This window comes from Mixophyes fleayi, chromosome 3 (assembly GCF_038048845.1).
Source record: "Mixophyes fleayi isolate aMixFle1 chromosome 3, aMixFle1.hap1, whole genome shotgun sequence".
NCBI classification, from domain to species: Eukaryota; Metazoa; Chordata; class Amphibia; order Anura; family Limnodynastidae; genus Mixophyes; species Mixophyes fleayi.
This window is the reverse complement of record NC_134404.1, coordinates 189,578,995-189,723,173: the sequence shown is the minus strand read 5'-3', so window position 1 is coordinate 189,723,173 and position 144,179 is coordinate 189,578,995. Positions and strand designations below refer to the sequence as shown.

The 144,179-nt window shown below is 39.4% G+C and overlaps 2 protein-coding genes across 2 annotated transcripts; both read right to left on the bottom strand.

Annotated features, from left to right (window-relative positions):
* Window positions 1-29,103: 29,103 nt before the first annotated feature.
* SLC60A2 (solute carrier family 60 member 2) lies at window positions 29,104-38,168 on the bottom strand. Its single transcript, XM_075202928.1, has 4 exons — window positions 37,652-38,168; window positions 33,672-33,840; window positions 32,330-32,446; window positions 29,104-31,735 (listed from the first exon to the last, which is right to left on the bottom strand). The coding sequence occupies exons 1-4, from the start codon at window positions 37,907-37,909 to the stop codon at window positions 30,507-30,509; spliced, it is 1,773 nt and encodes a 590-aa protein (XP_075059029.1). The 5' UTR covers window positions 37,910-38,168; the 3' UTR covers window positions 29,104-30,506.
* A 22,625-nt stretch (window positions 38,169-60,793) lies between these two features.
* SLC16A10 (solute carrier family 16 member 10) lies at window positions 60,794-127,861 on the bottom strand. Its single transcript, XM_075202927.1, has 6 exons — window positions 127,003-127,861; window positions 76,359-76,503; window positions 75,371-75,773; window positions 69,556-69,699; window positions 65,189-65,417; window positions 60,794-64,908 (listed from the first exon to the last, which is right to left on the bottom strand). The coding sequence occupies exons 1-6, from the start codon at window positions 127,400-127,402 to the stop codon at window positions 64,673-64,675; spliced, it is 1,557 nt and encodes a 518-aa protein (XP_075059028.1). The 5' UTR covers window positions 127,403-127,861; the 3' UTR covers window positions 60,794-64,672.
* Between the last annotated feature and the right edge of the window lie 16,318 nt (window positions 127,862-144,179).

Here is a 144,179-nt window from a genome sequence, read left to right as displayed (position 1 = left end):
CACAGCACCACTGGACTGATACTGCAGAACACAGCACAGCACAGCACAGAACTAAACAGCACAGCACAGAACTAAACAGCACAGCACGAGATCTACCAGGACAGAGGACCACCTAACACACCCTCCCTCTACCCTGATCAATGCCCGAGTGAAGATGGCGGCGACTAGCGGGGAATTTATAGGATCCGAGTATCGCGAGATCCGACAACGGGATTATGAGTCAGAGCCTCAGTTTCAGATTTGAATTTGGCGCCAATACCCGGATCTGTCTCGGATCCGACTCGGATCCGCAACGTTCGGGTGGGCTCGGATTTCATAAATCCGAGTGCGCTCATCCCTAATTGTAACAGATTTTGTCTTGGACTGATGCTCATTATTGACCTTCTCAAAATAAAACTTTAGAAAAAAAAGAAACCCAATAATATTTACAGTAGTATTTCTGTCTTGTACTAGTTGTAGCTGTGGGAGTGGGGACTCTCCCCGCCACAGCCTCTAAAACAAGATTTGTTCAATCACCAGTGAGGTCTGGCAGTGATTTAGAATGAATGAGCTGCACTATGATTCACTGCCATACTGTTACTTACTTGTCTCGTGAGACTGTTTCGCTGCCTGGGAACCCTCTCGCCATAGGAATGGTGGGTGGTAGTATGCAGGGGAATATGTGTTACAGTAGAGAGATTGGGAGAAGAAATGTGGTGGTTTGCATAAGTTTATGTGTGACCAGATTTATATGTAAAAAGCCCAAAAACTTATGTGAAATCTCAATAAAAATACTTTATTTAAAAAAAAAAAATGCACAAAAACCCTTCATATTCACAATTTCATACTGCAACGACCAGGTAATCTTTTCTAGTAAGTTTACTATTTGCTATATAAACCCTGGGAAAAGAAATGGCACTGTAAATCACACCTAGATTATTTTGAAGTGTCTAAGATTGAAGTCAACAATAAAAATAATTTGAAAAAAAAAAAAGTTGATGTAATCACTTTCATACATGCAGGATAATGGATCTAGTAAGAGAAAATAAGGGATTTTTGTCACATGCTCTTGTTACAAACCATCTTTAGAAAGTGAAATACTGAACATTTCTGTGGGAGGGCATGTGATCAGTACTAATCATTTTGGATCAAACCCCTCTCATTTGACGTCAATCCAGTCTTTTCATTCTTTTAAACAGAGACCCTAATGTGAACTGGTTTCCTTTTACAAAAGGGAGAAAACATTTGATTTACATTCTTGTGTTGTAAATCAAAAGGTCAACTTGATGCTCCAGTTAACCAACCATAATATAATATATTAAACAAACAAACCTGTTCATTTCTAAAATCCATGGGATTGTACTTAACCCTTTATTAACCAAATATACCATAGCAGGAATGAATTTTCCAATGCACTAAAACAGACATTCATGTTTTTCTGTCCTATCATTGAGGGACACTGCGAGACATTGGGGTATAGTTGGTTGGACTAGGAGTTAGGCACTCACTCCCCTCTGTCCCTGCCGTCTTCATGACGACTGGGATGTCACTTCCAGTTCTCGGCCCGACCGTTGCCGAGCTGTCAGTTTTTCGGGCCCTGGCAACACAGGGCAGCCGGGCGTGTGCGCCAAGTCTCCTACTAAGCTTATGTGCTATTAGCACTTATTACATTCATAAAGCCACACCTGGGGGGCTTATTATGCCATGTCATTCTCTGTACCTGATTGGCTATCTTAAGTATTTAAGGCAGGAAGGGCTTAGCCTCACTGCCGGTTATAGTGTGGATTCTGTCTGTTGCTGACCTGCTCCTGTCCTGTTTCTGTCCTTTTCCTGTTCGTCCCGGTGTTCCTGTGGATACTCTGCCCCTCTGCTGTTGGATACTGGTCTGTGCTAGGTGTATTATACTAACTTTACTACGGCTCTCTTTTAATGCATTATTATGTCACATTTCAATATGTCCGTTTCCATCCTCTATAGTTATTTGAACAGTATAGGGTATGCACCCATGTTTTATTTATATTGATTACCTGGTGCCCCGTTATCTACTTTGGAATTGTGCCTGATACTTTAATATGAGTCATTGAGACTCCAATGGACAAATGCGCATGTGTCGGTTCACGGAGCCTTGTTCACACACATCATCACGCTAGCATGATAGACGCAGCGCGTCTCAGAGTGCTGGTTTTCAATATGGCGCCAGAGAGTATAAATTCGAGCTCTGCTGTTACATTAGCTCTTATTGAATGTATTTCTCCTGATGAAGTTCATCTATTATACGGACGAAACGCATTGAGTATTGCTATCATTCACTTGGATATCGTGGTACAAGATTCTCTGGGAACTGGATGTCACATGTCCCATAGTGAGGCTGCCGTGGAGACTCAGTAAGAACTGACTGTTACAAGTCCCGCGAGAATGCATGCATCCTAGATGAGTACCATAAAGATACCATTATATGCACTTTATATTTGATTTTATGTAAGTGTGTTACTTACCTTTTTTTTTTATTAAAACCTGCATCATACAGTATTACACTATTTTAGTCTTTTTACTGCGCTTATGGTTCTGAGGTCCCAGCTGTATCCGGTGATTCCCCTTCCAAAGAGAAGAGTCATCATTGGAGGCTTGTAGCAGTATCAGAGTCATCATCAGTTATACAGACAAACCTAAAAGGTTTTATATCTCTTACGCAGAAATATTATCAGTGGTGATCTCACCTGGGATTGGATACATTGTGTTCACACGAGTGTTTCATCCATTCACTATTTTGGTTCTGTTTCTAATCTGATAGTCACAAAATATCATCTCAGTGTGTATCTATTATATCACACTTCATTCACTCTCGCATTGTTGTTGTAATACACTATGTGGCGCCCTGTTCCTTTTATTTCCTGTTAGATAGTCCAGATTCACCATCTGTTGTCTATATATATATATATATATATAGACTATACACACACACACACACTTTTATAGATGCATAGTTTATTATACATTAATTTTATATATTTGAAAGAGAAAAAAAATATATTTTATCCTGTGACATTTTTCTAACATTGCATTATGTCTGGAAAGGGGACCTCCAAGGGTAAGGGACCCGCTGGTACGTCTGTGTTGCATTATATGTGTGCGAAATATAATTCTAAATTATATTCTGGACAGCCAAACACAGATGCTCTCTGCAGTTTGGGAAGCAGAGATCCGTGAACAATGTGCTCCCATTCAGGTTTCGGCAGGTCTGGAGGAGCCGGACTAGGCTAGATCGCTGGCAGCATCAGTGGCTGTACTCACTAAGGTGATGTTAAGGTCCGTAGAGATATACAAATCTTCTCTTTCTCACACTTCACACACTCAGGCTGCACAGTGCAAATCTGTCGCAGGCATATCTTCATAAACCGAAGCAGCTATGCCCATATCCCAGTCTAAGTCTGTCCATGGAGCGGCAAGTTTGCTTACGATCTCTCACAGGGATAAGTGGATTATTTCAGAGGCTGTTCAGGGTAGGCTTCAGGATTTGGAACATTTCTCAGCAGAGGATGGCGAGTTGGATCTTGATTTACAAGAGAAAGTCACTGTTGGCTCTAAGGATTCCACATCTACTCACAATGTGGATAATCCTAGGAATCAGACACCCTTTTGGCTTTGCGTATCCTGAGTGTACGGCCGCTTATGTATTCACCCTATATGAGACTAAAGTCGCAGGTAGCCTGTTTCCCACCCACTCCTCAATTGATGCATGTGGTGTCTGACGCTTGTCAGAAGACAAATAAACAATTTATGAGGCCGGGCAGATTTAAATCTCTTTATTTTCTCCCGGCAGAGGAGATAATTAAATGGGAAGGTCGTCGGTCCACTACTTCTGCTATCCTTTCACAGGGCAGGGTTTCTCTAAGGGACCCCACTGAAAAGAAATGTGACTTGGCCCTCCACTCAGTTTATGTGGTGGCAGGCAGTGTTTTTAGACCTTACGTGGCCATAGCATGGGTTAATAAAGCCATCCAGTTATGATCAGAGCAGCTAGTGAGAGGTATCCAGGACGACGTTCTAAGTACAGAACTTCTCACCTTAGCAGAGCACATTCAGGAAGCCTCTGATTAGATCAGGAAGACATGGATGCAGTGTCTGTTAACTCCAGATATTCAGGCCTAATCATTACGGCCCGCCACATCTTATGGTTATGCTCTTGGGCAGTGGACGCTGAATCGAAGTGCACCTTAAAAAGCTTGCCTTTTGATAAGATTACTCTGTTTGGGTCAGAATTGGAGAAAGTTATCCGGTGACCACTGGATATAAGAGTACTTCTCTTTCCATCAACTCCAACAGGCCATGATGGACATTTTTTATCCTTTTGCTCTTTGTCCTAAGTCGGGATGTCCCATCGCATGGTCACTCTTCGGCTCCCAGTGGAGCATCTAGTAGAGGCAGTTAGGCAAGGAGCCACGAGGCCTGGTGACAAGCCCATGGCATGACAGAATCCCTCTAAGGTTGGGGGCTCGTCTTCATTCCTTCCAGCAGCAGAGGTGGGCATTCACCACAGATGCTTGGTTGCGAGGGATAGTGTCCTGAGGCTAAATCATTGACTTAGTTCAGTTTTCAGAGCTGAGGTTCTCCACCACAGCCCTTCCCGTTTGTCCCCTTAGACGCAGGGCACTTCAGAAGGCCATCCTGAAGCTCCTAGCGTTAAGGGTTATTGTCCAGGTCTCACAGCAGAAAATAGGTCAGGGATTTTTATTCCAACCTCTTCCTGGTCCCCAAGCCAGAGGGGTCCTTCCGTCTCATTTTTAACTTGCAGACCCTCAACAAGCAAGTCAGAATTCTCAGGTTTCGGATGGAGTCCCTGTGCACAGTCATTGCAGGCATGGAACAGGGAGAGTTCCTGGCCTCCATAGACATCAATGATGCCAACTTACATGTGCCATTTTGGAAGGGGCACCAGTGTCTCCTCCATTTTGCTTTATGGAGTTCTCACTTCCAGTTCAGGGCCCTGCCCTTCAGTCTAGACAGCGCGCCCCAAGTATTTACCAAAAATATGTCGGTCATGGCTGCTGTGCTCCCAGGGAGTCACGAATATATACCCTATCTGGACGACCTCATTCTGAAGACTCCATCAGCTTCTCTTCTCCAACATCAGATTCAGATCACCATTCAGTTTCTGGAAGCCCATGGCTGGGTTCTAAATCTGAAATATAAAATGTAGTGAGTAGATCTGGTGCTAATAATGTACCCAAATCCTCGCTCAATCCGGCGCAGCAGGTGTGCTTCTTGAGCCTCATTTTCAATACAGTGACCCAGAGGGTCTACCTACCAAGGCACAGGGTCTTCTCTCTTCAGCGCAAGACCAGGGTCTCCTGGCACGAGGAGAGGTCTCTCTTCTTAGTTGCATGAAGCTTCTGGGAACTATGGTATCAGTATTCGAGGCAGTACCATGTGCGCAAATCTACTGTCGACTTCTACAGAGGGAGATTTCGCTAAAGTGGTCTGGCTTCCATGTTCATCTGAACAGGCACACTCTTCTGTCCCTCTCGTGGTGATTAGACAGACACAATTTAGAAAAAGGTCAGGCACTATGTGCCTGACCCTGGTCACAACAGACGCAAGGTTGGGGAGGGGTAATAGGATCCCTAAGGTTCCAGGGTCTTTGTTCCCCTCAAGAAACTGTTCTTCCAATCAATGTCCTGAAACTCATAGTGGTGCACAGGGTAATGATTCAGGCTCAGCAGTACCTGACCGGGAAATATCTAAAGATTCAATCAGGCGAAGCCACGGCCGTGGCTTATCTGAATCATCAGGGGGAACATGCAACTCGATGGAAAAATGAGAGACAGCCAGGATTATGACTTGAGCGTCATGTTCCCATAATAGTGCCTAGTTTTATCCCTGGAGTGTAAAATTAGGAGCCCGACTTTCTCAGCAGGCAGGCGGTTCACCCAGTGGAATGGTCTCTCCACAGAGACGTCTTTGCCCTCCTGGTGGAGCCATAGGGCACTCTAGACATTGACCTCATGGCGTCCAGACTGCTCAATGTCAAGAGACCCTCAGGCGGGATTCACCAATACCATGGCGATTCAGTGGCTCTTCCAGCTCCTGTACCTGTTCCCTTCAGTTCCCATGCTCTCACAAGTGCTAAAAAGTTAAAGAGAGTGGATTCTCGCAATCCTGGTGGCCTCTCATTGGCATCGCATGGTATGGTTCTCAGACATCCTGGGGCTGGTGGTGGCGCCTCCCTTCTGTCTACCAATGCAGCCAGACCTTCTGGTTCAGGGGCCTCTTCTCTGCCATTGTTTAGATCGTCTAACTTTGACGGCGTGGTTGGTGAAACCCTAATTCTTAAGGCCAGAGGTTTTTCTCATTTTCTCAGGAGGTGATTGGTACCTTGATTAAAGCCCGTAAGGCATCTTCTTCGGCCATTTATCATCAGGTCTGGAAGATGTGCATACCTTGGTGTGAATCCTAGGGTTTTCACATATCCCGGTTTAGGCTCCCTAGGTTGCTTTCCTGTTTGCAGGCTGGCCTGGACAAGGGGCTTTGCTTTGAGTCCCTCAAGGTACAGATCTCTGCACTCTTCATTTAATTTTTAGCGCTGGCTGGCAAGCTTACAGGATGTTCAGAGGGGGTTCTTCACATCCAGCCCCACTTTATTCATCCTGTGGAGTCATGGGATCTCAATCTGGTGCTCAAAGCCCTTAACCTTAGCCCCTTTTGAACCACTGGATTCTGTGGCTTTATGTCATCTGACTTGGAAGTCAGTGTTTCTCTTAGCCATCGCCTCTACTCGCAGGGTTTCAGAGTTGGGAGTGCTTTGCTGCACTCTCCCATTTTTTATTTTCCCTGAGAGCAGTGCTTCGCACCAAGCCTTCCTTTGTTCCAAAGGTGGTGTCCTGGTTCCATTTAAATCAGGAACTTATGGTCCCAGCGTTCTGTTCTTCTTCAGATAACACTTTACCTTTGCTGGGTGTGGTTCATGCACTTCGGTGTTATGTTGACCGCATGGCCTCGGGTCATAAAACTAATGACCTCTTCATCCTCTATTATGCTCATAAGCAGGGCTGGCCAGCTTCCACCATTCGGCTGGCTTATGTACGTGCCTCTTGACCTGTCCCAGTGACTTTGAGAGCTCACTCTACCAGGGCTGTTGGCGCTTCTTGGGCAGCACATTCGGTGGTTATCATATTAACGGTGATGTAAACACCGACAGTGTTTACACCTACATAATTAATGCGATAGTGAATAAAGCGACCTGTAAAATATTTTTAAAAAATTTATTAAAACAATATATGAACCACATAAAATTGGTATTGAATTCTAACCACATATAACATGCGAACTTGCATCAGTGCCACACCGGACAAATCTCAACGTAGGTGCACCTACAAAAATTGTCCAGATGTATATTTTACACATATAGTGCAATCCAGCTACTATCAGCCATGTACTCCCATTAAGATTACATTAATCGCAGGAGGATCTTTCACCAATCAATTCCGTTGCATGAGCCATGTTGCATGTGGTTAGAATTCAATACCAATTTTATGTGGTTCATATATTGTTTTAATAAATTTTTAAAAAATCTTTGTGTGCACAAGTACTTTTACGGCAGACTTGGTATACCATCGCATTATTGTGGTTGTTTATATATATATTTTTGGGGTGCAGATCCCCAGCGTTGGTACCTAGTCTGAGCAGTCCATCTCAGTACCGGATAAATATTTGCATTTATTGTTGACCTGTAAAATATAACTACTTACCTGGTAACAGACACTGGAAATCCGAAGTAAGGAGAGAGCGACACTTCCAAATTACGTCACTTGCAAGCGCGACTTTGGTTTTTGGCTTGTTTTTTTAAAGCGCCAACCACAGACCCATGTAAGAATTACCTTTGGGTTCGGGGTTAGGATTAGATGTTAGGGGTAGGGTTAGGAATACAATTCATATTACCACCATTAAATGTGTTTGTGTGTTGCCGCTTTAAAAAAAACCAAAAAAAACAATGTGGCGCTTACAACTTACGTCATTTACAAGTGTCGCACTCTCCTCACATTGGAATTACAGTCTGTCTGTTTACAGGTAAGTAGTTGTTTTTTACAGGTCGCTTTCTTTACTATCGGAATAATTATAGAGGAGTAAACACTGTCGGTGTTTACATTATCGTTTACTCGTACTACACCCAGCACATCACGGTGCTTCGGCGGAGCAGTTGTGCAGGGCGGGTATGTGGTCATCTGTCCACACCTTTTCCAAATTTTATAGGTTGCAGGGCTTTGCATCCACTGATGCAAGCTTTGGGCACAGGGTATTGCACACAGCCGTTCCAGAGCAATCTTTCCCTTAGAGTCAGCTTTGCTATGTCTCCAATGTCTTGCAGTGTCCCCCAATTGTAGGAAAGAGAAAATAGGATTTTTACTCATAGTAAAATCTGTTTCTCTTACTCCATTTGGGGACACTGCGTATCCTCCCTTTTCTCTGTAAGTAGTTTGGCTCTGTTAAAATTACTTTGTTCTATTCTTGGCCTTGTTGGCCCTTCTCTTCTTGGTTATACAAACCTGAGGTCTGTATAGGAGAGGAGTGCGGGGATAAAACTTGTATGATAAGTGCCTAACTCCTAGTGCCACCTACTATACCCCAGTGTCACGCAGTGTCCCCTAATGGAGTAAGAGAAACAGATTTTACGGTAAATATCCTATTATGAGGAGGCCCATTTAGTCATAAAAATGTTCATTCCAGATTGATGAAACATCATTTAAATGCTAGAAAGAAAACTGCAATCATGTGGTTGCATTTTAATTGTTTCCTTTGAAACAGCTTGTAGGTGGGCGCTGTGTGGTTTTAGTGCTTGAAAAGTACTGCCAGCACAGGCATGTTTATAGTACCTTATTTTATTAAACAATAAACTGGTGGCTTTGTTATTTTTACATACCACCAAATATGCTTGTATAAAAACAAGGACATTAACTTGGTTGCTATTTATCTTAAATAATGTGTTTTTATTTAGGTTTTTAGATGAATACAGTGAAAAAGGAAAAAATATATATGTTTTTAGATTAAGGAAATTAGAGGTCAATAGTTTAACCCTCCACACTGAGTCACATATGCATAATAAATATATTCTGAGAAATATAACATGGGGGGGGGAACCATGAGCTTTCCTATAAGGATTCCCTGTACCTTTATAAACAGACTCTGTTTATACTACCCCAGGAACATCAGGGGGACAGTCTGAACCACCTCTCAGAGCTCCACAGTACTCACTGATTGTTATTACTCAGGGGCCTATTTCGCACCAGGAACCGGGGTCTGGCATATGGCAGCGGGTTCAATGAGCTGGCCTCTGGAACGACTACGACCAACTCATACTTACAGGGACACTGTCCCTGCTGTGGCTCTCCCTCACTGAGGATACTGCGGCGATTTCATCCTCTTCTCCATAGGAGCACAGTGACCCCCGTTTCATGTCTGTGGAGGTGGCCTGATTGGATTCCTGCCATTGACGCTGTGCCCAGCTGTCATCAGACCCCATCTATTTCCTCCGGGTGCTCTGGTTTCCTCCCCCACTCCAATAACATACTAGTTGGTTAATAGGCTGCTATTAAATTGACCTTAGTCTCTCTTTGTCTGTGTGTGTGCATGTTAGGGAATTTAGAATGTAAGCTACAATGGGGCAGGGACTGATCTTAGTGAGTTCTCTGTACAGCGCTGCAGAACTAGTGGCGTTATATAAATAGCTGCTCATAATGATGATGATTACAGTGGTTTACTATCCTCCAGTGACCATTATTGAGAAGACATCAGTCCCTCTTCTGTGTTGTTTCAGCAGTTCCATGCCACTATTTTGATTCTGCGCACACACCTCTCTAACTGCTGACAGTATTTTCTAGGATTTTATATCCTCCCGAAACTGAGCACTTTGCACTTATTGACCTCACTAAATGGGAACTTTCTCTAGACAAGTTCTATTGCCAATTTGTATTATTGCTGGCCCACCAGCGACCTCTCTGCTCCCTCCCCTTACAGTGTTAACTGTACATGGGCCTCCTGACAGGACACTAATCCACAGTCTACACACTCCTGGCTTACCTAATGTTTCTAATAAGATCATAGACCCCATGACTCTCCAGATGTGAACATCCGCTCTCGGTCCAGGATCTAGCGGACCTCATTATGTGTTCATAGCCTGTTGTGCAGCACCTCTCCTTCCCTTGTCTTCCTGGTATGCCCACATTCCTCTTTATACATCACCAGGCAAACCTGAACTTGTCTCCTCACCAATTATGTCTCAGAAGCACCAAAATCTGGCCCAAATTCTTTGAGGGTGAGAAGTAAACCTCCCTTTCGCAATCTGATCAACCTGAGACCTTCTGGAAGGAATAAAGGTAGCTTTCAACCAAGAACTTTCAAAAGCGATCAATGATTTCAAGTCTGAAATAGCCTCCTTGGGCACCCTGATAGATGCCCTTGAATCTAAAACAGATGACCTCTGCCGTTCGCAAACTGTCCTTGATAAAGAGCTATCCTGCTTATGTGATGAGGTAGAGGCTCTAATAATATTCGTGTCCGGATGTCTTAGATTTCTCCTTCGGAACTTCAACCTTTCTATAAAGGCTTGCTCATACACTTGCTTCATATCTCTCTGACTCGCTGACCCCCTCAGATCAGCCCCCACATGACGTTATTGTCCAACTCTAATATTTCCGCACTAGGGAGCAGATTCTGACAACGACTTAAAATAACTCCTCGATCACCTACAAGGATTTGGACATATAATTATTTCAGTATCTCACCCCCTCTACTGTTCAGAATGTTGAGACCTGCAGCATGTTACCAGAGTTCTTCATCAGCATAACATCAGGTACTGGGGATTCCCTTTCCAGCAGCAAGTTTTTGCTGCCAACTCCACTGATTTTGTTAAAACCCTGGATCAAGATCAAGAGGTCCTAGCAAAATTGGACATTCACCCTGACTCGTCTCATCCTCAGAATGGAACTCCAAAGCCCCAACTCCCAGGACACCTGAGTGGCCTAGAGTTTCTCAGTGCTGGATCAAGGACACATCTCCACCTTGAAACATGATTCACCTATTGGCTCTGTACCTTGTTATGAACCTTTTGTTTCCAATTACATACTCTTGTCTGAACACGTTTTGTTCTCTTGCAATAGTATTTTATATTTAAAACTCATGCTGACAATTTCAAGAGCCTTTTACATAATGTTTGATATGACCCTTTTTAACTACCCCCTCCTGCTTAGCCTCCCATCCTGTCCACCCTTTTCTTTTTTGCCCTGCATGTTCTACTCCCCCCTCCCCCACTGCAGAACATCCCATATCTATGGGTAGTTATATGTTGCATATTGCATAATGTTCTTTTCCTTCATTTATCCAGTTTCATTTTGATGGACCAGGATCCAACTAAACGATCTCAGTCCACCCCACACAGACCCTATACTGCTGGTATGTTATCCTATAAAGGTTGTATAAAGTGCTTTTGAACCCTTTTAAGTAGAGAGACACCCAGGTGCAAGAGATAATTGGTGCAACAGGTTAATCACTAGTAATGAAAGGAAAGGCACAATAGCAGCACCTCTGGCAAACAGAGGTACTGCAGATAATACATAAAAGTACAAGTCCAAGGTCCAGGAGGCAGGAGCTGCCAATGCAAGCAGCATGCAAAGCAGAAGGCTGCAGGTAGATCCTGACACTCCTGTTACCAGCTACTATTCTAATCGTGATCTATGTCTCATATTATCCTCTTTAATAACTGATTCAAGATATTTAAAGCTTTCACACCATTCATAGTTGGCTCCATTCGGCTGAATAGAACCATCATTTCCTATCTGTCTTCCAGATGAAAGAATACATTGTGTTTTTGAGCAATTCACTTTTGCATCTCTCTCTAGCCTTATTAGTTCTTTCTCAAGATCTTAGAGTTGGGAAGACAGCATATCAATGTCATCAGCATATGCAAGGTTTTGTGTTATCCTGTTAAACAATGTTCATCTGGAGTTGTTTTCATCTACTTTTCTCATAGTTTTTTGCAATATGAAACAAAAACATTGACCAAACACCACCTGCCTCAATCTCCCTCTACTTTCACCTTACTTATCTTATGAGCATCACTGGTACTCCTAGCTCTTTCAAAACACAGTATAATTTCTCCCTCTTCAAACTGTCATAAACTTGCTTGAATTCATGTATAGTTGGTGAACAACAACATTATGTTCATAACATTTTTCCAAAATCTGCCTGGTAATGAACATCTGATCTGTGGTAGACCTGCTAACCCAGAAGTCATATTGATAATCTACGTTCTGCATGTGGCGTCAGTCTCAGGGCTATAATCCTAGCTAGTGTTTATAAACTACACCGAATTAAGATATACCACAATAGTTTTCACACTTTGATTTTTCATTCTTTTTTTGTATTGGGAAAAGAATTGTAGTACCCCATTATTCTGGCATTTCTTCGGTTTCCCAAATGTGAGATATAAGTTGGTGGATATGTGTCACCACCTGTTCTCTGTTGTCTCATTTCTGCTGTAACACTGTTTTCTCCAAGGGCTTTGTTATTTTTAAGTCCCCTAACTGCAATTTTAACTTCCTCTAATGTAGGGGCTTGTTCTTGCTCATCCTTCCTGTTTATCCCTTCCACATTCATTACTCCCTCCTCTTCATCTATTCCTTCTACTATTATGCCTTTGGATTCACCCTTCTTATTCGTGTTCAATCATTCATAAAAATACTTGAACCATCTACTAAGTATCTGCTCTTTTCTATATGTAAGGTTCTCCTCTTTATCCTTGCAGAAGGTGGTTAGTGGCTGAAAGCCCTTATTCATGTCTTTAATTCTTATATAGAAATTCCTCATCTAGTCTACTATTATGTTCTTCAATTCAATACTTCTCGTATTCCCTTTTCTTTCTTTTTCACTCTATATTGGCATCTCCTCTTCTGTTCGTATTCTTCTGTGGTGGCTGTAGTATTACTTTGCAGCATTCATCTTCTGGCTTAATTTCTCTCACGTGTTTTTATTCTGCACTCATCCTCAAGCCACCCCTGTCTCTCTGCCACCTTTTGTAAGCTTAGCATTTTGTCAGCTTTATTCTCTATTACGTCTTTCATTGTCCTCCATTTTTCCTCTATATTCTCTTCAGCTCAGATCTGGTGAATTTCCTAGAGGCCATTTTCAAACTGCTGGCTCATAGCTCCTCCTGCAGCTGTCTACTAGCAGTATATCTGATGCATGCTGGTGAACTATAAGCATGTGATTTATTTGTTTTTTAGTAACTCCATTATGGAACCATCAAATGGTTTTCCTAATATCTTTCCTTTGGAGCCATGTGCTTCTTATGATCATCTTTTGTCCATTGCAAGATCAATCAGCCTCATTCCATTATCAATCAACTATTCATACAGTTTCCTTAAAAGTTGCTTCCTTTCCTACCTTGGCATTAAAGTCTCCCAAGATCATTTTGCCATCTTGTCTCGTGATGCTCCCTATTTCTCCATCACAGTACAGATTGAGAGGAATGTACTATTTCATGTTATTAGATACCCAACGCAATGGCTTTTGAAACTGACCATCCAGAGGGGATCCCCAACGAGCGGGAAAGATATTAGACTTAATCTAATTTATTCAGAGTCCATAAAAATGCCTGAATACGTCAACTACTTGCAGCAGTTCTAAGATTCACATAAATAACTGTTAGGAGCCGCAGCGGCCACGGGCACCGCCGCGACTCGTCTATTACCCCGTTGAGCGTCCCCCCGTCTCCTTAGTGACCGGGACGTCACTTCCGCCAGCTGGTCTGACCGTTGCCAAGACAACAACATGTAAACTGTGTATATTTAAGTAGTATTCAAACAATGTGTCACTGCAAGCCCATTAATATCCTGATTCCCCTAATCAAACAAACCAGCAATTCAATGAATAATGCAAATAAGATAGGAGACAGAAGAGTCTATCTTCAGCTAGATGGGTCCTAAAATACACCCATTAATGCAAATTACTACCAACATCAAACTTATTTATGAGCTCCCATAGATACCCCATTACAGTGAATCAAAGGCCTTTAATGACATTTGAATCAATGGCAACAAGAGAAACTACCACTGCTTCATCGCCATTGTAATATGCAATCTGCAAGTGTTTATACAATCTTTTCAGATTTATAGCTGTAGATTTGCCCAGCCTGAAACCCATCTGGTCAAACTGAGATATAACTTTATTGAGGCATAAGGCCAACATCTTAATCTCAGTATAAGTTGTTTGCAATGAAATTCATATATATGGCTTACAGCAGGTCTTTGCTCAGTTTGGGAATTAGTTATTAGTGCTTTTATCATAGATGAAGCAAGCAAGCCGGCACCTGCTTGCTAAACACCTAAACACCATAAAATGACCTGTGCTTCTTGTAAAGCTTGTTAGGTATGGTGTCCATACTTGGGGCCTTACCATTAAGAAAATATGTGACTACCAAATCCACTTCCTCTGAACTGATATGGTAAATTAAAGAAATCTCTGGTCTCAGTAGACATAGTTGGTGAACATATCTTGCTCACGTAAAAGACCTGCTGGTCTCTAGCGTAATCTACTTTGAATGCATACAATTCCCTGTAGTACCAATGAAAAACAAAAAATGCTTTAACAAAGTAAGTCACAGTTGTATTCACTAATTCTCCCCTAGCCAAGAAAGTTATAAAGCTACTTGCCATGTCAGCTTGAACAAAATGAACTTATCCAGTAGGAAAACAGTCCAATTAACAATTTTCTGCCTTATGTCTAAAATCAGATGTAGTTGATTATATATGCAGTGGGCTCTAAAGGTGGCCCTATAGGCAATAGACTGTCACCTGGTCCTCTGGCCAAGAGACCGGCTGCTTGAAGCCCGAGGTGTTATGTGCCCCCAGTGCTGCCCCCACCGGGGATGCCCAGAAATGCACATGGCAATGGATACCACCTATACACAGAGAAAGGCACTTAGCACAGATACACTTTGATTTTTGAGCGGCAACACTTTCCCTTGCCCTAGCCTTTTGGCCGGGTTCAAGGATAATTTTTATATTTCTGCCAGAAAGGCTGGGCCTTGTGGCAGTATTTATTTATTTACACTAGCACTTAGTCCTTATGACTGCACACCAGGGGAGAGACCAAACACTGAAGCTTCGGACATAGGATTTTTTTCTGGTCTGGAATGTCAGATGACATCTGCACCGCTGATGTTTTTCAACAACTTGGATGCCCCACTTCTGCCTCCCTCAGGTCCTTGCCAATAGTTGGGGAACTGTTGGTATGGCTGGGGATATAGTAGATACCCTGCCTCTGTCCAGTTGATTGGGGATGAGGCACCTCCTCACATGGAGGATTACGCTACCAGGTATCCAGAGACTGTGGCTCTGTCGTCAATCTTTGTGGAAAGGTTACTTTACCTGTTGTAAGGACTATTTATCAGAGTAGGGCCCCAGTGAAATATCGATCAAGGGTTGCTGATCATTAGCGAGCAGGTACAAAATCTCTGGGTCAAGTGCAGAGTCAGACAAATCTATACCACCCTCAGACTAAATGGACTGTGCGAGTGGTTCAGTGGGACTCTGAAACAGGTGTTACATGCATTTGTGACTTTGGAGGGGGAAGACTGGGAGTGTTACCTGCCACACCTCCTGTTAGTGTATAGGAGTTGCCTCAGGAGTCTACTGTGTTCTCTTCCTATGAGTTACAGGAATTCCTAAACCTGTTCCGGGAGTCTTTAGAAGGAAAACTGGCCATTCAAGATATTCCTGTGTTGGAGTATGTGATGAGGCTCAGAGATTATTTAGAGAACATCATGGGGCTTGTGCAAGCTAAACTTGCATTAATGGATACCAAACAGTAACTTTTGCATGACCAGGGAGTGCACGCCAGTTTGTGAGGTCATGCGCAGTGATTTTGCATGCGATATGTTCAAATCGGTAGATACGTACCTTGATTAATCAGACCCTTTTTGCCTATATTTAAAAATGTTCAATAAGACAGGTCAAACAACATAAGTTGAATGTGATATTTAGGATATCACTACATTATTTTAAACAATGTTTATATATGTGTTGTTATTCATTTCAAGATAGCCAATGTGAATTAGAAACTTGTTGTCCATATAAGGAAACTGTAAAATTAAAATAAAGGTCATTACACTTTATAATATTTGTTTGGTAAAAGGTATACAAGCTTGTACTTGTCTGCACAATGGAACATTTCTTTCTGCCTGTGAAGTGACCACTTCTGATGTGGATGAAATAAACAATTTCATATTTATTTCAGAAGACCTTGTAAGACTTTGCGTTTTCACTGCATTCACTTGTACGAAGTCAAGCTCATGATGTTTGGGATGAAGATAAAGCCAACCACCTTCTAGTGACCTGCTGGAAGGAAATTAAGGCTTTGCTCGGGCTTACTTAGTGTTACTCATCTGTTTATTTGGGAGGCTGTGTCCCGACGTCATTTCTGCTCCCTTCGCCTAGCTGTCACCAGGGCTAAAGCTGAGACGCTCTGTCAAATCATCGCCACGTCCCAGCTAGTTTGACAGCCGGGCGTGTGCCCTTGCACATTAATTAACAGCCTGCTGAGGCTGATTGTGACCACAGAAGTTGCTGTAGTCTGAGTGGCCCGTTTTAGACAGGGAGGGCTTAGCCTCCCTGTCGGTATAGCATAGCATCTTGTGTGACTCACATAGCTAACCAGCGCCAGTCCTTTGGATACTCTACTTATTTATTATTGATTCCTGTTGTGACCCCTTTTTTTTTTTACCCTGCTTGAACTCTGATTGCGCCTGACCTCTGCCTGTCTTTTGGACTATCCCTGCTTGCAGCCTGCCCTGGCCTATGGCCTGTCCCTGATTAACCTGTTTGCTACTGACCCACAACCTCTGGACTGTTCCTAGCTTTGTCTCCTGTATTACGATTCATCCTCCACCTCTGCACCTCTGGTCACCATTGATAAACTTTTTGCTATAGTAGCGTGAAGTCATGGGGGCATCCAAGTACCACTAAGATGACATTGCCATTTTGAGTAAGACCTGGGAAGATCATCTAGAGCACTCAGGGTGTGTGCTAGGGAAGATTCAGGGGGAAGGCCTCACTATTAGGACAGTTAAGTGCCATATGGGGATGTCAGAGATGCAGTATCTGGGGCATCATGTGGGGGCGTATAGGTAAGACCAGAACCAGCAAAGGTAATCTAAAACCATGTCTTACAAGTGATAGGTACTGATATTCTTAGGGACTGCATGTTACTTCAAATAATTTTATCCCTCTCTTTAGTTCTACAGCAAAACCCTTGGTAGACCTCACCAAGAAGCGTCTCCCAAAAGTAGTAGACTGGACAATGGTTTGTGAGCTAGCATTCCAATTATTGAAAGAGACAAATGCTCCTGTGTTGACGGCACCAAGTTATAAAACGGACTTTATTGTACAAACTGATACATCACATTATAGGCCTAGAGTGGTTTTCAGCTAGGAGGGGCTGGATGGCCAGATGCACCCTATGGTATATTTGAGCAGAAAAAACAGACAGTATTTAACTTATGTGCAAAATAATAAACTAATTTGCACCCCTTGCATTTTAACAGGGTTTTGTCCAGGAGACTACTTACTCAATTTTGTACTTAACTTTCCTTAACCAATCAGACCCTTAGGGCCAATTTTATAACAGGTGTTGTTGCCGGGAACAGGACTCTTAATTTCACATTTCAGTGTTTGAAAATCCTCTGGGCTGAGATGCCCCTCTACCGTGACATCAGTTTTATGACCTAAGTCAGTTGGGAGGGTAAAAAAATTGTTCCAAGGTTGAATTCAAATGGCCCAGGAACAGGCACCCCATTACCAAGATATCTTATGGGTTGGAAGTACCAATATGGGGTTGATGGGGGTATTAGTGTTCACTCTCACTCAGGTCACAGTGTTTATATGCAGAATTATATACATTTAAACCATCAATGCTAGAGCAGTTATAGGTGATTGGCTCGGTTACTAGCCAGGCTCACCAGAGCTAGCATCATTCTATGGCACATACTCATCGTAGGTGGTGCATTGTTGTTTTCTTTAAATGTTACTTGTTTTGTTTTCAAACTCTTATGGATTACAAGCTTCTCATTGGGACAACAGGTGATCAAGAAAGAAAGAAGAATTTAGAAAGTATGCATTGGGGGACATTCTTAATAGTCACTAATGTGACACTACAAGTGCAAGTATTCATTTGTCCTTATGTACAGTCTGGCATTTGTAGTTTTCCAATAACAATAACAACTCGGCTGTCATGCAATAACATTCATGGACTGTCAGTGCATGCTGGCATTTGTAGTGCCACAATGGGCTGACACTGAAATTTTAAACATTTTTGCACTGGTACACAACAGCTAGGAGTACAAGGAGGGACCCAGTGCTGTTCAGCATTGGGCTGGTACACTCTAAGTATATATAGTTGTTAATGCAAAGGAGGGGAGGCACTTTTTTTTAAACTATATTAATTTAAATTTCAAGTTAGGAGTGCACCATCTGGCCTGTTAAGCCAGGCACAGCCCACCTCACAAGGTACTCCGGATATGCAATCTCAAACCAGACATTTCACATATGGTTTGGCTGGAAACACATAAAGTTTAGGTTTGTACACTGCCACACTTCAGATGTGGATTGAGATTTCAGCCTCCAAACTACATTTGAATTGTTGACAGTTTACAAACCGCACAAGAAACTGCAGTTTGATTGTTCTGTAGCTATCTTGTAGTGACAGGAATACTATTAAGATGAGTAGTCTAAATAGACTGTATTAGATATTATTGATATCAATTTAAGTGGCTATATACCAATGATTGATTCATTTAGCAGGAGAAAGTAGTACATTTTATAAAAGTTCTTATTAAAGAACTTACAACACAACATTTTGTTTTTTAAAAAATTTATGTTAATATATTAAACACTGAGGCAAAAAAGTGTGATGATGAGTCACATAGGAGAAGGAATCGAATTAATTTAAAATTAAAATGAGAGACACAAGAGTCTAAAAGTGCTAGTTCTTTATCTATAATTCTCTTATTAGATACCAAGTTGTCAACTCAAAAAAATCTTCATGATGGTGGATTGAGTGGGGTACGTTATTCCGACGAGTTTATTGGCGACAAGGAGTATATAGACAAAACAAACCAGATTACTATAACAGCAATGTGTATTAAATGCAGACTTACATTAAAACAAACAGAGGACTTTTCTGAAGACACTGCCATCCAGACTGGTAGAAATTGTGAACATACTATACTGCATGTCGGCACTTTACATTTACATCAGAAAACAGAGCGACAGTGAGATCTCTGAATTTAAAGCAGCACTGCAAGGACCCAGCACCTAACCCTAACTCCCAGATTAAATTGTCCAGTTGCCGGGTCCTGTGATTTGTCTGTTTTCATGTAAACCTGCATTTAATCCAAATTGCTGTTATAGTAATCTGTTTTTTTTTTGTTTATATACTCATTGATGGTATTAGAATCATCAGAATAATGAGTACAAGCGGGGGAATTGTGATCTTCATGCTGTGGTGTATGTAGTTCCTGTTACTGTGTGTGTGTGTGTGTGTGTATTCGGTGGAAGGTCACATCCTGGATCTTTATTTGTGTTGCATATAGTCGGTGTATGAATCTATCTTCTGTGTAATATGTTTCCTACAGTTCTATAGTAAAGAAGCATGCAATAACCACACTGTTTTGGTCACTAAGAAAACTTTTATTAAATTATAAGTCACAGATTTAACACATGCAGGGATTCTATGTATAACCCCCAGTTCAAATAACATTTCTCTACCCTGTATTCTATATCCGGGAGAGTAGCTCTCCTATCAAATTAAAGGATGTCAGATAATTCTGATTTTACGACCCTGAGCAAAGAAGCAGAGGGGGAAATCCATTGTTGCAATATCACTTTTTTACTATAGCATTACTATAGCATTTATAACTCTCAGTTCTGGTTTTATATTACTGGTGGGTAGATCTGGTTGCCAGTTTTTTAAATCTGAAAAGCAAGAGAGCCTCCTGATCCTTTTGTAAAGTAATTTTGAAGCTGTTATTTGTGATTAAAAGTGGTTTCATAATGTTTGCACTTTGAGCACTGACCCATTTCGCTATCCAACATATGTTTACTTTCATTTTTTAAATGACCTTCATGCAAACAGTAGGAGGTTAGGGCTTTTATTGTGTTCTCAAAGTGCAGCGAGCTTGTGTCATTCAAGTTAGGTAGGTATTTTTTCCTTGAGGCCAGTGTTTCTTTTACCAAGTATGGGCAGTATCATTTAAGACTGCAAATTTACAGTGGGTTTGAAAAGTGGATATGTTGCTTATATATATGCTGATAATCAAACAGGTTCTAATTATCATTTATTTAGTACATTCTTTTAAAACCTGCAGCAAAGCAGGTTTTGAAAATGGGGCAAAAAGCTAATTTCCTAAAGCTATATTAGTAAAGTGCTAACTGTCAAAGGGCCAGTCAGAGGCATATCTAAAGAGGGCAGCCTGTGAAAACGCCATGACTTATGGCCCCCCTATTTTCTATTAAGAATTTAAGGTTTAGAGCAAGCAATTTTGGATCTCTTGTTTTGCCACAAGACACTCAGGAACATTTTAGAACATCTATAATCATCTTAATTATACTAATGGAAAGAATATGTATTATGTATACAAGTTTAAGGAAAATAACACTTTTAATTACTGTGTTTCTTTCCAGTAGTATAAGATGCAGATTGTCGAAAGTATTCACTATCTTGCTTATAATTGGTGTAAAATTATGTTTCTAAAGATCTTAACAGTTAGGTGTAATATGGACTTCCAAGTATTTACATTTTTGGTGTCGAGAGTTTAAATTAAGATATAGGGGTAGATGTATGAAAACTATCTAAAAAAGGAAAATGTGCCCATAGCAACCATCAGCTTCTAGCTATCATTTTATAGAATGTACTAGTAAATGAAAATTAGAATCTGATTGGTTGCTATAGGCAACACCTCCACCTTTCATTTTTAGGTTTGATAAATCTACCACCTTGTCTTGGGAATTTAAGGATATTTATCAATTCACACTTTTATTTTATATGTATTTTTATTTTATACATTTATGTTATTTATTCGATCTCTGAGGAGTTTGAAACCCCAAAGTTGTAAACCATCTAGCCAGCCGAACGAGCAGAGGTGAGAACTCAAGGTCCTGTGAACATTCCCGCTCCCAGGACATCCCTAGCTCACTTCGAAAGCCCTGTGACATTTGAGAGATCAATTTGTCCTTATTGATAGCTAAACTCCAAAGGTGGGGGTGAGAACTATGTGGAAAAAGGTTTAAAATCTTCTGCCTTAGACAATAACGTGTGCATTTTCATGAGGCGGTCTAACAAGACTGAAATGTCCCATATTTGGTAATTGTGCTCCTTCACACACCAGGTCTTAACTAGTAAGTTTTATTTACTATTTTATTTTCTGAAACTTACTTGTGCAACTTATTGTATGTTTTATCATTAACTTTTTTGTAACTAAGCCTTGGAGACATTTTTCGGATTAAAACACATTTAATCTAGCATTTTCTCCAAGATTCTTTGTGAATTTACGAAGCCCAGGGAGGCTCATACTACATGTGTATGTGATTTAGGTTTGAAACATTAATAAGTGGTTTTGGTGAACGTAAGGACACTATAATAAATCTTTTGTGGTGGCAGAAAAGGTGTATTTATTGCTAAGTGGCTAAGGTGATGCCAGTCACGGCCAGCTGTTCAAATTGCTGTTTTGGGACAGGCTGGGCATTCGTGACAGCCAGCCATTAACTTTATCAGCTACAGTAGCTCTTCTGTGGGATTGGACCAAACGGACTAGACTTCACTCCCACGTGCATTAATGAGCCTTGGGCAGCCATGACCCTGTAACCGGTTTACTCGTTGTTGTTCCTTGGACCACTTTTAGTAGGTACTTACTTAGAACACCCTACGGATTAAGGTTTATCATCATCATCTATCTATATAGTGCCACTAATTCCACAGCGCTGTCAGTCCCTGCCTCATTGGAACTTACAATCTAAATTCCATAACATATACACACAGACCAAGAGAGATTAAAGCCAATTTAATAGCAGCTAATTAACCTACTAGTATGATTTTGGAGTGTGGGAGGAAATCGGAGCACCCGGAGGAAACCCACGCAAACACAGGGAGAACATACAAACTCCTCACAGATAAGGCCATGGTCAGGAATTGAACTCATGACCCCAGTGCTGTGAGGCAGAAGTGCTAACCACTAAGCCACCATGCTCCCCATTTTTCCTGCTTTCAACACATCAACTTTAAGAACCAACTGTTCAATTGCTGCCTAATATATTCCACCCCTTGACAGGTGCCACTGTAACAAGATAATCAATGTAATTTAATTCACTTGTTAGAAGTTTCAAAGTTGTGGCTTTTCGGTGGATAAGTTTATTCTGATTTTTTAAATGGTTCAGTTAATTCTCTTTGAGATGACGACTATGCTTCATACTGGTACCTCTTGTGTTGTTTGATAGATGAAACAATTCCCCCTCTCAGCAGCTCCTTGGCTGCTTGCCAGTGTTATGATTCCTAGTGAATTCAGGACACGGCAATAGCAGTAGAAAAACCAAGTGTCTATATTTAGGCAAAATATGTGAAGAAGGATTTAATTTGTGGAATATGCAGATTTCAGGTAGCAGAATAAACAGGTATACTCCAATACACAATTATGAACAGGTGTGATGAATGGCAGGAATAGTCCACAGAAGCAACAGGTTTCAAGCAATGACATTAAATGCAGGTACAAGTATAATGTACCAATTGCCAGGAGGCACGAGGCTCCAGACTAAGGAGGCAGGGGTCAGGATTCCAGATTGCCAGAGGCACGAGGCAGTCCAGGGAAGCAGAAAGACTAGCAGAATCCTGTAATCAGGCAGAGGTCAGGGCAACAGGCAAAAAAAAGCAGGGTTCGGTAATCAGGCAGAGGGTCACAACAGGAGATCAAACAGCAGCAAAGCAAAACTGGAACAGGGATAAACAAGAGACAACCAGAAGCCAAGTATAAACGATGAACTGCACATAGCACAGATTGAGGCAGGTATTTGAAGCTGTGAGACAGGTGCAATTCTAATCAGGTATGGAGATTAACTCCTACAGGTATGGTGTACAGTTCAGAGGCAGAACAGAAGCACCTCTGGTGGATTTGAGGTACTGCTGTCACATACAAAGAATAGGCAGTCATAATAGCCAGAAGACTAATGGGTTTTCAGTGTGTTCCTTGTTGTACACACAAGTGGCCCACAATGCTTCTAGCATATTTCTAAACTTGATTGAGTTAGCTAGGTATGTTAGAAACGTCCATCCTCTATATCCCATTTTGGACGATATCCCTCTATAGTTATCCATATTGTAGGGTGATCTGATTGGCCTATAGAGCTAAATCTTGGTTTTTAGTGTCCTAGACAAACATTCTTCAAACCACAAAATACTCTATGGGGCAGATTCAATTCCTCACGTTGTTGTTTAGAACAACATGGGTCGCACATCATTACAGTTACTATGGTAATAGATGCGCATTGTTATCGTTAGTAACTGTAATGATAGAAACATAGAATTTGACGGCACATAAGAACCGCTTGGCCCATCTAGTCTGTCCATGTTTTTTTATTAACCTATGAAACCTTAAACCCTATTTGATCATTTATTCTTTATAAGAATATTCTTATGTCTATCCCAAGCATGTTTAAACTGCTCTACTGTATTAGCCTCTACCACTTTTGATGGGAGGCTATTCCACTTATTCACTACCCTTTCTGTGTAGTTTTTCCTCAAATTTCCTCTGGACCTACTTCCCTCCAGTTTCAGTGCATGTCCTCGTGTTCTAGTACTTCTCTTTCTTTGAAGAATGTTTCCCTCCTGTGCCTTGTTCAAACCCTTGATATATTTGAAAGTCTCTATCATGTCCCCCTTTCCCTTCTCTGCTCTAAACTATACAGTTTTATATAAGTTTTATGCTGTAGGCCACACACCATTTTAGTTGCCCTTCTTTGTACAGTCTCTAATGTATTTATATCCTTCTGGAGATATGGCCTCCAGAATTGAACACAGTATTCTAGATGAGGCCGTACCAATGACAATGACCTATACAGTGGCAGTAATACTTTTTTCTTTCTGCTACTGATTCCTCTCCCTATGCAACCAAGCATCTGACTTGCCTCCCTCATTGCTTTGTTACATTGCTTACCTGCCTTTAGGTCACCTGAAATAGTGACTCCTCAATCCCTTTCCTCTTCAGTAGTTTCCATTATTATGCCATTAATACTATATTTAGCCTTTGGATTTTTGAAACCCAGGTGCATGATTTTGCATTTTTTGACATTAAACTGTAGTTGCCACTCTCCTGACCTAGTCTACCTAGATCATCAAATATTTGTTTTACCCCTCCTGGTGTGTCTACCCTGTTGCATATCTTTGTGTTATCTGCAAAAGGCATACTTTCCCTTCAATACCATTTGCGATGTCCCCAATAAAGGTATTAAAAAGCACTGGGCCAAGTACAGATCCTTGGGGTACGCCACTGGTAACCTTTCCCTCCTGTGAATGCGCTCCATTTACTATAACTCTCTGTTTTCTATCCTGCAACCAAGATCTTATCCAGTCAACCATCTTAGCATCCATTCCCAAGCTTTCAAGTTTATTTAACATTCTGCGATGTGCGCCCCATATTGTTCTAAAGAACAACGTGGGGAATTGAATCTGCCTCTATACATAAGTATTTATTACCTGGTATTTTAACTGAGTTGGTGGGTGTCCCTTTGATCCCCTGTACCTTCTTCACCCAGCCAGTTTGAAATTTTGAAAAGGGCTCCTTAAAACAAAAGATAAACAAATGACAGTTATAACCAACCTGCTATTCATTTCATACGGCATTCCCTCTGGCTTACAACCATTATTTCCACATCTATGTATAGTCCTAGCCAAAAGTTTTGTGAATGACACAAATATAATTTTTCACAAAGTCTGCTGCCTCAGTTTTTATGATGGCAATTTGCATGTACTCCAGAATGTCATGAAAAGTGATCAGATAAATTGCAATTCTTTCAAAGTCCCTCTTTGACATGAAAATAAACTTTATCCCAAAAACAACATTTCCAATGCATTTCAGGCCTGCCACAAAAGGACCAGCTGACATCAGGTTAGTGATTCTCTCTAACACAGGTGAGAATGTTGACTCGGACAAGACTGGAGATCATTGTGTCATGCTAACCGAGTTATAATAACAGACTGAAAGCTTTAAAACGAGGGTGGTGTTTGAAACCATTGTTCTTCCTCTGTTAACCATGGTTATCTGCAAGGAAATATGTGCAGTCATCATGGCTTTTCTCAAAAAAGGGCTTCACTGGCAAGGATATTGCTGCTAGTAAGATTGCATCTAAATCAACCATTTATTGGATCATCAAGAATTTCAAGGAGAGAGGTTCAATAGTTGTGAAGGCGGCTTCAGGGCGCCCAAGTACGTCCAGCAAGCGCTTGGACCGTCTCCTAAAGTTGATTCAGCTGCGGGATTGGGCATCACTAGTGCAGAGCTTGTGCATCTGCACGCACAGTGAGGGGAAGACTTTTGGAGGATGGCCTGGTGTCAAGAAGGCCAGCAAAGAAGCCACTTCTCTCCAGGAAAAACATCATAGACAGACTGATATTCTGCAAAAGGTACAGAGATTGGACTGCTGAGGACTGTTAAAGTAATTTTCTCAGATGAATCCCCTTTCAGATTGTTTGAGGCATCTGGAAAAGGCTTGTCCGGAGAAGGCAAGATGAGCGCTTCCATTAGTCCTGTGTCATGCCAACAGTAAAGCATCCCGAGACCATTCATGTGTGGGGTTGCTTCTCAGCCAAGGAAGTGGGCTCACTCACAATTTTGCCTAAGAACAATGGTACCAAAACATCCTCCAAGAGCAACTTCTCCCAACCATCCAAGAACAGTTTGGTGACGAACAATGCCTTTTCCAGCATGATGGAGCACCTTACCATAAAGCAAAAGTGATAACGAAGTAGCTCTGGGATCAAAACATTAAAATTTTGGGTCCATGGCCAGGAAATTCCCCAGACCTTAATCCCATTGAGAACTTGTGGTCAATTCTCAAGAGGCGGATGGACAAAAAGCCCATAAATTTTAACAAACTCCAAGCATTGATTAGGCAAGAATGGATTGCCATCAGTCAGTATGTGGCTTAGAAGTTGATTGACAGCATACCAGGGAAAATTGCAGAGGTCTTCAAAGAGAAGGGTCAACACTGCAAATATTGACTCTTTGCATAAACTTAATAATTGTCAATAAAAGCCTTTGACACTTATGAAATGCTTGTAATTTTACTTTAGTATACCATAGCAACATCTGACAAAAAGGTCTAAAAACACTGAAGCAGCAAACTGTGAAAACAAATACTGCAATTCTGAAAACTTTTTGCCATGACTGTATGTATATATATGGCTTTGTGTGTGTGTGTGTATATGACATTGTGAATGTAGGTATATGGTAGTGTGTGTGTGTGTGTGTGTGTGTGTGTGTGTGTGTGTATATAGCATTGTGGGATGTGAAGGATATAATCCATTTTAGCTGCAATTGGCAGCATACAGTGCGATCAGCTGTATTTCTGTATTCCACCAAAGTGATAGTGATCTTCTCTGCTTGTAACTTTAAAGGTTTTCTCAATCTGTCCCTTTGACTATGGATTGATAGGGCTAGAAATCCAGTTAAAAAAAGACGAAAAAAAAACCTTCCAGTGCCACATTCTGCTAAGATTCCTGTTGAAAGTCAGACTTTCTTTACAAAAACAATATATCTGCAACATGCCAAATTATTTTTTCCACCTGATTTCATGATCTATTGCCGTAATTTTATCTTCCCTCTGTATTGTGTGACAGTCACAAGGCTGCTCTCCTTATTCTCTATATCTTCTGTGCTCACTTACTGCTCTGCTTTCCATATGTCATGTACCTATACATTTTTCAAACAGGTTCTAACATTCCAGGATCCAGACAGGAATCCAGTACCAGGTTGTGAATGCTGCAATAACAGGTAGTTGAGATCAGCAATATTTTAATTCATACTATCCATCACTATGTGGCCATGCCCTCTTCAGCATATATCCCTTCTACTATGTTTGGAGGGAGTGGGGGGCCAGAAAGTTACTGTACCGGGTTCCTAAATTCCTCTTGGCAGCCATGCCCATGTTTTCCTTCACGTTTAGGGCACTGCTGGTTGGCAGCTACTGCAGTATTGACAAATGTATCCATTTTTTTGTATTAGTTTTGTATAGCCTCCTCTTCCCCCAATTCTACTGCTAGGCTTGTTATCTTTTCTTTTGATGGTGTGATCACAGTAGTATCATATCTATAAAATTAATGCATAACTGAGTGACTGAAGCTATCTACATTTTATAGGGAAGTATTATCATCCAAATGTATAGTGCAAGGTAAACTGCAGATTGGTGATAGTCTCAGAGGGGAGTATCTATGTTAATGATACTTAGTGAAGATGGTATATTTTCTCATGCCACTCAGATATTAGATGTAATACAGTTCACCATTATAATAAGAAAACTTTAGGTGTGAGACTGGAGAAGGAATGTCTCTTGGGGACCATATGGTGAAATATGGCCACTGAAAGTTGTGACTTTCTTTTATTATGCCGAACTTCGGCAGAGATCACCTCTGTACCTGCTTGTCCTTATCCCCCGTCTGATGGCAGCATCATCTGTTTCAAACATATGACACCATTTTTAAAGGTACATTTAAAATATATGAATGCCTCTAGCAGTGCCAAATTTAAACATATGTAAACCTATGTATATGATCTATGTAATATGTCTCTGAGTTTTTTACAAACCTATTAATACTGAAGTCTTTCAATATTTAAACAGTCTCTTGTTCCATAGTACTTTATGAAACGTTACGTGTCTAAGCCAATACAGCGTGCTACCATATGAACGGAGGCCATGTCCAGGATTTTGAAACTATGATTAGGATGTAAGCTCTCAGGAGCAGGGCCCTCTTTCCTTGTGTGATCCCTTATACTATTTCATCACACTCTCTTGGCCTGCTTCCCTAGCCCTGTTTACTTAAGCTTTGGCCTACTTCTCGTTGATTTCTACCATCATTTTCACTCATTGTCCCAGTAATAATTTAATTTGCATTACCATGTTACCTGTATCTCTGTATATATTTTTGTTCTTTCTGTATCATGTTGTGTCATGGCTCAATGTTTTCTGTATGTCATGTACGACACTGCGGACCCTTTGTGGAGCCTTATAAATTAAAGATAATAATAATTATTATTATTAATAATAGACTGATAAGGACACACCTTTGGAATGTAAATTGCTATAAACCCAACAAACAAACAAAAACAAAAAAACAATTTTGTTGGTCTAATCATATACACCCACTAGAATTGTACTGGTTAGAAGGAGAAAGACCAAAAGTGGAGCAGATACAGATTTTCCCTCCTATGCCTCCATTGCATCTGAGACAGAAGTTTCTCACTAATCTGATGGGCTTAACATGCTTTAAAGTCTGTTTTTTGTTTACATCCCCCCCAGACTTTTTTGCAGTGTACTGTAGCTCCTGCTTACTAAAGAAAACAAACAATAAAAAGGAACAACTTCTTTGATAACAGCCCACGCATTTTATTTTATATATCTTGAAGGATCACCTATTTTTTTTCACTTAAAAAAAAACAAAGCTATAATTACCCCAAAAAATGTTTTTCGAAATAAATTATAATACATATACACATACATACACAAACTTATTGGAAAAGACTATTTGTTTTGTCTGCAGCTCTATGTAAATCTGTCTTGAAAAAGGTTGAATATGAGACCGAAACATTGACTACAATGGAAAGGAGCTGAATTGAAAATAAAGGACAATCTCTTTGTTTTAAATGGTGAGTGCCATAATTATAAATTACACACGCAAACACATACATACTGTTTTTTTTTTTAATAAAAAGTGAAAAACTGGAACAAATACACTTTTAAACACACACACACACACACACACACACACACACACACACACGCCAACCCCCTTGGAGAATCAAAATAATTACAATATTTCAAATTCTGGATAACCAATATATTTTATAACACAAGAAAACAAATAAAAGTAAAAACACAGGAATCAAAGTTCTCCTGAATGTACAGGTCATATATCAGTCATGTTCTGTCCAGATCCACATGTACTATTTTAGCGGGTTTGTTCCCCCATGACTATCCCAGGATTACTCAATCTCAACTCATTTTATGGGTAGACATGAAATTTGTGACATCTTGAGGTCAAGAAATCATACAGACATTCAAACAGCTTAAATTCACATTTAGTAATTGCAAAGAAAACCATAAAGATGTCACTTGTGGACATTGTACACAAACTATATTGCAAATTACCAATGGCAAGCTATGGTTACAAAGAAGTAGCAGCATATAATGCTCAGCTGACCCAACCAAGTTAACAGCAATTATAAAAGGCATATACACTTTCCCTGCAAGGACAAGACCTTAATTGCTAGCAACCTGACCCAGTATGATCATTAAAACATGCATAATAAATACATGTTAACGTTTGCATCAGGCATTCCAAAGTACCCCTCGTCACAGGCTTTCTAACATAAAACACCTGGAACCAGGACGAAAAGCCATTCATTCTCCAGACAGTATTTCAACAAGATAAGATGTCAAATAAAGAGAACACATTTTGAGATAATTTGTTGTTTATAGTGCCGTATGCAAGTGTAAATAAAAAAAAAAATGTTTTGTTTTTTTTGCTACCTCTGCTTATATTATATAATTATTGCATAGTATAGTTATCTATCATGCTGCTCAATCCTGTGTCATTCGTGTCTGAACCAAGGACAGAACAGTACGTGGGACTGCTCCAAAAGTCACTGCTTGTTTTTCTTCTTACACTTATATAATTGCACCAAGCACTATGTAAATGACAAATCATCTCAAAACTGAGTGGTTCTCTTTAATACCAAGCATACAAATCAAAGAAAGAAAAAATTGAAAAAGGAGCGATTTAGATTTTTAGTGTATGTCCTTTAGGATTTTCTATATTTAGGACATGATTATTTTGAGTTTCCAGACTCAAATTATTCCTGTTCTTCCCAAAAACATTATTCTGAATCCATCTCACTTCACCGTTTCACCTTTCACTCTACTCTTCGACTATGCTGCAGTATGTTATTAATTCCAGCTATTACTTTACTGTTCAACAAAGTCAGTAAAAGAACACCGAGAGACACCAGTTATTAATCAGTGGCATCCAGAAAGTCTGGCCTATCGACCCAGAAGCCTGTATTTGTACAGGCTTGTCTTACATACAGTTAAGCTTTACATGTTGTACAAAGAGAAATAACACCTCTCATTGTCACATAGGGCCAAATCATTTCAGACAATTTTAGCAACACACTTTACTATCAGACTAGCTGGCAAATTTTATCAAAGTAATTTGCAGTTAAATTTCTAGTCATTTTTCTCTCTGTCGAAATTGAGAAGTTTTTTTGAGGGAGATTTGTTAGCCATCTGATCACCTGCTGTCCCATTTTTGGAGATTGGCAGGCTGCTGACATCTGCAGTGGAAGTCACCTCTGATGTGTTCTCCAGTATCATATTATTACAAGTCTTAATTTGATTATTCATTTCAATTGCTTCAAAATCTGCTTCATTCCAATGCTGAGCGTCCTCTTCTTCTTCCTCCTCTTCTTCTTCTATCCCAGAACTTGAAAGTAAAGCTCTTCGGTCTTCACTTTCAGCTCCATCCCATCGTGTCTTGTCTCGTGGGGAGTTGGCCACTTTGTACATAACTGGAAACAAGACTGAAGTCAATGCAGAGGATGCAAGGATGGTGTACATAAGTACTGGGTGAGTCAGAAACACCCCCTGAAGGTAACCTACAGAAGCAGGAATAGCCATTTCCCCAAGAGCTGCCCCAATTACAAATAAAGAGGCAGACGTCCCTCCTATGGTTGTGTATTGCTGTGCCCAGGAAAATCCACTGGGAAATGTAGTAGCCATTGAGGCTCCGTAGAGTGCACTTCCAACCCAAAGCACAATGCGGTTGGTATAAAAAAGTAGCAAACACAAAGACGATACTGTGCAGCCAATCATACTAAGCAGCAGCATGGTGCCAGGATACAAACATGTTGCAAAACAGATGGCCAAACCTCGAACTGCAGCAAACACTCCCCAAAATATAGAGTTCAGTCCAGCTGCCTCATCATGGTCCATCTGTGCAGTAGTGATGGCATAGGTAAATATGTATGAACCATAGGCAACTTCTGCCCCAACATAGCAGAAAAAAAACAAAAAAAGAAGAAACATAAGAGTATTGTGGTATTTGGCTGTCTGTGCCTTCTCTTCTGAACTCTTGATGACTGATTGGTTTGCCCGGCTTTTACTATATAAAATAAATAAAAATAAAGAGACTAGCAAAATGTATGTTGCAATAACAATATAGGATAACATGGACTTTTTTATTCCAAGAGGCAGAATAAGCTTTTCCTCCAACGTATTGTTCTCATTCAATACAGGTTGGACATCTTTGAAGTGAAGGTTATCCAGGGGCAGAATTTCCGGGATTAGTTTTGCCAAGATTGGAGCTAGAACAGCCCCCAGGGCAAAACTGAAGTGCAGTGCTTGGATGTGTGGTCCAGCCTCATCTCCCCAGGTGTTCAGAATAACAACATTTCCACCTGAGGATTAGGAAGAAACATACAATTACAAACAACACTTGGGGCTAGATTTACTAAGATGCGGGTTTGAAAAAGTAGGGATGTTGCCTATAGCAACCAGATTCTAGCTGTCATTTTGTAGAAAGCAATAAATGAATGAAAGCTAGAATCTGACTGGTTGCTATAGGAACATCCCCACTTTTTCAAACCCACAGCTTAGTAAATCTAGCCCTTGGTCTCAACTAGATGTCACTAGCAAAACAGGTCAGTAAACAGTTGTGAGAGCAATACTGAGGTTATTTCCCCATTTTGCATATGAGAGGGGAAAATCACATGTTCATACACGCCCTTGATTCTATTATGTAAATACCAATTAAATAGCATCCATAGGATTGATTTACAAAAAAAACAAAAAACAAAAAACATGGAGGAAATAATTTTGAATGAACCAATATTCTTCATAATGCAGTGTGAATTTACATATGCAGTCTGACTTTAAATCAACAGTGAAATTTAAAATTCTAATTTTGCAAAAGAAATTATTTTTTTTTTAACTTTATTGCATTTTGACTATACATATTCTTTTACGGAACTTACACGATGCAGAGTGCTTACCAGTGTCTAGGAATCCCATTGACATGCCCACAATACACATTACTCCAGTTAAAAGTATGGCCTTTTTACACCATGGTAAAACACCAAGGCCTGCACAGGTCGCCAGCATTGATATTCCTGTTAAAACAAAGTAAGAGAGTAAGTCATAAGAATTTGTTCAATCCATATCTCCTAGATGGGCTCTATAGTGTAAAGGAGAATTTATAACATAGCCAAACAGATTAACAGGAAGCACAACACAGGAACAGGAAGGAGAAATCACAGGTAATACATGAACAGATAGGGCCTGATTCATTAAGAAAAGTAACGCAAAAAATAGGAGTAATTTTTCTCCTGGACAAGCGATGTTAAAATACAAGGGGTGAAACTTAGTTTATTATTTTGCACATAAGTTAAATACTGGCTGTTTTTTCATGTAGCACACAAATACTTGATTGCTTTATTTGTACACTGATATTTAAACTTGATCTAGGACATTCCTTATCCCAGCTATAAATCTGCTGTCATATTTTAAATTTAGTTCCCCCTCCAATGCAACATGGTTTTACCAAGGTTCAAAGTTACTCATTGTTTTTGCTCTACTTTCCTTAATGAATCAGGCCCATAGTGCCAAGCAACAATCCCTCCTAGAGCTATCAGTTATTTAACTATTCAAAGTTCAGGTGCTGTTGAGTAATATCTGACTCTTGTAAATGAAGAGGACCTAAATAAAGACAGGATTACAGGTTTATCATTCAATTTGACCAAACACTTGGGTGGCCACATGTGACAAGAAATGGGTGAGTAGCCAGATCTCTTCAGTCTCTGTTGTGCATTTGAAAAATAGCCCGTATCCGTCAGCTTGTGTGTGTGTGTGGTTATATGTAGCCATCTTCCAACTGCATTTTCCGCCATGCCAGATAATGATCCTCTTGATTACGAAAAGATAATCAGGGATCAAGGTAATTTTTGGCCCATACATGCAGCAATATCAGACCAATTAAACAGGATGCAATACAGCAGTGTGTGTGCACCTTAATGCTAACACTGTAAACAGTGCCATAAATTATTAAGAAGACACCTACCATTGACGTAATGATATTGTGTGTCATTCTTGGAGACACAAATATAGAAAGCCATAACTGATATTTTTCAGTGCTTGTTAAAAAGGGTGCACTACATAAGGCTCAAATGAACTAAATTGCCGAAAGAAAATGGTCATTTAATTTGGAGATAGCATTTTTTTGCCAAATAGCTTATCCTAGATAAAGATAAATACACTAGTGCTATACAGTGAAAAAGATATGCGTATATAAGAAGAAATAAGACACACCATACTTGCAGTAAAATATTTGCTACATACCCAAGAGAAGGTGCTGATTCATGCGCTCAAAAAGAACACCTCCCAAGACGGAGCCAACGAGGTATCCTAAGGAACGTCCCACGAAAATGTAGGAAATGTTTCCAACAGTGCTTTCTACATTATCAGCTAAATCAGGGAAAGTCGGTCCTAATACAGAAATGGCCATTCCCTAAAAGAGGGAAGAAATGTCCGTAACACAGTTTTATAGGTAAAGGAAAAGAGGAAATTTAAATGTGCAAAATAGACAGATATAGCGTAATTTGCAAATATAACCTTTATGCTATCAGATACAATCTGCTAGTGAGTGTATCTAACATGTCATTTTTAAAATGTTTTATTTAGGTTTTTTTCTCCCTCGATCTTCAGTAGGCTAGGAGTATGGGGTACAGTATCCACTTCAACATCATATACCAGAGAAGAACTACGTATGCCCAGCTGACTGAAAATTGAGACTTCCAAAAAGGTACTAAGTTAGATACAATCTAACCAAAGACTATAGAACCTATCTTGCACATTTACCTGTCCTCCGCACAAAAATCAAAAGGTGGACTTTATACTTTGCACATATGCATACAGTTGTAACTGCCTATGAATTAATCTACTATCTTTTTTTTTTTTTTTTTTTTAAGAAAATACTACCCTGTGTTTTGCAGGTTGTGCGTAGCCTAGTGCTGGTTGCCATTTCTGCAGCAACCCCGTGTTTGTTGTCCACATGTTTCAGTAGAAACCAGCCAAAGCTATAGCTCCGAAAATACAAGCAACTAAAAATACACATGTAGGGCCACAATTTTGTGGCCATTAAGGTTCACCTATGTTCAAGCTGCAAAATTGCAGCCTACTCTAAATGAAGTCATATGTGTATATCTGTCTCTCCTCAATTCACCTGTCTTTACAAGAGAATAGATCTAAAATACATGAAGAGCTTGGGTAAACAACCACTTAAGTGGGATTCAACCAGGGTAACAGTGTCAACTTATTAATAATCTATCTTCATACAGGAAGGTTTCACAGCTTCAGAATGCTGCATTTGTATAGCTAAAAAAAAATCTGGATTCTATCAAGCCAAGATAAAACAAGTGTGACAGGATGGGACTCCTATGCCACCCACTCTGTGTGTTGCTAGGGACCAGTTGAGCTTGCCTTGCCACCGTTCCATTTTCTTTTATCCCAAATGCACCCTCTAACCGCAGTAGGATTGGCTTTTGCTGCTGCCACCACTAGGCTCCTTAGCGGCACCTAGAACCACGTCCTTCTAGGTAACTCTCGGTGCTAGTGCTGGTACACATGACCTCTTGCTAGATCAGAGTTGCTGTGGATGGTTCCCCCTGGCCTATCACACTGGCCAGAGCTGCAGGGTAGCGGGCAGAGCGGTGGTACAAGGCGCTGGCTTCCAACCTTAGGACAACCCACATAACGGATTAGATTGTGTCTAATCTGTAGGTCACAGAAATTACAGCTGGTAAGTAGGCATCAAAGCAGGTTCCTTAAACAGTGATATTTATTAGCTCAGGAAGTCCTAAAAAGGACAGCTACACACTGGTTTGAAGTACTAGCGATATCCAGAAAGTACAGAAGGTATAATAATACATACTACATGATCAAACAGTGTGCTTTTTATACAGATTTACACGGATACCCTGGCAGGAGGCAATCCAGCCTCCTGCCCCTTTAACCAATCCAGATGCTTCATGCAGCCTGCACATAAATCAGCCTTGAGGGGTTTAACACCTTCTTACATTGCTGCTAGTGGCACCACTACATCTGAGGTTTTCTATTAAATGTTTACCATCAGGATATAACAATTCCCTTATCTTGCTTTGAACACAATATGACTTGCAAAATTCACATTTATCTGTGATCACTTGCATAGAGAGTCTACCAGCAAGTATAATTACCTCCTTCTGTCTTTCAGGCTCAATTTACGTTTTGGTCACTCAGCGATGAAAAGGTCTAACATGAGATTACCTGTCTCCAGATATTTGCAAAACCCAAACATGATATACTATCTCAGAAGCCAATACATTTCCACACATACCAATATAAAAGATAAGTACATTTGCAATGATACACATAGGTTCACTGCACTCCTAATTAAAATAAATATCTACAATAAGTTATTTCTATATGATCCACCCACAAATAAGTTATTTATAAGTGATCCAGCCACAACAAAGCTCATTCTTTTGCTGTGAATTTCACACGGCAAAGCCCCCCTAACCCCCTCCCCACACATGGATTTTCTTATAAGCCACACATTATTTCCATGATAAATGAAACTCACCTAAAGAGCTAGTAAACCAAATTCTGTTTACTAAAGCTGCACTACCACATGAAGTACTGAATATTTTTACTCACCACTGTAAAGCGAATGCAGAACGGGTGTATGAGAACCAATCAGAAACCTTAATGTCCATAATTGTGATCTCTCATTTGTCCTCCTGTTCACACTCCCCTCTAAATATTAGCACTGTGAGAATAATGGAGCCATAGGGAAAAAAAAACAGCTGCGTTGAGCAGTCCCTGGGCCTCCGGGGACGGGATGGAGCTATAATGCTCTAGGTGACAATTTATATATAAAAGTTTATATTACCAAGCAAAATAAAATGCTTGAACAAAAAAACAAAAAAACCTAGTGCACTACAAAAAACTAAGTCTGACCGATACATTTGCAGACATTATGATGACAGAAGTATACATTTTTTTAGTGGCATGACCAGTGAATGTTAAAAGTATAACTGATGTGCTATGCTTTGCCATTCTTGCCCTTTGTCCTATATCAGCACACATTTTGAAAATATCGCTACTGTTTAACAGAGAAGGAATTAAAGTTAAAAAAATAATAATTTACCTTCCATTTCATATAAAAATAGTAATTTGGGTGTTTACTTGTACTGTGAGTCTACTTTAAAACCCCAATTATCTTATTAATAAAGGTGTTACATTCCTTTTTCCCCTGCCTCATTTAATGTTCACAAGGCCATAAATATAAGTGTTCATGGAAAAAACCTAAGCACCAGCAGGATCTTTTATGTAGTTAAAGAAGATGTGCATTCATTCACATTAATAAATATGGCTCATAAAACATGGGGACCAGCTGTAAGTTTGTAGGTGCATTGACTACCAGGTTCCTTTGAATTTTTTTTTAGCCCTGACGTAATCCTATTTGATGTTTCTGCTATAGAATTTGGTCTTGTATTTTGAACCCACATTCCCATCTTATATATTTGAGTCCATTTGATAATATTGTGAAATTGATGGCAAGTGAAGCTTTTAGAAGCTTCTTTAATTTTAACACGTTTCCGCATGGTTTAAGGCTTGATAAATAGGTTCCTTTATATGGATCCAAGCAGGGCCGTAACTAGGGCTTTGCGACAGGGGCGACCGCCCAGGGCGCAACACTGAAGGGGGGCGCAATTTAGGAATATTTTAGGTTAATTTGGTTAAAATTGAGGGCTAGAGGAACGACATTTGTCTTTCTCTCCCCAGGCGCTAGAATTTGAAGTTGCGGCTCTCGATCCGAGTTTTACCCTCTTCCCTTCACATATCCAGGAAGTGGTATTATAATCTACAGAAGTTGCTTTTGCAAGGACAGCATACACTTTTACCATATTCATGAATATAAACATGAGTGAGTGAAAGCAAGTTTAATAGCAATCTTGTTTTATTCACACTCAAAAAGAGTAATAATATTAACTAGTTATGTGCCCAAATAGCAATGCATAGTGACAGCAATACATAGTGGCACTACTATTAATAATTATATATGTGGCACAAAGGCACAAATGAAAAGAAATAACTTTCCTGGCAATCATGATACTCCTGAGTATTACAACCAATACCGTGCAAAAAAAAGAAAAAGAAAAAAAGAGAAAACAAACAACTACTTAGTTATATACTGTGTTATAATTTACAAGAATCTAGATACTACAGCGGTAGTAGCCGGGCAGAGAGCAGCATCTGACAGCCCCACTTCCTCTTACCAGCCCCAGGAAGCCGGCACACATAACGCTGGTCACACAGCACCTCAGCCGCCCGCTCTGGTCGTCGGTTCTCACTCTCAGGCCGTCGGGCACCAGCCGCACTTCGTCCGTCGTTAACCTCCTGCGGCCCCCACCCTCCTCCTCCAGGTTGGCTCCCGGGCTGGCCGGTCGCTTCTCGAACAACATATCTTCTTCTTCATCGTCGTCGTCCTTGGCTTGTGCAAAACGCACCCGCTTCTTCTTGCCATTCCCCGCCATGTCTCCTGTGTGACTCAGCGACGCGGCCTCATGTCTGCCAGAGAATCCGGCTCCGGCTTCCTCTTACCGGGAACAACCCGGATGTATCCCCAAACGAACAGTGACAAGCCGGGTAGACCTGCGTGGGAGGAGCGGGAGAGCCGGCCCCCTTACTCCGCATCTCCTGTCTGCGATCCCCGTGTACTGAGGTGTGACAGCCGGCACCTGCTCTCATCCTCCTCCACACCGGGCCAGACCATTCCTCCACACAGCCCTTAGCCGTGTCAGTGTCACCACAGGACAGGGGTCTCCACACAGCCCTCAGCCGTGTCACCACAGCACAGGGGTCTCCACATACAGCCCTCAGCCGTGCACCACAGGACAGGGGTCTCCACACAGCCCTCAGCCGTGTCACCACAGCACAGGGGTCTCCACATACAGCCCTCAGCCGTGCACCACAGGACAGGGGTCTCCACACAGCCCTCAGCCGTGTCACCACAGGACAGGGGTCTCCACACAGCCCTTAGCCGTGCACCACAGGACAGGGGTCTCCACACAGCCCTCAGCCGTGCACCACAGGACAGGGGTCTCCACACAGCCATCAGCCGTGCACCACAGGACAGGGGTCTCCACACAGCCCTTAGCCGTGTCACCACAGGACAGGGGTCTCCACACAGCCATCAGCCGTGCACCACAGGACAGGGGTCTCCACACAGCCCTTAGCCGTGCACCACAGGACAGGGGTCTCCACACAGCCATCAGCCGTGCACCACAGGACAGGGGTCTCCACACAGCCCTCAGCCGTGCACCACAGGACAGGGGTCTCCACTCAGCCCTTAGCCGTGCCAGTGCCACCACAGGACAGGGGACACTTACACCCGTATATCTATGTATGCGAGTTGTAGTTTCATTTCTATGAGGTTTATCATGTTGTACAGCATATGAACGTCAAGTAAGCCCAAAAAATAAATTAGGGGAGCTTTATTTGACAAGTTTGACTGAAAAAATATATATTTTTTTTCTTTTTAAGAACTTTCCTGATATTTTCAAATTCTAAAAGTCACTTAAACACGCTGGAGACATAATAGGCAAAACTTGGAACTGCAGAACAGAAAGACAAATAAGTATATTTTAAACAGAAATATTGTTTTCCTTAGGGTTACTGTATTTGCACAGGTACGGTGGAAAAAGAACTCGGCCTACCCAGGCTCTCAATGGATCCTTAGGGAAAACACACATAGGGGCATATTTAACAAATCACAGTAGTGCACTATTGTGCACTTACCGTGGAATTAAAGTCCCGATGTGCCCTCCGCAAATTTATTAAAGGTGCATCGCATATCATGGAATTGCAGAAATCCACTGCTGTCAGCTCTGCTTCGACGAGCAGAGCTGGACAGCGCATGTGTGGAGGGATCACATGATCCCTCCCTGTCACTCAGCGCGCTCTCTCTGCAACGATAGTTGCAGAGACAGAGTGCGCAATTGAAGGAAGAAGAGGAGATCCCGAGACAGCGCGTCCGAAGAGGGAGGTAAGTGTGATTTTTTTCTATCACAGAAACAGCAGTTTTTCGGAACTGCTGTTTCTGTGTTCCCTTTTTAATAAATGTGAGAAATAGTTCAATCCTTATCCTTGCGATAAGGATTGATAACTATTTCTCACTTTTGCCGAATAATGATAAATGTGCCCCATAATCTGGGGGCTTTGTGAAGCTGTTGAGAGGTTGTGTATCCTGCTCATACACTCTCCTCCCTCTGCAGATATCTTACAGTGGCGATCAGAAAGGATTTGCAGGTGCTATAGAGGCATATTTACTAACCACCATATTTTCAACACGATCCATTTAAATCCTTATCACAAAGATAAAGGGGTATATTTAAGAAATAACGGTAGTGCACTTACCGTGTAAATTAGTCCACAATGTTTCCTACTCAAATTTATTAAAGGTGCATCGCAGCAGATACTTTGCACTCCTTATCGTTTTTGCGAGCAGTCACCATACAACAGTATGGTGACTGCTCTGGCCGCAATCTAACAAGTCCCGAAAAAATCTTTTTTTCGGGAACTTGTTGTGTGTAGCTGGCGTACATTATCAGAATTGAAGAAATCCAATGCTGTCAGTTCTGCTCCGAAGAGCAGAGCTGGACAGCGCATGTGTGGAGGGATCACATGATCCCTCCCTGTCAATCAACGCTCTCTCTCTGCAAAGACAGAGAGGGGATCTTTGTGCGCATGTGCAGTTCTTGGAATGGGACATGCGCAATTGAAGAATGAAAAGAAGGAGGAGAAGACTCGGAGACAGCGCTTCTGAAGAGGGGGGTAAGTATGTTTTTTCACATCACAGAAACAGCAGTTTTTCGGAACTGCTGTTTCTGTGCAGGGTTGTACATAAATGTGAGAAATGGTTCAATCCTTATCATTGCGATAAGGATTGAAAACTACTTTTCACTTTATGTGAATATTGATAAATGTGCCCCAAAGATTGAAATATTGCGACTAATTATTAAAATTCTTTACTAGAATCATCAGTCACGAAAAACTGCTGTTCCTGTGAAGATCTGTCTCCTCTGTCCTCTATGGTGACTATCGCAAAGTGACCACCTTTGCAATAGTGACCAGTGGGGAGAGCAGGTAAGTTGCGATGAGGATCCCTCTACCGTAATGCTCTACTCTTAGGATTCAATGGCTAATGTCTGCTTCAGCTGTGATTTTCGCAACTTGTTAAATGGTGCAAAATAACAGTCCCCTTCGAAACCTATAGGGACTGCTTTTGCGTTCAAAGTGACAGGGCATCGCCAATATCTGCTGCGATGCCCTAGTCATAAATTAAGAAGCTACTTTAATATATGGCTATCGGGGATTTCAATGTCTTTGATAAATAGGCCCCATTGTACCTGAAATGTAGGAGCCCTGGGAACAGGGCCTGATCAACAATTAACTGATCAGGCTGCAGCCTGGGGCGCTGGGTCCCTAGGGGGCGAGGCGCCGGCACAATTAGCAAGCTTTTTTAAAAAATAAATAAATTTTACTACGTAAAATGTCTGGCGCTGCCTCCTCTGTGATCGGCCGCCCCTGGTCTTGAGGAGGTGGTCCCAGCTGTCAATGTATTCAATTACACTGATGGAGGCAGCTAACAGCAAAACCGATGCTGTTAGCTGCCCTGTCAGTGCAGCTGTGGTGCTAAGCTTAGTGTGGTCATGTGAGATGATCACATGACCACACTTGCTGCTCTGATAGGACAGCTAACAGCATGGGGTGTGCTGTTAGCTGCCTGTCAAGAAAACAGAAGTGCCAGAGAGAAGAGGAGCAGAAGACTTTAAGGTAAGTTCTATTTGTTAAATATCAGAGGGGAGGGTAATTAACTGGAAAATGCTTGATGGTTGAGGGAAGGGGAGTTTAGAAAGTAGCTGGGGGGGTATGGAAGTAGCTAGGGGAGGTTAATGATTTCACTGGGGGGGTTTAATGATTTGACTGGGGGGGGGTTAATGAAGTGACTGAGGGGGATGAGCAAATGAGTGGGTGGTTGATGAAATGGATGGTGCGGGTCAAAAACCTTCTGGTGGGGGGCATGATCTCTGTATTTTGTGGCGGTGACTAGAATGCTAAATACTAGATAGTTGGGGTTGGTAGATGTTAGTATATAGAGAGCATAATATATATATATTACACACGCACTGGTTGGGGGGGTGCGGCAACTGGTGTAGTAGACTAGGGCGGCTGTGACCCTTAATCAGGCCCTGCCTGGGAAAACACTGTTTCAGCTTGCATTTCCTGTTGCTCCACTAGGAGGGGGCACTGGACCAGGGAAATCTGACTGACCAATACCACTTTCACATTGCTACCCCTGCAATTTTCCAGGTTTTTGAAGCTGGGTTTTTGCCATGTCACAGAGCATCCCAGCTCAGAGACCCCGTTCACACTGCACTTTGAACCCGGTAAGTTCTTGGTTAGACTGTGTTCATGCTGAACACGGGTCTTTCCGTCTCTCCCTGGCAACATCACAAGAGGAGCTCTGATTGGCTCCTCTTGTGATAATGTTTTTTTTTTGTTTTTTTTTTACTTTTCATTGGTGTTCAGTGAGATCCGGGTTAAAAAAAAACGTGGTCGTACCGTTCACACTGCAGGCGACCTGGGACTGACACCGGAATAACCCTGCAAAAGTCCCGGGTAACTAGACCCGGAATTTTGCACTGACCCCCTTTCACACTCAGCCTCGACCCGGGTTGTCGGAGCTCGCCCCTGCAAAAACCCGGGTTTTTGCGGCAGTGTGATACCGCTTTCATACTGCCGCCCCGGCAATATCCCGGGTGTTTCAAGTCAGGTTTTTGCCGGGGCTCGGAGCGTCCCAGCTCAGAAACACCATTCATACTGCACCTCGGACCCGGTAATTTCCCGGGTTGACCCTATTCATACTGCACAAGTCTGTGCCCTGGCAATTTGTGGGAGTCATCACCAGAGCAGTTTTCATTGGCTGAAAAATGGTGATGTCATTGAAAGGTGACTGGTTTTTTGACGCATAAAGATGATGCAAAAGTTTGATCTGCACTCCACCATCCACCATTTCTCCTAAACTCCTTCTTGAATCTTCCACGGGCTCCCATCGATGACATCATCCTCCAGAGACAGGCAGACAGCCAATCAGCTTGTTTTCTGTGCAACCCGGGTTGAAAAACCCGGGTTGCACCATTCATAGTGCAGGCAACCCGGGTCCGACCCGGGAATTACCCCTCGATAAATCCCGGGTTTTTAGACCCGGGATTTTTGACTTGTACCATTCATACTGCACCAAGACCCGGGTCGTTTGAGCTCGCCCCGGCAAAAATCCGGGATTTTGGTGCAGTATGAAAGGGGTATTAGGGATATATTTTCTATGCAGCAGCAGTTCCGTAGAACCGCCGATTCCTGGCGATTTGAAGTCATTTTCTTCAAACGGCAATTTTATTAAAGATAAAACCAGATGGGTTTTGTCTTTAATAAAAGTGCAGTTTTTTTAAAAAATATTTTTAATACAAAACATGTAATTTTAATTGCTAAACTTATTATGTTAGTGGAACATGGTAATCATGTCCGTTTTTCTAATCCATGTATTTTAGCCAAAAATCTAGTTTTAGGGGTTAAACGTTTTTCCTCTACATTTAAAAGTAATATTCTTTACCTGTGTGGTCCATAAGGTGTTTTTAGAAAAAATAATTCATAGCGATGTGGTTTGCAAAACTGGAAGTGAGAAAACGTTATGGGGGGAATTCCATTGGCCGCGCTACTGTAAAAAGTAAAGCGGCTGCACACTATTACTGATATTACGGTAATAGTGCGTCTATTACTGATATTACGGTAATAGTGCACATAATTACTGGTAATCCCAATGCCAGCTTTTTGCTCGCGGCTCCCTGAGCCACAAACAGAAATCTGTGTGAAAATTACCGTCTTAGTGGTAATAGGTTTACTGTGGCAGTATTCTGGGGGGAATTGAATTACCCCCTTATATGTGTTTCATATCTCTGTTTGACAACTTAAGTTTAGCAACTAAAAATTACATGTTTAGTACTGAAAATACATGTTATATTTAAGATCAATTTAGTGTAGATGGATTTTATATATGTATGGACAAATTAGAAACAAAGAAACTTTTTAACTTGGACCTGCATATCACAGTATAAAAGGAAGTGAATTACTGAATAAGCATTATCCTTGAAAAAGATTCAACCTAAGGGGCATATTTAATCGACGGCGGGATCGCCGAAAATCCTGCGTTCCAAAAATACTACCGTTAATACGGTAATATCTCGCTGGATTTGCTGCGAGCTGAAATCCAGCGAGTAAATTACCGTATTAACATTTTTTACGCGCAGGATTACCGTATTAACGGTAATATTTTTTGAGCGCGGGATATTTGGCGATCCCGCCATCAATTGACTATGCCCCTAAGAGTTGAAACGCGTTGGCTGAAGAGGGCTCTCCTTTCTTTCCATGGGCACAAGAATATTCCTACCTGAAATAATATCTGGAGGAGAAACATTGCTGCATTCCTGGAAGCTTCAATGTTTAATATTATGCTTGTCATATTCTCCATCTGTTAGGAAGTTATTTACACCTAACTGTACCTTGGGATTTATGTTTATGTTTTATATCTAATTTATTACAGTATATTTAAAAAATATCACTAGAAATATTCCTTTTCTTCCATATATGATTTATTGATACATATGGGAAGAATACATCAGAGGATGGTGTCATCAGGGGATTTGCAAAAAAAGACAGGCAACAATTTGAGATACAACGCCTGATCTCTTTTTGCAGTTAGTAAGTATAATTACAAGAGGGTGATTTGTGGTGAAGGAAGATTTTTCTAATCACCTGGAAAAAAAAAAAGAATAAAGACAGTCTCATAAGGCGCACTTTTTATTTGTATCTAGTAAGTGGATTCCCACTGGGGAATAGGGTCATGGGAAACTCACCTAGATGAGTTTTGCATCACAAATTCACTTGAATGAAGATTCCACAACATGTATTCTAACAGTATTATGCTATGTATATTTTCCTTTTTTTCACATATACTGTACAATTTCGAACACTTTGGGTGGTATACTTCTTTTTGGTAGGTGTAGAAGAGTTGTAGGGTAAGACGGAGTGAAGAGTTCCTCCTCTAGCTTTATTACTAAAGTGTTCTTATTACAAGAACCAATCCAAATCCAACATGTACTGAAACATTGGCTGAACAGGAAAACACCATTATAGCAGAGAAGTCCTTCTTGGTTTTTTTGTAGGGGTAGTCTATTGCTTGCTATTTTAGGCTTTTGTCCCGCTTTCAGGATTCTGAATGTTGGGAGCTGTGCATAACGGTTTTTTATTACTGCCACTTTTCCCAATACAGAAAGTTTCAGGTGTTTGCAATTAGTCAATTGTGTGGCAGTTTTGTTTATAATTGGGGTAAAGTTTGGTTAATATAATTTACCTAGTTTAGAAGGTATAAATATTCCAAGATATTTCAGAGTACCTTTGGCTGTTTGAAAGTGGTTTGCAAATTATGGGAAGTGGGATATATCAGTTGGGTTAGTTAATGGGAGAACTTCATTTTTATTTTCAATTTGTATCCCGGAAATGTGCTAAAAAGTGTTAGAATTTTCATGGTTTTTGACGGTTTTAGATATAAAAAGTAGAATGTTGTCCACGAACAAAAGACGGTTTTGTTTCTATATTGCCAATATGAATTCCTGTGTATAATTGGTTCTATCTTAGGACTATGGATAGTGGTTTTAAGATGATGAAAAATATTAAATGATAGGGGAGACCCCTGATTTGTTCCTCTCTGTATGTGAAAAGGAGGTAAAATATATCCATTTTCCATGACTTGTGTTGAAGGGTTAATCTATAAAGTTGTTATTATTTGGATGTATTGTGTTAGGAATCCAAATCTACGAAGTGTCTCGTACAGATGATCCCATACCACCTTATCAAAGGCAGTGAAAGTAAAATATTGGGATCATATCCACTGGATCCCTTTAAAGACTGAACCACAAAGCTAGAACCTTTTATATATTAGAGAGTTTATACCCTATTTGATGCCAGATTGATCTTTGTTTATGATTCGGGGGAGTATCTGCAAGGATCTTTGGGACTATTTTGTAATTGGTTTTTAAGAGTGAAAAAGGTCTATAAGAAGCCAGTAATTCTGCATCCCTCCCTGTCTTTGGTAGGACTTGTGCAGGCGGTGTATTTTCTGTAATAATTGTATTGAAAAAGTTTTTCAATGGTTTCATAATCAAGAGTTGCAGTATTTAGAAAAAAAGGTCATCTGGGCCTGGGGATTTCATGGGTTTCAAATTTCTTTTAACCAAGGTGATTTCTTCCTCTGTAAATGGTTGTAGGAGTATGGATATCTGTTGATTTGTGGTAATTGAATATAATCCCAAAACATTTATTTTTATTGTTTAGTGGCTCTTCTGTTATATGTTAATGCTTGTTATATCATCTCCGATGTACTGTAGGGAGCCTGTATTATCACGTAAAGATGTGATACATGAATTGGTCTTATTTCCTTGTAATAAGTTGGTGAGTAAATGTCCTGCTTTATTATCATGCTTATAGAATAGAAACCTAACATTTTTAATATGTTTATTCCCTATTTGTGTGCCTATATTGTCAAAGTTAACTTTTATTTAATTATATTTGGATTCATTAGCAGATGTCGTTTTTCCCCCACAGATTAGTAGGCCTTGGTGCGCTCTTGTGTTGTCTAGTACATCTTGGATTAGTCTGTATTGAATTTATTAGAGAATTATATGATTTCCCCTCTGAGATACATCTTTGCCGCCTGCCAGTATAAGATCGAGTTAGTTAAATGTTCTGAGTTATTGTGTACATAACATAGCCCAGGCAGTTTCCAGCATAGTTTTGAACTTTTTGAGGAGGCCAAAACGGTGGGAAATCTCCAGTGTCTACGTCTTCCTGTTTTATTTGCAGTTTTTAATTTTATTCAGATTGTGGTGTGGTCAGAAAGACTTGCAGGTTCAATTTCTGCTTTAATTGTTTTGGCAACTAGTGCTTTAGAAATTAAAAAATAGTCTATTCTAGAAAAGGTGTCATGTATTGGCCATAAATATGTGTATTATAGGTCTACTGGGTGCCGTAGTCTCCAAATGTCCACAATATGCTGTTAGAGAAGTATTGTATACCTACATTATATTGGCGTGGTTGTCCTGTGGATGAATTTTGCTGGTCTAATTGTTGTGTGGTGACAAAGTTGAAGTCTCCACCTATAAGTAACTGAGAATCTAGATATCTATTGTTATGACTAACAGCTCGTTTAGATGAGCTACTAGAACCAGACTGGTAGAGATCTTCACCTATAACAGCCTTCCCCATAGATCTGTTCCCCAAATCATTGATTTAACTTGGCATTTGTTTTTGTACCTTATGCATTGATGCAGATTGTTGTTTTAGATTGTAAATATCTTGCAGATTTTATGGTGTCTTGTTTGGTAGTCTGAAAGGTTTAGTCTTTGAGTTCTTTTATAGCATGTGGTTCCATTGTTTCCTTGATTGCTCTAACTACCTCATTATATGAGATTGGTGTAACATTACTATTAGACTGGTGACCAGCATGTCAATGTAGGGTCTGTATGTTCAGTGGACATATTGGCTTTAGAATCTGCATTAGAAGGTTTCTTCATGGCACTGGAGGAATGGGTTCCTCGATGTCTGTCAGTTTTGATTTGTTGTGACTTTATAGGGTTAGGAGAGATTACAAATGTATCCATGTTTGGTTGTAAGGTGGTTTATTCACACTGCTATTGTACACTGGGGTCGATACTTAGGGGCCATATATGGTTAATTTTCACATACTTAGAAGTGATAGTGAGAAGTCACAGTTTGTTTAACCGGCCAAACAATATTAGCACACACAAACTACTGTCAATCTGTCTGGACCCTGTAGGTGGCAGTGTGATGTAAGATGTGTAAGAGTGGCCTCAGAATGAAATGGATGATTATGACTTTGACAGAATTATCAATAAGTAGAATAAAGTTATAATATGAATAAATTAGCTGTTGCAGTTTGGATCAAATGCTATCCAGCAATGAGAATGAGATGCTGGCACTTTAGTATTGTAATAAGTGTAGGGGTGTACAGTCTTATACAAAATATATCTCTACAGTTTTGAATATACAGATTAATTGTTCATTTTGTTGAAAGCAATAAGGTTGTTCCAAGGTAAGTGTTTAAGTACTGTGGGAAGACTCTGTACCTCAACATTTTGTCCATCATCAGAGTAGTAGGAGAAGACAAGATGGTGGGCGTCTTGTGCCAAATTTCAGTCCAGACACTCTCCTACGCTCTCTTTCCCCTTCCTTCCCTAGAAGACCTGCGCTCTGTGCGGGTGGTAGATAGTAATAGGGAAGATACGGTACGGCACAGAGCAAAGCCTCACCACTGCGGGAGTTGTCAATATCCTTGAAAAGCAAACCGAGTAAATAAGGATTGCTCTCTTCACACCTAAGGGAGTTCTTAAAGCTGTTTTTGCTGTGGAGGTGCTGCTGTCAGAGCTGCAAAATGGAGGTTATTAGCTTCCTCTTCCAGGAGCTCAAGTAGACCACGTCCTGCCACTTCAGGCTTCTAAGCCACACACCCCTCCTCCAAAAACAATACAAGAAGAAAGAGACACCTGTCTGTAATAAAACATCACTAGGCATTGTAAAAAAGTGGTGAAAGTTCAAACAAATCTGACAGTAAAACAAGAAGCTGGACGCCGCAGGTGAAGGCTCAGAGGGCTACGTGTGACCCTAGGTACACTTGGTGACCATCACTATTATAAAGAAATGCCCCATAAACTTTTCTCTTTTTCTCACTAGGTTAGCGTATAAGTATTTTGAATATGTATGAGTTGTTGTTGTGAGACATTCATAGCACTGGAATATAAGCTCTTAGTATACCTTACAAAAAACATAGGTAACAGACGCACCAGAAAACTTTACCCTTTAGTATAAATAATGGCCAAAACTATGTGATGTTGTAAAGTTGCCTGATGAAAGGGCCTCTGTGTTCTGAAAGCTAGCAAATATAATAATAATTTTTTTGGTTTGCCAATAAAGGTATCACTCCTATAATACTTTTGTCTTTTTGACACGAAAGTATTTAACATCACATATATTTTGCATAATGAAACACCGCTATAATTTACCATGCCAGGGCTGCTCTGGGAGCCCTGGCGAAGATCCTTTTCCTCTGCAATGATTTTTTGCTATTCACTGCCAGCCTAACACTGCTGGCAAATGAAGGAAGTGCTATGCACATGCACATAGCAGCTTCACAGGAGTGGGATGCAGTGTAGCCAGAGCTTCAGCTGGATCCTATTGTGAAATACCAGTAACATGATCCTTAGATTAGCTAGCAGGGAAACACGCAGTACCCCTGCCATAATGACAACCAACCCCTGTCTGTTCAGCGCTGGGCTGGATTCCCTAGAGAGTAGGGTCCACTGAAAAAAACGAGCGGGCTCCCGCTTTAGGGACAATAACCAGCCCAGTGCTGAAAGCACCAGGGCTCTTCCTACACCCCTGGGCGGTGGGTGTAGGGTAATAAATTGCAATATAAGTGTAAAAAATAAACACGCCATTTTGTTGTTTTGTGGAACTACAAGTACCAGTCAGGGTGCCATAAACAGTGTGGGCATGCTGATACTTGTATAACTACAAGCACCAGCATACCCATGGCAGCCAGGGCATGTTGGCACTTGGACAACCACGATTGCCAACATGCTCTGAAACCCACGGCTGGCAGAGACCTGTAGTTCCACAAAAGAAAATGTTAAATAAACCACCACACCCTCATTAAAACCACAGACATTTAATAAAACCCCAATAAAGACACTAAACACCCTCATTTATACCACATATTTTTATTAAAAATAATAAATCCCAATATACTCGCCACTGATGTTTTCATCTGTTGTCAGCAACTTTTAATCCTAAAAAGGCTGTAAACCAAGTCCCAAATATATTTGTATCCAATAGTCCGGCTTGAACAAGTCCAATATAAATTTGTATCCAATAGTCCGGCTTGAAGAAGTCCAAAATAAATTTGTAATTCCCAAAGTCCAGATTGAAATCCGGATTTTAAAACGCTGAAAAAATTGGACCTTGATACATTTACCCGCTGGTGTGGTTGTATAAACACACACCCCTTTTTTAAATAGCAAGACGCTGTGAAATAGCCTTTAGCTGGCCTTTACGGTGGCATTTTGCCTCTTAACTGCTTCTTAAATAGACCCCTAGGTATTAAAAATATATATATTATTTGTTGAGGGTAAGTGATGTCGAAGTCAGATAATTGGATATGGTCATTGCAAATTAATATCTAACAATCCGATTGTCTATGTCTGAAGTTATGTGAATAACATGCTACGGCATGGAGGAGCGTAACTAAACACAACACTTGCAAACATTTATACACGCATTTACACAAAGGCATACACATGTAATTTGTTCACATTAAAATTAGTTGCAACAGTTATTTGTAATGAAATGTAGCAGAGTTTATGGTGAAATATTATAATGTTATATACACGTTAGTGAGATCTAAGGTTCAGGTCACAGGAAACATATCATGTCTGGTATCATTCTATTCCCCTATTTATCCACAGACGTCCGGTTTAATCGCCTAAAGGATCACACCTTGCATATGCTAGATATGAATTATAGGGAATAAATGATCAAAATGGTATTGTCTGTGTAATGTAAATAGACCAGTTTGAACTAGTTCTTGGCAGGAATATTAGCATGCATCTTCTGGAGCGCTGACCCCCACCCTTGGATGGCATCGTTTGAACTGGCCAATGACCTGCATTACACTGGACCTTCCTGAAGCTTGAACCTATGGAAACATGCGCATGGGCATTTGCTATATTATTAATTAGGCAGCATCGGGGGCTAATTATTCCATGCTGGTGCCTGACTTCTGATTGGCGTCCAGTGTACTGCACCTTGCTGACCTGCTCTGTCCTGTGGATGATCTGCTATCTGCTAGTTGTTAATACTATATTCTCTAAGGTTAAATCAAATGGAAGTGAGATCTAAATTCTATTAAAGAAGAATAAATTAATGGGTGTGATTCACCAAATTGTGGTACATGTCATGTGGAGGAGGGCACATTCATTTTTTTCTATTTGTGTCCTTGCTAGAAAAATGATTGTCCTTAATTGGAAAACCAGCAGTAGTGTGGATGGCTGCAAGGAGAGAGAGGTGGTTGATCAACACCCCTATTTTAAAGTATAATATTGTGTTCATGGAGGTTGTCCTGAAAAGCTTGAAAATATTTGGAGTCTGTTAGGAACTCCTCCAGCCAGCACGACACAACCCGGAGTCTACTCTGCCAATCAGGTGTTCACTGGAGCCCCTGATGGTGGGGACAGACTGGGCTGCAGACTGACAGAGGGTCGTGAAGTGCGTACCGGCTGGGGAGAACCCAGGTAAGTGGAGTGGATTCCAAGCAGAGGTCAAGGGCAGGCAGCAGATAGCAGATCCGATAAACAAGCCGGGGTCAAGGGTCACGAGCAGACAGGATGGTCGGTATACAAGCCAGAGGTCAGGGTCACGAGAAACACAGGCAGGGTCCAAATCCAGGCAAGGGGTCATACACGGGTAGTCAATAGAATTTCCAAGACACAGGAACAAGGCACAGAGCAGGTCAGCAGACTGGAACAGAAACTATAACCGGCAATGAGGCAGCAGACCTCATTGCCTTAAATACAGGCATAGACCAATCAGAACTTGTATACACACCTGCAGAGTAATTGCTGGTACAGAGCAGGACCAATCAGGGCTTGTCCCTGAAACACACACAGTTGTAGGCTAATGTCCTGTAGTTCAGCCCCCTTCATTCAATCAGCCCACAGGCTATCTATTGCGCGCATGCACCCGGCTTCTAGCACTGCCAGAACGCAGCGCTACTGAAGAGGCGTCCGGCCGTTGTCTTGACAACGGTCGGCGTTGAAAGGGAAGTGACGTCCCTGTCGTCATGGTGACGTCCGGGACGCTGGGGCAGACAGGAAGCGAGCAGCCGCCGCGGCTCGTGACAGAGTCTGAACCTGTCTTTAGTGACTCAGCTTATAGATGTAGCTACAACATTTATGCATGTCATTTAATTAAATATTTTGTATATTTTACCTATTCGAACAAACTGCTAATTATCATGGATTACACAACATGGGAGACATTTTTACTCGATGCTGTTTTGTAAGAATTGATTCAATTTATTTGTATTCCATGTGTATGCTTCCAGAATACTATTCTTCAGCAAAACCTGTAACTGCTGTGACATGTACAATATAATATGCAAAATTCTGATGCAATAATCAACCCGAAAACCTGTGTTTGTTATAATATTGTTACAATATAGTGTTGTTCTTGACATTGCCCTACCTCCACAGAACCATCATGTAGCAGAATGGGAGAGATATCTTGGCCCCCTAACAAACAAGTTGGCCTGGGAGGACATGAGACTTGGAATCACTAAAAGCTCTTTCTGTCCTAATATCAAGGAAACCTCTTATAAGGTTTACTACTGATGGCATTGTACCAACAAGGCTTAGGAAGATTTTTCCATCTACTCTATTTGATTGTTGGAGAAATTGTGGCCAAAGGGGCACCATGCTTCATATTTGGTGGTCATGTCCTGTAATAACACTTTTTTGAGATAAAGTACATAGACATCTGATCAGTCTCTTTGAGGCCCTGATGGCAAAGGACCCTTAGATTTTCTTGCTATGTTTCCCTCCCTAAGATCTCAACACATTTTCTATAAAACTGCATACCTTTTAGCAGCAGCTAAATGTCTAATAGTCAGAAATTGGAATAACTCTTGTTGTCCTTTTTGGCACTTAAGAAACATATTTGGCCTATAGCGACCATGCAGAAAATAACTTAATATCTAGATGATAGAGGTCATGTGTTTAATCAGGTATAGGTTTCTTCTCTTGATTCCACCACATTCACACATGCGCAGTGAGAAATCCACCACTAATATTTCTCCCTAAATGTGGTCATTCCTTCGCTATATATCCAGGACTTAATGACTACCCTCTAGTTCCATTAAGATGAGCTGACAAGACCACTGCCCTTCTCCTTCCATTAGTCCTGTACTATTACCCCCCTTCTCCCATCCCCACTCCTTCCCTAATCTCATTATTTATTTTTATATACCTTAGTTCTCCCTTCTGATCCAGTTTTGCCATGTTATAGTTTTCTGTTTACAGTTCAGAAACTCTGCTATATGTTCATGTTATATGATTGGACAACCAAAATAAATTATTATATAATATTGTTAAAAAAACAAAAACATTTTTTAAAAAAGAGAGGAGTTTATTGCACGTTTATATGTCCCCAAGGCATAAATACAAAGATACTAAATCTTCACTCCGGTGTTCACAGTTAATGGAGCGCAGAAAATGGTTCAGCAATATTGGCCAACTTGACCTGCCAGCACACACAAGGCTAAGGTCTCATCCATATAAGCAGGGCCACCTTAACTACATTATGGGCCCCCGGGCAATGCAGTGCACCGGGGCCCCTAAATATAGATATTATATATATAGGGGCCCCCTTAACTTACCTTAAGTCCGATCCCCTTCTCTTCTTTTTTCCACGTTCTCTTCTGCACTCCTCCGTGCTGTGCTTGCAGTGAATGTTGGGCGTGACATCACGCCCAACATTCACTGCGACCACAGCACGGAAGAGGGGACCAGGGAGGGAGCCGGATCTCGCTAGCTGACGTGACCGTGTGACCGCAAGGTAAGCATTTTCTTTTTTTTTTTTTTGCAGTATTTTTTTTTTCATTGCTGCCTCGGACGGGCCCCCTTGCCCGCAGAGCCCCCGGGCACCTGCCCATTGTGCCCAATGGAAGAGATGGCCCTGCATATAAGCAGAATACTGACATTACAGGCACCATTTCCTTGTGCTCCATATGAACAACAGATGCAGCATGGCATAGGGATCAATAGATTCCTTGCCAGTATTATTTAGCTGGAGATATACTCACTTCACATTTTGTTGGGAAGACAAAGCCAGTATTGGTCAAGTCCTAACATAAGTATGGCGAGATCTAGCCAGAACTATAAGCACAAATATGGTTAACTCAAAGCAGAGACATATTATAAGTCTTGCAGGCTCATATATCAAACTCTCTTATAGGCAATTCTAGTACCATATCATGTGTTACTCTGCACTACCACTGCAGGCAGTAATAAACTTTCCAGTCACCAGCACAGTGACAGTGTATACTTACCTAATAGACACTGCTAGCGAACATTTAACATTAGAAGAAGCTTTTTGTAGGGACAAATTAAAATATGCTGGACTATACAGCTAGGTATGGGAGCAGTGATTTACAAGTGGTATACTAGTTTAACAAATACATGTGGGTATTTTCTTAGCACTGTGTAAATCAGTTAGCAGAGTTTCAAGGAGTAGCATGCTGAAAATTGTAGTTATAAAATGGCTAGAAGTTTGGATGGAATTGCTCTAAAAGTAAATCATTTTAAAAATCGGCTAGCATGGCCCCCTAAAAACAAGCAGGAAGTCCAATGAGCATTGGGTCCCACTGGGTCTGGTGCCCACTATGACAGGAGGACCACACAGTGCTAGGCTTCCTGTTAGTGGTTAGAACTGGTCCTGATCTGGATATCAAAACTGCAACATTTCCCTGTGAATTACATATAAGTAAGATTTTTTTTTGTAGTACAGAAGAGAAACATTTCTTTTTGGTTACAAAAATGCTTACAGTGGGGCAAGATGAAAGAAAGTGTGTATTTTTTTTTACATATTATTTACTGAAGGTCAGTGAGTTACAAACAGATAATAGCAACTGCAATGTAACAAACATGGAGAAAATATAAAGACTTATATAGAGTTTAAGAAAACAGAAACATCAAGAGCAGCCTTTTCAACTGAACATATCCAGGTATGAGAAGAGTAGAGAAGATGGAAGGAGAGGGAATTTCGTATGAGACCATAACAGAGATGGGGCGGGAGGATTCCAATAGGGAGCCAAGAGATCAAACAAATGGAGAATGAAAGTTAAATAATGATGGACACAGATCTGGTGGTTTTAATTATACTAGACGAGTATTCCATATAAGTATGTCAAATTCTGTTAATGCATTTTAATGAAGGGGTGGGGTGGACCAGGGGCGGGCTGGCCCAGGTGGTATCGGTCCCCCGGGCCGCTCAGTCTGACCCCTGTTCGGCACAGTTCAGCCCGGGGGGCGCACAGGCGGCTGCATCACGACACGAGATGCGGCCGCGTCATTGATGATGCGGCCGCAGCACAAAGCAAGCGCGTCGGCGCACAGGCGGCCGCATCATCAATGACGCGGCCGCATCGCGTGTTGTGATGCGGCTGCCTGTGCGCCCCCCGGGCTGAACTGTGCCAGCCCACGCCTGGGGTGGACTGCTTCTAATCTGTAGCTAACTGGTAGATGGCAGCTGAGATTATGGGCTTGATTCATCTTCGGGCGCAAGTCCATTTGAGTGCTGTATCGTGCGTGAAATAGCACTATGCATGCTCAGAAATGGTCCTTATGCCAATGAATGCAATTGCATGCAATTCATGTCTGAACGCAAATGACACGACTGCCTGCTTCTTGTAGGGCGGCAGGGGGACGGAATGGTTGGTTTTACATAGGCAATGTTACTAAGGGCGTGGCAATGCAGATGCTGTCACTGGCTAGCACAGAACATGTGCAAGGAAGGTAAACTAAAAACACATTGTATGTACAGTACGCATTAGCAACATCCTGATTTATGTATTTACTGTTAAAAATAATGTACCGTATTTATCGGCGTATAACACGCATCTTCATTTTAAGAGGGACATTTCAGGAAGATTTATTTTGCCATTCTGGTCTCCTTTAAATCTGTGCACACTGCTGCACAACATCTATGTAATACACTAGCACTTTGTTAAATATATATATATTATAGAAATAATTTTAGAATATTTTCAGCACATACAGTAATATTTATTACTTGCACATATTGGATCCAGCATGCTGGCACTATTGTATCACCAGTTTTTCACATATGGGAATTAGCATGTTAGCACTTTATATAATTATTTTAAAATGACTATATACCGTATTTTATCTGTTTAATTGTTAGTTCGTTGTTGCGCCGTACACAAAACCCCACTTTACTTCACTACTTTACTTGTACCTGACGGGTACAAGTTCTCCTACCTCAGACAGCGAACTCTCGCAGTGCAGAGCGTTGCCGTGGTTACGCTCCGATGGCCGCGAGAATTAGACGTGAGGAAGGCGCGGCTTGCCGTTGCCTACTGATTGCCTCACACTCCACACGCTGCTACTGATCTGCTACTGGCTTCTTAACATTATATCGGCGTATAACACGCATACATCATTTGCCCCCTATTTTCAGGGGGAAAAAAGTGCGTGTTATACGCCGATAAATACGGTAATTGTTTTAAAATTATTTTAATTATAGTATAGTTGATAATTTATTTTATAAAATATTTTTTGGTGCATGCGTTCTGATGTGTCTTTATTTTGCACATATGCATGTGCGTATCCTGCACTATGTTCTGTCTGTCATACAGTAAGTATCGTTTAGACAGATTGTACTTATACCCAGATTCAAATGGAAACGTTGATGAGATAAACTTGTCTTTGAATATGTTCAAATCGCATGCAGGTTGCATCCAAAGATGAATCAGGCCCCATCAGGGCTGCCGAGAAGGGTCGGGCATGCCAGGGGGCCCCACCTGGGCCTTCACTGCCGATTATTTTTTGTTTGTTTGTTTATTAAACCTTTTATTTATTTTTTTCGTTTTTTTTTCTGGGGTGGGGGGGCATTAGTGGTGGCACCGCCCTCTTCGTTGGTGGGGGAGCAAAGGCATGATGAAGGAGTGGGGGGGGGAGGGAGAGCAGCATGGCAGAGTGATGAAGGAGAGGGTGGGCAGGATGGCACAGTGTAATGAAGGGGGGGAGCAGCATGGCACAGTGATGGAGAGGAAGGGCAGGATGGCACAGTGATGAAGGAGAGGGGGAGCAGCATGGCACAGTGATGAAGGAGAGGGGGGGCAGGATGGCACAGTGTGATGAAGGGGGGTAGCAGCATGACACAGTATGATGAAGGGGAGGAGCAGCATGGCACAGTGTGATGGAGGGGAGGCAGCATGGCACAGAGTGATTAAGGGGGTGGGGGCAGGATGGCACAGAGTGATGAAGGGGGGCAGGATGGCACAGTGTGATGAAGGGGGGGTAGCAGCATGACACAGTATGATGAAGGGAAGGGGAGGCAGCATGGCACAGAGTGATGAATTGGGGCAGCATGGAACAGAGTAATGAAGGGGGGGAGCAGTATGGCACAGTGTGATGAAGGGAGGCCAAGTGAAGGGGGAAAAAGCAGCATGGAGGGTGCAGTGTGATCATAAGGGGGCACAGCGTGGTGAGGATGAAGGAGCACAGTAATGTGTGTGTGACGGCACAGGGGGCTTGTGGTAATGTGTGTGTGTGATGGCACAGGGTGCTTGTGGTAATGTGTGTGTGATGGCACAGGGGGTTTGTGGCAATGTAGCGTGAGGTAGGTGGTGGCTAATTAATGGGTAAAATTTTATTTGTCGGGTGATGGTGGAGCAATTTAATAGTGGGGACTATTAATATTATGTGGGGATGAGTTTGGGGAGAATGAGGTCTCTTTATTAAATGTGACTATGAATTATTTAATGGCAGTGATGGTTGCAGGAAATAGGTATATTTATAAAATGTAAATATTATTAATTTATTGCTGGGGCTGTTTGGAGGGAGGGAAATAGGTTTATTTATTAAATGGGCTTTTTACCGGCTAGTCACGTCCCAATGATGCATAGCTACGCCTCCAATTGTATGAACAAACCCACTACCACTTTTTGTACCACCACAAAAAAAAATTTTGATGCTCAACTATAAGGGGGGCCCAAAGAAGTTGATGTACCGGGGCCTTGAATTCCTCTTGGCAGCCCTGGGCCCCATATGTCTTATGAGTCTGCTTTAGTGGTGGGTCGCACATGGCATACCCAAAGGAAGGTGTTAGAACTTGAGATCCATGGAAATATCGACTTGGAGGATGTCAAGCCAGACGCAAGACATCCTCACCTAAAATGATGGAATGAGCCTTCAGCTTCTCCAGCATCTGAATGTATCCTTACGTAGAATGAGCTGGAGGCAGCATTTTCTCTGACAGTCATCATTCTCAATGGCTCTCCAAGCTCTGCCTCCCTAGCTAGTTCATGAGGATTACTGGGGCTTGACGTTGGGGTCTCAGTATCTAGAGCAAACCAGCCCCTTTGTGGACACTTGTCTTAGACATATAAATTTGACTGTAACATTCTACGGGAGAGATGCAATTTGATGTTGATATGAAAATGCTGTAGGTACTGAAAAATGTATTTATTGGGGATGTCAAATTTAGACTGAATGTTTGCAAAAAGGGAAAAGAATTATCCTGGATCATATCGTGCATATATCAAATACCACATACCAGCCAGGAGCCAAACAAGGCTGGATATATACCTGCAGAAAATTCTGTTGCATGTGAACATTTGGTGTTAATTTTCAAGAGGTTGGAGACTATTTAGTGTTGGAAAGTCGGCTTTGGGCACCATGATGGTGGGAGACAGAGGTGAGAGCACTCTCAGACCTTCAGCCTCTATTAGTGTCCATACTCTGGAGCCTTAGGTTTCTGCAGAACTCAGTGTTTTACTCAAGGACGGTTACTTATCCATATGAAGTGGGCTGCATAATGTTGAAGGAATTTAAAAACATAGGGAGCAATACATATAGGAATGGCTTGGTAGATGTACAGAAATCTAGGGAGGACTGTTAGGAACTCCCAAGCCAGTACAGTGAAACTCGGGGACTACTCTGAAGGCCCGGTGTTCGCTGGAGCCCCTAGTGGTGGGGACAGACTGGGCTGCGGGCCGACCGAGGGTCGAGTAACGTATACTGGCTAAAAGGAGTACCCAGGAGTGGAGTGATTGGCGGGCAGTAGTAAAGAAGAATCCTAGGTCAAAGGGTCACAAGCACAGATGCAAAAATCCAGAGACAAGCGAAGGGTCAGACACACAGGCAGAGAAGCAAAATCCGAAATCCAGGCAAAAGGTCGAGGTCAGAAGAGAAGGGTCACAGGTCCAAGAACAAGCAGGGGTCAAAACACGGGTAGTCAAATCCAAGGTAGCAGGAACCAAACGGATAGCACAAGCAGGCAGCAGGACTGAGGACAGAATGCTATAACCGGCAGTGAGGCTGCAGACCTCACTGCCTTAAATGTACAGATGAGCCAATCAGAGTCTAGCTCTGAAAATACTTCCAGGAGCTGATTAATGAATTAATCACAGTCTAATAGCCAGCGGGCTATTAGATCTCTCTGCGCACGCGCCCAGCTGTCCCCTGTTGCCGGGACACGGCGCTACACTGCTGGGCGTCCGGCCGTTGCCTCAGCAACGGTCGGGAGTTAGAAGGAAGTGACGTCCCGGTCGTCATGGTGACGGCCGGGACGCTGGGGCAGGCCGCGGCGGCTGTGAGTACCGTCGCGGCTCGTGACAAGGACATTCATTTCATTAATACAGCCAATCCAGGAAATAAAGTGGGGCGACCAGGAGTCACATTTATTTGGAAAAGCTGATGATATCATCTGGTGACATGGGTTCCCAGATATTTGATTTTCTGTTAATGCCACTTAAATGGGAATGTCTGTTCTAGGGAAACCTTCAGTTTCAGGTAAATAAAAGTCTAGAACCTCCGTTTTTTAAGGGTTGATTTTATAACCCGAAAACTGACCATAGAAATCGATTTCCATGATGTAGTGTGGGAGGGATTGGGAAGTGTCTTCCACAATTAGTAGGCCATCAGCAGCATAAAGAGTAGCTTTGCATTCAGTGGCTCTCACTTTAACTCCTACTTCCCGATAAGCCTGTATTCTTGCGGCTGGTGGTTCTATGATCAATAAGTGGGGAAAGGGGGTAACCATACAAAGGTTCTTGTTCTCCCTGGCAACAGTGTGATAGTGGGAATAGTCAGAGTTAGAAGGGGGCAACCTTGCCACATGTCGTTAGTGATCTCGAAGGGTAATAATGTCAGTGCATTTGTTGATAATGGTGAGCGATACTGAGCCAATTTCCGATCCACATACCTTCTCAAGAAGTCCATACATACATACACCCTATACATAAATGCCAGCCACAATCGACCAACCCCTTTCTCAGTGTTGATTTTAAAATGAGTGATTGAGTATTTTATTCATGAATAGAGTCGATCAGGTTGATGGCCCGTCTAGCGTTATCTGGAGCCTGCCCCCCACCCCTCAGATGTATCAGCAAGTGGGAAGAGAAGGTCCAAACTATTAGCTAATATGTTAGCATAGATTTTCAGGTCAACATTAAGTAGAGATATCGGCATGTAACTTCTATTCTCGGCTTCAGAATCACCACTATATTAACTAGAGTGGTGGCAGGCTCAAGGTCTCAGGGAGTGTTTTATTACTTTCAATTTTATTTTAAAAACTGTCTTTGTGTATTATTTACTTATACTATATTAGTATAAAGGCCTAGAGACTCAGGGACCCACTAACATTATACTGGGACCACTGAGGTGGAAAAATTGCGATTCCAGTGGTTCCCATTGATTTTACACTACCCCCGCATCTACAGTCCAGGGGTGTAAAAATATCAAATGACAGATCGTATTAAATAATGATGTGTTGTTTTTTTTTTAAAACCACATCCAGAAATTGACTTTTCATCTTGGCCTAAGTGTGATGGATGGTTTTTTTAAGTCTTTGAACTCATAACCTATTTTCATGTCGGCGTTTGGCTGTATACAAGATAGTTGAAAGTATATTTAATGGGAAATCCAATTTTTGCATAGAAAGCAATAATTTTGTACGTTGATTCAAAAATACTCATAGTTGAAAAAGTACAAAAATGTATTGGATTCAGCATTTAAAGCATGATATGTTCAATTCTTTCACATTATTGAAGTTTTTTCATGTTGCTGATGGCAGATAAAGCACATATGTTGCAAGACTTGAATAAACAATGTTGGAGGAAAACTGAAACATTTAAATGAAACTTCTGGTACTAAAGTGATTACAGAAAGACTGACATTTTCACTTGTGCAGTCCTGCAAATGGTTAAGCAGTAAGAAGATGTTTTTTAAACTGGGAAGTAGGTGGGCAGCCTGTTAGGAGCTTGTCAGACAAAAGGCACCTTTTTGCCTATTCTGCAGTTAATCTGTAGTTCGTAAAAGCCTTTGCACTTTCAATATGTTGAACACTGTGAAATAATCTTTTGTGTATTCATGAATGCAATCCACTTAGTAAACACATGCAGTGTGTCAAAAATAAACAAATTTACATATATACAATTTCAATATTCCATATTTATTATGCGTTTAAATACTGGTGGTAGACACACCACTTTTGCCTTCACATTCATTGCATAGTCACACTTTAAAGTTAGTTTTGTTAATAATAAAAATAGCAACAGAAAACACTGTCTTTGTTTCATTATGTTACTAAAAACATATACATAAAAACTGTATTTGTTAAGGGTTTACATTTAAATACAGTTATATAATAAACATTAATATAGCATACTTTATAGTCAATACTTGGCAGACCCCTAGCGAAGGCATCATAAGGCTTAAAAAGAAATAATAAAATAGTATTAGTCTAATGTGGGTAAGTACATAAAGAGCACAAAGGGTGATGGATAGGAAAGCTTTAGTTGCTCTATACTACCCATCATCCTCAGTCACACTGACCAGTGAAGATAGGAACTCTAGAAGCAGATTACAGACACAAACAATGGGCAGAATTATATCATTTTTACAACATGAAAAAATAAAGATAATATCGGAGACGGTTACCTTTAACTTGTAGGGCTGATACATTAATAACTTTTTATTTCACAAATAAATCCACCTTTGCAGACCTTTTTTTCTCATAGGGGAGGGGTTATATGTGCAAAATATCCCCCTATCCTAGAACTAGCCATTGGTTAGATACACTATTTACATAGCTACTCAATTCAATACTAAGCTGAAACCTGATGATATCAGGTTTGTGACGTGCCAGCGGGGGTTGGATAATGATGATTGCATAAGTAAACTAACTCAAAATAGAGGGACAATATGATTTATAAGCTGCTCATTGGGTGCATTCTACTCGAGAGTGTATCTAACTAACAGATAAATGTAGGATAGGGTTTATATTTACAAAATAGACCCTTTGATGAATTTATCCTTTAACAAGACAAGTCATTTGCTATGGTTTATTGTCATTATAAAATGTATACATGTACATGAGTAAATGTATTACTGACAAATTAAGTATTATTGATTTAATAATACTCAGTATTGAAGAAAAAAATCATTTTGGCACTAGTCTATAACAAAAGATTTGTTTTTATCCCACACTACCTCTTCAATTATTTGCATAACATAACAAATGTTTACTTATTTGGTTTAATTGCTAATTGTTTGTTATTGCTTCATTTACATTTTGTATAGAAACTCATGGCATAATGACATGTATAATTATATAGATATGTACCTTTCATATTCTGTAGGATAGTTATTTATATATGTATAAAACAGGTCTTCTAGACAAGGCAAAATAATCAAAGTCAACTTGTGCATATAAAACATGTTTCTTTCCCACTTACTTAATGAAACAAGCGTACTTAAACATTAAAATAAAGGCACAACTTTCGAGTAGAAAACAATTTATGATTGTAATAATTTCCAGATTCTGAGCTCAATATCTGAAATTTCGCAACCTCAAGTTAAGTACATATTGCAGAAAAACTGCAAATGTCTTCTGACAAATTAAAGCCACATAATAAATTTCATCAGGGTTAAATTTAAGGCCAACTTGCAAGGATATTCCCAAGCAAACGCAGTTTATGACATTGATGAGTTAATGATTTACATTGACCCCTAGGCTTATATAAAAATATCCTGAGTGTTGGCAGTTTGTGCAGACTAGCACTGCTCTCTCAACATTATATTAACCAAAATGTCCAGTCCCTAATGCAATATTGTAAGTACTATGGTATGTTTTATCATCTGTCAATCCAAGTACATTAACAACTCAAGAATATTTGTATACAATATAAAAATGGAATCCACAATGATCAAAATACCAACATTACAAAAGTAGTGTTCTCTAATACATTTTTTAAAACACCACTGTCATAACTCTATACTTAGATGGTATTACTATAACAAGCTTCCCTGATAGCTTTTTCACCAAGGTTCTATGGAATTATATATTTTTACATTGATCCTTGTAATGAAACATGTACAAAATAAATGTCATTTGTCATACTGAATAGTACAAGGCTGATGTGATGCATTTCACTTAAGAAGTTAAGAATTTTAACCAAGGTGAATAGTGTCAATGTAAGGCATTCTTTTAATGAAAAAGGGACATCAATGAACTGGTACATCAACAAAATTTCATTTTTTATATATATATATATTATACACATAGCATCAGCAAATTCCGTAGCGCTTTACAGCTGGGAGCAACCATGGTAATAAAACAATACTGGAAAAACAGACAGACAGAGAGGTGAGTAAGCCCTGCCCGGAAGCATACAATTGCGATATTTATATGTGTGTGTATGTATGTATGTATGTATGTATATATACACGTGTATGTATATATATATATATATATATATATATATATATATATACACACACACACACACTTTGCATAAGATTAAACTATATATTTTCTTTTATAGCACTCATTCTAGATTTTTTGGGGTTGGCAACACAAGTTGCTATTGGTTTGTGTGTGCATCAGACGATCACACTAATAGGCCCCAGTGAATACATAAAAGATATCTGGAAGTTTGGAGTCTGTGATCCGAACAGTCAGATTTCATTCAATTTGGAAATTCCATATCTTATTCTATTATGGCACTGCTAACAGGCTTGTATTGTAATAACCAACTGCTGCCTGCCTAGAAATGGAGAACAGGCATCTCCTGACTCAGTACCCAGTGAGGGTTATTTACTAAGATTCCTCAAAGGTGGAAACTTGCACCAAAGCCATTACAACCAATCACACATTAGCTTTCCTTGTCTTACTTGAAATAGACAGATAAAAGCTAATTCCTGATTGGTTTCTACAGTTTAATACAGATTTGCTCCTTTTAGTGATTTTATTAAATAACCCTCATTGGCTGCTATATTACACCTGGGAATAATGAAATAAGATTCCAGTTCAGTTTTGTTGGTTTTCAGGACTTGAACCATAACAGGGAAATATGTCTATATATCTTTAGTATAAGGCAATTTGTATTTTAGGTTTAGTGTTCCTTTAATAGTTGAAATGTTAAAATGACTGGCACAATGAATACCCTACATTCATCTAATGTTCCTTTAACTGAGTTATATTGATTCGTGCAGAGCAGGATTATATAGCAAGTGTAGAAAGTGGTTTGTAGTATGATCAAGAAAGTTTATAGTGTATTCTACTAATAAAACACAACCAGTAATGAGTGCCAAATTTGACATCACTGAGAACAGACATACACATGTAGCAGGGAAACATCATTGCCTTGATACAAAGACATTTACTTTTACATGGCAACAAGCATTTGTCATATGGCTCAGGCAATCATAGCACAGCTGGACAGTTATAATATACTGGTCACATAATGCTTGATCAGCTGATTGTACAATCTTACTGTAAATGAGTGTTTGCAAATATCCAACTTCGTTTGACAGCAGCTATTATAAGCATAGTAGATAGCAAAGTGAAAGTTCCAAGAAGAAAACATAATTGAACGTGTGCTAAGCTCTAACTTTTCCAGCAATCTACTCTATCTTGTAGATCTGGTAAAGTTTTTGTGCACCAAAATCTGGTAAACAAAGCAAAAACTTGTTCAGCCACTGAGACTGAATCTGAAGACAGTTGTTATAATAATAAAACTGGCACTGTGGTAAAGGTCAAAGCTTTCTTGTTAATAAGTATATAATACTTTTCCCTGGCATTCATAACCCTGCGCATTAGTCCCAGCATCATGTACACACATGTGCTTTAAATTTCACTGAGTGGCAATGAAGAGATCTCGACATGTCAGGCTCAGTGGGATGTGCAAGTAACACAGCTTAGAGAGATTATACAGCTTTGGGATTGTAGCACCAGTTTCAGCATTTGGTAATTGTCATAAAAAAGATAAAACGAATATACGAAAATCTGTTGTTGTAAAATAATGGTCACTATATGACAGATACATCTTCTTTTTTGGTATCCTCAGCTGTGCCCGGCTTCAATGTGCTGGCAGTGTTATCCACCATTTTCTCTTCATGGTCTCCATTCAGAGTTTTTGTTTGCTCCTCTAAAGTCCTTCCATGGACCCATGGGATGAGACAAAGGATAATACCACCAATGATAGGGGGAACACCCGCCAGATAAAATGCTACATCGTACGAGCCAAGGCTGTCCCGCAATAAACCTGGAGAAGCAGACCGCACAATTAATCACCAACTTACAAATACAGGAATGTTCAGTAATGATCCCCACATCTCTGAAGCTAATAAACCATCCATAAACCAACCACTGCAAACTCACTGTCGTAAATGGGAATTAATTTTCATTTTAGAACAAAGTCACACCATTGTACAAGCGCATGCATGGTACTTATAAGGCACCTCAACAAGTTTTGAGGTACTAGCAAAAATAAAAAATTGAAAAATAGGCACAATAAAATAGAACCTAATGAAAATCCTACATACCTGCAACAGGAGGACCAACAGTCATTGGAATAGACATAAATCCTAGCAGAAATCCAATTGCCTGAGAAACATTTTCTGGTCCAACAAGCTCAAATGCAATGGGAGCCATAATACATATGAAGCAGCCATCAAACAAGCCCATGAAGAGACAGACCGCAATCAAACCACCAAAGTTGTGGCATACGGGGATCATCATCGACATAAGTCCAATGAAAAAAAAAGACACTACCTGCGGAAAAAAGAGAATTTTCAAAGAATATGAAGGATAGTAGTATCATGCTTTACTGTGCAAAGACTTACCAATGAGAAAACAAAAGGTCAAATATATTTTAGCTGGTGGATGTAAGCGGTCAAGTGGCGCTAACTACAAAGGCAAAAAATTATTTTGCTAGCTTGATATTTGAATAAGCAAAAGAGCAGTGGACAGGGCAAACCTGCAGGTGTATTAATCATTAGCGAATATTTCCAGTTTACAAACAGGCAGTATTTTTACACCTGCTAGTAGATGGTGCATGCTGTGTGCATGAAAATATTAACGTTGTCAAACACATGAATTGCACACAGATCCTGTCTCAATTTACTGGCAGTGATTTGGAATAATGTCGCACCTTGACTGCATGAGTTGTACACTAGTGGGCCTCATATACAAAGTATAAAATAGCTGGGTCACAGGGCAAAAAAATCCCTTTTGATGGTGCCACTAGTTTTGCAAAATGAGGTTTAATTTTGCAGAGCGAGATTTTTGAAATCAGATAAAGGATTGGAGGCAACACATTTTTCTTGGTGTTCATTGCTGAATGCAGGGACACACAGTCATTTTAACTCTGCAAAGGATTTTTGCACCAGCGCTGAGCTGGCAAAGATCAGATATCATCCTATACTTTTAAAAGGATGCATTTTGCACCCTCCAGTTGCTTTAAGGAAGACGCGCACATTTTTAGGCACAATTTATCCAGGTAAAATAAAGCTTCCAACATACAAAAAGTACCACGTGTAATAAAAACAGTCCTGACGTCCCATCTCGTTTATGATTAATTTAAGCATAAATGAATGAAAGGGGTGGTTCTAAAGTGGTTAGGCTTTTGATATTTTTACAAATTCACCAAATACACCACTTCATTTTTTTTATGCTCCGAACATCTAGTATGTGGTTCCGAACATCTAGTATGTGGTTGCGTTTCCTGACAGCAGAAAGCAGTCTTATAACTTGATGTGCACAGGGCCAAAACGTTATGTACTGCAAGTTATAAACAAGGTGCTCAATTACTCAGACAGCAGAAATTCCTGAGCAACGGGATGCACTTTGTAGGCATGTAGAAATATGGACCAAGCATGCAAAGGCCACATGCTGTTTTACACTAAACTTCATTGTTGTGAATGACCCCAATGTGTCTATAAATGCTAATACATAAAGGTTCCTGTACACTGTGATTTTCAATGTCAGTTAGGCAATTTTATACTTAATTGGCTGCATATTGCAACAAGTGTTAAATTGCAGCCAACCCCCCCCCTCCCCCCCTTGATTCTGATCAATATGGAGATTAAGACTGGTGGAAACTACATTTAGATGATAACTACTCTTTCACTGTGAGTTCTGTAAAGCTTCAACCGCCCTTGTTGTGCCCCATTGGATCCAGCCATTGGGCCAGTTGACAAAACATGTGTACCTAGCCTGTTTGGCTATGTACATGTGTGACCAAATTGGGTCCACATGTGTATGGGCACATCCTCTGTGTATACTGCATGGCTTGGCCTGAATTGTAACCATTGCATTGCTTATAATAATTATTGTAGTTCTTCTGCCAAGATGTATTAGTAATCATAAAAAGGAATTGTTTAGATCTCAAGATTTGTGAAGGCATATATTATGGAGCAAGTACACATGGGAATCCGTGGAGGAGATCTACAAGGAGAACTCCTGAGAAGAGAAACGAAAAAGATCTTTAGTATGGGTAGCATGGTACCTGAAGGCCTTAATGACTATATTAGTTATTTGGCCTTTTTATAATTGCAATAAATAATTCTAGTTTTCCCTAGAGATTATTTTTATTATACCATATTTTTCTCGGGAGGGGAAATAAGAAGACCTACATTATGAGTTATTAAAAACTAAATCAAGTCACGTGGCTTTGTCGTGTGATTATTAAAAATAAGATGCTCTCTTTGGAGGGAATAATTATCATATACAATAATATACAGTTTAATACTTATATTAATTATGAGTGTTTTTGTATATATTTTTACACTTAGGTCATAATATATATAATATCTACTCTCTTTTATGGGAAAATTAATTATACTTAATATAATACACTAATCAACACTTTGAATAACTCTGTGACCCTGAGTAATTCTGTTTATTTATAAATTTATATCTCAGGATCGCAATTGAGAATTTCTTAGTTATATTTTGTTTTTTGTTTTTGTTTTGTTTGATTATATCACAGATTATTCATCATCGACTTATGTTTTGGTACATAACTCGTCTTAATCACAATTATTTTCAATTGAATCTAATTCACTATAATTACATAATTATTACAGTATGTATAGCCTCTGCTTACATTTTACACAGTCACTCAACAATATTAAATATACACCCCGTTTAATAGTTCTCAACACATAAGTGTTTTAACACTTCAATTAGTTTACTTTATGAATGAGTAAGGAACATCTACATGCAAAGTATGCCTAATTATGTAATTACACTATTACACATATTTTCCATCTAATAGTAATAAAATACAGCGACATAATTGTACACGATGGTTAGCGTATATGCAACATGTGTTAAACATACCTTAAGGGCAGTATAGTGACGCCTTCCAATGTTTATATGGCATATGTGGATAGATCTTATTGTAGGTCATACCATATTACTCTAATCCTGCTTATGGATCAGATGTAACTACTCAATATTTGTTTAAAATATTTGCTTACACTTCTCTAGGACTAAATATACTTACCGTAACATCACTGTAGATCAGGGACAAACGGAATCCCCTTTTACTAAACAACATAGTCTCCATGGTAACACAAGGTACCAATAGGATCGCAGGACTGATGGAACCTGAGATATTATGGGCTGAGACTGCTGTCGATCATCCCTATGAAAGGGATTATGTGATTGGATCCTCAATAATGACGCGGATAAAGGGGCGTCTATCCTATAGCTTAAATAGCCAATCATTACTATGGCTCGTCTTGCCTTGAAAAAGCATACAAGCGAAACGCGCGTCGGCGTTCGCTTTGTATCTCACACGCTGCTGTTAAACAATACCTAGTTTATTATAAGAAATCAATACTATATTCTCTTATCCTAGACAACAATGGGTCAATATGATCGCTATATTATGGGCTAAGACAATATTGGATAATTCTTAGGCAGTATAGATAATAGCTAGCCTATCAATGCACCCCCCCTTTCTAATCAGATAGCAACTGGTTAATATATGACCGTTATATAGGGTGCCGTGATAATCATATATGCTATCAGATTTTATTATACACGGTCCTAATAGATACTTTTTGACGTTATTATATAGCTCTCTGTGGTTACAGAGACTGGTTAGTCTAGCGGTGCTGGTATTGCCTTGACCCTACCATAGATCATTATACTGCCAGCATAGGAGTACCATACTATGTACAATCTTATTATTATATAGGATCACAGATCCAAATTAGGCATGCACGAATTTTTGTAACCCATGTTATCTGTTATAGATAATTTACATCCGTGAGATATTGTTTAATAACAACTAAGGTGTATTAAAACTGTTTACCATCCGAAGTATTTATTATTATTAGGGTCTCATTCTGCTTTGACCTCTAGGATATATGAGTAATTTATTACCACAGCAGCCAACACTGTTATATTAATACTTATCATTCTAATACTATCAATGAGAATACAAGCGATTTGCAGTAGTAACTGCAATTTTATTTTTACTTCCCTCACTTTGTATTTATTTTAATATTTTCGCTAGTTGTATCCAGATACTTCAACTTTTAATGAATACTAATAAAATATGTAATTTTAATACTCCATACCCGGAGTGCCCCTTTATACACTCTTTTCTTTGTTCTATACTCTTAAACTATCAGTGTAAGGGTGCACCCTCTATTCAATATAGATTAATTTAGGAACCTATTAATGTTCAGTTATACAGGGGTTATTGATCATAGATATCATTGATAAACTTAGTGTGGTGATCTTTGTAACATATATCTCAAGATTTGTGTCAGACTCCTGTAGCTATTAAAGCTGATAGTCCATCTAAATGAAGCTTGTGTGTGACCAAATTCTTATATAATGCATAATAAAATGCTAGAATGATTTATACAACTGAATACCTAAGCAGCATTACCTGTAAATACACCTTCTTAACACCTGGAATATAATCTGCAACTCTCCCAAAAATTAACCTTCCAACGCCAGATGTAACACCAATGCATAGTAAGAGAACCTCTTCCTTCACATCCTCTCCCAGACGCTCCTTAACATGGTTCATCTGTGGAATAATTTAAGAGTAATAAAGTAGAATTAGGAACCTATAATGTTACATTAAGTAATAACTTAGTTTTAAATACAAAGTGTACCTCGAATTTCTTCGTCTAGTGCAGACCAAGGAATTCTAGGTACATACATAATCCAACACTTTCCCCGATTTATAGAGTAGCAGATTTTCTCATCTATAATCCTTTCACTGAGATCCATTTATCATCATCATCATCTATTTATATAGCATCACTAATTCCACAGCGCTGTACAGATAACTCACATCAATCCCTGCCCCATTGGAGCTCACAGTCTAAATTTCCTAACATACACACACAGAGACCAAGAGAGACTAGAGTCAATTTGATAGCAACCAATTAACCTACTAGTATGTTATTGGAGTGTGGGAGGAACCCGGAGCACCCAGTGGAAACCCACGCAAATACAGGGAGGACATACAAACTCCAAATAAGGCCATGGTCGGGAATCAAACTCATGACAGCAATGCTGTAAGGCAGAAGTGCTAACCACAAAGCCACCATGCTGCCCATTTAGTTTTTACACTTAACTGTACAAGGTTACAGTGGTCAAGGTCAAGCGCACACAGCAGCCTTCAAACTTTGGGCATCATTAAGGTAAGTGATTTTCAGCCGTATCACTTGCACCAGCTACAGGTCTGGTTTAAGTGCTGAGTGATAGTGATGACGGTCGCCTTTGCACGTTAGAACATGTGTTTGCAATCAAGAGCAACTGTAAAAATGCATTTTATGTACACTAGACATTAATAACGCCCTGATAAATGTACACTATATGGACAAAAGTATTTGGCCACACCTGTTAATTATTAAATTGAGGTGTTTCAATCAGACCTGTTTCCAGAGGTGTATAAAATCAAGCACCTAGCCATGCAGTCTCCATTTGCAAACATTTGTGATACAAAATGGGTCTTTCTGAAGAGCTCAGTTATTTCAAGTGTGGTCCTGTGATAGGATGCCCCCTTTGCAATAAGACAGTTCATGAAATTTCATCCCTGCTGGATATTCCACGGTCAACTGTAAGTGATATTATTAGAAAGTGGAAGTGTTTAGGAACAACAGCAACTCAGCCACGAAGCAGAACACCACTTAAATCACAGAGTGGGGTAAATGACTGCTAAGTTACATGGTTCGTAAAAGTCGTCAACACTCTGCTGATTCAATGGCTGAAGAGTTCTGAACTTCCACTGGCATTAATGTAAGCACAAAAACTGTGCAGCAGGAGCTTAATGGCATGGGTTTACATGGCCGAGCTACTGCATGAAAGACTTACATTACCAAGACCAAAGTCAAGCATCAGATGGAGTGGTGTAAAGCACACAGACACTGGACTGTGGAGCAGTGGAAATGTGTTCTGTGGAGTGATAAATTACGCTTTTCTGTTTGGCAGTCAGATAGCAGAGTCCGGGTTTGGCAGATGCCAGGAGAACTTTACCTGTCTGACTGCATTATGCCAACTGTGAAGTTCGATGGAGGATGGGATGGGTCTGTTTTTCAGGGTTTGGGCTAGGCCCCTTATCTCCAGTGAAGGGCAATCTTAATGCTTCAGCATACCAAGTCATTTTGGACAATGCTATGCTTCCAACTTTGTGGCAACAGTTTGGGGAAGGCCCTTTTCTATTCCAACATGACTTTGCCCCAGTGTAGAAAGCAAGGACTACAAATACATGGTTTGATGAGTTTGGTGTGGAAATACTTGACTGGCCCTCACAGAGCCCTGACCTCAACCTCATCAAATATCTTTGAGATGAACTGGAACGGAGATGGCGAGCCAGGCCTTCTCGTTCAACATCAGTGCCTGACCTCATAAATGCTCTACAGAATGAATGGGCACAAATTCCCACAGAAACACTCCAACATCTTGTGGAAAGCCTTCCAAGAAGAGTGGAAGCTGTTATCACTGCAAAAAGGGGACCGACTCCATTTTAAAGTATATGTATTTGAATACATTGTCATTACTGTCCCTGTTGGTGTAATGGTCAAGCGTCCGAATACTTTTGTCCATATAGTGTATATTATAAAAAAAAAGTAAAAAGTTTTTTCATTCTATTTCATTTCATTATATTATTAACAGGTGACAATAATTGAATACTTTTTTTTCTGTGCATTCTCCTGGGATTTTTAATTTCACATATGTATTGTTCGAATCCTGCCCTGTGTTGTGTCTGTCTGTCTCAATACTGCTGTATATGCAGAGTGTACCTATACCCGTAGTCAACAAGAGAAATTTCTTCAGATGTGTTTGTAGTTGAATATAGAAGTTATTATTATTATTATTAATATTTATTTATAAGGCGCTACAAGGCATCCGCAGCGCCGTACAGAGACAAATAAAATCACAATACAATGGGAGACAGCACAGTACAGTAAACACAGCAACTCAGTACGCTCAATGCACAGCTAGAGAGGGCGGGGAAGGGGGAGGGAGGATCCGAAAACGACGGGGCCCAAGAAGGGGGGCGCGGAAGACAGGGAGACCCCCAGGGGGGAGGAGGGAGCGAAAGTGGATGTGGGGTGGAGGACCTTTGAGGAGGAGGGCTAAGTAGCTGGAGAGCAGAGTTAGAAGTGGTGGAAACAGGAGGAGAGATGGCCCTGCTCAGAGGAGCGTACAATCTAAGGGGAGGGGTGGACAGACAGAGAGACGCAGGGGAGAGAGGGAGAGTAGGGGGACAGAGGCAGAAGATAAGGTAGGAAGTTAAGTGGGAGACAGAAAGGCTTTAAGAAAAAGGTGGGTTTTTAGGGCCCGTTTGAAGCTGGACAGATTAGGGGAAGTTCTGATGGAGGGAGGGAGCTTGTTCCAGTGGAGGGGGGCAGCGCGGGCGAAGTCTTGGATACGCGCGTGGGAGGAGGTTATAAGGGGGGAAGAAAGGCGACGGTCAGAGGCAGAACGGAGAGGGCGGGATGGAGCATGAATAGAGAGGAGGGTGGAGATGTAGGGCGCAGTGGAGTTGGCGAGGGCCTTGTAGGTGAGTGTGAGGAGCTTAAAGAGGATTCTGAAGGGGAATGGGAGCCAGTGAAGGGCTAGGTAGAGGGGGGAGACAAAAGAGGAGCGGCGAGAGAGGAAAATAAGCCTAGCTGCAGCGTTAAGGACGGATCGAAGGGGATCGAGATGAGAGTGGGGGAGGCCAGTGAGGAGGAGGTTGCAGTAGTCCAGGCGGGAGATGATCAGAGAGTGGATAAGGCATTTGGTGGCATCTTGGGTATTGTTTTTTTTTTTAAAACAAAACAAACGCGCGTTACATTCGTTTTTCGTTTCTTAAGGAACCAGGCCCATAAACACTAGTCCTGAAAATTGTAGATGCAAGATTTTATGTCAGTCTTGAAAAACTTTCAATAACATTTGACTTTTCTTTTTTTGTAGGACACATCGTTTAGGCTCCTAGACCATTGACCCTCCCATGTTATAATTTTAAAATGATTGTGCAGAATCCCTGCACAAATGGCCACTGCCACAAAGATGAAACATGTGAGCCAAGAATTATCTGTGCTAACCTAAACTTTGTAAGTCAGGGGTATTTTTTATGTAATATATACAGTGAGACAACGTTTCCAGTTGAGAAAAAACAATCAGATGATTAACACATTCCTCATTAAGTAATTTGTCCAGCTCTCTTTCTCACAAACACCTACATTTTGAGAAGTATGTTGAACTCTACACCAAATATGGCTTTACATAGCTCAACACTATGAATGAGATTATATGATCTGCATCATAAACAGCTTATCTAAATCTTTCCGCAAAACCTGGGAACCAAGCGCCACACACTGTAATCTTGGTTACCCTTCTCAATGTGATAAGGTCAAAACTCATACTTAGTCAACACCTTTCACTATAGGGGGGGGGGGGATTCAATTGACCGCAAGATATTTTTTAACACTGTGTTAAGTCATTTTAACGCTGATTTTTATAATTTTCGAGCGGGTTATCTTTATCCGCGGTTCAATTCCATTTTTAACGCTCAGTTTTTTTTCTAAAAAATAGTGAAATAAAAAAAATATGGTAAAGAAAGTAATGTAATGTAGATATTATCAAATAGAATGGTTGTGTAATGCAATCTAATGTATAAAAATGTATGCCAATCCTTTTTTTGTGTTATACATGAACGCGTTAAACACTCCCCTAAAAACTCGCAAACACCAATGATTAACGTGCGGGGGCAGCATTCCCTCTTTTTCAATTGAATTACACGAGTTTTAGCGCTGTGTTAACTAAAAACGGTCGCTACAGCAGTTGCAAACCTGCGTGTGATTTTTTTTTTTTTTTCTAACACTGCGGGGAAAAAAAACTTGCGGTCAATTGAATACCCCCCTAGGTGTCCTTTTTGATCATTCCCTCTCCATGTGCTGGCATCCCAACATAATACTACCATCATTCCTTTTCCTTCGTCCACCCTTTCCTTCTTTTAAATCCACCATGTGAAATCTTTGTCGACTTTACCCACTATATATTGCTTGTTCTAGTTTTTTATTACGGCCAGATTAATTGATTGCATACTTACTGCAATTCTTAGTTTTGCTAGCCAATAGAGTTCACTTATTCTCTATTATTGGCAGCTGCTCACAAGTAATTAGATTATTTCCTTAATGATAGTGCTACAGGTTACATTTTCTTATTTAATGTATAAATAATTGCTGGTTTGGGAGAAAGCTGGTGAAATGACACATTATAGAGTATGGTATTCCTCTTCAAAGGATGACTCATAAGGTAATTCAAAAGTGCTGGAAAAGATGAACTGTCTTATAAATGTTTAAATCCCACATTTGAAAAGCTTGTAGTGTTAAGGAACTGTGGCACTGAAAGAATTTCCTCTATAATCAATACAGCGGGACACAATAACATGTTTTTAAGACGAGAAACTTTAGACTTTTCCAGGACAAACCACAAAGTAAGTACAGCTGTCAAAAGAAGGAAATAGATATCTGATATCTGCACTACTAAGCACACTCCCAGTGGACTTGCGTAATCACTCACATAATTTTTGTCCATTTATTCCTCCACTCTAATTAAGAAAACAAAGTAAGAGAGGATGTTGATAACAGGAGGTTGTAGTGACATATGCAAGTTTGTTCACTGAATTACTAGTGTTCAGAAAATACTTTTTGAGTCATTAATGGGGATGTATTATTTACTGCATGCCTAGTACACATTTGATCATTCTAACACTGGAACCCTTTACCCTAATATCTGCAAAAATGTATTGAGAATTATTGGGCCATGAGTTAAATGATAATAGTCCTGCTCGGCCAGGGGCGGACCTATATATTATTTTTTTGGGGGGTGATTTGTGCCTTGCACCCTTTTTTGCTAACTGAAGTAGTAGGCATCCAGCGGCAGCTCACTATACTCCCGGCAGCTGACAGGCAGGCAGAGTATGCTGCTCAGCCAATCAGAGCGGCCGGACAGGATTCTCTGTCTGCCTGTCAGCTGCCGGGAACATGAGTATAGTGAGCTGCCGCTGGATGCCCACTGATGCTGAGGGGGGCGATTGCCCTGATCGCCCCTCTTCCCCCTCCCCGGATCCTCCACTGTGCTCGGCTCTGTTATGATACATAGTTGTGTCCACATGGGACCAGTTCAGTAGAAGGGACAAAGCAGAGCATAAGACAACAGTGCCGAAACAGAGAGTAATGGTTTAAATGGTTACTTACCAAGTGAACGTAAGGCACAAAGTATCCGAAAAGTGCTGCTGGGATTCCAAATGCCCATATACAGTAACTCTTAGATTTGAAGATGGAGAAATTGAAGATTTGTTTCCGTCTGTTACTGCGTCTAGGCATTAGTGGCTTGTAGGTGAATCCAGCCAAAAAGAGAATAAACATGAGTATACACAAGACACGTAGGGTGTGGTAAAGTCCTATCCCGTCAAGCAAATACCGGAGGAGAAAAGGCAATGACACAGTAAACAGGCTGCTGCCTGCTGTCACAATGCCATTCACGAGTCCCAAACGTTTCTTGAAATAGTGTCCCAAGATTACCAGGGATGGTTGATAAGCAAATGAACAGCCACAGGCAAATAAAATACCATAGGTGAAATAAAGAGGCTCTAAGCTCCTGTGAAAAGAGATTTCCAAAAGAGAATGTATAAGTAATGCAGAACACTAGATGAGATCTCTTTAACTATTACAATGCTGACATTTCCCATTCATAATCTCTGACCTCTCCTGCACAAGTATTCCCACCGAAAAAAAAAAAAACATACACTACATTATTACTCCTATCTGCTAACCATTACCCCTCCAAATACAACTTGTTGGCAGGTAAGCAGATCTCAAATTGCATTCAAATTGACATTGTGTATTTGCAATATATCTATAATCTATCATATTTTTCATCCCTCACATAACAAATCAGTTTTATTTATGTAAAATAAACAAGAGCTGCAGCATAGATTATTATCAGGCATGTTGGAAAATACTCTAGAAAGATGATGGTATTTGGCCTTTGTGTGAGGTCATCCTTAAACTTCATGAACTGACCCCAGTGAAAGCAAAATGTGATTCGTCCACTGGGTAAGCTCTGAACAGAATGGGCAGATGGGCCACACATGTGAGGGATCCTGTGAGGCCTTAATGGCAATTTGTTAGCTTTAGAATCTTAATTATGGTGAAGATAATGCTAGCTTTACAATGATCTTACTTCACAAAAGAACTGGAAAGAAGCCCAATTATGCCAACTCCAGCACCAACAACAGCTGTCTTCCGACACCCGAACATGTCCGTAAATACGCTGACCACAGGGGAGCAGAAGAATATCATTCCCATCGATAAGGAGTTTACCCATGCTGTGGCAAAAAAAAAAAGAAAGGATCAAAATTATTAAAAAAAGCAACAACAAATAAATGAAAGGTCAAAAATTAAAGTAACTGAAGGAATATTACTCTGCATAAATATATTAACACTAGAGAAGAGTAGAGCTGTGTGTTAATTGCTCTTCGGGTACACTTTGAGAGCAAACAATAAACAATAGTTCCAGTTTTAACAAAACAATATATTACTGCATCAATAGCAAAAAATGGTGAAAAACAGAAAACTAAGATATAAAATACAGGGCATTACATGAACAGTCATGTGAAACCTCAACTTACTTTACTATTTATGGAACAAAGGCACTGTTATATCATCATCATCATCATCATCATCATTTATTTATATAGCACCAACATATTCCGTAGCGCTTTACAATTGGGGTTATATAAAAGATCATAACTTTTTAGATATCTACCCAGACTCATATGCTATTTCTCTAAATGTACAAATGAAGGAAGCCCATTAGGCAATAATTTTAATTATAAAGGCAGCCATTTCCTTCACCCTAATCAAACATTAATCAAGAGAGAGCCCACTAAAACTCCAATTCATCCTAGTGGTTTATCATATACAAATTTATATTGAATTCTATTTAACTATACTACTATTTGTATGGTAAAATAAAGATATATACAATTAGTGGTCACTTTTTTAAGTACACCCAATAGTTATTGCAAATATCTAATCAGCCAATCATGTGGCAGAAAATCAGTGCAAAAAAGCATGTAGACATGGTCAAGAGGTACAGTTATTATTCAAAGACCAGAATGGGGAAAAAATGTGATCTAAGTGGCTTTCAGTCTCTCAGTTTACAGAGAATGGTGCGCAAAACAAAAAAAGCGCAAGTTCTGCAAGGAGAAAACGCCTTGTTATTAAGATAGGTCAGAGGAGAATGACCAGACTAGTTCAAGCAGACAGAAAGGCAACAGTACTTCAAAGAAATTTGTTACATCAGTATAATGCAGAATAACATCTCTGAAGGCACAACACTTTGAATCTTGAAGTTGATGGGCTTAAGCAGCAGAAGACCAAAGTGGTTTCCACCTCTGTCAGCTAAGAGCAGGAAAATGAGGCTGTAGTGGGCGCAGGCTCACCAAAACCAGACAGGTGAATATAGGAAAAAGGTATCCTGGTCTGACGAATATATATTTTATGCAGATGGTAGGGTCAGAATATGGCTTCAATAACATGAATCCAGGGATCCATCCAGCCTTGAGTCAACAATGCCAGCTGGTGGTTGTGGTGTAATGGATCGGAGAATATTTTCTTGGCACAAATTAGGCCCCTCAGTTAAGCATTGTTTAAATGCCACAGCCTACCTGAGTATTTTTGCTGACCATGTGCATCCCTTCTGGCCACAGTCTACCAATCTTCTAATAACTACTTCTAGCAGGATAACACGTGATATCAAAAGATAATATAATGCTTGTGGTGCTACAAATATTATATTTTACAAACACGTTACTACAACCCATCTGCATCATTAACTTTCGCAATGAATTTGACTTGCCATCTTCTTGTGAGCCCATCTGACACTGTAATGCCACGATTTCCCATCATGCAGCAAACATCAGATAAGTATGCAGGTCTATAGTGAACTGAGGTTCAATCATGTTAAAGGCCATCGTATATGAAGGAAAGGACAAGAACCCTGAAATGTGTTGAGTTCTCCTCACACATGAGATCATGTGCAGCTGGAAAGTGTTTAGGTGTTATGAATACTAAGAGAATCTCATACGATGGTATCATCTATTGAAGAGGATGCATTTACCCTGATTCTCTATACCCCATTCAGATAGCCCTATTTTGATTCACTTTTGGTACGTGGTTTTGAGTTGAATCACTGTTTGAAGCTACTTTGAGATGTACATGCTACAAAATATTTAGGTGGTAATAGATATGTTCATCATGTTCAGTCGTTCATCCCACAAATCTCTTCTAAGTTGATCCAGATGCAGAGGTGAATAAAAAAAAGTTTAATTTGCCTTAGAAGGGATGGGTAGTATAATTTAACTCAACTGGAAAGGAGCCGATCATGTGATGCTCACACTGAGTCCAGTGACTCTGCCTTTGGCTAGTTATGCTCTACTGCTGTTGAACCTACGGGAAAAAATTCTTTCCTGGCTGCATAAAGGGTCCATACTGGAATACTCAGACAGCTTCTTGGATTAGTCCACAATTATGTTTGTTTATTAATATTTTATGTTTCGCTACATCTGTTCTTGAAGCTATATAGTGTATGTCCTCTGCAGATTACTGATGATGAAGAGGTTGTCAGAGAATGTTCTCCATGGGCCAAGATTGTATTTCTACAATGTAAGGCTCATTTACTAACATTGCATTTAGGTGCAAAATGTACCAGAGTTCAAAAAACAAGTGTCTGATTGCTTGCTATGGTTTACAGCAATTTGTGCTCCTAAATGTAGTGATAATAAATGTGCCCTAGTGACCATATCTCATGTAAAATATATCTACTCAAGTGTAAAACTGAGACCTTTCACACTGTTCGACTTGATTGCCCTTCTCTGGAACCTCTTCAGTTCTAGGACATCTTTTTTGTGAACTGGTTATCAAAACTGTACTTCACTGTACTGTACTGTATTCAACAAGTGCTTAATATAGCTGCAAAACTGTACTTCTATCTCTTATATTTTATTATTACATAATTTTTTATTTATAAGGCCTCACAAATATTATCATCATCATCATCATTTATTTATATAGCGCCACTGATTCCGCAGCACTGTACAGAGAACTCATTCACATCAGTCCCTGCCCCATTGGAGCTTACAGTCTAAATTCCCTAATATACACACATACAGACAGACGGACAGAGAGAGACTAGGGTCAATTTTGATAGCAGCCAATTAACCTACTAGTATGTTTTTGGAGTGTGGGAGGAAACCGGAGCACCCGGAGGAAACCCACGCAAACACGGGGAGAACATACAAACTCCACACAGCTAAGGCCATGGTCGGGAATTGAACTCATGACCCCAGCGCTGTGCTAACCACTAGGCCACCGTGCTGCCCGGCATATTATGCAGTGCAATACATGAGATATACAATACACACACAGCAATGATTCATAATATATATTACAAAACACATTATTAAACTAAACATAGTTATACACAGAGCAGACATCTACTAAGTAGCACATTGTCCATCATTTATAGAAAATAAAAATAGTGCAAATTTTACTCACTTAAACAGTTTACCACATTGTAATCTACTTTTAACCCACTCCATTGTTATAGGATTACCTCATAGTTGCCTACTCTCCTGGAATGTCCGGGAGACTCCCGAATTTTTGGGAGTTCTCCCGGACTCCCGGGAGAGCAGGCAAAAATCCCGGAACCAGCATCTCCCCGTTGTTGTATATGGTGGGGGCAGGGCTAACCGTGGCATCGTGACCCCATCCCCTGCTACGATTGGCCAGAATTTCCTAAGATTGGCAGGGGCGGAGGCTAGCGGCACACCGCGCCTGGCCAAGCCCCCTCGACGGACCCCCTCCTGGAAAGCTGGTCTCAAAAGTATATCTTTTAATTTTAGTTTTCATTGTAAATTTCCTCTATAAAAGTGGAGATGGATAGAAATGTAAAACCATGCCCACATTTGCTTGCTGCATGTGATTTGAAGTTTGTGGTGCTAAACTGAAAATAGAGGTGGTGTTATTCTTTTATAGGCTATGTTAATCAATTACCACCATTTTGAAACCAGCTTTCCTTTATACATATTTTTCTTTAAAATAAAAGCATTCATTAGTCTACATAATAAGTACAGTAGATGTCAAACGTAAACCCAGAGACAATAATTTTCAAGCAAACTTCCATATATTTAGAAATATACTAAACAGGGGAACTTTCTATATTATTTGCTGGTTCCTCCCTAATGTATCAATGTTTTGGGACACACTACACAGAATCCTCAACTCCATGATGGAAGCATGGACTACTAAAGATCCATAGGTCTACCTGCTTTCCTATATCCCCCTCAGATCCTAGACATTGCAGACAAACTCACCCCCTCTTCCAGAGGTCAAAAACCGCATCTGACATGTCCCATACATGGAAAACCACTTACTACCTCCATGATCAAGCGGACCTCTTTAATCAAGTATGGTCTCTCTGGCTCTTTAGAGAAAGCCGACATCATCCCTCCCACACCTAGAGCTCCAGCATTGCCCACTCAGTGTGAGGATTCAACACTAGCTCCAGATGACAGCTGTCAGAAACAGTTCACTATGACAGCTAGAACCACCTTCTCTCAATTCCTGTAATCAGCACTCTGCTAAAAACAGCAATAGAGCCATTCATGTCACCTGGACCATAGCTTTCCTTTCTCAATGAAAAGGCAATCAAAACATTTATCTCACCTGTTTGTAGCCTTTATAAGTTCCTCAGTTCTACCCATCCTTTGCAAGAGAAAAGTTTTGCTTTGGATTTCTCTGCTTATGCTCTCAAGAAGACTTATTTTGTTTGACTGTACATTATGATTCTACCTTCTCCAAATCTTTTAAACCTGGCTTCATCCATCCACTATTCTACTTTCTCCAATCCCTTGATTTTATCTTTGTCCATCACTATTCTACCTTCTACAATCCTTTAACTTCAGCTTGTACCTCACTACCAGTCCTATCAGGACTAAGCAACTTGGCCAGATGTTGTATGCTTCTGAGGGATACCCCAGCCAAGTAGTTCTTTCCTGGGAGCTGCCAGCACCGTGATACTCAGGCGATACCCTTATTTTTTTCACTCAAAATGGAGAATACTTCAGAGTTCATCTACTACATCCAAAAAGTACCTAATGCCTATTTTGTAATACTCTCCCCCCTTTTTCTTTTACCCCCTATCTTCCCTCCAAATCTTATTTGTATGACTTTAAAATTCATTCTAAAACTATTTAATATATTTGTAACAAACATGGATCTTGTGTATGTTACTTATCTTATTCTCTGTACTGCTTGTACTTACATGTGTCCTCTGAAAGCAACGAGTTTAAAAATACTAAACTACATTGGTCCCAACAAAAAAGTCTTGGGTACACCATTTATAGCTTTAGTCCATGAAGATGGGCTTACTGATGCACTTAAAAGACTGCATGGGACAGCCCTCTAACCCTCAAAAGAGCTGTACATTACGCTCAATTTTAATAATAAGTTAAAACAATACATCTAATCAAGGAAAGATACACCTATTTATAAAAAACATATCGGTAGGCATTTTATCGTATTATAAAAAGTGTTACAAGTTATACCAAACAAATCTGAGAATAACGTACAAAGGATCTGGGTGCCGCAGGTGAAGACTCAGAGGGTCGTCTGTTGGCCATAACTGATGTGGAATATGAACCAATGATATCTCAAGCATCCAAGGTGCATGTTCAAATGAAACAACAACTGCTGGCAGGAACCTGAAACATACATTTACTGTATATATAGTTATTCTGAAGTATGCTAATTTATTGAATGACTCTTAGATTGCTCATAGAAACTGACTTGACTTAATAAAAAGCTTTAGACCAGAAATATAGATCAGTTTGTGACATAAATCAAAATGCATGTATAGAAACAAGAGCTGGTGATGCAAATTTTACAAACAATAAGGGGAGAGGGTGTAGGACGAGGGCCAAAAAGGGCTTGAGGTTGGGATTGTTGAAAAGTGGGCTGGTACGCAACGATGATGAGAGGGAGAGCATTGGTTTACAGAACATTACACCAGAAGTTTGGAAAGACAGAGACAAAGTTTTAATTTAGAGATTAAGAAGAGGTTGGTTGTGATAAAAGGCCAAAAAGCACATTCTCTTCCTCGTTCCACGTGCCCGTGGGGCCCCCGGGCAGCTGCCCATCGTGCCCAATGGAAAAAATGGCCCTGCTCAAATCCAGACCTCTACAGATCATAGAAGCTGCACCCAACACTTCTCAGGGAGCACCTACTTTATTATCATATAGTTCAAGTATACAAATAATCACAAAAGGGAATGCAAAAGTAGCAGACCGAAAACCAAAGCAAACATTACCTAGAGACCTTTCAATCCCAGGGAGTCACATGTTATTTCTGAGATAAGTCAACAAGGAAGTTGTTCTTTTAATGGGCATTACATTACATCTAGCACTACGATTAAGTTATGTACAATAAGCCTGCCAACTTTACATGCTGACTGCAACCAGCTCAGATCAAGTCTTAACTTGCATGATAGTGTTTCTCAGATTTTTAAAATTCAATCCACAAGGCATGTACTGTTTAGCTCCATGCTCTTCCCTGGCCAGTAGATGTCAAACTATCTGCAGAGATGTGAAAGGAACTCATGACTCAGCTGTATGTACAATAAATACACACACACATATTTTAGATTACCACTGCGCATAAACTGTTGAGAGTGAAAATATAGCTCTAAGTAACTCCACAGTATTTTCATGGCAAGCACATATATTATTACTTTTATATATTATTATATTATATTATTGTTATATTACATTTTTGTTTTTTTTGTGTACAAGTTTTCTATATGTGGGAATTGTTGCAACTTTTTAGAAAAGTTGTTAAACATAAAATACAATAAAAATATTATTTATGCCATACTTGCCAACTGTCCCTGAATGTCAGGGAGACTCCCTGAAATAGGGGTGATCTCCCTCACTCCCTGAAGAGTCTGGCATTCTCCCTGATGCTGTGGCATGATGACACAGTTCAGAAATTGTGTCCTATGTCCATGTATTGATGCCTATGGAGGTAGCCATTTTCATGGAGACCAAGATTTAATCAAAGACTGACAGATAAGACAACATGACTTCAGTAATGGAGACAGAAATGTAAAAGACACTTCAGTCTCTAGAGATTCATTAGCTGCTTTTCTTTAACGCATAGTTGCCTACTCTCATGAAATGTCCGGGAGACTCCCGCATTTCTGGGAGGGCTTCCGGGGGAGCAGGGCAACCTCCAGGTTCTCGCCCCCGCAATAGATAAGTAGTGGGGGGCAGGGCTTAAAAACACATATATCGTGTCATCTTAGCCCTGCCCCCTGCTGTAATTGACCAAAATTGTGACAATCATTTAGGGGCGTGGCCAAAATGATGTGATTCTTCAAGCCCCGCCTGGCACGCCCACCTCCCCCAGAATCTCCCTGAAGCCAACTAAGAAAAGTTGGCAAGTATGATTTATGCTATATGACTAAAGGAAGCATGAAGTATTCATCTTTGTAGGCCACTGGCACGGATTTCACACATCCGAGTCATCATATGACTATTGTAACGAAGGGTGATGATTGTTCATTAATACGTAAAGTAATGTAACCACAAAATGCTGCACATTGTCCTTCTACATCTCAAGAATGCTAACAGCTCCAGGGGGTTTAAATTATTCAGTAAAGAATAGCATGAGAACAGAACCACACAGACTCTATATTGTACGCCAATGTGTTTTATGTCTGAAGAAAGGGTAATGATATGTTTAATATTTTTGTCCTAAGGCAAGGTGCTCTGAATTGGAATTCCAAACTCTTCCGCAAAGCTATGGAGGAGTCATACGAGTGTTTAGTGTTTGCTAAATCCACAAACATGTATGAAAACTAGACTCAAAACAGTATGCAATATATGAGGGTGTATAGATAGTTGTTTGATTGGCACATTTATTATCCATGGTTCTGACAAATTACTGATCCGAAAAAACATTTTTTTATCGAACACATGTTAATGTACAATACATTCACATTGCTAAGGTCATTATGCAGATTCCTAAAGAAATAGTATTGTACTAGACTTTAGAAACCCAAAATAAATTCTGATGTGTCAAAAGTTCAGAGGAAAGCAAATATTACACAAAATGTTATTTTTGTCTATATTTTATCTCTATTGACCACATTAACCAAAAAGGTTTATTATTAAACACAGGTGGACAGATTTAATCATGTAGAGTCCTTATTTGTCTGCCTATTTCAAAGCAGATGCTTTTCTACTTGCTACAGTACTATAAAAATGTAGAAAAACAACAACATAATTCTACTCCAACAACAACATATTTGCAGCATGCTGAGCATTTCACGCCCAGATGTCTTTATGGATCTTGTTCCTTTTCTCCCATTGTGTTTATTTAGTATTTCATATGGGGAAAAGTCAGTCCTGCCACATGTAAAGCTGGGTATACACTGATTATGAACTGACTGCAATTATTGTGGAGATCACACAATAATTGGGCAGATATTGTATTAGTGTGCACACTCCAACAATCATGTTTTATTGTACCAAAGCACATTTTATCATTTGATTTGCTATTCAAAACTACCTAAAAATCACGATCAATGATGGAATGATGTCGTGCAAATTCAAAAGTGTGTACACACACACAACCATCTAAAACAGAACGAAAACTGACTAATTCAAGCGCTCCAGTCTATGAAAATTGCACGTAATAACAATTTAAAAATATCATAAAAATACAAAAGTATTTAGAATAGATAAAGCACCTATATATTCTCTATACTTTTGTATTTTTACTCGCAAATGTCTGTCTAACAATTCTGGTGATAATTCCTCCAACAACGACGTTTTTTATGGGCATGCATATTTAAATCTATGATGTTATCTTTCCTACATGTTGTGTTGTCTAGACGAACAATGTAAGTAGATGGAAATACAGGGATCTTTTCAGAGTGAATCAATAAGAAACATTCTTTACATGCTCTATAAGTATATACGATTTGTTCCTGTATACAAGTGTATACAACATGAATCTGAGAAGAACGTAGAGCACATGAAGAATTTCATTGAGGCCTACAGACCCCATTCCTGCTTGTGGCAAAGCAAATCAAAGGCTACTCCAACAGCCAGAAGAGGTTGAGAGCTTTTGAGGATATGGTAAAAGTGAGCCTTCCTCATTAGCCAGAGGCAAATGCAGACTGGGTCAGAGGGAAGATTCAAACATGCGGACTGTGTTCCGTAAACAACTCAATAAGTTGGAGGCTTCAAAAAGATCTGGGGCAGAGGCTGATGATGTCTATGTGCCAAAGTTGTGGTACTTTGAACACCTGAGGTTCACAGCTGACCAAGAAATTGCCAGACCAACCATTGGAAACTTGCTCCAGGGGGAGTCTGTTCCTCACCAGTCCCTCCAGAAACCGATGACATAGTGGTATAGTAAGTAAACAAAATCATGAATGCTTAAAATATTTATTTACATAAAGTAAAAATGAGTACTTCAATATAAAATTGAATATCAATGTATATACATTATAACATGTCATCATGCCATGACACAGCACTCCGACCATTCAAAAATTACAAATACTCCTGTTTAACTTGGGCTTCTCACTGGCATATCTCATTTGAGAACACTCCTGTGGTGTCAGCGCTACCACTTAATCAATATAATCTGTACTATGCTCCAAAGAAAAAGTTGTGCTGCGCACACTGGGGCTTTTACGTCAAAGATAATTGTGTGGGACACAACATGACCATGACTCCATGGCTCCCCTTAAATTAGTGTCCTCCTCTCGTATGAATGGGGTGACAAGATGAAGTAAGTCCTGGAATGTAGGATAATTCATCCACAGGAAATTCCTGAAGTCATCATGATTCTTGTCCCGTATCTCCTGTAGCAGTGGCACATGTGGAAAGGACTTTTTCCTCAGCAGCCAGTCCTTGGTCCAACAACTACAATTCTTTCCTTGTCTTTCTCTATGTTTACTTGTTTACAGCAAACAAACGCAAGATTTTTGTTTATTTTCCAGGCTCATTATATTAACAATAAATCCTTTTAATCGTTGGTAAAATTGTTACAGAAATTACATCTGAAGTAATTTTCTGCAATGCATAATCAGCTTAAGTACCCTAGAAATAACCTATTAGTTTACACTGTATACCTTTCCAACATTTTATGTTACATATTTATCACAGCTAGTTCAAGCCACTGCTCCATGGTAGCATGCCTTGGCCACATCATGCTGGTGGTGTGACCTGGGGTTGTGCCTAGCATTTCTGAAGTCCTAGGCCACCCCCAGCAACCCTCCCAGTGTTCTCCCCAGAAAATCTTGGCAACCAGGTGGCATTAAGGAGTAGCCGGGTGGGGGCAGCTGTAATACTTTACAATAATAATATTGCTCACACCTGTTAGGACTGGTCAGGATGTTGGTCAGTTGTCTAACACATACTGCTTCCTGTAGTGCTCACATAGTGCCTGTTCTAATAGGAGAAGAAGTAGTTTATTCTATTATAATAGGACAATGTTAGGCTTCAAGAGCCAGGTGGCAAGAAATAACAGCCGGTTGGAGCACGCGGAAAATAGGAGCTGGGGAGAACACTGCCTCCACTCAGTAAAGCCCAGGAATGCCATGTGCATGCTCAGATACACCATCCGATAGCCTTGGTAGTCATGACACTATGGGAAATGGTGAGATTGGGATTCCAGAATTGGAATGTTTAAATGCTAAAGTGGCTACCCACCTTCTGTGCTTTTCAGGCATGTATTTGTATGTACAGGCAGAGGGGTGGGGGGATTATACTCCCATCTCCAGTTCAGTGCTCCTTGTCCTGTGTTCAGCAGCCAAGGGTGATTCTTAGGTATAGTGTACTTGGTATCCCTTTTGTAAATCTTGTGCTTCTAAATGCATAATGGTTCAATTCGGATCTTGCTAACCTCTAGCCATCTGTCCCATTTTCACAGGGTTTCTGACAGGAATTGACATCACACTGTGTAATTTGCGACTTTTCTGTGTCAAAGAAGTGGAACCAGATCTATCTTTCAGCTAACATCGTGGGCCTGTGCTTCCCCTATCAACAGACACTCTTGCAACTTAGTTCACCCTATTGCCTGTTGTTAAGACATCTTGGGTAATGGTGGAATAATCATATGGTCTTACGCATAGGGGTATCGTGTTTGATACTGGGGGATAACATATGTTTGGCATTGCGAGTACCACCTGTTGCACTGGGATAATTTTCCGACTTTGTCTTTTTGCACATGAGCAGTTTTGTCATGAGCTGTTCTGTGTGCATATAAATCCCTTCCCTGGTTTCCTGCATGTCAGTGCTTACACAAGTGTATACTATCCCATCATATTAAGGGAAACTGTGTGGCTTATAAATCCACTCTAAAATGCAGCTATAAAGATGCAGGTTATGACTTTAACCGCATTCTATGCATTTTTTTTATTTCCAAGTATGTTAGTGTGAGATAAGAGACTCACCATAATTGTGGGACACCCTGTTGATACTGATTGGCTTTCATGCTTTAGCAGGATAAATATGGTACTAACCCATGTTTTCAATGTACTAGGTGTAGATATATATAGACCAGAATAAGCACCTCTTTGTATAGAATAGACGTTGTATTTGGCTCTGCACACAGCCAGCCTCATCATGAGTTGCTCCCTGTGTGTGAAAGGTAACTTTGTACTTTTGCACAAAAGCATTTTTACCATGTGCTGTTTTGCGCGCAAAGATAAAAATTCCTTCCCCTTTTTTCTACCATATCTTGGTAAAATGTGTATAGTGGCACACAGGAGCTCCTGTGTTTGGATAGCACAACAATATATTTGGATCTATGAATATGAAATGTGTTGGCAAAAATTAGAGGAAACATTAGCTACCTAAGGAGGGAATTCAATTAAACACGATATGCCTCCGAAAGGGTCGCAAGGGCACTCTGCGGCGATGCAACATTGCACATTTTTCCTTGCACCCCATAGAGGTGCGCAGGAAGATCTGCGATGTTGGGTGGTACTTGGAAATATGTGCTGCTGAACATTGTCATGATACTCGGTGTCACATCGTACAGAATTAAATTCTCCCATAAGAGTTTTATTGTTAGATTACCCACCATAATTATACAGTATGCATTACCCTGAACATACATACATTGTATATACCTTATATGCTTGAAGAGCTTATGCCCCATGTGACCAATAGCTTAAATGTTCTGCAATTTGCCAATTTCAGAAAGTATTTTCACATATTTACAGATTCTTCCAATAGATTTCAAAATTGGGTTTTAAGTAATAAGTAACATGTTACAAAAATAAATACAAATAATAGAAAAATTACAACTGACTACAACAGATGGCTGATTTCACTAGAAAATGAAGGCTGGTTATACTGATAACGGCTGTATCATAGAGCACTTAGTTATCTATAAAGCTCAAGCCAAAGCAATAATCCATGCTGCCCTGAGATAATGAGGATGGCAAAAACAGTACTGACTAGTAATTTGTCTTTTAGGTTGATTCTTAATTATTTAAAAGCTGTATTTTCTTAATTATTAACTAGGAAATATGCACATATAGACACTTTCAGCGACCTTTGGTAGTTAATAAAACCTGTAAACACAGCATAACATAATAGTCTGCCTTAATAATCAACTGTACAAAACCACCCATACTGCAGACTAGGGTTTGTTGTGTTGAGCTGAATGCAATCAGGATATTACATGTAAATATATAGTGTGCACTTTGTACTTAGATCGGCTCAAAATAAACCCACAAGCTAACGCAGCTTTTATTTTTTACGAATAGTGCTAAAAATCAAAAGATTAGATGAAGAGACACAAACTTATGACAACAGCAGACTTTACAATCAAATTTAGGCAATACAGCACTATGAAGGTAATTTACAAAGAGCACAAAGGCAAAGGCACAGCAAAAATAAATCCTAGGTTTAAACTTCCTGCTCATCAACAAGAACTTTCTTTTGAAACATTTTTGCTTAGTAACTGGTACAAATTTTGGTGAAGATAAGTATGCAAAAACAATGTCGTTTCTTTAGAGGTTTTTAGTGGTTACTACAATGTTACAATTGTATCCATTATTATTTGTGTAATTCATTGCCTATCTGTATCTTCAATGTTGTTTTGATGTTTGTGCCAGGAACACAACATAGTCAGGATGTCTACCAGTAATCTCAATGTGGAGTGAAAGACAACTATGAAGACAGAGGTGTTTTGAAGCAGTTAAACTGATGAATTGCATGACCATGACCATGATCCTAGAGATTTTCAAAACTCAGTCTTAGCTCTGCTTCTTGGAAATAGCCGTAGCATGTGAAAATCTCTACTTGGTCTACACTTCTCAGAAACTGTTATCGCATTGCACTGGTACATTTTACAATTCACCAAATAAATAATCTTTCAGCTTTATGGAAGACCTAAAGCTAATATATCCTTCAACAGAGATCATTTAAAACAGTTCCCTGACAGGACCAATCACTTCAGTTATTCTTTACATACTGGCATTCCAAATGTAGTAATTGTAATGCAGACAAACTCTCCTAGCGGTGTATGTGTGTGTGTTTCCATATTTGCGTATGGATTAAGTTCTGCTCACAAAGGTAAATAAGTCATATGTATGTACTGATTATCTTGAGATTTAATTATTTTTTACTTTCATTTTTCTGTCTGTCATCTGTTTTCTCGGGTAGACGTCAGTTTCCATTGACGTCAGGGCAAGTGCTCTGTTAGTACAATCTGTGATGTCATCTTTCAACAATTCTTTTATTACTTGACTCAGTCCTACAAAATTAAAAGTATGGGTTTGACACACATTATTTTTATAAATAGGAATATGTTATTTAATAATAGAATATGACAGATTATTTTGTATCCACCAAAAAAAAATAACCCAAATTACACTCACTCCCATGTTCAAATGAGATCTGCATGAGACCTGTAATCTTGTAAAACTGCATACGAAAAGGCACGTGGCATTTTCATATCCTCCAAGATATAAGATAATTTGCAATTCATTATTAATTTTGTTGCCGTCATCCAGTGAGGAGACACAATCCATTTTTAGCAGATGTCTTCAGAGTATTTTTAGCCCTACAGAAAGACTTGATTTGTCCACATGCTCAGAGCAGAGGTGGAATGGCACCAGCCATTATTTTCCGACGGACGTCTTTTGTGCCACCTAGGAGCATTTGTTGTGGTGCCGCACGGTTTTTGTATATATGTCAAAATCAATTTCATTAAATTGTACATATTTGACATATAAAAGAAACGGTTACGATGTTCCCTTACTGTCATGCCTTAATGAGGGCTGGTCCAGTAAGCAATATTTTAGGAGAAGAACATAAAAGATATAATTAATTAAGGGGGAACCTTTTCCATCATGCACATTTTTCACGATAGGCTTCAATCCCACAAATGATTGTGCAAAAGGTTTGCAAACATGGTGTGGGTGTGGGGGAGGGGGGGGGGGGTGTCTGTGATGAACATAATGGATAAAAAGGTAGATTTGTGGACAAAAAAACATGCATTGAGAATTAAATCATCATCACTGTTCATCACTGTTTATTTATATAGCTCCACTAATTCCGCAACGCTGTACAGAGAACTCACTCACATCAGTCACTGCTCCTTGGAGCTTACAATCTAAATTCCCTAACACACACACAGACAGGGAGAGAATAGGGTCAATTTGATAGCAGCCAATTAACCTATCAGCTATGTTTTTGGAGTGTGGGAGGAAACCGGAGCAACCGGAGGAAACCCACGTAAACACGGGGAGAACATATACACTCCACACAGATAAGGCCATGGTCAGGAATTGACCCCAGTGCTGTGAGGCAGAAGTGCTAACCACTTAGCCACCGTGCTGACCACCTATGTGTTTTTATTTTACACTTTTTTTTTCCAAACTAGAATCTAGTAGTGGCACAAGTCGAACAAAATGACAAAGCATCCATATGAGCAAAGATATTGGGTAACAGTAGCAGACTCTCTGAGCATGCATGTTTTTCAACCAGTCAGTTGTAATCAGTGTGCTTTTTCTGCATGTACTCAGCTGCTTGTTTTCAATCAGCTTGTGTTCAGCTCTCAATTAATTTTTGTTAAATATATCACATTTTGGTACTATCACAAAAGTAAATGGAAGCAGAAGCAAATGCAGCGACTGCTCCATACACATGTAGAAAAAGGACAGACAAATAAGTGTAGACCTAGTAATCCTGGAGCTCTTTAAAACACTGCCACCTGATCCAAAGCTACAATGGTGTCATACACTTTAGAAGGAGCCACAAGCAATCACTTAGGCATGGCATACAATTTCTAGATAGAAGTTACCTCCAGAACAGCAAGACTAGATTCCATTATTTAGGCTAATGTCAGACTGGTATTACACAGGAACGTTGTGTGCCTGAATATTTTAAATTTATCAACTTGGCACATGAGCACTGATACTTTCCACAAACACTGCCTGCATCAGTGTGTTATTAATCTAACTTATATGCTACATCTGCATTTAAAGCAGTAATCCCATGAAAAAAAAACCAGAGAGCTTTTGAAATGGAGATAACGATTTGTAGAAGAATAGCTAAGAAAAATCAGTTGTAAAAAATATTAACTTGCTATTTAACGAAAAAAAAGTTGTATTTTGTTAAGCGGGGTCCCGGCACTTTCAGCGTGACGTCTGCTACTCACCTTCATCATCCCTCTCAGGTGGTTCCAGAGTATAGATCTGATGCATCAGCTGTTGAAGAAATATGGCTGCTGACTGGAGGAGCATCTGAATGCAAGTGCTAAGTACTCTAGGAGGAAAACCCCTTTAACTAAATGAAACCGCAACCTGGCTTATTTAGTTTGCATTCTGTATTAGATAGGTTGTGTATTATCAAAATCATCTCAAGCTGATTTTCAAGTAAAATTTGCAGTGCTCAATGGCTAACCCACCACAGCATAATTTTACCCAAGTCACTGGGTTTCAGGTAAATAGCTGCCGCTGGGGCATTACCCATATGCAACCAACAATGCATGTCCTAGGGACACTCCATTTTCCATGTGTCACTGTGGCATATGTGTTACTTTTCTAAGTTCTTTTAGAGGTGGCTAAGAGAAACTTGAGAACTCAGTATAAAAAAGTAAGTAAGTCCTAGGATGTTTTTATTATGATGTCATAGATGTAAAAGTTCTTTTTAAAGTCTTCATAAAAGTCTTCAAGAAAATGTATGCTGCATAGTTTATTTGTATTTTTGCACTACAACTTGTAGAACAAATTGAAAATATTAATACGATACAAGCACAGAACTTCAAACTTTTGGAAAATGTATTTCCATTCTGCTACCCATATGGGGACTCACGTAAAAAGATCTTATTGTTCTTAGCTAAAATGCTTCAGAAGGTCTCCTGCTCTAGCTGTGCAGCAGCATGTTGCATGTTCTGGGGACTAAGAGGGAGTTGAAGAAAAGGTGAGCCAGCTGTTTCTTGTTCATTTTTCCCGATTGTAGATAGCTGTACGAACAGCTGGACTTCAGTAACCAATTATACCAGTTGAGAACATTTACTAGTTAGGCATTAGGGGCTACCTGCTGCCTATATCAAATATGAACTCCTTGTTATGGGAACATGAAAGCAGAGTCTGCCTGCTGAGTTAGGCATCTTCGGTGCTCTGGTAACTCACCCGTGAGTGTTTGAATCCATAAATTACACCAGTAAATGAGAATGAACTAATACAATTACACAATGTAAATTCTACTGACTTCCACTGTCCTTCACTGAACTGAACACCTTAAATAACCTTTGTCAAATCATGACTGTGCTTGAAAAGCTCTGTAATTGTTAACTGTTATTAATATCATCATTATCAACAGAGCTGTAGCACGACTTCGCAAATTAACAAAAGTCTGGACACTTAATCATATAGGCCACATGTCTGTTACATTAAATAGAAGTAACACATTCAATTATGTTTATAAAAAAAACCTAATAATAAAAAGCTTTGAAGATAAGATCACACAGATTGTCTTAGTTACCCAGAAAAAAACATAAAAGTACATATTACTGGAAATTATATAAGACTGAAATGGCAAAAATATATCCAATATTATTTCATGTATGATAATTTTTTCAGTTTCTAATGACAAATGTCAATTAAGAAAAACAAAAGCATCTAATTGGATGTTTTGCAACAAATTGTGCAGCATATAATAGTATGGGATCTTCTGGTTATTATGCATGGGACTGCTCAATAAATCAATAAAACAGCACTAATGTACAACAGAAAGAATCAAGTATGAGGCTAACTCTGTAGACAATGTCATGTTACCTCACCTGCACACCTCTGTAAAATGATTTTGATAAGCAGACCGTTCATATTCCATCATATTTAGTTTCCAACAGAAATTCTCCACTATGATCAATTTCTGTTCTATTCCTATACAGGGTGAGGACAGTTCCATGAACATATCTCTGCTAGAATTCTCTATAGGTATTTAAGCATTTATTTTAACCAAATATGTCTGGACATAAAATTCACCTAAAATTGCTATGGTACTGTTTAATAAGCTATTTTAAAAAATGTCCAAAATTTAAAATATACAGCATAGCCTTTTTTTCTATCTTCCCCTCCTCTACACACAGCACTACTCAACCTTTACTAGTGTTGTAGCCAGTTGATGTACAACAGGTTGCTTTTTAAATAAAACAGCTCGACTCGGCGGTAGCTAGGAAAGAATAGCAGGACCGCCGCAGACAACAGCTGTGTCTCCTTAGTCCTGTTAATGAAAATACAGTGTGCAAAAACTTCACACATATATATATATATATATATATATATATATATATATATATATATATATATATATATACTCATAATCTATAATCTTGGTAGAACTGTTAAAATAACATCCACATGAATGCCAGGACCCAAGATTTCCCAGCACAACATTGGCCAAAGCATCACACTGCCTCCACTGGCTTGCTTTCTTCCCATAGTGCATTCTGATGCCATCTTTTCCCCAGGTAAATGGTGCACATGTACCCAACCGTCCACATGATGTAAAAGAAATCGTGATTCGCCAGACCAGGCAAACTTCTACCATTGATCCATGGTCTAGTTCTGGCGTTCATGTGCCCATTGTAGGTGTCTACAGCTGTGACAGGGGTCAACATGGGTACTCTGACCAGTCTGCATTTCTATCATAGCCAGAATTAACTTTTTAAGCAATTTGTGGCACAGTAGCTCTTCTGTGGGATTAGAACAGACGGGCTGGACTTCACTCCCCACGCACATTAATGAGCATTGGGCGCCCATGACCCTGTCACCGATTTACTGGTTGTCTTTCCTTGGTCCACTTTTGGTAGGTACTAACCACTGCATATTGGGAACACCCCACAGGATCTGTTGTACTGGAGATGCTCTGAGCCAGTCAACTAGCCATTACAAGTTGGTCCTTGTCAAAGTCGCTCAGATCTTTATGTATACCCATTTTTCCTGCTTCCAACACATCAACTTCAAGAACTGACTGTTCACTTGCTGCCTAATGCATCCCACTCCTCGACAGGTGCCATTGTAACGAGATAATCAATGTTATTCACTTCACTTGTCAGCGGTTTTAATGTTGCAGCTGACCTCTCTCTCTCTCTCTCTCTCTCTCTATATATATATATATATATATATATATATATATATATAAAATAGTGAAAAAGACAACGGCGCTCAGTGTAAATTAAAACAACACGTGAACAAACGTGCTCATAAGCATATAGAATCACATACAGTAGGCTGCTTCACTTTTGTACATCAGATTGCAGATGTAAACCTATAGAAAAAAATAGAAAAAAGAGAAGCGCCAAACATAGTGTATTATCATCAATTAATTAGTGGAGAAATAATTATTCCAGATTGGCCCCGTACCAGATTGCAGATGATAAATTGCACATCTTTGTGATATTCCACTGGAATTCAGAACTGGCCTCCAATTGGATTTCACACTAGGGCTCAAAGGGAAATAGCAACACAATAGTGTAGTACATTCATGACAAGTGCGTTGTTTCATAAAAAATAATAAAATTTAATAGACATGGCACATTCCAAAAAGACAAATATATTGCCCGTACATTGAATAAAATATTAGCAGGCTTATCTGTGACAGTATTCTTCTCTGTGTGTTCCAGCCAGCAGCAGAGAAGGAGTTTCCGGTTCATGCTTGGAATAATTTGGAACTTTCTGTCACAGATAAGCCTGCTTATATTTTATTCAATGTACGGGCAATATATTTGTCTTTTTGGAATGTGCCATGTCTATTAAATTTTATTATTTTTTATGAAACAACGCACTTGTCATGAATGTACTACACTATTGTGTTGCTATTTCCCTTTGAGCCCTAGTGTGAAATCCAATTGGAGGCCAGTTCTGAATTCCAGTGGAATATCATAAAGATGTGCAATTTATCATCTGCAATCTGGTACGGGGCCAATCTGGAATAATTATTTCTACACTAATTAATTGGTGATAATACACTATGTTTGGCGCTTCTCTTTTTTCTATTTATATATATATATATATTAGTCTGATCTTCTTAGATAGAGTTAGAATGTATTTCCTGTAAAAAAAATGTCATGCCTGTTCCCTTTTCCTTATACCATTACTCCTGATGAGTATCTCCTTGTGATTTTAAAACCAGATACCAGTCATTTGAACAGGACACACTGATGGGCCTAATCTCATTCCAGGCTTATTCGACAGCTCTGTGTTTGTTAGATCTAAATAAAATGAAGCCTTTGGTAGCATATAATATGAAACAGAGGAAAGTTATATAGGAAAAACAATCCGGAAAAACCTTGAGTGATTCAAGTTGTTAAATGTTTACCCGCATGCCTGCCAAAACATCTATACAGAATGGGTTAGATGAAAGAAAGGTAGCAAAACTTTCAATGCATTACAAGCAATACAGCACTATCTGTTATTTGCATTGTAACATAATCAAGATTGTGCGTATGAAGTGACATCTCCAATCATGAACCTAGTTCTGTCCCACCCACTTCTCCACCAATCCACTTACTGATTCTAGACTTCCACACTGTGGGATAGTTTGTTGATAGACCACATGTGTGTAAAAAGAAAAACAACTAGCTGCTTTTGTGTTTCATAGCTTTATCTTCTTTCATATAAAGAATGCATTGCATCAAAAAGCTGATTTAGCATAGACACGTTTCTAAATTAACTTTATTCCCATGTGCAAATGATCTGAAGAGTAATTCTGCAAAAGCAGTTAGTATTTAGAGTAAAGTAGAGCTGTCACCATGAATTTAAATTTTCTGATTCAAAGATAGTCATGCAAGCAACTTGTCTCAGAAAATATTGTTTTCAGCTTTCCTGTATTCTACCATTCTGTTCCTTGATCACCCTCAGCGACATTCTATGCATATAAGTGACAGGAGTTTTTAACTATGAATTCAAGTAATATAAAAGAAATGGCTCCTGTCTGACTCTTCAGGGAATGAAACAGAAAAGTTCCTTTCATATGTGGTAACCTAGGAAAAATTTTGTTTGCTGTTTTAAAGGCATTGAGATGCTGTTATCTCAGGGTGACATTATCATGTTATAAATAAAGGGAACCCCTTCATTGGCTAAGTATAACAGTTTAGGGTAAGTGTTCAAGCTTGCAGTTTGAAGAAGAACTCCAGCCAAGTGACAGATTGAATTAGAGATATTGATTCATTTGTCCAAGGCGATGTATTTTTTCAATGTTTTCCAGGGTGTTTATTACCTGGTGAGGCAGGGGTGTTTCTTGGGAACTACAGAGACCACTTGGATCCAGCTGTTATGAGGTAGGGATTGATAATTAAAAACAAAATGTCTGGTTTCTTCTTTAAAAATATACACAGTAATGGGAATCATATTTTATTTAATCTTTTTTTTCCTGCTTTTATTCATGGCTAAAACAGTATAACTCTATGCAGGATATTAAATACTGTAGCACAGTTGTGCTTACTGTTCTGATGAAATCCTCAGGCTTCAGTGCACTCTCTTCTTCTGTATGAAAGGTAAGGTTTGATGCAATTTTAAACCAAAAAATATAAACCAAGAAAATTCTGTAGTCAAAACAAAGTCTAAGTTTGACATACGATAAGTCCGTTTGATGAGGTCACGGTGCTTGCTTAGTTTCTGAATAGCAACAGTTCATGCTTAGCTATCTATGTAGCAAACAAGGAGCAGGCAGTGAGGTATGTAGCAGGTTACCCAAAATAAAGAAAGGAAGAGGACAAGATTGCTGACAGGTAACTTACAGGATGCTTTTTAGATGACAGCTTCTAAAATATTAATACTAGACTATTAAATGTACAAAGCAAAGCTTGAGGACATCTTTAGAGAAACCGCAATCCACCCAGGAAACTAGCATCTAGAAATTGTTAGGCATCCAGCCAGTCATTTGACGTTACAAGAATAAAAGGTATGTGTAACTGTTTCCTTTTTTTTTTTGAAGATTGAGCCACATGTTAAAGCACTAAAACTCATGTCAGATGTCATGGGATATCAATATAATTACACAATGGAGCCTATGGCTTAACACATTTTCTTTTGATGTGTGAAAAAACAAAAGCATGTCTAACATATACATTTTTCCTTATACACATAGAGAAGTAAATGTGAGTTTGTCATTGCTGCTAGCAAGATATTTTATGGTTTAAATTGACTTTTATCTTTGGTGCACCATCAGCATTGAACTTTAGCAACTTATGATAGTTTTAAAGGCTTGTGCTGGGAGGGAACTGAGGTCAATGTGCTGAAGCCTAAACATAACACAGTAGCATGTCGTGCTCATACCAACAACCTTGATCTCTAATCTAGTACTAGATATATAAGGCTGCAGATAACAGGGTTCTTGAAACAACATTTTAGTCAATTAACATATGATACAGAAACAACTGGAAATAAGAAAAAAAATGCTACTATTACTTGTGCTAGGAAAAGACCTCTCCCCGCTGATCGTGAAATACTTCATTCATTTGTTAGTAAAGTTAAAACTGCATTTACAGTCTGTAAAACCTCTCACAGTCTGCATGCAACAGAATATGGTATCCTTGCAAATACACCATAAACATGGTACTAAAAAAGTCTATATTTGGATTCGTATTGTTCAGCATGTAACATCTTTTTTCCCCATTAACAAAATAATGTTCTGGTAGACTGCGGCACTATTCATCTAATCCAGAGTACAATCTAAACAATAGGATTAAAGTGATAAACCCAAGATTTTGTCTTAGAGCCGTAGATTGTGTTGGACAGAATAAAAGTTTGGATTGGATGTTATTATAGAAGTCTTGTGTAAGGCTTTATAACTCTGTTCCACATACTGGAAACCACATTGAAATGGACAGTCCATTGAAATAAATGGGAACAATTTTAAAGCACTATATAAGGCTTGTGTTCTTAACACATTTGCAAACGTATGTCACACATCAAGCGCATATTAACCATATATGAACCGCATATTAAACTTTTATGGGAGGCATGTGTAAATGGGTTTTCACACCAGTCTGTGAAAACTGGTGTTGTTGAGGTTGAAACATCAGTTTAACCCTTAAAGTAACACATAACATAGTTCACTAATGGAAGGACAAAATGTAAGTGCTAGAAAGGAGGTGTTAGATAAGCCTATGTCATATTTGTTCAAGCATAATGGATCTAGAGTTCTACATAACACAGCCTTATGAAGGATTTTACTGTATGGTCATCATTAGTACAAGAGAGACTGACAACATGACACATTAGTAACCTAGGGCACCATGGGGTCTATTTATGACCCTTCGTTTTTTTCTGTAGAAACTTTTCAATCCTCATCGCATAGATGCGGATTGAAAAGTTTCTCATATGTATTAAAAATCAACGCAGGAACAGCCGTTCCGAAAAACGGCTGCTCCTGTGAAGTCTTACACTTACCTAACACTGGATTCTTCTCTTTTCCTCCCTCTGCGGTGCTGATCGTCCCTCTTTCAATCCCTGTGCGCATGCGCCGACCAGTAAACTCGGGCATGCGCACAGAGATCCGTGTCTGCAGGAACCTGAAGCATGTGATGAAGGGATCATGTGATCCCTCCACACATGCGCTGTGCAGCTCTGCTCGTCAGAGCAGAGCTGTTTTCAGTGTAATGTTTCACTTATGTTAATGTACGCCAGCTTCAGATGGCGCCAGCTTCAGATGCCGTACATTAACAAGTAAAAAAAGAGAAATACTTCACCTGCCAGTCTTTAATACATAGCGTTACTGAGCACTCCCCATACATTGTTATGGGGAGTGCATAGAAAAACGCTAATGGGTGCAAGATTAATACATAAGGATTTTAACGGTAAAGCCCCGAAAACAACGTTTTCGGGGCTTTACAAGGGGGAAAAACTTTAATAAATAGACCCCCATGTGAGTTATTCTCTGTCATAAACCACATGTATCACCATGCTTTATCCTTATCCAAAATCAGTGTAACACATAAGTCATTGCAATTAATTATTCTATAATATTTTAATATTTATAAAACAATTATTAATCTGCTAGTCACCCCTACAATGATTATATAAAGTATTAAGAAACATGTGGTATCTGAGTCATGGTAGAAGTACTAACACAAGTGCTGACACCAGTCCAGAGAAATCCCCAGTCAGCTATCTTGCTGCAGTGTCCTGACCAAAAAACATGCAATACTAGAACTGAAGGCAAAATCAGAAATGTGCTGTTATACAGTAATGAAAAAAAGGAAGAAAACTAAAAGTAGAAACTGCTGATGTACAAAACCTAACACTGTTGAGTAATCAAAAAATCACGTTGCTGACAGTCAACTTAATACGGAATATTAATGACTACACGTGCATTATATGTAATATCAATTGAGTTCACAAGAGGGAAGCTAAAGTCAGCAGACATCTACATTAGCCAACTCATGGAAACAGCAACCAACATAATACAATACAGACTATTATGCAATCTAAGCCAAAATACAGTTGTGTTCATGACTTCAGTGTCTTACATGTAGCTTGTACACTATAGAATAGGTAAAGCCCCGAGTGTCTGTGGCACTGCTACTGCCTAACAAAGGATATTATTCAGCAGCTTTTTATTGAGGTATAACAAAAAAGATGTTCTGCTTTTGCAATGGGAGACGGCAAAAGTGTACAGGAAAAGCTTAAACACACAAGGGAACCAGGATACGGTAAACTGGGCATCAACTAAATATAACATGGATCAGATAACTGATAAGCATACATAATTCATTCTCATATTCATACATCTCATTCATTCATAATTGATTGGTAATTATTTCTCCCCTACACCCAAGGGAATGCATACTGCTCTGAATAAAGTAACTCTACTTTTTCTACACAGTTTCTATTAAGAACATAATTTGTGCTTCTGCAACATTCATTAGAGGTATTACATACAATGTTGGAGCTTTCAAAATACTTGTAATAATAATAATAGTAATAATAATAATAATAATAATAATAATAATAATAAAAATATCTGTCCAGAGGTCAATAGAGGTCCAGATTTTAGAAATATAATTCATGTTCCTAGGCTGTACAAATTTATAAAGGGTATCTCTACCCTCTCAGTCGCTTCACCCTAAGCTGTCCAACCCTATGTAGCATTCAGGTAGCGACTGATCCACCTTTGGGTCCTCTGCCATTATTAAATACTAGCTTTCTTTCCCCTTCCCATAATACAAATTTCTCTGCACCTATCGCAGTGCTATATAAGGGGGCTGCTTATAGTGATGGGATGTCCCAGTTAAATATTAAAATGTATAACTACCAACATATGTAAAACTAACCTTATGACCTATAGGGGAGGAGAGAGATTGAAAGAGAGAAATAAAGAGAGAGAGAGAGGATCGTACTGCTGTTCCGATGCCAAGAGCCCTGGGATTATGTCATTATTGATTATTCACTTAAAGAATCACAAAAGGTCATTTTTGTGTGAAACTTGAGAGCGCAGAGCTTTTCTATTTGCAAAAATGTGCCTATTTATCTAGCTAGCACAGGCCCAGAACCACATTTAAATTTTGGGAACTGGCACCGGAAAATAAATCTGTGCCTAGAATTGTAAGACTGCCGGTCCAACCGGTGAAAAGCATGAAAATGTCATTTTTAGAACCAACCCACATTAATTAATTAAAATGTCTCAGTGTTCCTTCTAAAATGCCGCTCGGTTCATTCTCATTTATGTGTTAAATCAATAATGAGAATGAGGTCACATTGGGGCTATCTATTACATGTGTCACTTTTGTGTGTTTAAAACTTCATATTATGTGTTGATAGGCGCATTCCTAGGTTGTCCAACTGAAATTATAGACTGACTTCACCATCTGTGAAGACTAAAATTCAAGTTATTTTGTAATAAAAAATAAATAATAATTCTGTGCCCCAACTGAACAGGGAATGTCTTTTTAAATGCGTTTTTTCACCACCTTCAATCTCAAGCAAAATGGATTCTTGTTTTTGCATGTGGGTGTAAAACTAGGAAATAGAAAAGTACTTAATATAATGTAACAGAGTGGGACCTAGTGTTATTGATGTAGATCAGGCCAATTACTTACTAAATATTAGGAATGCAGTGGGGTTTAAACAAATTGTTCCACAGACTTGGATGAATAATTTACTAGAGTGATGAAAAGGGAGGTAGAAAGATACTGGGGGTACCAGTTAAAAAGGATTCAATGCAGATGTGCTATGTGGATCTACATAAGTGTGATATTACTGGTAATTTCACTTCTTTATTTCTTGATGTGATAAAAAAAAGATATGGCTAGTATACTGGGGTTGGGGTCCTATAGTTGTTGTGTTCTTTTCCTTTTGCATGTTAATTATACTGCATCTCTATAAAACATGTTACAGTAATTCAAGTCCAAACAAAACACATGCACTAAATAACATGCAACTGATTTTTGTCAAATGACATTTGTTAAAATACTGATGACATTAAACCAGTGACTATCTTTCCATGAGAAACGAGAGCACAAGATAAAAATCATACATATAACCGAGTAAAAATGCTAAGAAGAAACGTAATAAAAGTTGTTCAAAGCAGAATAATATCGAACACTTTAAAGATACAGAAAGCTACAGAACATCTGGAAAGCATTTTTGTGCATTACCTAAAAGAGTGTAGCTATAAAAGTAGCTGTGGAAATAATATCTGTGTCTTTACATATATATTTGGCAAAGATTTTAAGCTCTGGGAATTTCCCTTACCAGCGAAAAGGAGTGAATCATATAAAAAATAGACAGGTGGCAAAATTTCTCAAGGCTGTTTGCACGTATGAGTTACATGTCTCATGTTATTATAGGTGTACAGCGCTAAGTAAAGAACCGGTATTTTACAAGTCTGGGAATCAGCTCGGCTTAATGCTGAATGAATACTTTATTTGTTTTAAATTAATGTCGGATACAAGTTAAATATATTATTCCCAAAAAAAATTAGTTTTACATTTATAAATAATGAATTCACGTTCAGTTGATTATCCACAACAGCAATCTTGGTTTTTCAGGGTAACAAAACAAAATAATCCATCAAACAATTGAAAGGAAAAGTTGTATAGACATTAAGAGTTGGATTAACATTTACAAATCAACTTTGCCTTGGGTAATTCCCCTGCTGTTTTGGGCTTTCCAGGCAAGATGGCTAAAAAGTTTGACAGCTCTGGGACTGACATTAACTAATCGCTAAACAAATACCTTTAACTTCATTCAAAATTCTAAAGTAAGCAATACCAACTTGGAACATGAAATGTTAAAAACTCTCTATTGTTCAGGGCTGCACTGAACAGCAGATTCCCAGTGCAAGCATTGAGAGTGATTTTGTCCTTAGCTTTGTCCTTAGCTTTTAGCGTGTTGTATTTTCTATTTACTCAGTTTAGAGGGAATACTACATAATCAGTAGTTTATTATTAATTCATCCTAAGTATGCATACATCTATATTTAGAATCAATCATCAATTGTGCAGAGTTTTAAATGATAGTATTTCCATCAAAATAGCTGCTTAGCAGGACATGGTTCGAAATCTACACAGAAAAACCCCAGCCATTTAGGCCACATTGCATCACAGAAAAAGAATTGTGTTTCTTTTTACAAAACAAAACATAATTATCTGTACACGTGTATTTTTAGGAGACTATGCCAGACCCTGCAGAAAAAGTAATTTAAACATTACCTAACAGATTTAAAATTGCCAACCACACAAAATTGCTGCTAATAACCTTTGGATGTGAATTGCAGAAAGATACCGTTTTTTTTATTATTGTGAACTTGCTACTCATTGTGATGTCAGGCAGATTGAAAGATTATTTCATTATTGAATTAATGAAATGACAACATTTTATTAAACAAACCTAGCAAATTTAAAATATTATGTAACATGTGCTTATGATAAAACAGAGACTGCTAACCCTTTCAGTTAATCAAAAATGTCCTTTTGTGAAACTGGTTTTATAAACAGTAATTTGCTTTGGCACATTGCTGTACAACATGTTAACTATTTACATATATATATATATATATATATATATATATATATATATATATATATATATATATGGGGCAGGGACTGATGTGAGTGAGTTCTCTGTACAGCGCTGCGGAATTAGTGGCGCTATATAAATAAATGATGATGATGATATATATATACACACACACACACACACACACACACACACACACTACATGGACAAAAGTGTCACGCCTGAGGATCTGGAGTTAGGCTGATGACTTGATACACAAAGCTGGGTTGCCAGATTATGTTCATTTGCATGTAGATGAAAGGACTGGCACAGGTGGTGATAGACTAGCAGAGGAGACTAGGCAGGAACTGATTTGCTGAACGGAACTGGAATACTGGAACCGGAACACTGGAACCAGAATAATGCTGGAACCAGGATGGTGTGACCGGAATAATGCTGGAACCAGACTGGTGTGACCGGAATAATGCTGTAACCAGAATAATGCTGGAGCCGGAATGTAACCAGAATGCCAGAACCGGAATGATGCTGGAACTGGAATGTAACCAGAATGCCAGAACCGGAATAATGCTGGAACTGGAATGCAGAATGCACTGTCTGAGCTGGAACAAATAGACTGGAGACTGCTGGGAACCAGGTTGGGGTTTTGAAATACAACGTTGCACTGGCAACAGGTAAGGCCTCCTGGAAGTTCTTTTATATTAAGTGTTGTTTCCTGATTGGAGACTGCGGTGAGCTGGGCAGAAGCAGCACTCTGGAGTTGCTGAGATGGATCAGGTGACTATTTCCAAGATGGCAGCTCCCAGGAACTGGTTTTGAAGGGAAACCTGGAATGGAGGCTGCTATCCCAATTGACTGAAAGGAATCATGTGACCGAATCCAAGATGGCAGCGCCCATACCCTGATTCTAGAGGAGTCTCTAGAGTAGAGACAGGCTGGGCAGCATCTTGCAGAGAGATCTGAACCCAGCAGAGCCTGAGGACTGCAGGGACAGCTTGGAAAGACAGCGGATAGGAAAGTGACAGGACCTGAGAGCCTTGTGTGTAACAAAAAGTATTTGGCCACACCAATTAATTGTTGAATTGAGGTGTTTCAATCAGACTTGTTGCCAGATGTGTATAAAATCAGGCACCAAGCCAATGAGTCTCCATTTCCAAACATTTGTGATACAAAATGGGTCGTTCTGAAGAGCTCAGTGACTTCAAGTGTGGTACTGTGATAGAATGCAATAAGACAGTTTGTGAAATTTCATCCCTGTTGAATATTCCACGGTCAACAGTAAGTGATGTTATTAAAAAGTAGAAGCGTCTTCTGAATATGATAGAACTATGAGAGTGTTTTTGTGTTCAGCTGTATGTAAACACGTGTTATTTGTTATTGATTAACCTCTCAAGATTTTGTAATGCTTTTTATTGAAAAAAAAGATGTTCCTAATAAAAAGTTTATAAAAAAAAAAAAGGAGAAGCGTTTAGGAACAACAGCAACTCAACCACTAAGCGGAAGACCACGTAAAATCCCAGAGCGGGTTCAAAGACTGCTAAGGTGCATGGTAAGTAAAAGTCACTAACGCTCTGCTGATTCCATAGCTGAAGAGTTCCGAACTTTCACTGACATTAAGGTAAGCACAAAAACTGTGCAGCGGGAGCTTAATGGAATGGGTTTCCATGGCCGAGCAGCCGTATCCAAGCCTCACATCACCAAGATCAATGGCAAGCGTCGGATGGAGTGGAGTAATGCATACTAACACTGGACTGTGGAGCAGTGGTAACGTGTTCTGTGCAGTGCCGAATCACGCTTCTCTGTTTGGCAGTCATATGGGTGAGTCTGGGTTTGGTGGATGCCAGGAGATCGTTACCTGCCTGACTGCATTATGCCAACTGTGAAGTTTGGTGGAGGAGGGATAACGGTATGGGGCTGCTTTTCAGGGTTTGGGCTAGGCCCTTTATCTCCAGTGAAATGCAATCTTAATGCCAAGATATTACCAAGTAATTTTGGATAATACAATGCTCCCAACTTTGTGCCAACAGTTTGATGAATTCGGTTTGTAAGAACTTGACTGGCCGCACAGAGCCCTGACCTCAACCCCGTTGAACACGTTTGGGATGAACTGGAACGGAGATTGGGAACCAGGCCTCCTCGTCTAATATCAATGTCTCACCTTATAAATGTTCTATAGATTTGCAATAAGTTAGATAAATTTGCAAAAATCGGAGCATAATACATTTACCCCCAAGAGTTCTCCTAGACCAAATTATACAATGCCCCACTATCATCAACCATAAATATGTCACATGATTCCTTACTTCTTCGATGGCAAGCTTTAATGACAAAGCCATCTTCAACTATTTTTGCTAATTTGTAAAGCTGTGTTAGCATTTAATTGGCCCTATTTAAATTATATGACTGTTAATAATAACTGTCATCCAGCATATTTTATTTGTATATTTCCCTTTATCCACTTTTCACACTTCAAAAACAGTAACGTATATCAGTGTTACTATAGACAGAGCTTATTAAACCCTTTAGAATTATGTCACATTTTTAGCAGAATCCATCCAGCAGCATGTATTGGCAATTCAGACTCGCATAATGATGTAAAGAATACTAAATATTATGTAAGGCACTTTCTAAGCAACAGAAAATCACTGACTATAGGCATATTCATTTCGGGTTCCGGTCCGCGGTAACGCGCCGGAACGGCCTGCGAACGTTATCCACGTTACCGCAATAACGTGGATTTTCGTTCGCAGCCCATAGGGTTGCGTACGAAAATCTGCGTTATTGCGGTACCGTAATACCAGCAGTAACGGGCACTTTCCGCGGTAACGCGCTGTTACCGCGGACCGGAACCCGAATTGAATATGCCCCTATGGGACATATTCAATTAGCTTTCCGGTTCGCGGTAACGTGCGTTACCGCAAAAAAAGTGCGCGTTCTTGCCGGTATTACGGTACCGCATTAACACGGATTTTCGTACGCGGATTTTCGTACGCAACCCTATGGGCTGCGAACGAAAATCCACGTTATTGCGGTAACGTGGATTAAGTTTCGCAGCTGTTCCGGCGCGATCCCGCGGACCAGAAAGCTAATTGAATATGCCCCTATGAGTCAAGGTAAAAGGACAGCTAATATTTACCTAACGTGAGACTTTCATGCAGGGGCGGATCCAGACTATTGCTATACCCCGGGCAATTTTAGGGGGGCGATTTAGGCCCCGCCCCCTTTCTAATTTCTAAGGCTGCCGGCGGCTGCACAGTATGTGCAGGTCCGCTGGGCAGTGACAGTGTGCTGCCCCGCTGCTAAACACAATCAGAGCAACCGGGCAGCACGCTGTCACTGCTGAACGGACCTGTACAGTGTGCAGCCGCCGGCAGCAAGCCCCTGCTAGGGGGGACGATCGCCCCGATCGCCCCCCCCTGGATCCGCCACTGCTTTCATGTATACTCTAGAAAATTCCTCCTAGAAAGAACTCTTTGAAAAGCCCATCAAAATTACATTGATAGTTATGTTATCCAATGTAGAACAGTGTCAGAGGTCCATAATATATGATATGATTACAATACAACATTTTTCTATATTCCTTTAATAGATCTTGTGGATTACCTTTGTACCTGTTTACTTTTCAGCATTTGTATTTCATTGAAAATTTATAAAACATAAAAATGACAGTGCTGGAAATTGAGCTGCACTGCTAACCGATGATTGACTCCGTGAAACTTGATAAATCTTATCAAATTTTATTGTAAATGCATTCATAAGATAGATAAAAAACATAAATAATGTATACACATTATAAAATTAAATCAGTGCACTGATGTCAAAACCACTATCTATATGGTCACAAACACATTACATGGCTTGTGAAAATCCTGATAATGTGGCAAATTAATCTGACCTGATAAGTCTACCAACTGTTCATAACACAGTTCAATTAGAAGTAATATCCTCCTGGTAGCTTAGGCTTGAAAATGTTTAATTAAGATGGTTGAATTAAACAGCCAATCCCATAGAGAACAGTTCATCAATGACGGTAATCACTTAGAAAGTTAGAGCATACACTCTGTTATAGTCAAACACTTGATTTTCAAAATATTTAAGCCTCCGCAGTTGTAAATAAATAGAAAGTCAGTAGTTGCATGTCAGATTTATTTGCCATATTATCAGGCTTTTCACAAACCATGTAATGTGTTTGTGACCACATCAGTGCACTGATTTTAATTTTATAATGTGTATACATTATTTATGTTTTTTAATCTAACTTATAAATGCACTTACAATAAAATTTGATAAGATTTATCAAGCTTCATGGATTCAATCATAGGTTAGTGGTGTAGCTCAATTTCTAGCGCTGCCATTTTTATATTTATTCCTCTTTTAAGACAGATGTTTAAATCTCTATGGATAAATTAATTCAATATGTCTCACAAAAATCTATGTAATAATATCCAAACTTTATTTTACTATGTGTTTTAGCACTTTGTTGTGTTTGTGGCTCTGTATAGCATCTTGTGTTTTATGACAATTTGTATCCAAAAGCATGCTAAAGTATATGCAGAAGAATGAATTAAAATGCATATTGTTCTAAATGATGGTAAAATGCCTGTAAGTGGTAACTAGTCAAAGTACATTGTTTATAAACAGAGCTGTAACAAGGTTTGGGGGGAAATATTATTTTAAGTTAATTTGGTTACAACTGTGGGATTGTGGAGCATCACATTCCCTACTTGCCCTATGCAACATTTCTACTCACATCTCTGTTTATATATAATAACTTAACCAGTTCTACAGTTTTAGCTTTTGTTGACTCAGGACACTTAAATTAAGATCAGATCAAGATTGTGCGCAGCACAATTTCAAAAGGCAGCAAGTTAGAAAGCATGGCTGGAAAAGACTACTGCTTTGTAATAATACAGAATGCTATAAATGAGTGCCATTGTGAGTCCGACAGGAAAGAAATAGTCACAAACTCTCAAGACATCTATATTCCGCATGATTTTCTATGCATTTGGGTGCAATGACATGAGGCAAAGTGGGGACTTATTGTATTATCTCATAGTCAATTAACTTTCTAAGAATACCCACTGCTTCTGACAGGTCAACAAATCCTGGAGAACTAACTGCTGTGAAAACTAATCTTCCCTGGCAAATTCAAGCAATTACCTATAGATTAGTCTACAATGATTTCTTTATCCTCATCAGTGAGCTGACATAATAGAGATTAGTTACACCCATTTCCTTTTTTGTGTTCACACTTCATGTTCAGCACCCATCAAACACTGATTCCTGCAATGAATTAGGAAATAACAGTGATTTAACTGGATTAAATGTCACATTTGCAATGTTTTCATTAATAAACTGCAGATGTTTTGTAATAAATTTGAAACTGTTTGCACTTTGGGAAACTCTACAATCTTAATTAAATTAAACTTTGCTTTTATTTTATTTATTTAAATCACGTATTGAAGGGTTATTTACTAACGTACAAAACCATGCCTAGTTGTGTTTTAGTGTCCATTTTTGCAAACAGGTGCATAGATATGCAGAACAAGATGGCGGCATCTACAGTTGTAAGTCAATATGAATCCTGTGATAGGAAAAGCTGGGCGGATCAGGGCGTCCCTTGAATAGTGTGTGATAAGTGCATGATTTAGCCTACTTATGCACCAACATGCAAAAACAAAATTTGGTTTTGTAGGTTTCAGGGGTGTAAAAAGCATATTTAGGAGAGGTGTTCCCTGTTTAGCATGTGGCTGTGGAGGATGCAGGCCCGGATGGATAGATAGATAGATAGATAGATAGATAGATAGATAGATAGATAGATAGATAGATAGATAGATATAGTTATATATAGTGGCAGCAAGAGGAGTGGCGGTATGGTATATCACTTTATACACCTCCACTTTAACCACTGATATATATATATATATATATATATATATATATATATATTTATTCTCAGTAAATATATATTTAATGTGGCTATTATAATGAAATTTACACCACATGTCAGGAACAACCCATGCAATCCACACATGCAAAGAAATCAAACCATAAATGTCCATAATTTAAGATTTGTGTAATAATGTTAAATGACACAGGGAAAAAGTATTGAACACATGAAGAAGTGCAAAAGGGCATGGAAAGCCAAGACACCAGCTGAAATCTATCAGTAATTAGAAAGCAATCCTGCCAGCTAGTTCAGCCACAACTAATGGCCTATAAAAAGGTGTCTCATTACAAAGGTGTCACACAAGAAACATCTCATGATGGGTAAAAGCAAAGAGCTTTCTCAAGATTTTCGCTACCTTATTGTTGCAAAACTTACTGATGGCATTGGTTACAGAAGGATCTCTAAACTGCTGAATGTTCCAGTGAGCACTGTTGGGGCCATAATCCACAAGTGGAAAGACCAACATTTCACCATAAACCAGCCACGACCAGGTGCACCTCGCAAGATTTCTGACAGAGGAGTGAAAAAAATTATCAGAAGAGTGGTCCAAGAACCACGTACCACTTGTGAAGAGCTTCAGAAAAACCTGGAATTAGCAGGTACAATTGTTTCAAAGAAAACAATAAGTAATGCACTCAACCGCCATGGCCTGTATGCAAGCTCACCACGCAAGACTCCCTTGCTGAAGAAAAAACATGTTGAAGCTCGTTTAAAGTTTGCTGTGAAATACTGGGAGAATATAGTGTGGTCAGATGAGAGCAAAATTTAACTCTTTGGATGCCATAATACACATCATGTTTGGAGGAGAAATGGCGCTGCACATCACCCCAAAAACACCATACCAACAGTGAAGTTTGGAGGTGGGAACATCATGGTGTGGGGCTGTTTTTCTGCACACGGTACTGGCATACTGCATATAATTGAAGGAAGGATGAATGGTAAAATGTACCGAGACATTCTTGATAAAAATCTGCTGCCATCTACCAGGAAGCTGAAGATGAAATGAGGGTGGACATTTCAGCAAGACAATGATCCCAAACACACAGCCAAGGACACTCTCAATTGGTTTCAGAGAAAGAAAATAAAGCTGCTAGAATGGCGCAGCCAATCACCTGAGTTGATTCCAATTGAAAATCTATGGAAAGAACTAAAGATCAGAGTTCATAGACAAAGCTCACGGAACCTTTAAGATTTGAAGACTATTTGTGTTGAAGAATGGGGCAAAATCACACCTGAGCAATGCATGCGAATAGTTTCTCCATACAGGAGAAAGGGTTTTGTACAAAGTATTAAATAAATTTCAGGAAGCTTGTTCAATACTTTTTCCCTGTGTCATTTCACATTATTACGCAAAACTAAATTTATGGACATCTATGGTTTGATTTCATTGCATGTGTGGATTGCAAGGGTTGTTGCAGACATTTGGGAGTAAATGTATCAAGCTGAGAGTTTTCCGGCGGGTTTGAAAAACCAATTAGATTCTAGCTATCATTTATTTAGTACATTCTACAAAATAATAGCTAGAATATGATTGGTTGCTATAGGCAATATCTCAACTTTTCAAACTCGCTGGAAAACTCTTAGCTTGATACATTTACCCCCTGGTGTAAATTTCATTACAATAGCCACATTAAATATATATTTACTGAGAAAAATGTTGATGTGTTCAATACTTATTTTACCTGCTGTGTATCTATAAATATATACATATATATGTATATACACAAACATATATCTCCTTTCATTCAACTGTAATTCTATGCTGGTGCTCCAGGACCATTAAAGCAGCTCTATTCTCCAAGACAAATACACCATTGGGATCAGACTAAACATATTCATCCATAAAAATAATTTTGCCCAGCTTTTCATTGGCTGGCCACCTTAGGTCTATGTAACACACCAAACCCGGTTTGAACTAGCACAGTGCTAGTGAAAGTTATTTGGTATATTTGCTGGAGAATACAGAGCTCAGATCGGTTTTTTTTCTCTTAAAAATGAAGTGATACCCTTCCTTGGAGATACAAGAAGAAACTACACTGTTGTAATATGTTCGTGCAATCCTAGAAGACATTTTGTCTTATTATCAGGCTGTAGTTTATATTTAATTATCCATTTTAAAAATGTGCTTTACACTCACAGCTTTTTACCACATGTAAAGTGCTTGGTAACTTAGAGATCTTTGCTCCTTGTAGTGTTGCATCATCCCCTTTACATCGTCACGCAACTGAAAATGATCCAACAAAGGAAAGACAGGAACACACTATTATCACACTGTAAAATGTAATACAGATGGTGAGTGTGCTACCAAGGGGATGTGTCTATTTCATTGCTAATTATTAATTGTATAATACCATGTGCCCTGTATATCCCTATTTGGTTTATAGCATCTCTTTGGCCATTATAACTATTTTGCTAAACATGTTAGTAGAACATCAACAAGGCTTAGTAAACACTGGTTCACTGATAATAATTAAATGTAGTTAATTAATTCTGATCTGGGTTTTATGTTCATTTCAATAAAGCTAACAATATTGTTTTTGTGGTAGGCCAAAAAAACATTAGTTATAGCATATGACTTCTGCTGTTGTAATAAATTAGTTATTTGCCATTTAGGACTTTCAGCTTTGGCGTTTTTGATGCGGAAATAACATTCACACTCTCAACACCATAAACAGGTAAATAACAAGACTGCCAGTAATATTCGGCAACAAGGAGGAATGGATGAGTTTTTAGAACTTTTTGTGAAAACAGAATTAAGTTAAATAGTAAAAAAATAAAATAAGGCCAATAATCCCCCTTTTTAATAACCCAGATTTCCCTCCGGGCTTACACCATCCCTCGTTCCTTCCATGGCACTCCCGAGGGATACGTTTCATAAACTACATAACTCACAGTGTATCATTTCCCCAATTCACAGACATTCAAGCTACATTTGGCCTGCCCACACGGAATTTCTATCAATACTTACAAATTCGTAATCTACATTCCATTACAAAGTTGCGCCTTACCTCTCGTCCTCTTACAACAATTGAAGCATTGTGCCTGCGCCAGGCATCAACGTCAGGTCTTATATCTAATATTTATTCTGAATTACTCGCTCCCTCTACTCCTCCTCGTGACCCTCATGAGTTAGCATGGGAACACGACCTGGGCTCACCACTTGATGCTGAGGAATGGTCAGAAATTCGGGAAAATGCTGCCTCTAGCTCAATTTGTGTCAGAATAAAAGAAAATATAAATAAACTCCTCTTCAGGTGGTACTATGTTCTTACTCGTCTACAAAAGAAACTGCCTGACTCCTCCGACAGATGTTGGCGTTTGTGCTCTGGCGCAGGTTCATTCTTACACATATGGTGGGACTGTCCGAAACTGATCCCCTTCTGGCGTGAAATTAAATCTTTGATAGATACAGTGATCCAAATTCCCCTGCCCTTCAACCCTAAATTCTTCCTTCTACCCCTCGGGTTTCCCATGGCCACTAGGCACCAAAACAAACTTGCCCGCCACATCATCTCAGCAGCCACATGTCAAATTGCCATAGAATGGAAGCAACTCGCTCCTCCCGCACTTATCTCTGTTACTAATAGGATTTGGCAAACTCACCGGATGGAGTACATGACTAGCATTATAAGAAACACAGCCAAATCTTTTAACAAGGTCTGGGATCCATGGATGTCATTCTTTCAATACTGCTCCCCATTTACTTAGTCTTGCTTAGTCATGCTCCATACCCATCTGCAACCCTCCCACTCCTCGCCTCATTGCTCTTAATTCTTGGGAGATCTCTACCACACCACCCCCTCCCCTCCTTTACCTTTCTCTTTTTCACTTTTCTCTTTCTTTCTTTCTCTCTCTTTCTCCCTCTTCTTTCCTTACTTTCTCTTTTAACTATAAAAATATACCGGTCTTTCTTTCACATTATCTTATAGAATCTGACCAATTTCCTCTCCGATACGTGTAGAGCTCTGTTCTATTAATTTAAGTATTGATTGATTGTTTTTTTCTGTATGAAACAACATGTAATTGTATTACAGTGTTTTTCCTGTGTGACCGTCAATAAACACTTGTTTAAAAAAAAAAATAAAAAAAAAAATAAGATAAAATATTAAACTTTACTGTAACAATGATCCAGCACTTGTTGTGACATCAGCATTGTGTGGACTAAGGCAATGGTTAGCAATTATCTGTAGTGTTCAGCATTATAGATGATTGCCCAGAGGCCGTCGTACTTCACTACTGGGATAACTTCTGATAAAATAAGATGGCTCTAGGTAATGCAAATATAATTTCTGACACAGCAAATTCCTTTTAAGACTATCTAGCCTTATGTTACTTGAGCTGCGCCAGACAACAGGTTACATAATTTACCTACATAAAGTATGGAAAACAGACATTAGTTTCTGCCAAGGATGATAACCCCATGAACAATACGTCTGCTTTGCTCTAATAAATTTTTGGAATGACAGAACAATATTTGACTGCAAATTCTGCAGAGTTGCACAGGACTGAGACTTATTAATGCAACCTATCATGGTGGAGCTTTCATAAGATTAAGCTATAAATTATTTTAATTCTAGGTTGTTCAGTTTAGAAGGAACATTATCTATGTTATTTATAAGCAATGTCTATTTATATTTTCTTTTTGACACTCAGTGATATATGATAAAGAACAGAAAGACTATGATATGGCATGGTGATGCCATCTTGCATAAACTTAATTATGTGCACTCTGCAGGGGCGGATCTAGAAATTTTTTCTACCCCGGGTGATATAGAGGAGCGGATTTAAGCCCCGCCCCCTTTCTAACTTATAAGGCTGCCGGCGGCTGCACAGTATGTGCAGGTCCGTCGTTCAGCAGTGATAATGTGCTGTCCCGCTGCTCTGATTGTGTTTAAAACACAATGTGTGCAGCCGCCGGCAGCAAGCCCCTGCTAGGGGGGGGGCGATCGCCCCGATCGCCCCCCCCCCCCCCCCCCCTGGATCCGCCACTGGCACTCTGTGGACTTGAGAGAAGCCACCCTGTTACTTAGTTCACATATATATTACTGTTGCATGTTGTGTATGTTAGGAACTCTGGGTGTGATGTGCAAGATAAGTTCCTCTAGTCTAAGTTATTTAAAAGGTGAAGAAAGGGTTACATATTATCCCCATAACTGAACTTATGTACTAATTGAAATGGCAGCTTTTTCCATTGCTGAGCTACGTTCTGAAAAATAAATCAAGCTATTGGGAAATAAAATTCCTGGCATTGCTGTATAAAATGAGAGCAACCAGCTCACTGTATCCTTTACAGTTAACTTACATGAACTTAAGTTCATTGTGCAATATTAAGTAATATATAAAAAGAAATATTTACTGTTGCATGAGGCATTAATCTAACAGCTAGACTATGAAGAAATAAATGTGCAAACACTAAACATCCAGATACAAGAAACATAAACAATTGAGCAACAAATAGATGAATAGCTCTGTTCACACACATTTTCAACCTAAGCAGAAGTATCCATCTATGCCTTTGGGTTTAATCTTTCTACCACTATTCACATGCTGATTTCCTTTTTGTTCTTTTGTCTTTTACTTTTTATTTTCAATGGACACAAGTAACAATTACATATATCATATAGAATACAATAACCACTGGCGCTAAGTGAATGTCAAACTAGGAAAGAGATGATCCCTGCAGCTATCAAGGGGTGGTGCTGACACCCCCACAATATATATAAAAAACTAAAGATGAAGACAGCGCTGGAAAAAAATCTCATGCCAAGACAAACATCGTAATGAGATGTCAAGTATTCATAAAATCCCCTATTAATATAAATAGAAGAGGATAAGGAGAGGGTAATCCAATAATTTAATCACATGCACAAATAAAAAGTGGATATATATCACAAATCACAATACAAAAATATAAAAATGCACATATCATCACTTGTAATAGTCAACAATAAATGTAACACCGGTAGTTTACCTGAATAACACTATCCTAGAAATGAAAGTAAACAACCATGGCCATAAATAATCCTGAATATAAGGACTCTATAGTTGAAAAAAAGCCTGCACAAGGTGAACCGTCAACAAAAGTTCCAAGGCTGATACGGAGGGTAAGTATCTACAAACTGGAGACTAAAGAGTGACTAAGATTTGTGTTGTACACTCTTATTAGTCTCCCGTGAAATCCTCCAATGATGTGGGTAGATAAAAATATGCCCAGATCCTCCTCAATCGGATCAGTCTGAGAACTAAGTACCTCCACAATCCTCTTATTAAGCAAAACTTGCCTTAGATAGTATAAAAGTCCCGAATCCGGCTCCTTAGTGAAAATCTTCACAGCATGTCAGCCTGCCGGCTCTGCTGCAGAGTGAATGTGAGAAGCAGGTGCGCACCTGATGTCCGTCTAGGGAAGACAAATTGACCGCCCGAGTGTTCCCGATGTGTCTCTATTCAGCGTACTCGCATAGACGATTAGGACAAGGGCACTACTTGGCTGGTCAGGATATAGATAGTCATATGTAGCTTATAGCATGATGCTATTAGGGTATCAATGGCTACATATATCATACAAAAAAAATCATAGGGAATAAAAACAAAGTACAAGATCCACTTTTTCAAAGCATATTCATGTGCAAGAAAAGGGGGGACAGAATGGATGGGTGGTGGAATAAGAAGGGGGGAGTGGGGTGATCACGGATATTTAATGGTTGGTTTCAGGTCAAAGGAGTTGACAGAGATGGACAATGAAGGTGAGATGGGGCCACACAGAAGAAGTTTCTAGGTATGGGAAGGGCGATTCCTATCTTCCCAAAAAGACACAGAGCCCATACTTTTGTAAACCAATGTGGCCCATCATGAAGATGATATGTGATTTTTTTTTCCATACATGTGACAAGCCAGAAGTGCTGAGTTACTTTATAAACAGCCAATGTGTGACTGCCAAAAAACTTAGTAAAGTCAACAAAAATAAGCACTTAGTACATCTGCATGATATAGCCTCTCCTGTGATCAGGCACTAGGCACAATAAAGTGTAAAGGTGAATTACCATATTAACTTTTCTTGAATGTCAAAACACTTGTATTTTAAATATTTAGACTTTTATCATTGTAATTTGCCATATTTCTTTGAAAGTGTGTACCAAAAATGTATGCCCCCTCTTAATAGACACATTGAATATGCTAACTGTCAAATTATACAACTAAGATCCAGGTTTTTGTCCATAAGACATTGTCACTGTTGATATGCTACCCATAGCATTATATTCTGATATGGCAATATGGTGGCGCTGTTCTCTGTTAATCAATGTACCCTGGGTCCCAATCAGTCAAGATGCTGTTTTTAGATTGGCAATTATTTTGGGGTAGGGGGACTTTCCTTCCTTTCACAGCTGAGCACAATATCTAGCAGCTTTAGATTTAGAGGTACCTAACATGGTTAAAACAAGACAACGCTGAGAACTCCAGCACTGGACCAGAGAGTGCCTGTAATAATCGGAAATGTACCTATGTGAAAATGGTGAAGTTCAAGCTAGCTGTTGTCCTGCCCTGTCCCTGATGAGAGCACCCCATCCAACAAGCTGATCTCACATACTGGCTGCTGCCAAATCCCTAATAGCTAAACATTGGAAAGACCCTAATCTTCCCTCCATGCAGGCGTTACGGAATTACATCTGGTATATCGCAAGCATGGAGAGTACATGCTACCCTCACGATAAATCATACAACTTTGACAAGGTTTGGGCCCCGTGGTATCTACATGAAAGCCACAGCTGCTTACCCTCTTAGGCTTCCCTACCCTCTAACGGCACATAGATTCTGGGCCACCTCCAGATTCTCTAGGCTGGGTGTCGTGCACCGTGGGTAAGAGACCCGTATGTGCTTACGTTTGTTTTTTAATTACATGGGTCATTAATCCCTGGACATGTTGCTTATATCTTTCATTAGTAATAGATATGGCGATATAGGTGCCCACCTCCCCCTCTATTCCCCCTCCTTCACCCTTGATCTTTCTCTCCCCCCCCCACCCACTAGTAAAATTAAAATTAGAGATGACATTATCTCCTGTTTTATTTGCTGTTTGTATTTTTTCATGTTGTTTCCTCTTCTAATAAAGAGTTTAAAAAAAACAATAAAACATATTTTTAACAAAAACATACCCCTAAATCAATATCGAGCACTGTCCAGCTTTGGATGCTTTATACTAAAGTAGGGGGACAACAGACATGGGGTTCCCTGCAAAAGTTTTAATAAACACCAGGCTACACAGGCTGTGCACACAATAGCAGGGAACCCGCAGAATGGGGTCCTCCTGTTGTAGTGGGAATCAACCCCAGCATGCTCAGTGGGGGAGCAGCACAGAGGGTAAAAAACAGTGTCCACCCTCCCTCCCAAAGACTATCAGTTCCACTCTTAAAAAGTGCTGGAGCTCTTCCTGGCAAACCCTGGGTGATGTAAAAAAAAATCTGGATCCCTAACTGAACTGGTTCATATGGAGAGATTACAACAACTTTCTTTATATGTACAAACAAGCTTACTGCGGAAATAGACACATGTATATTTGGACTACTGTGATCATTCAAATTCTACATTGTATATGCTGTTTAAATAGTAAATCCTGTTGTTCGTCCTCTCAAAGTTGCATCATGCACAACATTTAGGGGTATATTTACTAAACTGTGGGTTTGAAAAAGTGGAGATGTTGGCTATAGCAACCGATCAGATTCTAGCTGTCATTTTGTAGAATGTACTAAATAAATGAAAGCTAGAATCTGACTGGTTGCTATTGGCAACATCTCCACTTTTTCAAACCCGCAGTTTAGTAAATCTAGCCCTTAATCTTGATCTTGTTTTATTTCAATAGAACTGTGTCATACAGTCTGCCTGTCCAGGACACACAACCACATAAATATCACCGACACTGGACTAAAATAGAGAAAATCAAAAAAGGAGTAAGCACCATGGATGGAAGGATATTTCTCTTCATGTAATAGAGCTGTCTATGTAGATGGTATTATACCCAAAAATGTAAAAAACACATATTCGTACATGTTAAAGTGATAGATAAATCAGTAAGACATACTAAATTTAAACAATGCACAGCCTCAGCTTTCACTAATTCACTCTGGGGCTGCCATGATGATGTTTCTCAAAATGAGAGTTATAAAGTTGAAAGTTGTACACAATAAAGGCAAATGATAAAATTGTTTTGAGTTAATTGGCTATTTCCTGAAAAGCCTGATGTATGTGAGGTAATGGGTTTATTATGTTTAATATGATTGACTGTCAGTTGTTCTGACAGTCAATCAAAGCAACATACTACAGTTCACACTCTGCTACAACAGATCAAGCTATTTCTGTGTGAAGATGAAAACAAAAGCATGCAATAATTTACAGAGGGTCAATGGTGTTCTTATGTGAGTGTAAGAGACTCAGCAGACTAAGGGGTATATTTACTAAACTGCACGTTTGAAAAAGTGGAGATGCTTCCTATAGCAACCAATCAGATTCTAGCTGTCATTTTGTAGAATGTACTAAATAAATGATAACTAGAATCTGATTGATTGTTATAGGCAACATCTCCACTTTTTCAAACCCCCAGTTTAGTAAATATACCCCTAAGATTCAAGTACTGCATATCACTGACAGAAAGTATCTTTGCTTACCTGAATCAAAAATCATTTTAGCATATGGCTGAAGTGGCACTGCATTAACTCACTATACCTCACATCAAATACTCAGAGGTCAGCAGCACTGCTTCATGTACAAGACTATATTAGATGTACACAAAAGTTTATTTTATTTTCTTGCCCCATTCACACCTTTTAACCAATGCAACATGTGCACTACGTTAGCAGTTACTCATACACTGTTCTCACATTGAGGTGTCTAATAATAGCATGCAAAATATATAGGAACACAAAGTAGCCTAAAAGACTGAACTCCCATTTTATGTGCACATTGCACATTCCTGTCTTGATTTAGGCGGGACAGTAACGATTTGAGGGCTCTGCCCTGACATCCTGGGACAGCTATGTCCCTCGGATGGGAAATTTAGGAGGTATGTATCATTGACTGCATGGTAAAGCAACAGTGAATGGGTGCCGCACACACTGATGCAATGAAGTGTTTGGAGGGGGGGGGAAGGGAGGAGAGTATGGACAGCCTAGAACATAAAAATGGTAGGCACTGCCCCTGCACGTCCACACCATGCCACCATGACATGATCATGCCCCATTGTGATGTGACCACACCCCCTGTCCCAATTCCAGATTTCCAAATGTTGGGAGGTATGAACTGCACAGTGCCTTGTGCACTATGCTTGTGTAAAACAAATGATGTTCTGGCAATGCAGGGGAGCTGTGATGCCAGAAAATGCCAAGTTGGGCTATATTACAATAACAGTGTTTCCCTTGGCTAATAGACAACAGCAAAACACACTTAGAATAAAATGCACCTTGCAACAAAAACATAAAATGGATTTCTAGAACCTGAACACAGATTCTCTAGAAGTCAGGGCAGGGCTGGCAAATTTTAGCCCGGGGGGGGGGGGGGGGCAAGACTCGACTCAGCAGCCAATTAGGAGCATTCTAAAGGGAAAAAAATGCAGGTGGCCGAGTGACAGAGCAAAAGGTAGCCCACTATGGGAGCGGCCCGGGGTAGAAGTGGACAGAAACAATTCAGCATAAAGTATTCAGCATGATTAAAATGTTTCTCAGATCAGAATTGAGAATGTGCGTTAAACACTTTTATTTAATGCTACTGTGTACAAGGACTAAGCAAATCCTACAACTGACATTTAAATGTCAATGGTAAGTCTACTCTGCAGTTACTACTTCTACTATATGAAACATGTTTAGATAGCTATTATGTCTGCCAGATTACTTGTAATGTGTCCTTAAGGTGCACACTAAAGTGAGCACTGAGCCCAGATAAACCTGAACACAATGAAACAATGTCAACACTGACATTATATATTGCTATTCACAGCCTGTATAAGCTCTGTGCCTTCATAATCCTATGGTCATACCTCTCTATAGTCACTACAGCACTTACCTTAAATGTAACTTGTCAGACGTGAGGACTTACAGGCAAATACAAATGACAATCAAAAGTCAAGGTCTATTGCATGTGTTTTTTAATGCTGAATGCTAGAGTAATCTGGTATAGGGGCTGACTCTTTTAAGTTTAGGGATGAAATGCATAAAAGGATACACAAGATATGTAAGACGTATGATAAGGAGCATCTTCAATTCACCATACTTAAAGATATAAAAATGTTTTCCATGTAAAGCATTAGGCTTTTGCAGCTGTTCATGTTACAAGGGACTAAAACAGCTGTCAGAAATTCCAGTGTAGAGAACAAAATGAACACACAGAGTCTGATGCAATGTGCGTCTAAGATGTACATGCAAGAGCAGGAGTGGGAGTGTGCCGCAGCTTGGTAGGGTATTACCATTGGCATACAACCCCAGTTGCATCCCACTCGTAATACCCTACAGAGCTGCGACCAGTTCCTGCAGCTAGCTAACTACTTGCGCCACCTAATTCCTGCCTCACTTCTTCAGTCTTTTTTGACGTGTGTTCTGCCTGCGTCTTGATCCGTCTAGGATCAAGACGCAGGCCCGCCATGTGGTTATGGGTTACAATTACCTTTTGGACTAAAAAACATTTTCTTAAAAAATTAGCAAATTTAAGACATGAAAATGTTATGTAATGAAAATCGTAAATTATGTGATTGATAACAAAATGCTGCATGGGACATTTATAAAAGTCATTGCAAATAATAGGATTTGTTTGTGGAGTGCAAAATGCCTCACTGATGTGAATCATGAGCATTGGTGGCAATGAGCCTGTGCTTTGTTTTGTAAATGATAGTAACAAGAATGAAAGAACTTCCTTGTCCAGGAAATCTTTGATTTGTGCCTGTTACGTGACTCAAAAAGAAGTGACCGAAACAATCATATAACAATATGGTTGTACCAGAACATAATTTGTAAAACATCATTATTTCAGAGATGATTACCAAAGAAATGCACGATGACGATGACCTAACATTTCTATGTTATAATTAATGTTGTTCTACATTCACTGCATTTTATATTTTTTATCTCATTGAGAGGGGGGAATTTAATTGACAGTGTTACTCGTGAGAATAACGCGGCCCGTGCACTATTACCGTTACTACTGTAATAGTGGGCATTTTTACCGTTAGTACGGTAATTTCAATGCTGACTTTTGCTCACAGCTCTGAGAGCCGCAAGCAGAAATCCACGTTAAAATTACCGTACTAACGGTAATAGTGCGTGGTCCGCTTTATTCTCATGAGTAATGCAGTCAATTGAATTCTCCCCAGAAAGTCAGTTAAATATAATGGGGCATTTTCAACTAAGACGGCAGTTCTCGGTTATGTGCCGGCTGCGCATATAAAGTGCCAATACGGTACCGCAGCATCGCAGATTTCCCTTCACAACCCCATGGGGTGCAAAGGGAAATCCGCAATGTTGCAGAAACGGAAAGTGTGCAGCCGCGTATAAACATGATCAGCCGTCTTAAGTGAATTTGCCCCAATGAGTTCTAACAAAACTATAAACCATTATATTACACGGATAAGTGCTGACTGACTAACATGCTGATTTACATATAAGTCATGTTAACCATTTTATAAGTTCATGTGCACTCCATATTATAACATTAAACTAAACAGAATGTGAATTATAGAGAACCCCACTGCTGCACAGTAGTCAGCATTAGTGTCTCAAACTTTGGGTTTGAGTCTGACCAGAGTGTTATCTGTGCTATCTGTGTATCGTTTGTATGTTTTTCACAGGAGTTTATTCACAGACCAGTAGGTTAACTGGCTTGTACCTAAAGTGGTCCCTAGTGTGTATGTGTGTCTCTGTGCCTGTGGTAGAGCTACTGGTATGCGATATCTCCAGGGGAAGGGACTGGTGTGAATGACTCAACAATTTCTATAGAGCCCTGCATAATATGACAACAAATAACGTACTGGTGAGTCAACAAATAATGTACTGATGAGTCATGACACTATATACTCTCAGGACTTAAGCAACTAATTCAACAGATATGTTCTCAACCTTCAGTATTATTAGAACAAAACTTCCCTAAGTGAGACATAAAGACAGATGTCTCCCAAATTCTTGTGCATGTAGTGAGATTTGTACAATTTATTTCAAATAACGCCATCAGATGGGAAGTATGCCAATGATCACAATCCTGCAGTCCCAGGCTTTCATAAATGAGCTGCCCTGTCTTTAATATCCTTAGAAAGATATTTTATTTTGTCTCAGTAATTAACAAATGTTTTTGATAGCTTTACATAGTTTATTATAATTTTAAGTAGTGCAGGTTGGTACAAAATGATTGATATTGAGATCACAATAAAGAGTCAGCGTCTTTATACCCTTCGCCACTGAGGCTTTTCTCATCCCTGTGCTGACCCTTATTCTTTTGTCAAATGCGTGTATTTTTGTTTCTAAACACCACCAAGAAATACGTTGTGTTTCTTACTTTAGCATCAATCCACCTATCCAACAAGCAGGATTCTACACATTTCATAATAAAATCTGCATTTAAAAATGATAATGCATTTTTTACTTTTCTTTTTTTTTTATATTCTGCACTATGTCTTGAATGAAATGCATCAAATGTGTAGGAATAATATGGGTAGCCAATGTTTAAAATAGACAACCTAACACATCAAATGAAGGTGAACATGTGTTTACTGCAGCTAGGATGGGGGAGATCTGGACATTAGAACACCCATCACACAATAACTACTAATGCACCACATCATTTAATAGAGGGGACTCACCTCTTTCAAATACCCCTTAATTTATTGAAGCTAGGAAAGGAGCGATCCTTCCCACCCCTAGACTTCTTAATGATTTCTATAGTGTAGGGATTATTCTCTGGTGATCACACATATGGTCCCCTCTTTCCAATGAGTGTACTCCTGAGTTTAGGTGCCAGGATACAGGAGATATGGCAGTCCTAGTGCCTTCCGCCAACCCTTGGCTCTACAGAATTTACTGTAGTGCAGTGGATGGGAATGAGCCTATGTCAACATCTTTAGACAAGCCTCAGTGTCTAGAGAAACTGCTATAAGTATTAAAGCTGAAAAGGCACAGTCAGTTTAGGCCATTCAGCCCAAGCACCGAGAGATCAGATCTGGGACAGTCAACTTGCTGAGCGCCAAATGACCACATGGTGCAGCTGGACGATAACCTCATACACTGTCAGACCATTATCATCATGTAATCACATTATCCACCGGCCCCACTCAATACCATATCCATTCACATCTAATGTTGATCAGGACTGGCAGGCATATTGTGGCCACATACAGAGCATTTTGGATGCTATTTGGTCTAAATCAGGGGAGCACAAACTTTTTTGGCTGTGCATGGCACTCATTTGAAGAAGCCACAATAAAACTTAGCTTTCTTAATCACTTAAATAAATACATAGAATTTACTACAGAAAAAGTTATCACTTTGCAGTTATGCCGTACCACTCAACACTGTAAAAAAGTCTCCAGGAAGTGAGTGCAAGGCCACCAAAGGAGGCATGGTCATCTAATGTATCCCTGTGATATATTTCCCCCTCTCACCTCTGTGGTAACAAATTCTCCCTCTCTCACCTCTGCAGTAACACATTACGTTCCCCTCCGCTGTAACAACCCCCCATCATCTCGATAGTAACACAACCCCTCTCCCCTTCTCCACTGTAGTAACACATTCCTCCTTTCCTTCCTGTAGTAACACATTATGTTCCCTTCCCCTGATACAAACCCCCATTATCTCGATAGTAACACAACCCCCTCCCTATCTCCACTGTAGTAACACATTTCCCCTTTCCTTCCTGCAGTAACACATTACGTTCCCCTCCACTGTAACAACCCCCCATCACCTCGATAGTAAGACAACCCCCTCCCCATCTCCTCTGTAGTAATACATTTACCCTTTCCTTCCTGCAGTAACATATTCTCCCCTCTCCACCACCGTAAAAGCACATTCTGCCCTCTCCCATCTGTATCAGCACAAAATCCCATCTTTCCCATGTAACAGCTTATTCCCCCTCCATCACCTCAACAGCTCATTCTTCTCTTTGCCCCCTGTAGCAGCATATTAAAGCCAGGACAGAAAAACTACAGTGGTTTTTCTATATTTGTTCTGCTTTTCGTGGGCTGTAAAAATTATCCTTGCTGGCCACATGTTGTGACCCACTGGTCTAAATCAATCAAATTGGCATCCAATTTCCTTTGTGCATGGGCAGCTTAAACAAGTGATGTTTTACAGCGTGCAGAATGCTTATAATTAAGTAGAGCACTAATGGTACTCAGTTTCCCATAGACAAAAAATGGCGCTGATAATTATACTGTTTATGTGTCTGATCTTACTTTGTTCACTTTGTTTCTTTTTTCCTGTTTTGTTGCACTTTTTTTTTTTTACTATAGAAACATGAATGATTTAACATAATTATAAAAACATAAACAGATAACAATTATTTTATTTATACAGCATTAGTCTAACCTGCGATTATTAGAAAGAGTAATATGGAAGCAATTATAGTTTTAAAATGCTTTTGAAAGCAGTAGATCTATGACTTCTAACATAAGAGATACAGGAAAACCAGGTCCCCATTGCCTTGTTTTCTGTACATACTTTTACATTATGCTGTATGGTAAATCACTTTAAAATATAATAACATGGTGAACTTAAATAAACTTATATAAATATCCAACTAACTAAATGAGTAATACAATTTTGGATTTAAGTTATGGCATACTGCTGCTTGTGGCTTCTCTTATTTAGAGAATGATGTCATACTCTAATGGAACATTTTTTTTCTAGAGTCTGGATGAATGGAGGCTATCTAAGTTCACTCTCTTAAAAAAAAACAAACTTTTTTGCAGCTTACAAAGTTGTATCCGCATTTTATAGCTCTGGAAAACAACTTTTTAAACATGAGACTCCCCCTCTGACTTGTAATTTTGTACTTAGTCTGTGAAGTCAGCTTTCTACAACAACTTAATACAAAAAAACAGAAACAGACTGATTTATTAAAGGGAATTTAGAAAAATATAGGAAGTCATTGTAGAAATATTTATTTCTATCAATGCAATTTGTTTGTTTAGTCTAATTGTTCTTTTTCTTTGACTAAACACAATATAATTGCAACTAAGCTGCACAATCTCTGCCTGTTTTAGTTAGAAGTTCTCATCTAATTAAGTGATTTTCCAGCAATTTGAACAGACAACGATGTGACATACTGTATTCATTATATCATATATGTAGCATGTGCAAGCATTTCTCAATATGATAATCTGCATTCTCCTGTGGTTTGTCAACTATGCAATTTGTGTGCAGCACAGCTTTTCTGTCACACTTCACTGCATTTACTTTACAACTAGGAGCAAACTAACCCACATTTCCTCAGTTCTATTTTGGCCCACAGACCATTCGTGCTGGAAATATTTATGGCTTTAAAGAGCTAAACACATGGCTCAGAGGCCTGCAGTAAAGCAAGCAGATCAATGCAGAACTAACCAACAGGAAGACGCTGCTGACATTTTACAGAACTAGAGTTTGGCTATATGTTCTTATCTCATGAGGGGAGGGGGGGGGGGGGGTCACAGAATCTCGCCTGCTGTGCACTAAATATTTCTGCTTAGATAGCCTAAGCTTATATTTATATCTGCATGAATCCTGCCAGACCTACACTGCACACGTTTAAACAAGAGCTAAAAATAAATCCATTCTAAATAATGCCATATTTTGTTGAAACACCTACAATGAGCAAGTGGAAGCATGTATGTGGGCATATCAGCAATACAAAAAGATTAGATAGATAGATAGATAACATGTGATAAATAACATGCGATAAATATATATATATATATATATATATATATATATATATATATATATATATATATATATATAAATAACAAGCTTTGCCTTTGTAATAATGCAGTAAATACATAACAATGTTAACAGATAATAGTGAAATGTAATATGTGTATCCATCCATCTTATTATAGTGATGCTGCCAGGGGAATCCTGCATAGTTTACAAATACAACTGCCAGCATAAGAAAACAATAACAATGCATAGAACCGGGCACTGATATGTTTTCTATAAAACTATGTTTATTTGTAAACTTTATCTAATTGATTTAATACAATGTAAGGGCAAGGGTTGCTTAATAAATGTAGAATAATGTATAACACCCCCTCACTCTTCAACTCTTCCTACAAAGTATGTGGTGTGCCATTGCTGATGCCCATTTGCCCCAATCACCTGTTTTAAACATGAGTTGAGGATCATCCTTGGATCCAAACTCCTGAATCAGTACCACGAAGAGGACACCGCAAGCGTTCTGGATGCCAAAGACTGAACCATTGCACCACATGGCTGAGAGCATGACAATCCATCCCCAACCTCCTTCTGGGGGTACAAACTCTGTGCTCTGTCCGGTGCTGGCCTCTGCGACATCTGCTCCTCCAACACCGATCTTCTTCTCTTCATCTCCCGGCCCTGAGTTCCACTCCCCATTCTCTTTCTTCTCCTCCACGTTGAGAGGTGAGCTCTCATCTGCCTCTGCTGCACGTTCTTCTACAACCGGCTCTTTTTCTGGGACATTACTAAGCAACTCTTCAGTCCCAGGTGTCTCCTCGCTGTGCGTCCTATCGTCTGTCATTTCTGCACCAATTCCACTTAGACTAGTGCAAAGGGGACAAAGCAACGATCACAACAATAGGCTGACTACAAAATCTATTCTCATGCACCAATGCCAAGGAAGCGATAGAAGTTGGAAACAATTAGTTTTCCACGTTGCAATATAGTATTTCTTCCATGTGAAATCAGGTACAAAAAAAATTAAAAAAACTTGCTCCTTGTTTTATATTACTCCAGGTTCCTGGTAGCAGTCAGCATGATTCGTGCATGAGATGAAACTCTCCCTTTTTCGTATCTCTACCTGCTTTAGTCCTGCCCACTCCTGTGTCCTGGCTTCTGTCACCTCGGACACGCCGTATGCCTGGTGAATTGATCGAGGTCCCATGTTTTTTTAAGGATAAACCTCTGGAAGAGGCGTTGCTGTAATTAGAGGGATGTCCCCGGGACTCCCCGCCCTCCATCTCTGCGCGGGAGGGGAGCTTATATATGTGGCAAAAGAAGTGAGACAAGCAGCAGCTGTACGTCTAGTATTATATTGTAGTGTGTGAGGGGGAAGGGTTTCATGTCACTGAAGAGGAAATGTCATATAAACTCTGGCTCACAATACAAAGCTCTACAAAGTGCCAGTCAGATAATATATGGCTAAAGTATTGATCCTAGTAGGGACATATAATGCGGATAAGCCTCTCTACTACACACTAGCACCTCATTGTCATTATCATCCTGCATTTCTTTCTATTTATAAACTATATGATACGTTTGTCCCATGCACATAGTCACATAATGAATGTGTGCTGCAAATTGTTTATTTAAACACTTTGGACGTCATTTAGAGTTGGATGCAAAGCTCATTTCAGGCGCATCTTGCACATTTCCACAGATGGGGCATGCGCAGTAAGCAACAGTTCCCTGCAGTTCCGTCTGCTTTTCAGACGGAAGTGTATACTGCGACAGCTTGCATCTCAGTACGTGGGAAAGGGTGGAACGCGGAGTTATGTAGGCGTGACCGTGAATAATTCAGATACTGTGGGTGTCTACCCGCAAAAACTACCCTAGTCGGATCAAGGCGCAGGTGGAACACACGTCAAACAAGACTAAAAACGTGTGGAAGGAATTAGGTGGCGCAGGTAGTTAGCTAGCTGCGGGAACTGGTCGCAGCTCTGTAGTGTATTACGAGTGAGATGCAACTGGGGTTGTATGCCACTCATAATACCCTACCAAGCTGTGGCACACTCCCATTCCTACTCTTTCATGTAAGTCTTGGACGCACATTGCGTCAGACTCTAAATTAAGCCCTTTGTGTGCAGAAAATAATAAGAAACTATCACAGTGAGATTAATGTGTGTGAGTTATATATATAAAATAAAATACACAGTGGCAGCACAGTGGCATAGTAGATAGCAATTCTGCCTCACAGCACTGGGGTCATGAGTTCGATTCCCGACCATGGCCTTATCTGTGTGGATTTTGTATGTTCCCCCTGTGTTTGCATGGGTTTCCTCCCACTCTCCAAAAACATACTGGTAGGTTAATTGGCTGCTATAAAAAATTGACCCTAGTCTCTCCCTCTCTGTCTGTCTCTCTCTCTGTCTGTGTGTGAGTGTGTGTCTATATTAGGGAATTTAGACTGTAAGCTCCAATGGGGCAGGGACTGATGTGAATGAGTTCTCTGTACAGCACTGCGGAATTAGTGGTGCTAATGATTTTATATATATATATATATATACACAAGCACACACCGATCAGTCACAACATTAAAACCACTGACAAGTGAGGTGAATAATATTGATTATTTTGTTACAATGACATCTGTCAAGGGGTGGGATATATTAGCCAGCAAGTGAACAGTTAGTTCTTGAAGTTGTGAAGTTGATGTATTGGAAGCAGGAAAAATGGGCAAGCATAAGGAACTGAGTGACTTTTGGCCAAATTATGATGGCTAGACGACTGGGTCAGAGCATCTCCAAAACAGGTGTTCCCGGTATGAAGTGGTTAGTACCTACTAAAAAAGGTCCAAAGAAGGACAACTGGTGATCCGATGATAGGGTCGTGGACACCCAAGGCTCATTGATGCGTGTGGGAAGTGAAGGCCAGCTCATCTGGTCCAATCCCACAGAAGAGCTAGTGTAGCACAAATTTGTTGAAAAAGTTAATGCTGGCTATGATAGAAAGGTGTCAGAACACACAGTGCATCGTAGCTTGCTGCGTATGGGGCTGCATAGCAGCAAACCGGTCAGAGTGCCCATGTCTACCGGCTAAAGTGTCTACCATGGGCACGTGAGTACCAAAACAGGACTTTGGTGCAATGGAAGAAGACGGCCAGGTCTGATTAATCAGGTTTTCTTTTACATAATGTAGACAGCCGGGTGCATGTGTAATGTTTACTTAGGGAATAGATGGCACCAGGATGCATTATGGGAAGAAGGCATGATGGCGGAGGCAGTGTGATGCTCTGGGTAATATTCTGCTGGAAAACCTTGGGTCCTGGCATTCATGTGGATTTAACTTTGACATGTAAAACCCACCTAAACATTGTTGCAGACCAAGTACACATCTTCATGGCAACAGTATTCCCTGAGGGCAGTGGCCTCTTTCAGCAGGATAATGCTCCCTGCCACACTGCAAAAATTGTTCAGGAAAGGTTTGAGGAACATGACAAAGAGTTCAAGGTGTTGACTTGGCCTCCAAATTCCCCAGATCTCAATCCGGTCGAGCATCTGTGAGATGCGCGCCGAGCACACTATTACAATTAGTACTGTAATCCTAACACATATTCTGCTCACGGCACTCAGAGCTACAAACAAAAATCGAAATAACTGTACTAACGGTAATAATGCACATTATTACTGTAGTAACGGTCATAATAGTAACGCGGTCAATTGATTCCCCCCTTAAAAACACATATATTAGCAATCTTAGTTTACGGATAGTATCAGGGACGGACTGGGACTAAAAAGCAGCCCTGACACACACACATCACACCAGCCACATTGTTATGCATACTCACAGTCAAGTATTTTTCATTTATATATAATATTTGTAATCTTTATAATACTATCCACATAGCATTCACATAGGAATGCAGAATGGTGCTAAAGTTCCAAAGATGGAAAGTACAATCGCAGCAACTTTCAGTCTGATTGCTCCTGCATTATGGCAAACGTGATAAGAAACTGTGTTATATTCTAGTTTAAACCCTGAACTTTGAAACGTCTTAATTTATAAAGGCCACACTGTAAGAACAGGTACTCAAAATAATATCAAGTATAGCAAGAAAGTAAGTGCATTTGTGCAGCTGGAAAACAAAGAGTAAGAACCTTTACTGAGAATTACATGCTACAGACAGAACAAGAAAAGTAGTATATGATTGCTTCCTTGTCCATATATAGAGAATAAGAACACATACTGAGAATTACACAAGCGCACAGAACAAGTGAAAATTCAGTATCTACAGAATGCTTGATACACGTTAGAGTTCTTTTATCAATTGAACATAAGTCTGCATCTCTTCTGGGAACTAAAATCCATAACAAAAGAAAATTGCATAAACCAGGTAGCAGTATATACAGGGGGGCAAAACAGTAATGAGTGATACAGGGAGCAGAATATTTGGTCAACTGCAGATATCAGGGGATGCAGGGAATAGAAGACCCTTGAGCAGAGTAGCCATCATGGGATACAGGCATCAGAACACAAGGGGCAATGGAGGGAAAGCATCTATGAACATCACAGAGAATAAAAGGTCCAGAGAGCAACATGCAGGGATAATAGCACCTAGATAATAGTAGATCCAGATGGAAGAGCAGAGGTCTGGGGATGCAGGGATAATTTGGCCAAGGAAGCACAATTTCCTAAGGTAAGGATTAGGAGACCAAGATGATAGGAGGTCATGGGAAAAGAGCATAAGCTTGGTAAGCAGAGATCAGATGGCCTAGAGAGCAGGGTACCTAGAAGAGTGGTTGTAGGACCAGAATATTGAAGGGCAGATAGGGGCTCATGCCTGTCATCTAGCTGTACTTTGAGCTTCAGAGTTACTGTGCTTTTTGTTAACTGTTCCGTGATGTCTCACCCTGTACCGTATTTCTGTCTGTCCCTGTACGGCACTACGGATACCTAGTGGCGCCCTATAAATAAATAATAATAATAATAGGGGGCTCATAATAATAGTGTTTTCTACACTGCAAAATTTATTTTCAAATTGTCAGAGAGATGATAATTGTGAAAGAAGAAGAAGGAAGCTGAATTAGGAGCCTGCAGTCAGCTCCATTAGAACCATTGTTGGCATGAGCAAATGCTCCCATCTGCAGCACTTGCTTTGCTACAGCGAGCATGTATCATGATCAGGGTGTAGGAACAGTAGGACCACTGTCAGTTTGACCCAGACAGATTAGGGATCACTTTCCACTTCAACAACTTGGAGATGAATCATGATATGACTCAGCTGGTTAGTGAAGAAGTGGCTTCTAGAGACCACAGGTCTGCCTGGACAGCTTATCCACCAGGTGGGAACAGTAGTATAGACACCACAAGTATTAGGAAGTACAATGCGCCTTTGTTGTTCCCAATGGAGCATAATGGCGGACACAGCTACAATTATTATGATATGAGTAGTCCTGTCACTGCCAGTAGCCCATCCAATGAACCTGGTCCTTTATTTCAATTTAGAGAACATAGAGACAGCTGTTAGGTATACAGGAACTAAAGGAAATTGAGGGAAAACGTGAGCAGGGGCAGGCTGGGCTGGGGGCAGGGGGGCATCTGCCCCCCCCGGGCTGGTCCCATACTGGACTACCTTGTGCTGAGTCACTGGGCCAGCTTTATTTTTTTCCCTTTAAAATGTTCCTAATAGGCTGCAGTGTCAAGTCTTGCCCCCCAGGCTACAATTTGCCAGCCCTTCCCTAACGTGAGACTAGATGTTCTGCTCGCCACCAATGTGGGATTCTGTTGGACAGTATGTTTTTTGAAATGTGAAGTGTGTTTTACAATGGAGGTGGATGAAAAACAGAACCTGGAGAAGTACCTGATGGAGATGCACTTGCTCAGCATACTCCAAAGTTCCAGCTTCTTTTTGATGCTTATTCTCCTCGTTCAGTATTGCATATGCATAGTGTAGCACAGGTCAGAATCCCTTTAGCCTGGACTCTTTCTGATTGCCAGTATTGCCATATGCAAAGTGACTTATTTGACTACAAGCACCATTGCTTTGTTGTGATGCTGATTCTTTTTTTCGGTTTTGTAAGTGTGTATGTGTGTTTTCTAGCAAAAGTATCCAATCTAAGATTAGTAGTAAGTTTGGTATAAAAGCCTAAAATAATTACTGTAACATTCATATTGGAACCCATGGGTTCTAAGTTGATTGAGCATTTACTTAACATAAAGATATCCATATGGCATATTTTTGCTCAAATCTGTGTAATCCTCCAGCATGAACATATGCTGGTACATTCTCTCCTTCCATGTTTTAACACTTCCACTTCTGACTTACATAACAATGCGTATTTAAGCAAATGTTATAACATCATTTAAACGTCCTACCTATTATCATATTTTGGCTACCCAAATATTTAATTACAATTATTTAATTACAATTGTGTATTTTTTTCTCCTAAAACACTGCTCATTGGAGCTTTATAGATGTAAGGGGACATCAGATCGATTTTAATTTCATGTGCTATATTTATATATCTTAATGTTTTAATTACTATCATTTGTGCTCATAGCTGATATCAAATGTGCCTAAATGTTGCTGGATTGAAAAATGGAGTACTCTCCTCATGTGGAACGTTTGTACTGTGTTTGTTCCTTTCGTGTTCCTTCAGTGTCAGGGACTGGTTGGGTTGCCGGGCAGGGGGTCGGTCCCGTAGTGGGCTACCTCAGGATGGGACACTGGGCACTTGCATTTTTTTTTCCTTTAAAATGTTCCTAATAGGCCGCTGAGTCGAGTCTTGCCCTCCAGGCTAATTTTTGCCAGCCTCCCCTGTCAGTGTCTCAATTGGATAGTTTAGTTTCATGCAAGAAAGAAACAAAAATGCAGATAGTGATGTACTGAAAGTAATTATTTCCAGTTAAAATCAGAATTCACTTGCATCAAGAATTAGAACAAAATGCAGCTTGTATACAAGAATGAGAACAAAATGCAACTCGTATACAATCTATGTTGGTTCCTTCCCAGCCCAACAGTCCAGAAGCACAGAGTTCAAATCCTCCTATGATCTATCACTGAAGTTCTTGCGGTCCCAAGAAGCTGTAGCCTACTGTCAATGTAGATCCTACAGCTGTTTGAGTTGCCAGTTAGTGTATGTCTATTTATATATACGTGTCTTGGCCTAATGACTTCTTCAGGGAATAATTATCATGTAGCAACTGATTTGCAATCATTCAATAGTGATTAAACCATCCGATAAAGGTGATAGCATAATGATTCTCAATAAAGCTCATTATCTCAAGGAAGCAAACAATGTGCTGAACAGCACCAGCATATATTAAATGTTACTGAACAAACCTCTAAATCTGTACTAAGAAAAACTTCATATATTTTTAAAAAACAGGATTAGACTCAGGAATTCGCAATCAAACTTTGAGCCATAGAATATCCAAACTGCCCGCATTATACTATCTTCCAAAAGTACACAACAATCCGGACAATCCAACAGGTTGACTTATAATATCAGGGATCAATTTACTACCTTCAAATGTATCACAATATACTGATCAGTTTTCATAAGATGTAGTGCAGCAATAACAGACATACAAGACAAAAGCTAAAATTCTTCAAATACTGAGTAACGTGGAATGGGAACCACACTATATATTGGACACAAGCGACATAACATCACTTTATATGTGACGTTTGAATAAAATGAAAATAACTGTCTGGTCCTTTAGTATATAATGGTATGTGAGGTGATCAGCTGAGATAAATGCAGTTTTAATATCTAAACTAAATGGCCTATATTTTTCTATACTCTGGATACACGTACATGTAGGATACACTTCAGAGTTAAACGATATTGTCTCTGTAGTCATTTTAAAATTAACCTCATGCAACCTGTTTTTCTTGGAATTATTACTGTGATTACAAGTGTGGATATGTTGACATTTTTGGAGTTGTTGGGACAAGGAAAGGTTATTAAAGAAATGTAACTATTCATCACATAAAGCTAACACTGAAATTTTTCAGGTCAATGTGAATTATTATTTTAATGGAATTCATTATCCCTCCTATTGTTAAACCTTTTCTTGTACCTTCCTCCCCACTGTCCCTATTATCTCCCACCCATGTGTCTTCCTTACATTGATTAAACATGAATACATAACACTGTGATGTAACTACAAGAAGATGAGAAAACCTTGTTCTGCATGAACAAAGCAAGTATTGTAACAAATTGAGTACCTGCAGGCCAGTACAAAATTAAACCTGGTTACAGTAATATTTTTTTGGGCACAAATCTTATGTGCAAAAATGAGATCTTATTTCTGCACAAATGATATTTAAATGACATACACAGGAGAGGGAAACTGCAAACTTAAACAATTCCCTAATTTACAATGTAGAGCAACCCCTAATCGTTACACCTGCTTGGGGTTGGCATGAACCATTACTTCCAAGGTGAGAAGTGTTAGTTGCTAAATCAATTTTTAGGTTCATAGCAGGTGCTTGCTCATTCTAAGAGTCCATAAGGCACTCTTAGTACAACAAATAGATCAATGTGTTAAATAAATTGCATCATACTTCAAATAAAGTCCTAGGGCCTGATTCATTAAGGAAAGTAATGCAAAAAAAGGAGTAAGTTTTCTCCTGGACACACCATGTTGCAAACCAAGGGGTGCAAATTAGTCTGCACATAAGTTGGCAGTTTTTTCAAGTAGCACACAAAAACTTGATAGCTTTATTTGTACACTGAAATTGAAAGTTGTTCTAGGACATGCCCTACCTCAAATATAAATATGTCCCCACATTTTACCTTTACCTCCCCCTCCAATGCAATATGGTTTTGCCAAGGTGCAAAGTTACTCCTTTTTTGTTTACTTTCCTTAATGAATCACAGCACTAGTGTTCACTTTTTTCCTGAGTAAGGGCTTGCAATTGAGCGTTATGTAATTTCAAGTTCATTTTTTTCTGTTTTGGGTTCTGTTTTTTTGCAGCTGAATACAGGGAGGACAGAAGCTTGCATATCTCTATGTAGAGATGCTACTGCCATCCATTAAGCCATCTTAGAAAGGAAAATGACTGGGGAAAGAAATTCACATGACAGTATATTCTGCTTTCCCATGTCCCTGTTCCATAAATTGCTTGATGGGATACCATTACATATACTTTTTTTTCTTTAAAATAGTATTTTTCTTTCGTAACTTTTAATACAAAAAATACAAGATTCTTGTTTTCAAGTGTCCTCATAAGGTTTAGGGTATTAATGAATAATTAAAGAAACCACCACAGTTATACAGTAATAATCAATATTCTAGTGTGAACAGCATATTTAGAAACTTTAACATTATGTACAATACTTTGCTTTATACTGGAAATGGATAACATCAATGATTATAATTATCCAAGTAAAGTATAAATCAAAACAATAATCATAACCTTAATTAATATAGATTGAGGTTAGTACATCAGATTAAAGTCATATTCTCAGGCTGGAGAGTCTACTACACCATCCAAAATATGGCATTCAGAGGGACATATGTCCGAACATGAATCAGACCCTTAGGGTTTTTAAGTTTGCGATATGTAGGCTCTATTCATTGTTTTAATCAGAGACCACCAGGTTAGCTTATTTTGTGTCATAAACATCACATAATATGTAAGCTGCAAGTACACACTTAAATATCTATGGCTGCTACTCCTTACAATTCCAACCTAATTTTTATTTTCTAATCCTGGATGAAATTGAGGATTGCCTTAGATGTTAATATATTTTGTGGAAATACAGTTTCATTTCAGTTTTTATTAATGGCTATCCACGCTTTGCAGGTGTCCACAAAAATAATATTCTTCATCACTACCTTAGGGAAGAAGGACCTCTGTACACGAAGAAGCACCACTCAAGGGGTAGGGGGTAAAATTTCCATTTCTAAGTCTCAATTAATTTAATTATCTTGATCAAAAACCAGCCAGAAATGGATCTAAGTTTGCAATTTATTTGTATTTATTTTTAGCCTCTGCTTTACCACAAGAATTTAATAAGAAGATTAGTACAGTTTGACATAGAAAGACTTAAGGGGAGCATCTGCAACAAGTAGGAAAAATGGTGTATGGTGTAATACAAGCATTCCTGCCCAGGGGGGGAGATATTCAAATCCTTCCATCTGTCCAGACTTTGTTATGGAGCGCTGGTGTGTGTGTGTGTGTGTGTGTGTGTGTGTGTGTGTGTGTGTGTGTGTGTACAGTCATGGCCAAAGTTTTGAGAATGACACAAATATTGGTTTTCACAAAGTTTGCTGCTTCAGTGTTTTTAGAACAAAAAAGACGATAGTTTCCTTGCAGCGCTTGTTATGGCAGTGGTGGTGCGAGAGGTCTGCAACCTCAACAAAAGCAAAAAGTAAAAGAAATAATATGCAATGATCGCCTACGCCGCAAAAATTGAATCAAATGTGCACTGCGGATATATTAAAAAATTGTTTTATTTCATCCATATAATAAAATCATTTTATGACCCGTTGGAGTTTTTAGTATATATCAATATTACATTGTTTTCCTTATTTATTATTTATTTATTATTTATTTATATTTTATATATTTTAGTTGTTTAATTTGTGATTTTGAATGAATTATTGACTTCACCCTAGATTACTTGGTTTATGTCCATTGAAGGTTATAAAGCTGGTTGTGCGCTGCGGATATAGAGTTAAATTGTATCAGGTGATATGTATTTTAATTAGACTGTGGTGAATTATATAAGGTGACCTCTGGGAGTCAGAATTACATCTCTGAGGAAATTATCTGATGGCGATGAAACGCGTTAGTCACTCTCATTTTAATCAGTTTATTGCTTTAACTACCACCTTTGCTGAGTAAGAAGCGTGAATAGTTTCAAATTCCAAGCATTGATTAGGCAATAATGGGCGGCCATCAGTCCGTATGTGACCCAGAAGTTGATTGACAGCATGCCAGGGCGAGTTGCAGAGGTCTTCAAAAAGAGGGGTTAACACTGCAAATATTGACTCTTTGCATAAACGTAATGTAATTGTCAATAAAAGGCTTTTACACTTATGAAATGCTTGTAATTTTACTTCAGTGTACCATAGCAACATCTGACAAAAAGGTCTAAAAACACTGAAGCAGCAAACTTTGTGAAAACCAATATTTGTGTAATTCTCAAAACTTTTGTCCATGACTGTATATATACAGCAGAAGAGAAGTCACACAAGTCCAAGGCTTTGGTATAGCTGCCCTAAGCCAGTTTTATTAAACAGAAAAAAAAAAAAAAACTACAAAATAATCATCTTGCCTGTCCGGCACTAACTAAATACACAGGAACACCTTCTGTCCTGTGAAAGACCTCATGTCCAACACATATTTAAAAGCTAATTGGTCATCATTTGCAGAATCTCTCTGGAGGCATCTAACCTCCTCCCCATGTCTGGCAGAGAGAGAGGAAACTGCCTAGCAGCTTTTGAAACACCTCTCACAGGTGTAACCATTAACCAGTCTGTTGCCAGACTGGGCCTTGTAAATGAAGCCCATCCTTCTCTCTCCATTTACACCCCAGGAACCTTTACCAGTGTTTCCCGAAGCTGAATACACTCTTTGGGAAGTTCCTTCGCATACAAGACAACCACCTGTGGTTTTAGAGCATACAAGGCAGAAACCCTGACACATATACCTCTGCCATTCATAGTATGTTGAATAAGTATACAGCAAAGCAAGAGAAAGAACCAAATGTGAATGTGGCAAAACTAGGGCAAAACGGATTAACCAGACAGATCCAACCATTTACTACTATATATATATATATATATATTGTGTGTATATATATATATATATATATATATATATATATACAAACATGTATAAAATCTTTAGAACTGGACTTTCAGCAGCTCTCACACCTAAGCATTTAACACGGTACAATCAATTTATAGTATGTTGAATAAGTATACAGCAAAGCAAGAGAAAGAACCAAATGTGAATGTGGCAAAACTAGGGCAAAAGTGTGTTAGTCTGTCTGTGTGTGGAAAAAATAAAACCAAGCTGCAGCGCCACCTGCTGGGCGGAGTTATACACTTACCTACTAAATTCAGAAAGGGCTGAAATTTGGTATACTAAGATGTTTTTAATTTGTTGATTTAATTTGTTAATTGTTAAAAGTGTTTATAAAGATTTTAAAAAAATATATATATATTTCTTGAAGGAGAAGTGACAGTTGGGAGTGGTTGGTGGTTGCCGGGGGTGACAGTGGGGAGTGGTTGGTGGTTGCCGGGGGTGACAGAGCGAGAGAAGTGTGATACTCAGGACCAGTGAGAGAGATCCCTGTGTCTGGATAGACATCTGGATAGATGTGGCGATGAAAAGGAAGGATGAGGCGATGGAGAAGAATGATGAGGTGGTGACATGTGGACAAAACCACGTTAAAAAAGGGCGCTTACGTCGGGAAGTAACGCTCTTCCCCTGAGGAGGCCTGGGCTATGGCCCAAATGCATAACAAGGACCTTTTTAACACCTTAAGTAGCTTGATTTGACTAGAATGCATGAGTATCATGCACGGGTTAACTTGTATATATATATATATATATATATATATATATTAAAGCAAGAGAAAGAAGAAAGAACCAAATGTGAATGTGGCAAAACTAGGGCAAAACAGATTAACCAGACAGATCCAACCATTTATAACTGTTTAGAATAAACAAGGTGAGAACATCAATACTATTTACAATATTATTTACAGGAAATATGCCATTCTGAACTCATGATATAATGAAGTGGTTTTGTATTTTGCAAAAAAAGTATTTTCTGTAGTAGATTAAAACAGTTCTGAGTCAGCAAATGTTATCTTCGCTATGTAGTTCTAGGAATTAGTAAACAGGCAGAAAAACGCAGGAGACGTACCAATAAATAATGTAGTGGCCAATGGAATCTATTTAAGAAGGTCTGATGAGATTGTAACATTATACACCAAAATCCAGTTTGTTCTTACAATACAAACATTTTTCCTTTTTCAATACAGTAGTAAAGTACACTTAAGCTATCTATGATTACAATATATAAACCAAGTGTCACAAACATAGACAAAGTCACAAACAGGACAATCTGGGTCAAGCTAATCAGACAATAAGGTGCCGAGGGAGATCCCATCGGCGATCAGTGGCGTCACTGACCAGTGATCGAGATTCAAAACTAGTGCCCCCGTTGCCTAGCAACGGGATGCTTTACTGCGCCTGCTTAGGGAACGTTCAGATGGTCAGAAGAAGCAGCATTTCTGTTGCCTAGCAACAGGACTTCCCAGGCAGGAAGTGGCAGGCAGCAGTCCCCGCTCTATGGACGCAGTGCGCGGGATGGTGGGTGCCTGACATTATCACTTCAGAACAAAGGGAACCCACCAAAATAGAAATCTCCTGTGTGATTTCTCTATTCCTAACAAAGCTTTTTGTTTTATTTATAAAAAGAACATTAGCTTTCTAACTCTCAATGGTAATTTTTCTACTATTTGAGGCAAAAATAAGTGATATGCTCTCCAACCTGGTCTTCATGTATTATTGAGGACATAATGGGTCTCAGTAAGTATTTTGGTAAATAATGTAATGTGCTGGTCCTATTGGTTAGTGAAATTGGTCTAGATCTGGGTAAGGTGGGTCTTTGCCTGCTTTTGGTAACATTTTTGCGAATGCTTGTTTAGCTGTCTCTGGGTGCAGTCTCCTGCTGGACAGCATTAATATATATTTAGTAAGGGCAGGTACATTCTCAACATCCAACAGTTTTTAAAGCTCCCAAGTGAATCCATCTAGGACAGATACTTTACAATTTAATAGTTACATTTTTATCTGCTTTAACTCTAGGGTATTAATATCCACATTAATTCATTACATACCCTTCCTTTACGAGCAGGGTCCTCTTTCCTCCAGTCTCTTTACCTATTCTTCTCCTCCAACTTCACTGTGTAAGCTACTTTTATAGCTATTAAAGTACTGGTATTTTTGTCTATCGTCCTGTACTGTTTTAACCTGTATGGTCTACTGTTTCTTTTCTGTACAGCGCTGCGAAAATCTTGTGGCGCCTTATAAATACGTTTTTAAGATTTTTTTTTTTTGAAAACTGCATATATATGGGTCATATAGCCTATGATAGAATGACCAACCTGATAATGTCAACTAAACCCTGAGCCTGATAATGTCATCTAAATATTGGACATACCTGATATCAAACATCACAACTTATTTCCAAACCTAAAAAAATGTAACTCATTTTGTACCGTTCAGCTTTGACTTTAAATAAACGCTATGATTTTTCCTCTGAGGACAACTTTTGTTATTTCCCAAAAGACTGTTACATTCTGCTGTTGTTGGTTATTGTTTGGTCTAATTTATAATCGAGCATCATTAAAATATTCCTGAAAATAAGAAATAAGGGAAGTACCAAATAATTAATTTAGCTTGAAAGCTTGAAAGTTGCAGATCCCAAGTAGGTGCATGATTCAATATAATGTTTTCAATTTGACTTTTAATGCAAGTGCGTAATAAGTTATTGTACAATAACAAATAATCAGTCAGGGAAAATGAGTAATGCGGATACAAGGAATAAAATGTAGCCTGCTACTTTCATATGCACAATTCTCCAAGTATTTGTTATTCCATCAACAAAGGAAATACTTAATTTCCTCTGTGTACATATTGTGCACCTTTACACCTTCCCTGAGATATCCATATCACGGTCACTAATCATGTTATAGGCTCTGCCCTTTATAATATTATGACCCCCTATCTGTGTCAATTCAGATATGACTTTTTTTTAGCATTTGACACCTCCTGCCCCCTGAACGTACCTGTAAAGATTCCTAAAATGTATAAACAGACGGGGGCGCTTCCATAGTGTGTTATCCAAGGTAAACATTTATTGAAAAAACAGAGTTTGCAAGTACCAGATAAAAAACAATTCAGGCATAGATCACACAAAAAAACACAAATAATTTTTTACCTTGGATAACACACTATGGAATCGCCCCCGTCTGTTTATACATTTTAGGAATTAATTTCCCCGTCGAGATCAGGCTGTGGGACTGGAGGAGGCTCAGATCAGATTCTGCTGGTGTTGAATCCTTTCGTGAGAGAATACAAGTTATCACGGACAATATAAAGTACTATTTATTATTGTAGCTACACCGTGGATAGGTGTGTAGATAGTAACTGAATCTGCTGAGCGCACTGTGTTCCTTATATAATTGTTTGTTTAGTCTCCATTCAAGGTAGCAGGTGGCATTGTATTACTAGATATGTTGTTTAGAGTACTTGATTTAAGGTCAAAGTGATTAGAACAATGTACAAATGTATTTAATGATGAATCAGTTCAGACATTGGTCACAAGTCCTCAGCAACATAGAGGGTTCTCAAAAGATATTTGTGCACAAATTGGGGTATTATTAGTGCAGGAAACAAAAGCATGGTGGGAAGTTATGGAACTTGAAAATTACATTAAGGTTGGTAGAATCTCCCTAGGGGGTTAAGAATACAAAAAGCCCCTACATTTGGTCAGTCTAATGAAAAATTTCAATAAGAATGGTATCACATCATTGATGAGTGCTCGTTTGAATTATTGAGACTCATCATTTTAGGGAAAAAGAGGATTCTAAAAGAGATTGAAAGGGAATTAAAGGAAATTGAACCCACTATTTCATCACATAAAACTCCAGTAGAAATGGAAAGGTTTAAAAGGGAGGTGGAGGTAAAAATTAATAAAATCGAAAAAGAAGAAATTTGAAAGAGATAAATTGTATTATACTAATAATAGAATATGAAGTTGGAGCAGGTTTCTTGCTCCTACACATAAAAATAATATTAAATATATTTCTAGAAGAAATCCTGATCAGTCTTACACCACGAGGAAATATTTTAAAGAGACCCGTTCCCATGAAAAGACCCAAAATGAGAGAGATAGGTGGAGGACAATCCCCTATAGGGGACACGTGAATCTGATCGAGGTCAGAAGTAAAAAGTGAGTAGAAACTTTATTCTTGATACTACTAATAAATTAGAGATTTTGGATGAAATGAATACAGACCCGGAAACACCAAGCACTACTTCTACATCATTCTCTTTTTTAGAGCAGCAGATAAAATCACGAAAGGTAGTGTTCAAAAATCCTATGTCACTAGAGAACATGGGCAATTCTTCCAGGAAAAGATATCGACAGGAAACAGCAAAGAAAAGCTCTAAAAAGAAGAGCAATATCATAAATATCCCTTTAAAAGGAATTTTTCATTTATCAGATAAAAGTTTTCAGACTGAGTTGAAGCTATTATCAAAAGGATTATCCTTTGCTCCTACATGTATGCCTAATGGATTTGAACTTTTTATTGATTTAAATAAATATATCAGAAAACTAACTTTAAAAAGGCATTTTCTGAAATCAGAGAGTAAAACCCCTAAGAGTAATGTAATGCCAATGGTGGATACGAAAGTGAATAATACAGGACTGAAAAAGCCATCAAGTTTTTAGCCTATTGAATCTAAAGGGACCTACATTGAAATGTTTGGAGATTTGGTGAAACGAGATTTGAATTTACTTATTAATACCAAACAGGAGATGAAATCCAATTTGTCTAGAAGTGAAAAAATGGCTTTAGAAAAGTTAATTAAGGTTGAAGATCTTATATTCAAACCAGCTGATAGGGGAGAAGGACTTGTGATTTTAAATAGAAAAGATTATGTTAGTGAAGCTCTTACGTTGGTAAATGATATTCTCTTTTATGAAAAACTAACATCAGAGCCTACTAAGACATTCTTAATTGAATTGGAAAAATTGTTGTTAAACGGTTTACATCTTGTTTGTATTACAAGAAATGAGTTTAATTATGTGTTGAATTATTATCCTAGAATCACTACATTCTATCACTTGCCAAAGATACATAAGCAGTTGGTTAACCCCCGGGACGTCCCATAGTCTCAGGAATTGGTTCTCTTACTGCACATCTTTCTGAATTTGTTGATTATTATTTGAAAGAGTTTGTTGGTGATTTAAAATCACATTTAAAAGATTCCACTCATGTATTACAAGTGATAAGAGAAATTAAATGGCAAACAGATTTCTTTTGGTGCACTATAGATGTGCAGTCTCTTTACACAGCGATTCCACATTCCAATGGGATAAATGCGGTCAAAAAATGTCTCAATTGGGATGAAAATCTTAATATGACATTACGAGATTTTATTGTAGAATGTACCAAATATATCTTGGAACATAATTATTTTATTTTTTAAAATCAGTTTTACTATCAGGTGCGCGGGACTGCGATGGGCAGTCTCTTCGCACCAAGTTATGCTAATATTTATATAGGTAAATGGGAAAATCAAGTTGTATATGCCAAAAAGAATTATATGGAAAAAATTGTTTCATTTAAAAGATATATATAGATGATATATTGATTTATTGGAAGGGTACAATAGTAGAATTTAATAATTTTTTTGAGATTAATACTAATGAGTATGAATTGACATTTACTTCCACTATTAATAAGGAAAAAAATCGAGTTTCATGATTTAATTCTAGATACAGAGCATTATACGGAAAAGCAAGTTCTGAAACTTGACCCATTGCTATCTGGTCAATTGCCTACTAAACCTCAAATCACTGACAACACTTC

Coding starts and splice junctions, on each gene's coding strand:
- SLC16A10 (XM_075202927.1), bottom strand. CDS start 127,402: ATGACAGACGATAGGACGCACAGCGAGGAGACACCTGGGACTGAAGAG. Junction 75,774..76,358: donor CTTTCCAGTTCTTTTGTGAA/GTAAGATCATTG, acceptor CTCTTTTCACAG/GAGCTTAGAGCCTCTTTATT. Junction 64,909..65,188: donor TGTTGGTCCTCCTGTTGCAG/GTATGTAGGATT, acceptor CTGCTTCTCCAG/GTTTATTGCGGGACAGCCTT.
- SLC60A2 (XM_075202928.1), bottom strand. CDS start 37,909: ATGGCGGGGAATGGCAAGAAGAAGCGGGTGCGTTTTGCACAAGCCAAG. Junction 33,841..37,651: donor GTGCCGGCTTCCTGGGGCTG/GTAAGAGGAAGT, acceptor TCCCTCTTTTAG/GGAATGGCCATTTCTGTATT. Junction 31,736..32,329: donor AATGGGATTCCTAGACACTG/GTAAGCACTCTG, acceptor CCTAATCCTCAG/GTGGAAATGTTGTTATTCTG.